Source organism: Maylandia zebra, linkage group LG14 (assembly GCF_041146795.1).
Source record: "Maylandia zebra isolate NMK-2024a linkage group LG14, Mzebra_GT3a, whole genome shotgun sequence".
NCBI classification, from domain to species: domain Eukaryota; kingdom Metazoa; phylum Chordata; class Actinopteri; order Cichliformes; family Cichlidae; genus Maylandia; species Maylandia zebra.
The window spans coordinates 40,067,574-40,182,293 of NC_135180.1; the positions used below are offsets into that span (position 1 = coordinate 40,067,574).

Here is a 114,720-nt window from a genome sequence, read left to right on the forward strand (position 1 = left end):
CCTAGAACTGAAGAAGCTTCTTCAGACAAGACAGTAACGCGTTATGCGTTACTGTAATCCGATTACTTTTTTCAAGTAACGAGTAAAGTAAGGGATTACTATTTCAAAAAAGGTAATTAGATTACCGTTACTTTCCCGTAGGAACGCTGCGTTACTGCGTTACTAAAACCGTGATTTTTTGCGAGAATGTCTCATGACAGTGACGTAAGCGAGTGCGCCGTTCGTGACAACAGCTGTGCGCAGATCAACAGTGGATCACATATCGAGTGCGGAGAGAGTATGAGCGTGCAGCGTTTAAAGCGTGGAAGTACTGACCTTACTTTGAGTTTGATTCCATAAAAAGTGACAAAAACATTAGCCGTTCAAAGAAAACTTCTTTTTACATCAAAAAAACCCCTAAACTTCTGCACAAGCACCGAGTAGCTACGATGGGAATATAAAATTCACAGAGAAACTCGCGGATTCTTCCACTGACCGCAGCACACCTGCACCAGGGTAAACCTCCGCCTGCCCCACTCCTGCTAAACAGGTGAAAATAGAGCAACAGGACCGCTGAGTCTTTGACTTTATTTATTTTCTGCTGTGTTTTACTTGCATCTATTTGAAAGACTGAGTGTAAACACAAAAAATATTTTATTTTATGAGCTGGAATGTGCAGAAAATAGGTTTAAATGTTAAACTAATTTCTTCCAGTCAGAGAATGTTGCATATAATTTAATTTTTGCTTGATGCATAAAGTTAAAAGATTAAAACTAATAAAACAAGTTTAAAAAGAGACTTTTCCATTTGATTACATTTTGTATGATGGATTATGCAGAAAAAGTAGAATTGGGATTGAAGCGATTGAAGATCTATCGTAAGGGTCCATAATCCCAGTCCACGAGGGCCGGTGTCCCTGCAGGTTTTAGTGTCCTCGAACCAATACAGCTGGTTTAAATTGATAAATTAGCTCCTCAACATGTCCTGTAGTTCTCCAGAGGCCTGGTAATGAACTAATCATGTGATTCAGGTGTGTTGACCCAGGGTGAGATCTAACACCTGCAGGGACACCGGCCCTTGTGGACTGGGATTGGGGACCCCTGATCTATCGCGTCATTACCTATTGAGGGTGTAAAGTAACTAAATAACTAATTACTTTCAAAAATAAGTAATCAGTAAAGTATTACTTTTGGGGGGGGAAGTAATCAGTAATTAGTTACTGATTACTTTTTTCAAGTAACTTGACCAACACTGGTCGTCAGCATACAGGTGATAGGAAATATGATTGTTAAAAAAAGAGAACTGAACCAAAGACAGATCCCTGAGGGCCCCACAAAGCAGAACAGCAAAACACCTCTCAGAAAAATGTGACATGAACCATTTTAAATCATCAGCAGAGGAACTCTTCTCCATTGTTTATGGGAATGTCCTAAAATCCAGGAATTTTGGAAAGATGTCATCAAATGTCTGACTGAAGTGTTTAAGGTAAAAATTCCTTTAAATGGTAAACTCTGTGTACTTGGAATATACCCAAGGGGATTTAAGCAACTGGAAAAACAAACTAAATTACTGGACTATGGACTACTTCAAGCCAGAAGAGCCATTGCACTAAGAGGATGCTCCCTCCATGGGACTCTGGAAGAAGGAAATTGCAGGCTCTAGGCCTGGAAAGACTAACATATATTGCAAAAACTGGGACTTTGTGAATATGTGGAAGCCATATATGGACATTTCAGGGAGTGGAGGTGAAGGATGTTTATGAGAAAGAAGGAAAAGAAGAAGGGAAGGAGGGGAAAATCTTGTTTATCCTTATCTGTAATTCCTTGTATTTTTGTATTACTGTGAGAACTATGCTCATTCTACATTTGAATATGATGTAGGCAGGTTTGATGTATGGATGGGTGTGTGAATGTGAGGTTGTTCAAATATTTGTTTGTATTGTACAACAGAAAATTTCAATAAAAATATGTAGAAAAAAATGAACAGCAGTAATCCCAAACAGGTCCTTGAGCCTGTTTATCATGATGCTGTGATCTACAGTATTTAAGCTGAGGTCCAACTGAACCAGAGCTGTGTTTACTCTCTAGAGTCTGCTGCCATCAAGATCTTTGACAAAATGTGGAGCCCTGACATCCTGTAACAGGAGCGTACTGGGTCAGACGTGGGAGCTGCTTAGCTCTGTAGCCCAGTCTGATGCTAGAGTACAGCTTGTCCAACGTGTTGAATCTTCTGGTAGTGCAATTTACACCTTGATGGAATTTCTGCAGCGCTATCTTCGATCCACATGATTGAAGTCCCCGCAATAATAAAACTGCATTTGGGGGGGGGGGGGGTGCTACTACAATAAATACAGTTATAAGCACAGTTTAGGAGGTGGGACTGTTGGTTCCATTATAGTATGAATAAAAATACGGTTTATAAATAAGGTGTAATGTCCATGGGTGTTGGCAGTGCAGTTATGCTCCGATCAGGGTGGAGGTAGGGGATGTTTGACAGCCTGTGGGTAAAAACTTCTGTTGAGTCTGTTTGTCTTCGTCCTGATGGACCTGTAACGTTTACCAGAGGGAAGGGGGGGAGTGAGTGTCCAGGGTGTGAGGGGTCCTTGATGATGATGCTGGCTTTCTGCTGAAGTCTGCCAGTATAAATGTCTCTGAGGGGGGTCAGTGAGGTGCCGATTGCCCGCTCTGCTGCCCTCACCACCCGCTGCAGTTTCCTCTTGCCCTCCATGGTGCAGCAGTTGAACCAGAGTGTGCAGCAGGAGGTCAGAAATCTCTCGATGGTGGAGCGGTTGTGGTTAATTAGCAGTCTCTGGGGTAACTGGGCCTGACGTAGTTTCCTGAGGAAGTACAGCCATTGTTGTGCTTTCCCTACCTGGTGGGAGATGTTTGTGGACCAGGTGAGGCTGGCCGAGATGTGGGCTCCGAGGAACTTAAAGCTCTCCACCCTTTCTACCTCCTCCATCAATGTAGAGGGTGGAGTGCTCAGTCGATTACCATCTCCTTGGTCTCGGCTGTGTTCAGATGCAGGTTGTTGTCGTCATCGCTTCAGATGCTGAACCTCCTCTCTGTAGCTGAATCATCGCTGTTGTCGATCAGTCCTATGATGGTGGTGTCAGCAAATTTTATAATGGTGTTACTGGTGTGGATTGGTGAACAGTTATGGGAGAAAAGTGAGTATAAGAGGGGACTGAGGACACACCCCTGTGGGACACCTACATTCAGGATGAGGGTGGAGGAGGTGTGCTCTCCCATCCTGATGTTCTGGGGTCACGCAGGAAGTCCAGTATCCAGCTGCACAGTGAGCTGCTGAGTCATGAGTTGCTTATTAACCAGTTTGTGGGGTTGGACTGTGTTGAAGGCAGAGCTGGTCCACAAACAGCATTCTCACACAGGTGTTGCTACTGTCCAGGTGAGGGCTGTGTGAAGAGCTGTTATTATGGCGTCCTCTGTCGACCTGTTTGCCCAGTATGTAAACTGGTGTGGATCGAGGTCTGCAGGGATGGCAGCTTTAATGTGCGACATGATGAGCTGTTCAAAACATTTGGTAATTATGGGTGTTCAAGCAACTGGATGATAGTCATTCAAGCAGCTCACTTTGCTCTTCTTGGGCACTGGAACGATGGTGGCTGACTTAAGGCAGGATGGTACTACCGACTGTAGCAGTGAGTGTCTTGATCCCCTGCCACAGGTTTCTGGAGTTGTTTGTGTTCCTTGCTGTTTGTATTTGCGCTCGGCTTCTTTTATGCCTTTAAGCAGAGAGTGGCGTGCCTCTTTGTAGACTTGCTGGTCTCCTGATCTGAAGGCGCTGTCACGTGCTCTTAGTAGGGCTCTCACCACACTGTTGAGCCATGGCTTCTGTTTCGGGAACACTGTAACAGTCTTTGTTGTTGTTATACTCTCACTACAGAAGTTGATGTATGAGAGTACGGCAGATGTGTGGCCCTCCAAGTCTTCTGCAAATACACTCCAATTCGTGTTATCAAAACAGTCCCGTAGGGCTGTGGTGGCTTCCACGGTCCACACTCGTACTGTTTTTTCAGATGGTTTTTGCCTTTGAATTAGAGGTCTATAAGCAGGGATCAGGGACAGAGAGAGATGGTCAGAGAGTCCGAGATGAGGCGGGGAGGGCTTTGTAAGCATCTGGGATGTTGGTGCAGACTTGGTCCAGTGTGTTGTTTTCCCTCGTTGGAAAGCTCACGTTTTTAAAAAAAATCCAGGCGGGACAGATTTCAGGTTTGCATGGTTAAAATCTCCAGCCACGATCACAGCGCAGTCCGGGTGTGTTGTTAGCTGTTTATTAATGGAGCACTGGAGTAGCTCCATGGCTGACTTAGCATTAGCTTGCAGCGGCACATAAACTGCTATTATTGTGATCGCTGTGAGCTCGCTCGGCAAGTAGAAGGGTCTACACTGAACCATCATGTACTCTGTGTCCGGACAGCAGTGGACGACTTTAACTGTGTTGTTGGTGCACCAGTTATTGTTCACAAACACTAGCAGACCTCCTCCGGACTCTTTGTTCCTGTCCGCTCTGAATGTAGCGTGGCCCGCTAGCTCAATGATCATAACAGAATAATCCAAACAGTGTAAGGTGATCCGCAGTCGTAGCTCATCCATCTTGTTATTTAGTGACTGTGAGTTGGTGAGGAAGAGACTCGGAATAGCCGGTCTGTGTGGGTTAGCACATAGCCTAGCACTCAGCCCTGCTCTCTTCTGTTTCCTGTGCCTCCGTCGCCTACGCCACTTCAGCGGTGGTATGGTGGAATTAGAGTCCGTGTCCCTCCGGATCTCAGGGGGAATTGAGTCCCAGTCATTGTCAGCAAAGGTTAGCATAGTTAGCATTAGCAGTTGGTGGAAGGTAAACAACAGTGTACTCCCTTGGTACGTAAAAGGGTCTGCAATTCATTTACTCCAGGTCAGGGAAGCAATGGCTGTCCACAGTAACTGTGTCTGTACAGCAGTTATTGTTGATCTACACACACCCCACCTACTCTTCTCTAACCACGGTCCTGATTTAGCACCATGTTGTTAAGTCCGTTAGCTTGATGGCTGAATTCGGGATGAATGGATGAAGTCAGGATTCTGTGATCATAAGTACACAGCTATCCCTAATGGTGCAATCTGTCACAACCTGGAGCCTTAGTTCGTCCATTTTGTTGAAGAGGGATCTGGCATTGCTGATGAAAAGACCGGGAAGCGCTGGTTTATGAGGTTGTCTCTGTAATTCCAGCTCTGCAACCTCACTTCTGCTTCCTTTCCTTGCACCACCTTGTGCTCTGAGCTGAAGGAGCACCTGCAATGCTGGAGGACGTGTAAGTGTTATCCATCTTAGTTCTCCTTTAAAAGCACTTTGAATTATTTTTACTGGGTTTTATTTAGCGTGACTTCAGATGCATCGATGCTAAATGAAGAATTCTGCTCCTGCAGCTCTGCTGCACTCCACATTATGCACTCCACACTGTATATAAATGCCACTTGTTTTGCACATATTCAACTCTGTATATTTTATATATTTTATTATTATTATTATTATTTTTTTTTTTTTTACTATTTAATTTGTAAAAATGTGTATACACACACACACACACACACACACACACGTAGGAAAATATTTAGTATACACATCCAGAAATGCATACACTATTATATATTGTACATATATTTATTAGTTTCAGGTTGGCCATTCTTGTATTTTGCTCGTTTGTGTTGTTGTGTTTGCACATCTCTGTTGCTTGTGGGGCTCGCACACAAGAATTTCACTCGCATGTGCTGTGCCAGTGTGCCTGCACATGTGATGTGACAATAAAAGTGATTTGATTTGATTTGCTTTGCTGGAGTGACTGCAGGCTTCCTGAAGGAAGTTCAACCAAATGCCCAATGAGTACAGAAAATGAGCCAGGTGCCAACAGGTGGGCTTCCTGTTCAGGTGCACCCGAGGGCTCATCGTCTCCCATCTTTGAGTATAATAACTATGAATGGAGATCTCCACCCCACATAGCAGAAACTGAACTGTTGTTTTCATACTTTTTAAACAAACCTGAGGAAACACCCTCACAGCTTACAGCCTCTCAGGTAACACCTGCTGGGTATCCCATCATGTCTCAGTGTTTCTGGCCCACTGCCCGGGGCCCACGGCTTCCTGGCTCGAGTCCAGCTGGCTCGGAGGCCCGGCGCATTGGGAACCTGACGGCACGTCACTCAGAGAGACGGAGGAGAAGACAGACTTTCAGCCGGAGCTGAAGGATGACGATTTAATTACACTTCTGTCCATTCATCTGTCCATCCACACACACACACACACACACAGTCAGAAACACACACACACACTCGTCAGCAGGTTCCCACACCTCACAAACAGCCCCTCCATCTTGTTCTTTTCTTGTATTTTTTCGGGTCGATGAAAAGAAACGATTCTGTTTTTACAGGCTGCTGGTTGCCGTGGTGACCGGGAGCGACCAAAAAATGTCCTGCAGGTCAAACTAGACGCCTCGACCATCAGCAGAGATGAGAAACCAGGTTGCTCAGTTTAACTGAAGCTCCAGTTTTATGACTGAAGATTATCACCTCTGCAAAAACTCTGTGTGTGTGTGTGTGTGTGTGTGTGTGTGTGTCGCGAAGTAGAGCAGCTTCAGGTTTGTGTTGTCTTTAGTGTCACAGCCTCAGTGTGAGCTGCTGTTAGACTGAACCTGAGATGTCCAGCAGGGGCAGCAGTGAGTCCGTCTCCATAGACTTCCATGTTAAAGGTTCACAGCACAAACATGTTTACAGCCTGAAACACAGACAGTCATAACACGCCCCACAGGTGTTATGAAGGCGGGGGAAATGTTTATATAACTCACCTCTTTGCATTTTTAGGGGTGTGGCCTCTTTGACTGACAGGTAGATGGTATCTGCAGTGTGGACCTCTGGACCAACCCAGTATTACAGCAAAGCGTGTACACGCTAACCTGTGTTTACATGTAAAAGTTTTAATGTCTGTTTGAATGTTTCATGTCATAATTTCCATGTTGGCTTGAAATGTCTCCCTCTGCTGGCTCTGCAGCTTACTGCACATTTGGAGGGTCACAGCATGAAATGGACACTGTGGACTGCGTGTCTGTTACACGCTTTGCTGTGATATCAGGACTGGATGTGTTTGTGCTGTTTTTAATGACATCATGTGACCAACAATATGGCTGCTGTGAGGTTACTGTACAGAGCGTCCACAAAGGCGGAGCTCCAGTTTTAGTGAAATTCAAGGATTTTGATTGGATGTTACTAATGCGCAGGTATCTGTGGTACCAAGCGTCAGCTGATGACTCCATCCTGTCATTTCTGATTGGATCAAAGCAGCCTGGAGTCCATCTTTTATTTACAGTCTACTGTGAGTAAGCACGCGTCACGCCGCTTTCACTGGTCCAGCACCAGTCAGCACTGGTGGCTGAAACAGGCTGCAATGTCAAATCAAAGGAGTCTAATCAGCATGATGACATCGTCAGCGTGATGGGCGGGTTCACGTAAACAGACTGAGACACTCGGAAAGTTTATTTTCACTCTGCTTTACTGAGGAAGATGGAAATGCTCTGACAGCGATCACAAACAGGAAGTGCACACATCAGCCTCAAACATCCAGCTGTGGCGTGATCGCCGAAGGTCAGCGACGCCTCCAAGACTGTCACACCTGAACGAGCCACAAAACCTGAGGAGGAGGAAGAGGAGGAGTTAATCAGCAGCAGATGATGAAGAGTGAAATTCAGCGTGTATGTGACGATTTCCTGTTCTCACCTGAAACTTGATGAAGGTCACAGGAAGTGTGCAGACCTCCTCATGTCCAGCAGCCTGGTGCTTGGCGCCCCCTGCAGGAAGTTCTGTCAGCGCTGTATTTTCTTTAGGTTTTGATTTTCTTGTCCAACGCTACAAAAATCAAAACCTAAAAAAACCACAGAGCCGCAGCAGCAGCACAGCGGCACCATGGGACACGCCCCTTCCTGTTTAGGAAAAAACAAACAAACCACACACTGGAGCTGTGTCCCAAAACGTTGGCTGCATCCTTCGGAGGCCGCATTTGAAGGCTGATTACGTCACAGCCAGGCGATAAAGGCTGTCCCAATTCGTCGACTCCTTCAAATGCGGCCGACAGATACGCCCTTTATTTCCCCGAATTTGAAGGATGGGTCGGGTGCGTCCTTCGTGGCCCACCATATCCCAGAATTCATAGCGCAGCTCAGCCAATTCCAGTTTCCAACAATGACAATTTACATATTTTCGCGTGAATGCAGCTGTGTAACCTTCAAATATCTGCTCGGTTTATCAAGATATCACATATTTGCAAAAGTGCTCCGACGTTTTCAGAGACGTCTGCTACCCACCAGCTCGATAGCTGACTGGTAGGGGTGCAACAATACACAAAATTCACGGTTCGATATTTTTTCGATACAAAAAATGTTCATACCTTTTTAATTTGACATTTATTAAAATTATAAATATATATTTTAACTCAAAAGTACAGTTTGATGGAGGAATCACTCATCTTTGGAAAAGAGAGTTTATTACAGAGAAATGGCTCTTTCAAAATAAAAGCTATACTATACGCTTCTTCTGGGCTATATTCTCAGCAGCATATTAAACATATCAGGTCCCCATAAGGAGAATCACGTGCTAACAGCTGTCTAAATGACTCGGCTAAAGTTTGTAGCATGCTTGTTGTTTTTGTCTGCTTCCACTTGTCTTTGCACTAGGATGATGTCGGAGTAAATGTGCAGTCATATTCGTTGTGTTCCCACTAGTGCTGTCAGCGTTAATCTGAAATGACGTTAAAGCCACAACACGGCAAATCTCCGTTAATGAGCTACCGCGGATCGCCCCGTGCGTGGGGCTAGACGACCAACACGTTAACGAGCTAACTGCACTAACGCACTAGTTCCCACCCATGTAATTGAGCATTGTGTGGCACATCCAACATACTGTTTTACTTTAGTCCATGACGCGCTTACCTTCAGGGTCATACGTCACATGAAAACCAAAATCTGAATAAATTTGCCATGTTGCAATGAGCTTCGCTTCTGTGCTTGTGCTGCGCTCAGTGGATCTGCACTCGACAGTGCAGCCTAGGCGGAGTAGTCGAATGCAGATCCACTGAGCGCTCAAGACAGACAGCATAGTCAGAAGAAAAGTTGATAAAATAAAATAAAAAATTTTTTTAAATTTGTATTGTTCGATACATATGCGTACCAAACCGAAAGCACTGTATCGAACTGTTCAATATCCATACGAGTATCGTTGCACCCCTACTAGCCGGGGTTCAATGGTCACTCGAGCTGGCGAGGGCAGCGGATCCCCGCTGTCTTTCGCTACTCAGGTTAAACGTGATATTTAAGTCACTCGGATAACTTAAATCGTAAAAGTAAATCGGTTTGGCTGAGATCAAAGTTATTAGATTAGATTAAATAAAACTTTATTAATCCATCGGGTGGGTTCCTCCAGGATTTTCACACAGCTGAATAAACGTCAAACAGAAAACTGATTAAACAGAAGTGTGAGACGGTCGAGAGTTTACTCCAGTGTCCTGTTATATTTAGATAGCACGGAGCAGACGGCCAAGTTCATTAAACCCCACCCAGACAGCGATGACGCAAATCTGAAGGCTGGACCGTCCAATTTCACAACCTCGCTCTTCCGGCCTTCTCGGTCTTCAAAGGACCCGGCCCACGTAGACCGCAAAGGCCGGGTCCTCAGGAGGACGCAGCCTACGCTTTGGGACACAGCTTGGGTCACAGAAACACTGCTGAGGTAATACCTGAAATCACACTTTACCCTCCCCCGCAGCCACACCTCCAAACACGTCGGTCAGCGCCGCAGTTTTCGGTCACGCCCTCCCTTAAAGAGGAAATGTCCTCCAGCCCCGATCTGCCATGATTCCTGACGGCATCCGTGCAGCGATGCAGGAATGTGGTCAGAGCTCGCGACCACTCGCTCGATGTCAGAAACACTCAGTAATAAAAGGTCAGAGCAGCGTGCCAAAAACTCAGTGTCTCCACAGGTCACGTCTCCACAGACGTGACCTGTGGAGCTGAGCGGCGGGTTTTACCGCACGGTCGCCGGGTTGGCGTCGCTACGTCAGTCCTCAGGTGGTTGAACAGGACAGGTGAGCACTCTGGGGTTCCTGTTCCTGTCACCTGCACCTGACTGTATCCAGATATCAAACATGGCCGACACCGCGATGATCGTTACAGACCCTGATGCACACGCACAGTTGAGCCAACATCGTAAAAAAAGCTCTCCGTCATCTGAGACTGCCTCCTCAGCCTGAACACGAGGTGATCGGGGTCGTCCGGGTCAGAGTGCGCTACGTGTTTGATCCACTAACGTCCACGCCGCTGCCGCTCCAGCTGTTCGAACGCTGCGCTCAGACGTCTCCATTATACCCGAGGTCCTGACGGGCCTGTCGGAGCAGACGCTGTGCATCGGCTGGAGGTTGGACCAGCGAGCTCACCTGTGAGCCCGGCGTCACTCACTGAGCTTTCCATCAGCGCCGCAGCCCTGCTGCTGTTGCCTAGCAACAGGCTCCCTCTGCATGTCTGCAGGACCGAAGGAAGCTGCAGAGCGTCACGTTCAGCACGCAGCTCTGCAACGGCGGTGGGAGAGCACCTGCCTCAGGGCTCCATCGCATTTTTTAATCACTAGGGTTTGAGAGTAACGAAATTTCTATTCTCTGTATGTCCTGTACATGTGGCAGAATTGACAAATAAAGTTGACTTGACTTGATCACCATCGAACAGCACAGCACACCGTGTGACTCCACACTGCCTCTGATTGGTCCAGGAGAGTCGTGGTGCAACCGTGAGATCAGAGTTTAAATCTAAACGATCAGCTTCACATCGAAGCAGCCCCGCCTCCTGACGCAGACTCAGCATCCAAAAAGAGAGTGAAGCGAGGCTGCGGTAACCACGGGAAACAGCCGACGGTACAACGAGCTTCCTCCACTCACCGTCATCAGACAGATGGCTGGATTCGAGATTAAATGGAAAGCTGAACCTCGGAATGCTTCAGTGACAGCGCTGCAGAGGGCAATCACAGGAAGCAGCGTTTGGTGCAGCGTCTCACCTTTGACCCCAGCTGACCGTCACAGATTAGGTTCATTCTGCATTTACAGCTACTGACGAGCTGTCACATGACCAGGTGTTCCTGGTTTCAGTTCTGGGCCGGATCGATCAGTAATCAATCAACATTAATGAATCTGTATGGATGACCTCAGCGGGCTCGCTGCGTTACATCCTGTATGGGTGTGGAAACACTCCAACATCTTTACCATGGAAACACGTTTCCATGGTTACTGCTGGAGGATGAACAGTGAGGGCCGTTTAAGACTTTTCTACTCTGGGATCTATATGACATCATAAGCACCATACAGATGCCTGTGAGGGTCAGCCAATCAGAAGCCAGCTGTCTAAAAGGGGAGGGGCTACAGTAACTTCGGAGTATGACTTCGAGCCCTGAATCATGCTAGGTTGCCCTGAGTAAAAGATTCTGAGCATGCTGTCATGGTGACAAGCTCTGGAGATCAACACCTCCCCCGCAATCGTGGATGAGGAGCTGACACCGTCAGTCAGAGCCAATCATAACGGAGAGTTGCAGCTGCACAGACAAGAACAGGGCGCAAGTTATTACAGGCAGCGCCTGGGAAACACTTCACATAGCAGAGGGCACTGTTCCCGACTCGGAAAACTCCATTCCTCCTGGTCGTTGAGCTATCGATCCCGCTTATCGGTTCTTGCACTCGTGCTATGATCAGCTGATTTTAGTTGGCGTGTCGGAGGAGGAAAACGGCGGTGCAGTCTCCAGCGTGGATATGCACGTCACTTTTATTTTATTGCACAAAAGGGCGAGATACAAACTGCAGTCTGCTGCTAACACAACTTCACTCTTTACAAGCAACTGCACAGACAGCATGTTAATGCTGAGCTAGCCAAGAACCCAGAGTGCACCAGGTAACAAACAGATGAGCCGTCAGGCTGCAGCCTCCTCTACCTGTTCAGAATCACCGTGGCGACCGCTTTTTGTGCTGGTTTTCATTTTTGCGTTGTACCAAGACAGGGGTGAGCAACTCCAGGCCTCGAGGGCCGGTGTCCACGATCCAACACAGCTGATTCAAATGGCTAAATGACCTCCTCAACCTGTCTTGTAGTTCTCCAGGGGCCGGGTAATTAACTAATCATTTGATTCAGGTGTGATATCTAAAACCTGCAGGACACCGGCACTCGAGGCCTGGAGTTGCCCACCCCTGTACTAAGAAAAAGACCTGAGAGAGGTGCGTGCTGCTATGTGGGGCTGTAGCCTCATGGTTATATCGTTAGATGGTGATTATAAGCGCTTCAGATCATTTTACAGAGGAACATGAAAGTAACGAATAGTAGAACGAAGTGTTCTGTGTAATATGTTACCGAGTACAAAGAAGAAGGAAACCTCAGCACGCTCAAACATGCGACCCACAGCGTGTGATTCATTTACATGACTGTAATGTCTTAGTGATGCTGGTGAAAAACAATCCATAAGAGAATCAATACTGGAATCGCTAAATTCCTATCAGTTCCCATCCCTGGCCAGCTGATGACATAATGTTAAACTGCAACATGAAATGTGGACCTCGGCATCCATGCACAGAAACATCGCTCAGCTGGAAATGAATCCGCAGTAATCCTTATGACAGGCAGGCAGCTGAACACTCTGAAATCTGACTGTCAGAGCAGCACCTGAACAGAGCGTCGTAAATAAAGCAGAGTCCATCATTATTTTAATTTCACAGCTGTCAGTTTACCTTCTTATAAATATACATCATCTTTTCTAAAGAAAGCTCGTTTGTATAAATATGAAGATGCATTTGTGGTTTCCCTGTAAACGTCAAGCTACACCACTCCGTGCGGATGCTTCAGATTATAAAGATGAAGCGTTTAAATGCTGGCGGACATGTTCTCCCCTTTTATTGTTTCATATGACATATTTATTTTAATCGTAGACACGAAAAGGCGTTTTGATATTCACATATGTGCACACAACAAGAACATCTCCACACTGAAGGTTAAAATGTACGCTGACAGCCTGCAGTTACCCGCTGATAAACCTTAAAAGGGGCGCACTCCGAACTCCATTGAAGAAATCTCCGTTTTAACGTTGGTGTTAAATTTCCCGGGATGGCGAAGGAAACCCTTCAGATCGTTTAGCGGCCGGTAACGGCAGGCTGTGCCGCTGTTTTCGGCAGCCTCGTGTGTCCCCCCAGTTATTTGTACCTGGACGGGAGGACTGATGTTTCTACCCAGTCACGTAGGTTTCGGCGCCGCTCACGAGAATGGTATTTATCGACGACAGCGACACATAAAAACGCTAAAAAGGTTCGTTTGTCTTACACGAAGCTTCCTTATGGGTGAGCCGAATTGAAGGGCGGCTCCTCGGCTCTCACTGTGGACAGTACACCGCAGCTCAGGCGGGAAAGACGGGAGCGGTCAGCGCCAGGAGCGAAAACCGGGATTTCTGACGGCTGCTTCGGAGCTAGCCGTTAGCAGCTGCTGCTAGCGCTGCCGCAGCGGTCAGCCACCGCTGCTGCAGTGCGGACGGACGGACTCACGGGCAGAGCGCGGACCGCTGCCGGTGTTCCCCGGCCCCGCGGACAGGCCGCTGGCTCCCGGCGAGGATTCCTCCTGGACCGCGAGCCTCACCGTCGATCCATCGGGGCGTCAGGACCGGACCCTCCGTCTTCACCGTTCGGTGCCAAGATGTCTGCGCCGCGGCGGAGCTCCGCGTAAGCTGACGGAGCCCCGCCGGCCGCGTCCCACTCAGAGCACCGCCTTCCTCCCCCGGGACACTCCCTGCCCTGCGGGACCCCAGCGGCTCCCTGTGCCAGCGGCCCGGGGCCTGGTGTCGGTGTGGTTCGAACACCGGCGCGTCCCGGACCCCGCCGTGCCCGCTCCCGGAGCCCGAGGCGGCAGCTGAACGGTTTGGGACGCGTCCCAGCAGAAAAGAGCGAACCGTGAACGCGAGCCAGTGACGTCACCGTCCGGGCCCAGACATCAGGGGTCCCCAAAGACCAAGGTTAGGCTTCAGGGTGACCGTGGGAGAACGTGTTCACCAGAGGCGGAGCCAGACATTTGAAACACCCGGGGCTTAGCCCTAAAGGGTAGTATGTATGTGGGATTTTTTTTTTTTTTTTTTTGGGGGGGGGGGGGGGTTTAGCAATGACTGAAAGATTAATTGGCTCTGTTTTGAGTTTTGTTAAAAAAAATGACTTCATATAGGGAAAAATATATATCACATGTGCAGGACACCTTAAACTAGTTTTTTAATTAAGCAGCGAGGCAGAACAAAGTCAGGGCTGTATCAAGACACAGGGACTAAACCCCAATTCAACCAGACCCAGAACTGATCCGGAATTAATAATGATAATGAATTGGATTTATATAGCGCTTTTCAAGGCACCCAAAGCGCTTTACAATGCCACTATTCAGTCACACACTGGTGGAGGCAGCTACAGTTGTAACCACAGCTGCCCTGGGGCAGACTGACAGAAGCGAGGCTGCCATATCGCACCATCAGCCCCTCTGGCCAACACCAGTAGGCAAGTAGGGTAAAGTGTCTTGCCCAAGGACACAACGACCAGGACAGAGAGCCCAGGGATCGAACCGGCGACCTTCCGGTTACAGATGCGATTCCCAACCCCCTGAGCCACAGCCAAGTGCAAAATCAGGACTACTGAGGACTTAACCAAGACAGAACCAGAATCAGAACTAGATGATAGCAGCACTAAAAATCATCATAGACCTGCACTACACTTATTTTTTTAATTCTACCAAAGTTTATATAATTATTTAGCCTTGTTGTGCAAACAAGCTGCAGAACTTAATAAATATACACGAGGTACGAGATACATGAGGACCTGTGATACGCTGATACTTCTGGTAAACAACCATTTGACTAACATGTGAGTCTCACCTGCTCTTGTTCCCTCTCTTCCTCTTTGTGCTGACAATCATCAAATATACAGTTATACAGATATTTACAAACTCTTCAGATAAAAACACTTTTTTAATTGTAACATCAAATCAGACTAAATGTTTATTTTTTAGATAAATATAAAAACATATTTGTTAACTTTAAGAGTAAAGAGAGAAACTGTCTGTATTTCTTGTAAATGGCACCAAATTGTATTCAAACTGAGCCACACTTATGGAGCTCCACAGTTCTGTTCCTGGTGTTTGGTTGACATCTCTTGATGTTCCCATGTCACAGAAACAGCCTCTGTGTTTTGCCTTATATGCATCCACAGCTGTGCCACCAGTTTACTCACATGGACTCTACGAACCAATCAGAAGCTTCTTCAGCTCAGGATGGAATCGTCTGCAGTTTCTTATTAATTTACAATAAACTTAGTGTATATGTGCTCCTACATTTGATGAAAGTGATAAAAATAGAAGCTCTGTCTCTCTTTATTCTGACATTTAACTCATTCAAAAGATGTTTCAATATTTATCTAAAACAAAAGTTGACTCTAAATTGATGTTGTACAGTAAAAACTGTTCTTGTGTTTTCCATAAAGTGTAAATATCTGGTTTCAGCTGTGAATATCCTGCTGTGTATTGAAGTTCCTCTTGTTTTGCATAGAAATATACTGAACAACATACAAAGCTTAATATATAAAATAACATCTGCCAGAGTTTTTTCTTTGAAAGAAGCTCCTTATGTCCATGCTTGTATATCAGTGCATTACTGAAACCAGTTTAGAGAGTTTATTTAGCCGTGGAGGGAAACAACTGAAAATATGAAATGAACACACGTAAGCTGAGACTCTCTAAAGAAACAGCTTTGTTGTTGTTCGGCTTTTCATTTCGCCATTTGTTGATTCACTTGAAGAACAAGTAACGTAATATGGGTCAAGTGATCAGTTTGATATCAATCTTTAGTGATGCACCGTCATATTTACATTATCTGTACAGTACGAATGATTTGCTTTGGTACCTGCTCAAACTTCAGCTCTCCTCTGTCTGCGCTTCTCTAACAGCGCACTCACAGGCAGCAGCTGCCCCGCCCCGGTTAGTGCCTGAGCTCGGATCATACCAATATCAGGGGGGATTCACGCACAGTCGTAAATTCCCACAGTGTGCACTATGTGCTTCGAATATTGTGTGTACTTTTTGTTTTATACAGTTGTCAGCCAGACATCTAACTATGAAGAAATTACACTCCAAAAGACCCCGGGCTTCTGACAAAACAACCCGGGCTTAAGCCCGCCCCGCTCCACCACTGGTGTTCACTACAACGCAGTAATGAAAGAGGCGTGTTTTGTTTCTGAGTGGAAAAGTTCAGATTGAAGCTCTTCGGGGTCACCTGACACAATTCTCTGTTTTTACATGTTCTAGATTGTTTTTTCAAATAATAAGATAACCTTTATTGGTCACACACGTGGAAAATATTTCCTAGTCTTTGACTTTTACACTACCGGTATAAATGAATAAGTTACTTTATTATTTTTATTCATGTGGATATTGAACATGTATGTCTATAAATGCACATCACATGAAAAATAACACGTTTATTTTGTTTTAAAAATAAACTTGTGATATTTATGTCATATGCACTATATCCACATGAATAAAAAATAACAAAACAATTCTGACCAGCTCTGCCCTACATTATACATGCTTCCCTTAGGCAGTATCATCAGAAGACATAGCATACATTTTCACCCAGCTCTATCTGTCCATGAAGCCAGGTAACACACACTGGTATCTAACCAGATTCTTACTCTGGGTGGTGTTCACCTGTCTCACAGAGCCTTCACGGCCCATGAGGCCTCTGTGTTTTGTAGTTTTTGTCCAGCGCCACCCATCGTTCAAACAGCCTACTGTAATCAGCTCAGCGTGCAGATCGGAGAGAAGCATTTCACACATTTCAAAGACTTTTATTGTTTTAAACAACTCAAATGTCTGCAGAGGACACACAGCGTTTCTCTGAAAGCTGTGATGGAGCAAGAAGGACCATCCTCCGACCATGTTGCTGGTTTCACTGGGTTTTTATTTCTTTCAGGTTTGGTGTTTATGCTTTTCTATACTTTCAAACGTCTCATTCACTCTGCTGTCACTAATAAACAAGTGACCCGAAGACACGAGCAGCTGAAGTGTGCGCAGGAAACCGGGTCAGCACGGACTCGAGGAACCGTCAGTGAGCTGAACCTGCTGGACCTGCTGGACCTGCAGGCCTGCGGACGACAGCCGGGTTGGCAGGGCGTATCTGCAGTTAGTTCCCGTTTCCTCTCGCTGACCTGAACCTGCTTCTGCTTCCGGTTTGGATCTCCTGTCGAGCCCAACCCGGCACACGATTCAACATCCAGCAACTTCTGGAGACGAAGCTCAGCTTTCCCTCTGCGACATCCTCACGGACAGGAACCAGAGAACCCCGCGTCGATGGAGAACAGAAGAGCCTCAGAGCGAGGTCCTGACGTGATAACGGATCAAATCAAACGCTCCCGGCCTCTGAGCTGCTCCGATCTTCAAACACGTGAGGATGGCGGGTTGGACAGTGCTGGAGGCAGGTGAGGTCAAAGGTGTGCCACTTCACAGTGGAGGTTCATAAATAAAATCTAAATATGACGAAGAGCAAACTTTCCTGAATCAGCTTCATTCAAACTACGAACTCAACAGTTTATAATCACGGAAACGTTTCCAGTTCCCAATGTGATCACATGACATCCACAAAGAAGTCGCCGGGGTTTCCCATGGCCATGCGGAAGGACTGGCGGGAGGCGGAGACTCCAGGCTGGGCTGTTGGAAGGTCATGGTGCTGACCTCTAGATGACGGCAGGAGGTCTTCAAAGCAGCTCAGAGGTCGCTGGACAGGACTGTCACTGAGAGGCTCCGCCTCCAGACGCTTCTCAGGAGAGGCACTCGCTTCCTGTTTGGAGGCTCTCAATTCGCTCCCTCCTGCTCCTTCCTCCTGATTATCGCTGCAGTTCGAGCCGCTGCTACAGCTTCCTGTGAGGTCACAACAAACCATCATTACTTCAGACATCATGATGTCAGTCATTTCACAGCGACCATATTTGGACAAGAGCGGCCAGCTGATCAGTAACAGCCAATCAGAACCCACTGCGAGTGTTTGTACACGAGCATGTTTGTTACCTTCACTACATGGGCCTCCTCCTCCTCCAAGGGCCGGCAGCTGGTGGAGCGGGTGGGGGGAGCTGTAGGGGTGGGGGATGGGGTACTGGTAGGGGAAGGTGAGCTGGTCGCAGTCAGACCCTCGTGTGGAGGCTCCTTCCTGATCCATCAGTGACATCACAGCCATGTCTGAGGAGGAAGCACAGAGTCATGATCAGCGCAGCAGAAACCTCAAACTCACGCTCTTATTATGAAATGGTTTTAACTTCCTGCCCTCACCTCCACAGAGGTCTCCGAACACATAATAGCACTGCTCGGAGAAGGTCACCTTGTTGACGGTGTGTCGGATGAACCCGGCCTTCAGCAGGTTGCTGGCATACTTGCGAGCCTCGCGTCGGTCAATGAAGCCATCCACGTTGCGGTGCAGCCAGTCCACCACGTCTGAACCTGCAGGGGCGGAGGGAGGCCGTCAAAGGTGAGGCACACATAACTTCCCGCTTTCCTAAAACCAGCCCTCGCTGCAGTCCAGCCACCAAAGCTCTGCGGGGATCCGAGGAACGTCCCTGGAACCAGAACCAGCTCTAACTGGTACTTGCTCGCTCTCCGAGCCTCGTGGAGTGAACGTCCTCACAGGGCGCCATTCATTGTCTGACGGCTCCTCGCTAGCACACTGTGGTTGCCTAGGTAACCCTCCAGCGTATTTACTACCAGTGTAGTATCCTCTCCGTACTCTTACGCTAGTACTGCTAGCTGCTGTCGCATCTGGAACTTCAAAGCTAACGTTAGTCTGGGTTCTCCAAAAAGTTGATTCTGTTCATCTGGACGTAGCGTTTTGTGGGAGAAACGTTTCGTCACTCATCCAAGTGACTTCTTCAGTCTTCTCTGAAGAAGTCACTTGGACCAACATTTTGGAGATTTACTTTCCTGGATGATTGAGAATGCATCAAGACGTTAGTCTGGGTTCAACATGGCCAGTGACCAATCACATTGTTGTGATGTCATAGCAATGTGGAAAAAAACCTGTTGCTGTCCCCTCGGGAAAAAAATCCCAAAAAGGGGGCGGTGCTGTTCCCATGGTCCAAAACAATGACATCACAACAACGTGACAGGTCACCTGCCATGTTGAACCCAGACCAACGTTAGCTTTGACGATTCAGGAACAACACCAACACGGGGATACCAGAGCGAGCGCCTGCTCCTACAGGGGAGTGTGGGTTCGGCCGGCGGCCACGTCCCGGTAAACCGCGCTGGCTCGCAGGCTAAACGAGCTGAGGGTACCACACAAAGGGCCACTGTGTGTGACGGACGTCATTCGTAGCTCTAACATTGGTGGTGTAAAAAGTCACAGAGTGGAGGGACGGTCTGGATCGGCTGAGGGCGGAGACCAGGTCAGAGCGAAGAGCGAGTACGTGAAGACGAGACGATGAGGTTTCCTAAGTGACTGAACCCACACATGATGGTCATCAGAGGTTAAAGGTCACGGTTCCAGGATTCAGACCAAAATATGAGCCGGACTTCTTACCGATAAAAGCGTTGGGGATGGTGATCTTCAGCCACATCCTGTCTCGGACCTCCAGGCCAGACTCGGGATTGGCCATCGCCTTGACAACCATGGTCATGTCACTGTGGATGTTGAGGTGGTTCTCCTCGTTCACGCCTGGAAAAAAGTAGCAGGTTAGCATCTGATGGACAGGTGACGGGAGGTGCAGAGGATGGTGGGTGTAATACCGTATAGTGGGAGGAGCCTCCCCGTCATGGCGGCGGTGTGAGACACCCAGGCAGCAGGGTCGATGGGACGGACTGGCTCGCCTGTGGAGATTTGGATGTGTCATGTAATCATTTTACTTTATGTAACACCTCTTGTGTGCCAAACAAATACCGACGATAACTCACTTCTCGGCAACGTGAAGCAGCCTCGCGGGTTCGGATCCCAACACTTTGCCACGGTTAGCGTCACCGGACTGAAAGGAAGATGACACAGATCGGTCATTATTCAAACTGTAACTTTATTCACACAGCAGCCTCTGACATGTACATAGACGGTGTCTTGGCAAGTTTTCAGGATTTGTCACACAAACTTGACCTCCCTCGTTCAGCTTATTTAGATACTTTCAAGTTCGCCACTTCCTTCAGCATCATAACCCTGACTTTCCAAATATAACTCTACTTATTGCTGTAGATGATCTGTTGAACCTGACATTTAAGCCTAAAGGTCTAATCTGAAGAACTAGTAATTGTATAGCCTCCTTTCAGAATAACAATGCCAAAGATCAAAGCGGACTGGGAGGATGAGCTGGGGGTGGACTTAGAGGAGGAGACCTGGGAGAGCGCTCTTTTAAGAGTAAACAACAGCACTTTCTGTGCCAAATTAAACATCATACAGTTCAGGATTTGACACTGCATTCATTACTCCAAGGCAAGACTGGCCAAAATATTTCCAAACATAGATGCAAGCTGTGAGAGATGAAGAAATCCCTCTGCAGATTTAACACGTGTTTTGGTCATGTCCAACTTTAAAAGCAATTTTCAAAACACTGTCTGAAGCATTGAATGTTGAGCTTCAACCCAATGCAGCTATGGGTATATTTGGTGCTAGAGATAGAGGACATGGAACATTAAGGAAGTCATAAAAACACAATCGCTTTCACTACACTGCTTGCACGCAGAAGGATATTGTTGCATTGAAAGTCAAAGAAGCCACCCAAAGCGGCTCTGTGGTTCAGTGACCTGTCACAGTTCATACAGCTGGAAAAGATAAGTACGCTCTCAAGGGGTCGAAGGAGAGATTCTTTGCTGTTTGGGATACATCGCTAAAACATTTAGAGAAAATTAAAACCATACCCACCTGATAGATGCTTGACAGCTGCCGTACATCCTTTTTCTGTGTGATTGTGATTAATTTTGTGCAAACTTCCCTTTAAGTGCACATCTTCAAATATGGTGAATTTCCTTGCACCTCATTTAAATTCACTTTATTCATTTATGTATTTAAATTTTTCCCCTCTGGATCGCTGTCCAACATGTTCTTGGGGTGGGGTAGATATATAGAAGGAGCATTGTGGCCTTGCTACATGTATATCTTCGTACTACATTGTTGATGCTCAATAAAAAGAAAACAAACAAACTTCTCCTTCGGTTACACTCACCTCCACCCACCCCCCCTGCCTGCACTCTCCTCTTCACCTCTCTGTGGATGGTCAATCCCAGGTATTCAAAGTCCTCCACCATCACTACCTCTGCTCCCTCCACCTGTGCCCCTCTCGTTCGGATGGGGCGACCGTGTCTCAAGAGTTGGCAGTTCGTCTTGTAACCTGGAGTACTGCGCTTTGAGTACTCCAGGAGAGTAAAAACGCACTATATAAGAATCAGTCCATTTACCATATGCCTCCCCAGACCATCAGTGACGGCAGAGCACAGCCAATGACTGCCCAAAATATTCATTGTATGTGCACAATGACAATAAAAGGCTATTCTATTTTATGTGATTCTATTCTCCCCATCACCAAACCCACCATACCCAGTATGAAATCATAACGTTCTCAGACCCCTTCACATCTGTCACATGTGCTCAGAGTGAACCTGCTCTCGTCTGTGGAAAGTTTGGGCACCATTGGTGGACCTGCCAATTATGGTATTCTATGGCTAATGCCTGTCGGGCTCCACGGTGCCGGGCAGTGAGCACAGGGTCCACTAGAGGACGTCGGGGCCTCAGACCCCCCTCGTTAGTCTGTTTCTGATTGTTTGGTCAGAGACATTCACACCAGTGTCCTGCTGGAGGTCTGTAGCTCTGAGGACGCTGTTCCTCCTTACAAAGAGGAGCATTTACCGGTCCTGCTGATGGGTTAAGGGCCTTCTACGGCCCTGTCCACCCATAACTGCCCATCTCTCTGCATGGTCCTGAGACCGTGCTGGGAGACACATCAAACCTTCTAGCAACGATACGTAGATGCCATCCAGGAGGAGTGCTGGGAAGGTTACTTTTAAAATGTATTCCACTACAGATTACAGATCACATGCCCCAAAATGTATTTTGTAACGTATTCTGAATACTTTGGATTACTTAATATCATGCTTTTTACAACTACATAAATGTCCTATTGCTGTGTGATTCATTACTGAAGGTTACTCTCCACACCAACACCAACTAGATGTTTAAATATTAATATAAACGAGTAACAGCAGGTGGACATTAGGTAAGGCTGTACAGGCATTAGAGCCTCTCAATGAGCGTTTTATTTGGGTTTCCACTGGCATGAAATTACCAAAGATGGAGAGGGGACAGCCTAAGTTATGAAACAGGAAAAGACCGTTGTGTAATCCATTCATTTCAAGTAACTGTATTCTGAATACCACCTTTTTAAACAGTAACTGTAATGGATTTTTCTGATGTGAAATATGTGCCGTGGCTCCAAAAGATTGGCGAACACTAGCTCAGAGCACCTGCTGTTAATTTCATTCAGACCAAAGCAGCAGAATCGGATGAACCCCAACTCGGAGCTGACCGCTTTGACAGACTCCACGGTCTGGTTAAAGCGTTCCTTTGATGCAGCGTCTCCACTGCGACGCAGGAAAAACACCTGAGCTCCCGCACGGATTCATTTGTCAGATAAATCAAAGCTGACTTTAAACCACGTGATCGGCCTTGGTTACCATGGCGAACTTACGGATGAAGCAAAAGGTCTCACCCCGGTTTGTGGACGATCTCTCGGAGGACTCGGACGGCGTCGTCGTTGCTCATGTTCTCGAAGTTGATGTCGTTCACCTGACGGACACACATACGACACAGCATCGTGAGCCTTCTCACCACCACCTTTAAAACAGGAAGCGGATTAAACGGCATGAGCGGCACCTGCAGCAGCATGTCTCCCGGCTCGATGCGTCCATCCGCCGCCACCGCTCCGCCCTTCATGATGGAGCCGATGTAAATGCCTCCGTCCCCTCTGTCGTTACTCTGACCGACAATACTGATGCCCAGGAAGTTGTACCTCTCTGACAGACAGGCAGGCACACAGCAGGGTTACCCTGAGCTCTGCTGCTACGTGCAAACATCCCTGTCACTGCGAGCTAACAGCCGCTCCATAATAACTCTAGCTTCTTAAACCTGCGTTCTCTCTAATGTCCTGCAGGAGGCGACTTCTGACTGTGCTCCTGCATGAGCGTGCTGCTCAGCTCGTGCTTTCAGCTGTGACTGAACAAGCAGCAAGTTACTTTTGGTCCAGTTGGAGTTTCAGAGAAACAGGAAGCAGGGGAGGGTTTAGGGCGGGGCTACGGTGTGATCGGCAGCAGCGCTCACCCGTACTGAAGCGTACTCACCCATGTTGAGAGTTACAGTGATGATGTTGAGCGACATGGTGGAGTCAGTGACACTGCTGAAAGACACAGACTGACAGACAGACGGACAGAGAGAGGAGACAGTTACAGACGGACGGACAGACAGACAGTAGAGGAAGGTGAAGGACGGCCCCCTCAGACAGGAAGTTCATCAGGTAACGTCACTGACAGAGTCCACAGGTGTCCGCAGTCCTGAGTCAGCTGACCGACTCATCAGCGGCACCTGCTGTCAGCCTGGACCAGTCACATGACTGACTCTGACCTCCGTGAGCTCAAAGGTCAGACGGCTTTGGTCACAAAGACCGCCCACATTAAAGCACCTGCGTGTGCGCACAGGTACGAGGAGGCAAAAACCAGCCTGCAGATGTGAGTAGAACCGCTGCATTAGAATTCAGTAGAAAAGACTTTCACTGAAGTTGGTTTGTCACCTGACCTGTGAGGATTAACAAATCACCTGAGAGCAGGAATGTTGTCACCATGGTAACCAACGCACGAGACCCCACAGGCCTCCACACAGTGACCCTGTCCATTGTTGGTCCGTCTGTCTGACCTTTGAACCCTGCACACTCCCACAGGTCGCCTGAAAACTCACATCTGTTTCCTGTGCAGCGCCGCCACAGCTGAGGAGGCGCCGATGGCCTCCGACCAATCAAGTCGTTTGTTACAGGAAAAAATAGGAAGTGTCTGAACTCTGTCAATAACGCCATCTGATGTCAGTGTGCGTGCGTGTGTGTGTTTACCCTCTCCATCCGCTGTGTTTTGGGTTTCCGGTGGCGGCGGCGTTGACGCCTGATGAGACGCGGTGAGGAGCTGCTCTGCTCTGTTGATTGGCTGAACCTGAAATGATGTCACAGAGGGAAGCACACCTGGTTCAGTCCGACTGACTTCACAGCTTACAGATACCTGTGTGGTTGGGCGTGGTCACTCAGTCGGGAAAAATTAAAGACAAAATGTAAATATTTGTACAAACAAACAGGAAAAAAGCTCGATGTGTTGAAGGAAAGCGGACGCACGAACCCACGCGCCTTCACTGAGATCTGTTGTGTCTTGTTTGTTGTCTCGGCTCCTCTCTCAGTCCCCTGTTTCCCCCTTTATGTGTATATGTGTTTGTGTGTATCCCGAATGCTGGCTTAGGAACGTCATCGGGAAGCTGAAGCTGGCCACGCCTGCTGTACATCGAGCCTCGCTGGCTGAGCTTCAGTCGGCTCTCGGGGGGAAACGTTTCCTCGCCAAACTAATTTCTTTGTCTGGTCAGGATGTGGGAAACGAGCGTGTCACGACTCACGCCACAGAGCATCACCGCTGTGCCGAGGGTATCACTTTGTTACCTTCACTGGACATAAACTCACTGTCTGTTTTTGGAAACGTCTGAAAGGTCTGATTTTATGTTAATAAAATGAATAAAAGGAAGTGAGACTAAAAGTCGTCGCTGTCATTTATTATTATCATCAATATTAAAAATTATTGATGAAAGTTTAACAACAGTCATCAAAATAAACATCATTTGTTCACAGATTAAGTCCAAATAAATACATGATTATTTTTATCACTATGATCATTAAAAGAAAGGTGACATGCACATACCTGTGAGCGATGTTTCATAAATATGTTGCGAGGCTCAAATTTAAAACTAAAAAAAATCTAAAATCCAGAGAAAACCTGCAAAAACGGACGGACAGAGGCGGGAACACATTATTTCTGCTCATGGATGAGCTGGGACGCTTTTATCTGCGGGACAATACAGACTGCAGCGCTAGTCACCTGACCTGCAGCAGCCAATCAGAGCAGGAGAAGGAGAGCGGCGTGTGAACAGGATTACTGGAGCAGAAGAAGCAGACCCAAGGGCGGCGAGTGCATGTCATAGCAAACCCACCAATCACAGCGAGGTCTGCTGATGATGTCATGAGCTTACCTTACATACTTAAAGCAGAGGGAAAGTGTTAACCTGCTGATTATGAGCATCATCGAGAGGTCAGAGTTCACTGAGGGTCCTCACAGGTACAGGTAGGCGTGTCTGTGAGTGAGACTGACCTTCCTCCTGAGTCTTCCTCAGAGGAGCAGAAACTGGTTGTTTCCAGTTCGCTGCTCTGCTGGGTCGATGAACTGTCGCCGCCACCTGTTGGCTCCACCCCCCTCTTATCAGCTGGGCAGTGGGCGTGGCCATTCAGGCGATCACCTGTAGAGACCACAGCCAATCAGCAGATGGCAGGAAATGCCTGTCACTGTTTAATAGGTGTGCAGGTGACACCTCTCTCTCTCTGCATCTTACCTTGCTCACCCACATCTTTCCTCTGCAGCCTCTCTGAAACAGCAGGTTTGACCTCTGACCCCTGCAGCTCATCATGGCTCACAGTGGCAGCACTGAGACAGACATGACATCACTTCCTGTCAGCATTGAGGCCTGCACTACAACACGTGTTGCATTCTGGGCCCCGGTGTACTCACTGGAAGGATGGCGGTCTGGAGTCTCCGATACCACCTGTCCTCTCTATAGGGGGCGGGGCTAAATTGGTGGGCGTGACCACAGACTGGACATCTGAACCTCTGAAATCCAGCTGGCAGGTGTCTGATGACACCAACTGCAAGGAGAGACATGATGAACACCTGAAGGCTCAGGACACACCTGTGTGTGTGTTTGTGTGCGAGTTGTGCCTGTTTACCACCACTGTGAGGACACAAATTACAACTGACATTGTGGGGACAAAGAATTTTCTGTAATAAAGGTTTAAGAGTGGGGAAGCTTCTAATTAGAATCCATTCAGTGTCTTCCAGTTATCCAATAAATAACACAACAAAATGTGTTTTCAGTCTTTTAATGTGACTGAAAAAAGCTGTTGTGTGCCTGCAGGTGTGCCTGCAGGTGTGCCTGCAGGTGTGCCTGCAGGTGTGCCTGCAGGTGTGCATGCAGGTGTGTGCTTTGGCTGACTGTGTCGTTTTGAGACAAAGGAACGATTTTAGAGTTTGTCCTCAATCATCGTCAACAGTCCTCATAAACTCAGCTGTACCATGTTCGTGTGTTACTGACCCAACAGACGACCCGTCCGTTCACACAGGGCAGCCTGGCGTCATCATCGCTGATCTCCTCTTTGACCACCCTGTAACACATCAGGATTAGCCATGAAAGAAAATTAAACATAAGTACTCTAAAAATATCTAATAGCACATGTGGGCATATCAGGTAGACAAAAGCCACACCCACCTGCTATCAAAACCTCATATTTGTGAGGGGCAGCCAATTAGAAGGAGAGAGATGCAAACAAACTGGACTAACATCACGACAACAACGCTGAGGGTCTAAAGTGGGCGGTGTTATGGTTGCTACATACATCTCATATTCACAATCTGAGTATTACTGCAGCTGTGGCGGGGACACAAACCCCGCCGGGTGTTCTCCTCCTCTTTGTTACACTCAGAGTCACAGATCAATACTGAGCAGAACGATCGATCATCGCAGCATCAGCTGAGAGGGGTCACACACATGTGCTGGTCTGCCTATCTTTGTGAGGACACAGTCACAGACACCATCCCCCAAACCTGAACCTGGTTATAATCCGAGCCCTGAAACCAGCTCTGCATCTCCACGCAGCCGTACAGTCTGTCATAAAAGCCCTGTGTGTGTGTGTGTGTGTGTGTGTGTGTGTGTGTGTGTGTGTGTGTGTGTGTGTGTGTGTGTGTGTGTGTGAGATTATAGAAGCTCAGATTATTAAACAGTTGTTTCATCAGCGGTTCAGAGTAAATGAGTGAATAAAAATGAGGAGAGCTCAAACTGAAGCACAGGCTGGACTGCTGGACACACAGCAGTGTGTAACTGCACAGACTGTGACCTGTGTGTGCAGAAGGGTTTACAACCACACAAATACAAAGACGAGTTTGAGGCGTGGAACCTGCTGCAGCGTGCCCACGTCACAGCGCCGCTCCATAAAAGCTCTTTCACGTGAAAACAGCAAAAACCAGAGTAAGTGAAACGTGCAGAAGGAGCCCCGGAGCGCCACCCTCAGACCGGAGGGCGGGAACATGTTGGGGAGCCCGATGTCACGGGGACGCCACAGATGTGAACAGATTTGAAAGTGGGTGGATGAAGCGGAGCAACATGTTCTCCAGAGAACTTCCTGTCAGGAAGAACCACCCAGTCTCCGCCTTGTCCACCACAGCTGCTGCACACGTGCGGTACAGCGGACTTGCCCACCTTTGACCCCGAGGCCACAGGTGCAGCATCGGGTGGAGCAGCTCAGCACCAGGCTCCGACCGGGCTCTGCTGCTGCCACCTTAAGGTTTCTCCAAGTGTAGGACTGCAAAGAGGGCGGAGCACCCCCGATGGCACCAAAGGCGTGGCTCCAGGCTGACCTCTGACCTCAAGCTCTGAGGGGACAACACCTGTTCCACCTGGACAGGAGGCAGGTGGGGGGGCGCTCCCTGTTAGGTGCCTGAGGTCCTGCTGCTGCTGCTGCTGAGGGTCAGCTTCAGCTGCTCCACCCTGACATGCGCAGGAGGGTGATTGTACCTTAAGAATAACAAACATCGCGTGACGGGAACAATACACTCACCCGACCACGGATCAATGAGCGCACGGACCACGTGACTCACCCGAAGTCGTCGTCCACGGACTTGAAGAAAAATTTCACGTTGGGTTTGTTCAGCACGTGCTTAAAGTCCGCCAGGGTCACGCGCTCCGCGGGCGCGTTGATGCGGACGAGGTAGGGGGTGTCCTGGTCCTCCAGGTGGTAGATGACGCGGGTCTCCTCCGCCATGCCCGCGAGCCCGGCTTGGCGGTCACGGGATGACGCTGAGGAGACACAGCTGTGCACCTGTCCGCGCGCCCGCGCTCCGTTCGTGCGCGTCTCCGCTCCAGAGATTTCGCTCTCGGTCCAGATGTGTCGGTCCAGCTTCTGCGTGTCTGATGCTCCGTCTCCTCCCGACGCCGTCAAGACACACACACACGCACGAACACACTTCCGCTCGGACCCTTCAGAATAAGAGCTGAATGAACACAGGCAAAAATAAAAAGAATATCTGGACTCTGAGAAATGATGACACACACACACCTGCACGTTATTACGTCACAACGTCAGAGGTTCAGTCTCCACGTTAAAGGTCATGTTTCTTTTGGGGCTTTTTGTTCTTAATCAGTTTTATTTATTAATTATATGTTATGTAGTTATTTTATCTTATTTTTTAAATTACGTTTACCAATTTATTTTGTAGGTCCGCATATTCAAACTCCCTGAAGGTACAGAACAAATGTCCTCGACCCAGAAACGCTTTTCTTTTTCCCGCCGTCCTGGTTGTGACGTCACGTCCCTCACCTGTATCCGGGCTGAATTCATGAGCTCACAGCAGAATCCAACCCCTGAATAAACTCGAGCCCGTGACGAGTTTCCGGCTTCCGCTGCTCGGACGAGATCAAACGAACCGCTGAATCATCCTGTAACGGACCGCTCCTCCAGCTTTTATTGTGAACGGAAGGCCTCAGAGCTTCCGGCACTTATGCCCCTTCAAGCTAACGCCTAACACGTCCGACTTTTCCGGCCTGATCTGAGAGTGAAAGCACCCATAGAGACAATCATTTTATTGTAAATCAAACACGTGATCAAACAGGAAACAGTTTCAGTTATTGACACGCTAATTCATGAATATAAATAAAAGATGCATTCATTCGGTTCTGAATTTTCTCCATGGATTCGGATTGGATATCGGTGTTTATTAAAGGGTCAGCAGTTCATAAAAACAAACGTCCATAAAACAGTAAAAACAAACAGGCAACACGAGCTCGCCCGTCAGAGGTCAGGTAAACATGAGGTTATCTTCAACATTCAGAGAGCGAGGAGGCGTTCAGTGTCGGTGGGACGTTTCAGAGCCAGGACAGACAGAAGGCCGCGTGTCCCCAGCTGCACGAAGGCAGCGTTAAGGTGATCTGCTGGTGTTCTGAGGTCCTTCAGGTGAGTCCACACAAGCGGAGGTAGAGTTACTGTCACAGAGGCTCCGCCCACACAGTGATGGGGCAGAGACTTCAACAAGGCAAAGGCACTCACGGCGAAACCAACCAGCAGTGAGCGCACGGGCAGAGAACGAGCGTAAGGCTGAAATGTTTTTCTCACTGAATCATCAGCAAGCATGGCGTCTCCGTCCCTGCCCGGTCGAACTCCGCCCACACAGCCTAGTCGCTGAGCGAGTTAGCACGAACGCAACCTAATTACACGACGCCGCTCTGGTGGCGCGTTTCTGCCAGAAGCTGAGAAGAACGACCTGACCTCTGCTCTGTCGTCAGTCGCATAAAAACACTCTAGGGTCCAACCAGGGCCCTCCTCGGGGGCGCCAGACACAGGTCAAGCTTTCAAGCAGTGACCTTTGACCCACATCAACCCTTTTAAAACATCTGGAGTGAGGCTTCCTGTTGATTGTTTCTACTTCCTGTAGTCCGGGCATCACGCCGAGACGTTGACATCACGCAGAGCAATGGTGGCAGTTGTCCCGGTGGCTCCGCCAGGGGAGGCAGTCGCCACGGCAGCGGTTGGCTCCTGCGGGGGGGTGGAGCCGGAGGAGGGAGGCAGAGCGGAGCCATTCTGATTGGTCGAGCTGGTCTGGAACAGGATTTGCTGCAGCGTGCGTCTGAGGTTCGGGTGCAGCCGCCGCTGTGTCTGGTAGAAGATCTCCACGGCAACACACTTCATCACCCCAGCAACCAGGTCCTCATACAGCGGCACTGTGTACATCCTGGACGTCTGCGGAGAGGGAGGGGCAAACATGTGACAGAGTAGCTGAGCGACCCCCTTAAAACTATGTCTGTTCTGATCGGCTCAACGTCGCAACAGGCAGGTGGGCGGAACTTACGTGTTTGTGCAGGAAGGCTCGCACTCGCGGCAGGTCGGGGTAGAAGCTGTTCCTCACCACCATCTGCAGCCAGCGGATCTGCACCTCGGCGTTCAGCCCGTCGAACAGCGACGAGTACGAGTCCGACAGGCTCGCCATCACACCTGCGCAGTGACATCATCATTCATCACTGAACCTTCAGTGGACACCTGTCACATCACTTCCTGTGTTCTGCGCGGTGAGGAACATCAAGGCAGTTTCTCAACATCTGTACTTGTGCTCCGGCATCAGTCGCAGTACTGTTCCCGTCAAAGTAACAAATCTAACATCAAAATATTTAAATTCAGGAGGAAGCAGTTTCACCGGGAGCAGAAACGGCGTGCTGATGCGTGGAGATCCTGAACGCTGCTCCAACAATGATCTGATTATTTGTTCCAAACCAGCTGTCTGCCCTGAGTGTTTACTAACGCTATGTTGATTGGGAGACACGTGTCATGTAGTGATCGTGCTTCACTGTATGAAACTGATGATCCGTCAAAGTGCTGAAGATACTTTTTGAAATATCTTTTTCCTGAAGTAAATCTGCTGCATCATGTGTAACAGTTAAATTAAGAGGGGGTGGAGCTGTGATGTCATCACGTACACTGCCGTTCCAATAGCAGAACGATCGCGCTGCGTTCTCGGGAAGTCCGAACTCCCGTGTGAACTTACGGAGTCCAGACTAGCGAGGACGTCAGTACAGACGTGAGTACTGAGAAACGGCCCACGTCCTCGTCACCAACCATTTGCAGCAAACAGGATGTCACGTGACCCCTTTCATCAGTACTCGTATGTTTCATGCTGCGGAGTACAAATACTCGAGTACTTTGCACTCGAGCAGATTATTGCAGGCTCTGAATGATGTGTTGCAGTGTTTCTACGGCAACTTACTGTGCAGCAGCGGCGAGTGGTCCAGCATGCGGTCCAGGAAAAGGACGATCTGAAAGGTGCTCCAGGTCGAGAGGTCAAAGGTCGCGAGCGCCTCTAGGTCAGGGGGGTCAGCGTTCCTCCACAGGTCGCACAGATCCTGGACGGGCCCGATAAGAGCGCCGCCCGCTGACAGGTCTGGCTCGTAGAGAGGCGGGCCGCAGCCGCTCAGCCAACGCTCAAACTCTAGACCTGAGGACGAGCATACACACAGGAAGTGATGTCACAGAGAAGACTAGGAGGCTGCTGATGAGGTGAGCTGAAAGTGTCTCCTGACCTTCTCTCTTAGCGACGGCGGCATCCTTCAGCTCCGGGAAGTAAGACAGGAAGTAGTCTATGAGGTCCTGAGCCACCACGCTCTTAAACTTAAACTCTGAGATGTAATCCTGTGACACACACACGATGCAAACGCTGGTCACATGACTCTGAGCAGCATGTAAAACATCCTGATGAAATGTAAATCTATGGAAACGTGGAGCAGAAGTATGTGGACGCTGTGACTGTGAAAGCGACTCAGCTGCTGTCCACAAACAAACTGTCACTGCTCGAACACACGTGACACATGTATGACTCCAGTGTGTGTGTCTGTGTGTATGTGACTGTGTGTGTGTCACTGTGTGTGTGACTGTGTGTGTGTGTGACTGTGTGTGTGTGTCACTGTGTGTGTGTGTGACTGCGTGTGTGCGTGTGTGTGTGTGACTGTGTGTGTGTGTGTGTGTGACTGTGTGACTGTGTGTGTGCGTGTGTGTGTGTGACTGTGTGACTGCGTGTGTGCGTGTGTGTGTGTGACTGTGTGTGTGTGTGTGTGTGACTGTGTGACTGCGTGTGTGCGTGTGTGTGTGTGACTGTGTGTGTGTGTGTGTGTGACTGTGTGACTGTGTGTGTGTGTGACTGTGTGACTGTGTGTGTGTGTGACTGCGTGTGTGTGTGTGTGACTGTGTGTGTGTGTGACTGTGTGTGTGTGTCACTGTGTGTGTGTGTGACTGCGTGTGTGCGTGTGTGTGTGTGACTGTGTGTGTGTCTGTGTGTGTCTGTGTGTGACTGTGTGTGTGTGACTGTGTGTCTGTGTGTCACTGCGTGTGTGTGTGACTGTGTGTGTGTGTGTGTGTCTGTGTGACTGTGTGTGTGTGTGTGTGTCTGTGTGACTGTGTGTGTGACTGTGTGTCTGTGTCACTGTGTGTGTGTGTGTGTGTCTGTGTGACTGTGTGTGTGACTGTGTGTCTGTGTCACTGTGTGTGTGTCTGTGTCACTGTGTGTGTGTGACTGTGTGTCTGTGTCACTGCGTCACTGTGTGTGTGTGTGTGTCTGTGTCACTGCGTCACTGTGTGTGTGTGTGTGTGTGTGTGTGTGTGTCTGTGTCACTGTGTGTGTGTCTGTGTCTGTGTGTCTGTGTCACTGTGTGTGTGTGTGTGTCACTGTGTCTGTGTCACTGTCTGTGTCACTGTGTGTGTGTCTGTGTCACTGTGTGTGTGTCTGTGTCTGTGTGTCTGTGTCACTGTGTGTGTGTGTGTGTCACTGTGTCTGTGTCACTGTCTGTGTGTCTGTGTCACTGTCTGTGTGTCTGTGTCACTGTGTGTGTGTCTGTGTCACTGTGTCACTGTGTGTGTGTGTGTCACTGTGTGTGTGTCTGTGTGTCTGTGTCACTGTGTGTGTGTGTGTCACTGTGTGTGTGTGACTGTGTGTCTGTGTCACTGTGTGTGTGTGACTGTGTGTCTGTGTCACTGTGTGTGTGTGACTGTGTCACTGTGTGTGTGTCTGTGTCTGTGTCACTGTGTGTGTGTGTGTGTGTGTGTGTGTGTGTGTCACTGTGTGTCTGTGTCACTGTGTGTGTGTGTGTCTGTGTCACTGTGTGTGTGTGTGTGTCTGTGTCACTGTGTGTGTGTGACTGTGTGTCTGTGTCACTGTGTGTGTGTGTGTCACTGTGTGTCTGTGTCACTGTGTCTGTGTCTGTGTCACTGTGTCACTGTGTGTGTGTGTGTCTGTGTCACTGTGTGTGTGTGTGTGTCTGTGTCACTGTGTGTGTGTCTGTGTCTGTGTCACTGTGTCACTGTGTGTGTGTGTGTCTGTGTCACTGTGTGTGTGTCTGTGTCACTGTGTGTGTGTGTGTGTGTGTGTCTGTGTGTCTGTGTCACTGTGTGTGTGTGACTGTGTGTGTGTGTCTGTGTGTCTGTGTCACTGTGTGTGTGTGACTGTGTGTCTGTGTCACTGTGTGTGTGTCTGTGTCACTGTGTGTGTGTGTGTGTGTGTCTGTGTGTCTGTGTCACTGTGTGTGTGTGACTGTGTGTGTGTGACTGTGTGTCTGTGTCACTGTGTGTCTGTGTGTGTGTGCGTGTGCGTGTCTGTGTCACTGTGTGTCTGTGTCTGTGTGTCTGTGTCACTGTGTGTGTGACTGTGTGTCTGTGTCACTGTGTGTGTGTGTGTGTGTGTGTGTGTGTGTGTGTGTGCTGACCCTGAGGAAACAGTCGAAGCGTCTCACGTCTCCGCTGATCTCCGACAGATACGACACGAAGCAGAAACCTTTCTCGTAGGTGAACAGGTTCATCAGCGTGCTGGGGTTCACACCTGGAACAGGTCACAGTGATGTCATCTCACCTGTGCGAGTGGACACCACACCTCCATCTGTGTGTGTGTGTGTGGGTGGGGGTCACCTGACTCAAACTTGACCTGCAGCCTGCTCACGGGGTTGCTGTCTCCAAGGAGACGCAGCTGTCTGTGGAGGGCGTCCAATCGCACAACAGTCTCCAGGCAGGTGAACGGCTCACCTGAGGGCGACAGGTAACCCGAGGTGACCAAAAGTATGTGGACTGAGGCTGAAGTCGTGTTTACTTTAAAAATCAATAATCAGCTGTTCGTGACTTCAGGTTCAAACACGTAAAACTGAAAATGTTTTAAAATCTCGCCAACAAAAACGTAAATTCTGAAACGGTGAACGCAGCGTTACCGTAGGCCTCCGTGGTGATCCTTCGCTGGGCGTACGTCGCCAGGCCTTCGCTCAGCCACATCTCCTCCCAGGTGGCGTTGGTGACGGCGTTGCCGAACCAGCCGTGGGCGATCTCGTGGATGACGTCAATCAGCAGGAACTCGCTGCTCTCCAGGATGGAGGCGATGATGAACGTGAGGCAGGGGTTCTCCATGGCGACGATGGGGAAGGAGGGAGGGAGGAAGACGATGTCGCACCTGAGGACGAGCCGTGTCAGCATCGCCGAGGATGTTTTAAAGAAAGTTTGGTCAGAAACTTAGAGGCTCACCTGCCCCACAGGTAAGGTCCAAACAGGTCCTCGGCGACGCCCAGCCAGCGCTCCACGCTGCCCCCTAGCTTCTTCACCGCGCAGGACAACAGGCAAGGCTCCGCCCACAGACGACTCCTGAAAGAAGATTGGCCGAAGGTCAAAATGTGTTTCTGCACAGATGTAAATATTTTTTTTTGATCATCTTTGACCTTTAGCTCACGTTTATCTTTCATACTGATTTTCACTGCTTTACATTACTTGAATAACTCGAGCCTCCGAGTGCTGCAGGTTTTAGACGAATCAGCTGATTTAAACGACTAAATGAAAACGTTCCCAGACGCCTGGTGATGAGCTCGTCGTGTGACTCAGGTGTGACCCAGGGTGACCCCTGCAGGACACCGAGGCCTGGAGTGCCCCCCCCCCCCCCCCCCCGATTTAACATCAGGAATATGAAAAATGATCTGTTTGTTTGCCTAAAATCATTTTTACTGTATCATGTTTCAAACTCACTCGTCGGCAAACACATCGAAACAATATTTGGACTCATTTTGATAAATAATGAAAACGTTATTTTACGCGGAGCGACCTCGGCCCGACGTCTACGTGCTGCAGCTCGCCGGCCACCAGCGCCACCAGGTAGGAGGGTACAGGAAACTCCATGGAGAACTGGAAGACGCGGTCCTGTTTGGAGTACGAACTCCGAGACGCACTCATGAGAACCGTCACGCCATCCGGGACCTGCCGAGGAGGACGAGCAGAAACGGCGTGAGTGCAGGTGTTTAAGGAAACGCCTTCTGTCACCGCTCTGATGTTACCTGGGCTCCGTGTGACTCACCCGGACCGTGGCGGTGTACGTGCTCTTGACGGCTGGCGTGTCGAAGCAGGGGAAGAAGGAGCGGTTACACACTGAGTGACCCTGAGTGAAGACCAGAGGACGAACCTGACCGCAGGTGAGCTCCGAGTCCAGCCACCAGATCTGCAGACACACACACACACACGGGTCACGCTGTGGTCACCTTCAGCATGCTCACGCTGTACAGACGCCGTGTCGTCTCCTTACCGCCGGCCCGTCCGTGGTGGTGTAGCGGACCGTGATCTGGACCGCCCGGCCTGGTTTCACTGCCGCGGTTGGCAGGCTGATGCTGAGCGACGAGCCGTAGTCGGTGAACGGGTCCACGCGGTACGTGAGGGACACGGGCTCCTGCTGCCCGGCCCCCGGCACCTTACAGTCTATGGAGTGGATCAATAAAGAAGGGTGGGAGTCCAGGATCAGGGAGCAGACCCCCGGCTGCACCGGAACCAGGTCCAGAACCAGCCAGCCGCTCATCTCCTTCACTGCAAAGTTCAGCCGCAGGTCCAGGTGGAAGTGACACAGCTGGAAGCTCCTGAAGTTCGATGCGGACGCCACATCCACCAGGGGGCAGCGTTGGGATTCCAGACCCAGGCCCGCAGAGGGCCGGGCCAAGTCCCCGGAGCACCGGCCCCCGGAGTCCGGCAGGGATTTACGGCAGCAGCACAGCGAGGTGGGCGCCTGGTGGAGCTCTGCCATGGTGAGCTAAAGCTGGGACCAAACCTGCTTAGACCGGAACCAACTGCATGAGACACGAACAAGAACACACCTGTGAGGGTCGGGAACACAGAGCAGAAACCCACCAGGCCCGCCTCAACGCTCAACACCCAGTACCGATGCCAACAGCACCCCAGTTTAACACAGTTTCCCCAAAACTACCTTTAACTCACAGTTTTAGTCCAATTAAAAAGCACATGATCCAATCCAGAGTCTAATCCTAACCACAGTAAACTGACACCCACCAGTGAACCCAGTACACAACTCAGGTACTAACCCAGTTTAACTCAGGACTCGATGCGTAGCCCACTTTAGCCCAAATAAGTAACTTTAACACAACAAGAGGCTTAGCGTCAAAACTCCATTCAAAACCTCGTTAAAGAAACGTCTAATTTTACGCCTAACAGAACATTAAGCCCCCGGTGAAAACTCATCCTGTGTGTCCCTGGATCCTCGATAAACCCTGAAGTTTGTATTTTTAAATCATTTTAACATTTTATAAACAGTTTAGGGCCAAATGAAAACTTTTAATCCACATCTAAACCCAGCTTTACTGGTCAGCCCCGGCCCACCCCATTCAAAACCTCAATCACACAACATTGAATTTAATAGTCAGTCCGCTGAAGACTGAAAATAAAGCCGAATAAAGGCTTCGCTGAGCGTGGGCTGACCTTCTGCCTGCTTCTCTTAGATTTAAGGAACTGTTTCACGAGTAAACTTTGGCTCTTAGTCCATTTAAACAACATTTAATCAAACTTAGCAAACACTGACAGGCAGTGTTTATCAGCCCTACTTGTTAAACCGGAGTTAAACTTCATATAAACAACAAGTCCAATTAAGTCAGAGACCCGAAAGAGCTCCGACACCCGGGAGACTCTCAAAGCCCAGTTTAAAGCGCAGTTTTAGGGACTCGGAGGAGTTACAGTGGCGGCTAGCAGCGCTGGAAGTTAGCAGCTTTAGCTCGAAGTGAGTGAAAACAGCACTTTAAGGTCAGCGCGTTGAACTGACCTGGTTAGCAGAGCCGGCTAATCAGCGCATTAGCACGGCGCACTGTTGCGGCTTCACGGGGACACATTTAAGTAAAATCCATCGGGACCGCACGGCGGAAGAACCAGGCGGACACCGGCTCCCCGGGAGAGCTCAGCCCGGCTCCTACCCGCAGTCCCGGACACCGAACCCGCGTCCTCCCGGAGGGTCGACGGAGGCTGGAGGTGAGCTGTGAGTCCGAGACCGAGCGGCCACAAAGAGGCAGAGGACACCGGCGGAGACCCGGGGGACAGTCGAGGCTCCGCTCCGGACTAAACAGGAAGTAACAACAGCGGGAAAAAAGTTTATGCAGGCCGATGAGTGGCGCTGTGGAGGCGGGTACACGGAGCGAGAGGGCGGCTCCATCCAGTTACCTGTTCATCCACCCATCAACGTATCAGTCTATTGATTCGTTCCACGACCACGATGCTCCATGTGAGGACTACACAGGACTACATAACGTGCAAAGTGTGCAAAAACTGCAACAAACAAAACAAAAAACAGTGCAAAAGAAAAGTGCAACAATGACAGTGGGTTGTGCAAAAGGTAACTTGATGTAATAAGGTGTGTGTGTGTGTGTGTGTGTGTGTGTGTGTGTGTGTGTGTGTGTGTGTGTGTGTGTGTGTGTGTTCAGGAGTCTGACGTTCTGGGGGAAGAACCTGTTCCTCAGTCTGGCAGTGAGGGCCCGGATGCTCCAGTACCTCTTTCCGCAGATGCAGCAGGTGTGACAGGTGTCTGATGGAGGGAAGAGAGGCTCCAGCCTCTCAGCTGCTCTCACTAACAGTTGTAGAGCATTGTGATCCGATACGGTGCCGTTACCATCCAGACAGTGATGCAGCTGCTCAGGATGCTCTCGATAGTCCCTCTGTAGATGGTGGTGAGAATGGATGGAGGGAGATGGGCTTTCCTCAGCTTCCACTGGAAGTAGAGACACTGCTGGGCCTTCTTAGTTATGGAGCTGGTGTTAACCAGGAGAGGTTCTCCACCAGCTGGACACCAAGGAATCTGGTGCTCTTGACGACCTCCACAGAGGATCCATCGATTCAACCATTCATCCACCCATCAACGTATCAGTCTATTCATCCATTTACCAGCCAACACATCAGCTCAGTGGAAGGATCGTGGTTTTCTGGAGTGTTCTGTGCACACTGAGGAGAATGGAAACATTAACATTGAAGCTCCCACACACAGAGCAGTACCTCCACCCTGTGGAAGGCAGACTCAGGAGTCTTCGCCACCACGACGTCCCAGTGTCCTTCAGACCCAGCCACACATGCAGACACAAACTAAAAAACGTAGTGTAGCTGTGCAGCAAGGACAGCTCAGAGCTGTACACTGGAGACACCAAACAGCCACCTCAACAGGACTCAGCTGTTCATCTGCATCTAAAGGTCAAAGGTCAGTCTTTGAGGACGCCAGTGTCCACATGTTGAACTGGAAGACAGACGGTTTGAACGAGGAGTGAAAGAAGCATCTATGGCTGTGTCCCAATCCAGTGACCGCACGCATTTGGAGACCGATTATGTCACAGCGACGCACGAAGGGTGTCCCAATTCAAAGTGTACTCCAAATGCAGTCAACAAATGTACCGTTCATGTCCCCAAATTTGAAGTGTGGTCCGGTGTAGACTTCGTGGTCCCATATATCCCACAATTCATAGCGCGGTGGTGGGTGTGGATAATTTGTTCGGAAAAAAACGATGGATGCCTGAAGCGGAGCGGCCGAAGAGTAAACTTTCAAAAGTAAGTACTGAATATTGTGTCACTTATTTATGTACAAATGTTTAATAATGAAGAACATTAAAACATTGCTGTTGGTCACATGTCGGCACAGTTATGTGACATTAGTGATGTTTGTACTAACTTGGTTTTAAAGCCTTTAAATATGCGCCGTTCAATAGTCGACCTTAATCTTACAGAGACTCTGATGATTTCATGGATAATTAAAGTCAGTCATATATCCACAAACACAACAAGCTGAAAGTCAGTGATGCTGCTCGGTTTGCAGTCCTGAACATCACGGCACAAGCAGGATCCACTGCACTGTTAATGTTAGCTGTGTTATATTGCTGCCTCTGTTCGGTGGTGTCGAGCCAAACGGACTTTAACGTGTGTTTGAACGAGCTGACGGTTCACTCGTTAAGCTGAAAGAAAGATGCTTTAATCACAGCAGTCACACATGTGTCCACTGCACCATCTGGAACTCTTCTTGTTTACACTCGTAATAACACAAACACTAAATCCTGCTTCTCTGGTGCTGTTGTGTAGCAGCGTGTACACCTGAGACTGTCACCTGTCTGTCTGTCCTGCACTCTCTCTCTGTTTCTTTCTCTCTGATTGTGGAATAAAAGTATGAACATGTGTTTATAAGTTAGACTTGTGTCTGAATCCTGCAGCTTATCACACATTTGATTTCCATGTGTGACGACTGCAAGTGTCCAGAGTGAGGACAGACTGAGGGACCCACTGCTGCACATCATCTGTGAGGCTTTGCAGCCCTGATGATCCACCAGGACAAACTCAGCAGTGTGTGAGGAAGAGGAGGAGGAAGAGCCAGCAGCAGCTGACAGATGGAGAGAATAGACAGACTGTTCCCTGTTTGTGAAGGACTGCTAGGAAAGTTTAACATAACTGTCTGTCCTGAATCAGTCTTATTAGGCAATGTTCAAATAATGTGATCATCCCAGTGTTTCCAGTGTGGGAGAAAGTACTCAGAGTACTCAGGGCCTTCAAGCTACACACTATGAAAGGCAGCAACAAGTTTAATGTTCAGAAACCTAAAGTATGTATCAGCAGCAGAATGGAGCTAAAATAAATGTTGGTTTCAGTTCTATGAAGCTTTGAGTATTTTGGATCAGTAGCTGCTGTGTTTGTTGCATCATATTGCTGTAACTGTTTATATGCTTTATATATTCTGAGCTAAGTTGATCTATAGTGTTACATCATATTCTATAAGGATGTTATGTGCTTGTGTACTTTCTGCCCAGTTTGACCAATACTCGCCCGTACTATGAAGCGTGCGGTCGCTGGATTGGGACACAGCCTATGTCCACTGTGAACGACCATCTTTGAATAGAGGGCGGGGCTTACCACACCAACTGTCTCCCAGGGCTTTGGAGAGGGCGTGACCACCGAGGCGCCATTTTAGCAGGCCAAACAAATGGCTAGAGGAGTGCAAGCATCAGTAATGGTTCGTCCTTGCTGTGTTGTCAGTTGTTAGATCGGACGATCGGGAAGGGAATAAGCTGGAAAACGGGCTCTCTTTTTACTCTTTCCCCACCTGGAAGCATCACGAAGGAGCTCATGTATCGGGTGTTACCAAAAGAAGGCGTCTAGCCTGGATAGCAGCTGTGAGACGAGCTGATATCCAGTTCGCTACCATCCCCAGATATCTATTGGTGCTACAGACATTTTCATTCAGGTAAGATCCAAATAAGTTCATATTACTCTTTATAGCCTATTAGTTTTATTTTCAATGCGCTCTGAGGTCATAGCAAATTAGAACAAACATCCTAATGAGTGATTTTGTAGATAAATGTTCTATTTATAGAGTTGCTAATTGTTTTTCATTATTGCAGCAAACCAGCCTATGAAATGGATGAAACACATCCCGACTGGGTTCCAGCGCTACACATGGGGCACTACGAAATCCCTGCTTCAAACTACATGCTACATACCACCATGCCAATCAGATTACTTCTTCCATGTGAGGGTGAACATGTGCCCCAGTGTGGTAGTAAAACCAGGGAAAAATACTACGGTGGCTGGGAAGTGCAAATCACATTTAAAACATCAACAACAAAATAACATTTCCGAAAACATTTTAACAAGTCTGCAACAAATTAACAAGTGGCTCTTGACAGAAAGGGATTGTCTGAAATACCGGAAGTGACTCAACGATTAGGCTTACTCCATATTTGTAGTACGGAAAAGTGATTTGTAGTCAGCTAAGCGAGGGCTTTTCAGAGAAGTAGTGTTCAGTTAATGTTTGAAGAGATTTTACAAAAGAGTATGGGTGAGATAATGATGTTCAGATTTTTAAATGTCACGGGGATTTTCTTAAGAAAATATCCAGACCTTAAAACCGTCATGGTCCACACTCCAGCCCAGCAGGTGGCAGTAAAGTGCCTTTAAATTAGCGGCAGAAGAATAAGCAGCAGCTAAACGCGGGATGTCAACAAACGTCGAGAAAGTAACTCCTCATTGCGCTTCGTTATTACCCTGAAGGTGCTCGCTGCACTAAAAATAGCTGGAAAATGTTTTGCCCGCTTTGTGGTGTTAGCTTCAGCCTCTTCACTCCTTTTTGTGCTTCCTGTGGACGGTCTCTGGAGCTTTTGCGGGACACAGACCAGGCTGAAGGATCAGACACCTCAGGGACATCAAAACAGACAGAAACTTCTGAACATGTGAATCACTTTTTGTTCTCTTCATACAGTCTATGCTATTGCAGTTAAATGGCACGTTTATTTACCATGTTGGCTCTGGTTTTGTATGACGGACATGTTTGTTCTGGTTGAATGAAAAAGGTTTAACATCAAAACGGGGTTATAAGCACTCTCCATTACTAAACGTAGAAGAGAATACAGGATAAGCAAACATAAAAAGAAACCATAAAAAAAAATCTTGTTCATGACCTGTGCAGCATGTTAACACTATTGGAAGTAAAAATAACTTCAACTCCAATTTTGAAAACACAACTTTCTTTTTTTTTATTTTTTAAATAAAGCTCTGACTTGTATTCTGAGTCTGTGGTCTGGGAGAGAGTCTGTAACTCTGTCTGCAAAATACAGTAAATAATGACCAATGTTGGCCAATTAATTATATAGTTACTTCTTCAAAAAAGTAACTGAGTTATGCAAACAACAAAGTTTTTTGCAGCTTTTACCTAAAAATGCAGCCAAGGCGTTTTTTAAACAAACATTTCAAACTATTTACAGAACAATCAGCTGTTCTGCATCAAATCTGATGCCACACAAATTATTTGTGTCACAAAAAATAATTTGTGTCCACTATGAGATGAAGGAGAACAACAGCCTGATACCTGCAGGCCTGACAGCAGCAGATGTGTCACTGCTGTAACACCTGTAACACTCAGCAGGTGCCTCATTGACACACACAACAACACTATTGACTACACTACACACTAACTACACACTAACTACACACTGACTACACACTAACTACACACTAACTACACACTGACTACACACTAACTACACACTGACTACACACTGACTACACACTAACTACACACTGACTACACACTGACTACACACTGACTACACACTAACTACACACTAACTACACACTGACTACACACTAACTACACACTAACTACACACTGACTACACACTAACTACACACTGACTACACACTGACTACACACTAACTACACACTAACTACACACTAACTACACACTGACTACACACTAACTACACACTAACTACACACTAACTACACACTGACTACACACTGACTACACACTAACTACACACTAACTACACACTAACTACACACTAACTACACACTAACTACACACTGACTACACACTGACTACACACTAACTACACACTAACTACACACTAACTACACACTGACTACACACTAACTACACACTAACTACACACTAACTACACACTGACTACACACTAACTACACACTAACTACACACTAACTACACACTAACTACACACTGACTACACACTGACTACACACTGACTACACACTAACTACATAAGATTTGCACTGAACGTCACAAATCTCTCACATCTCAAAACACGCCGTCACTCTTAGAACTTCCCCCTCCCTAAACTAAATGCCACGTTGCCATAGCATTTTTTGATTGGTCCACATGGTACATTTTTCCACCAATAGGAAAGGTGGGGGGAGGTTTGTTTTTGTTTTTGCTCACAGGCTTTCGAGCGTTTTCCTTATAAAACGCCATTTTCACCATTTCTTCCCGCAGTAAATATAAACAACGACAGTATTCAGGAAGAAAAACAAACATTGCAGATATTTTATCATAACTCTGGTTTTACGTAAATGGCCTGTATTTATATAGCGCTTTACTAGGCCCTAAGCCGGGGCTCGAACCGGCAACCTTCCGATTACAAGACGAACTACAAGGCCACGATCGCCCAACGTGGCCGATCAACACAATTTAAAAACTGGTATAAAGTCCACACTTTTTCCGTCAATTGTTCCGTCTGTCCTGCTCACATCTCCAATGGACTTCTTTAAGTTGCTTGAAGACGTTTCACCTCTCATCCGAGAAGCTTCTTCAGTTCTAGGGTTAAATGGTGGAGAGTCCCAGATTTAAACCCAGTGGGAGTTTCCCCCCACAGAGGGACACATGACCACCTGATGATCCTCTAATCACCTGAGCCAAGGTATGAAACTGGGTGTGGGTCACAATCAGCCAGGGTTTCGGGTGAGCTCATTGTGAAACCTGGCCCCACCTTATCATGCGAATTCCTGAGGTCAGATGGCCCAGGATGTGAGTGGGCGTTAAGGCGTCTGGGAAGGATCTCAAAACTGGATTATAGATGGCAGAGAGTTGGTGTCGTAAACCCCCGCCTCTGTTCAAAGATGGTCGCTCACAGTGGACATAGATGCTTCTTTCACTCCTCTTTCAAACCATCTGTCCTCTCTGTCCAAAATGTGAACATTGGCATCCTCAAAGAGTGACCTTTGACCTTTAGATGCAGATGGACTGCTGAGTCTTGTCCTGTGGAGGTGGCTCTTCTGTGTTGTGCCATGCGCTTGTGAAGTGGCTGTTTGGTCTCTCCAATGTAGAGGTCTGAGCATTCCTCGCTGCACTGTACAGCATACACCACATTGTTAAGTTTGTGTTTTGGAGTTTTGTCTTTCGGGTGAACCAGTTTTTGTCTGAGTGTGTTGCTGGGTCTGAAATGCACCAGGATGTCATGCTTGGAGAAAACTCTCCTGAGTTTCTCTGATACACCGGCTACATAGGGGATGACAATGTTGTTGCGTCTGTCCTTCTTATCCTCCCTCGCTGGTGTCTGGTCTTCTTTTCTGTGCCTCTTTGCTGACTTTAAGAACGCCCATTTAGGATAGCCGCACGTTTTGAGTGCTTCCTTTACATGTGTGTTCCTTCTTTTTCCCTTCAGGCTTAGAGGGAACATGTTCTGCCCGGTGGTGTAGGGTCCTGATTACTCCACGTTTGTGTTCCAGAGGGTGATGGGAGTCAAAGAGGAGGTACTGGTCCGTGTGTGTGGGCTTCCGGTAAACTTCGATGTAGAGGTTGCCGTTCTCTTCAATGTGCACAGCGCAGTCCAGGAAAGGCAAACAGTCGTCCTTTGTGTCTTCCCTGGTGAACTTGATGTTTTTATCCACAGCGTTAATGTGCGCAGTGAAGGATTCCACTTCTTGTGTCTTGATTTTGACCCAGGTGTCGTCCACATATCTGTACCAGTGGCTGGGTACTCTTCCTTTGAAAGAGACAAGAGCCTTCCTTTCCACTTCCTCCATGTAAAGGTTGGCTACAATAGGTGACACGGGGGAGCCCATGGCACAGCCATGTTTTTGTCTGTAAAAGCCTTCGTTGTACTTGAAATATGTAGTGGTGAGGCAGAGGTCTAACAGTGTGCAGGTCTGATCGGGTGTGAAGTTGGTCCTGTCCTCCAAGGAGCTGTCTTCTTGTAGTCGTTTTCTGACCGTCTCCACGGCCTCCGTGGTGGGTATGCAAGTGAAGAGAGAGACTACATCAAAGGACACCATGGTTTCATCTGGATCCAGGGGAAGTTTCTGGACCTTGTCGGTGAAGTCGTGGAGTTCTTGATGTGGTGTGGGGTGTTCCCCACGAGAGGAGCAAGGATGGTAGCAAGGTGTTTTGAAATGTTGTAAGTGGCTGAGTTTATGCTACTGACTATGGGTCTGAGTGGGACCCCTTTTTTGTGGATCTTAGGAAGTCCATAAATGCAGGGTATGGCATCCCCTGGGTAAAGCCAGTGATATGTACAGTGGTCAATGATTTTGTCCTTCTCAAGGTCTTGAAGGCAAGCTATAACTTTCTTTTTGTAGCTGCTTGTGGGGTCTCGCTTTAAGGCTTCGTAGGTAGTTTTCACACCTTGGCTCATGTGATTAGTTAGAGGATCATCAGGGGGTCCCTTTGTCCTTTTGTTACTCCCACAGAGCTTAAATCTGGGACTCTCCACCATTTGACCTTAGAACTGAAGAAGCTTCTCGGATGAGAGGTGAAACATCTTCAAGCAACTTAAAGAAGTCCAGACGCTTTTCTTTCCAAGCTCCTTAGACTACGATGACCTGGATGACTGAGAACCTTCACAGACATATATACGAATGTGAATCGCATCATTGGCTGGACTTTGGGATAAGGTGGCATCGTTCTGATCCCATACGGGAGCAGCCAGTCACTTACTGACTAACACTGCAGAACAGGATTGTTAAAGTTTTAATTTTGATTTCAATTTAGGTTAGATTTTTTTTCTGTGCGCAATGGCGGACACGCACAGCTTAGAGGGAACATTGCTGTTAGCTGATGCTATTTGAACACGTATACCTTTCTGTCATTTAACATGGACATCTCAACATCCACAGTATTTCTGTGTCACACTACAAATATATTGGTGTGGATCCAAAGTTACTCAGCAGCTGACTGGAGGAGAGCCGTGTGCTGTGACTTTTGAGATCAGTTCTCACCACTATATCCCTGCAATTGTTACTTTCCACAAAAATTAGCTAACACAATGAAACACACCTTTCAGCTGTTCATGTGTTTTCAAACCAGGTTTTTGGGTTTTTCCTGTCTGTAACGCACACAAAGGTGGGAACGTTTTTCATGTTTGACGTTTATTTTTTCCAAAGGAATAATAAACACAGTTCAGCGGGCTGCATACTGAACTTGATGGATACAACCAAAGTACCGATACTAGCGTTGGTATCGATACCATCCATATTTGGATCGATCCATACACCTCTATCCTCTCGAGCTCTCTGCCGAGCCAATCAACACCTCTTCCTCTTCTGTGATGTACGCTCTTCTTCCTTCATCTCTCTGACTGTGGCACTTTTTCCTGAACTGAAAGTGTCAGCTAAGCTCACGAACCCAGCTCAAGGCAGACTGCTCTGCTATTTATCGTTAACCACGTCTTTATGGTTCAGTCTTGCGCCGACTGAACCATGAGGCAGGGCGAGTCCGACTGTGCTATGTGTTCATGAAAGATGATGTTCAGGTGAAAATCGATGACGGCCCCGATCCTCTCAGAGCTTTGAGTGTTTGATGTGAGGTTTCAGTGTATTCTTGATTTCTCAGTATGTTGTTGATTCCCATTATTTATGTGTCTGCTATATTTTGTGAGTCTCGTCTTATTTTTGTAGTCTGTATGCTTCTGTGTTACGGTCCTTTCTCCATGTTTAGTCAGTAACTTCCTGTTTTATTTTGACAATCTCGTGTCTGACCTAATAAAGTGACCAGTACAGGCCTTCATTTCATCTGTGGTTTAAAAGAAGCTGATTCAGCTCCGCCCCCTTCAAGACAGTGTTCCTCTGATTGGCTGCTGCTCATAAACAGAAGGTCTGTCGTACTGCAGGTGGGTGGAGCCTCTTTGTGACAATATCCAGATCCAAGAGTAGAAAAACCTGTGAGGTAAGTTTCCAGAGGAGCTTTAACTCGTTACAAACTTCAAACGTGAACATCGAGCAGTGACCACACGACAGGAAGTAAGGAGGACAGGTGGAGTTAAAGTCAGTAGTTTATTTATAGGAACAGCTACAGAGACACGCTGACGTGTGCACAGCCCGAGCTCGAGCCCCGCACACTGCAGTCAGCATCGGTTTCTCGCTTTCACATTAAACAAAGACGTTTAAGAGAAAAAGAAACTCCATAAACGGAGGAAACAGAAACATCAGGATTAATAAATTGCTGTTTTCATGTGCGTGGGCGCTTCCGGCGTGGTCTGCAGTAAATGTCATGATGTCTAATCACGGAGCCACCGACACGAAGCCTGAGCGCAGCCGCTACACAAACACAAAGCGGCTGCGCTATGAGATTAAAAGCGACATTTTTCACTGATATCAAACAAGTTACAGAATCATTAACAGTCCAACCGGACTAATATGTACTTACTGTGCTTCTCCTCTAGAGGGCAGCACAGGCTTCACTTACGAACTAACAATCAAATCTACACAAACGTGCAAAAAAGAGACTATAAAAATGTAGAGAAGCTCACGTGTGTCAGGTTAGAATAAAAACAGTCCTCTTTACATTCTGAACAAATTCATAAATAGCTGATCAGCTTCTGGATCAAAGGAAACCGCAGTCGAGGCGAAACAACATCGATAAAAACAACAAAGAAGATTAAAGTACAGCGTCCTTTAGCCCCGCCCACCAGACAACGTGACAGATGTTTGAAGCACTTCAGTGAGCACAGACCTGCTTCGCATCAGGTCATAAAAACGACGGTCACATGATTCGAGAGAAGAACGTCGCAAAAAAGCAACAGTAAGTCAGAGCGACTCCTGCGAGCGCCACCCTGAGGTCAGTTACAGTACAGCAGCTTCTTCGTCCTCATCCTCGCACCGAGATCTTGTTCTCCACGGCTGCCAGCATCGAACACAGCCGTGAGTTCTCATTGGCCAGCAGCTTGGACGGCTCGTCGAACTCCACCACCTGGACCAATTAGAGACAGGGAGGCAGAGCAGGTGAGAGTGTTAGCGGAGCTCGACAACACTTCAAACACAGAGACCAGATCTTCTGTGTCAGCATACGCGACACGAGCTCGTCCACACACTTATGGTCACGCGTGTGTCACTGCTGAGTGCGAGGCGTTGTCTTGGACGCAGCTCCCGGGGCTGAAAATGAACACCTGAAACCTGCACTCTCTAAAACAGACACCAGGGGGCCATACCTGTCTGTTTACAGAGGTGCGTGTTATGTCTGTTTTTTCTCTTTTACAGGAAACAAAGTTTCGATTTTGGGGTTTTATACCGCTTGTTACTTTGATTACTAATGACACAGGTGTCTAATTTATTCTAGTGTTCCATATTTCAGGGAAATAGTTCCATTCCAAACCACTCTGAGCTCCGCCTCTCACCATCTGTGCGACTTTAACGTCACAGTTTTTATTTTCATCATTTAAAGAAACAAAAACCTTCAAACTAACATGTGACTGAAGCTTCAACGTGTTTACACTGATCTGCTCACACACAACCAGCTATGCTCCTATTGGCCGCGGTGGTGCATGTCTGAGCTCCCATTGGCCGTACCTGCCCCTGGTTGAGCACCATGATGCGGTCGGAGGCCAGGACAGTGTGGAGGCGGTGAGCAATGGTCAGCGTGGTGCAGTGGTGGAACGAGCTCCTGATGGTCTCCTGGATCAGAGCATCCATCTCGGCATCCATGGCCGCGGTCGCCTCATCCAGGATCAGTACCTGAGAGAAGAACGAACCGATCAGAGACAGAGGACAGGCCAGGGGCGGAGCCACTCTGACCTCTCAGGTTCTCACCTTGCACCGTCTCAGCAGCGCACGGGCCATGCACAGCAGCTGACGTTCCCCCACCGAGAAGTTTTCTCCGTTCTCCACCACCTCCGACTCCAGCTTCAGGGGCAGCTGGGACACCTGAGGGGCACATGACGGTCATATAATGTCAGTGTTACAAACACTTGTTGCTGAAGAAGAAGAACGGCGTGTGGTACACAGTAAGCAGCGTGACACTCACACACTCCTTCATGTGACTCCTCTCCAGGGCGTCCCAGATCTTCTCCTCGCTGTACTGGTTAAACGGGTCCAGGTTGGACCTGAAACACACACACACAGTCTGAGTGTGACACCTCCTCACGGGCCTGAAGTGCCTCAGGTGCTCTCAGGTGCTCGTACCTGACGGTGCCGCTGAACAGCACTGGGTCCTGAGGGATGATGGACAGTTTGCTGCGAAGGTCGGCCAACCCGATGTCACTGATGTCCACGCCGTCGATCAGAATGGAGCCGCCACAGCACTCCACCAGCCGGAACAAGGCCACGCCCAGAGACGACTTACCTGAAGAAACACGGCAAGCATCAGCACACCGCCTTCTACAGGCAGGGAGAGGAACTACACACACACTCACAAACACACACACACTCTCTCTCTTTCGGGTCCAACCTGATCCGGTTCTGCCCACGATGCCGACCTTCTCCTTGGGTCGGATGGTGCAGGAGATCTTGTTGAGGACCAGAGGGAGGTTCTCCTGGTACCTCATCTCCACGTCCTTCATCACCAGTTCCCCTTCCTGCGGCCAGTCGGGCGGAGGGGCTCGACCTTTGACCCTGGCTGGCGCCTCCTGGGACAGGGACTGAGACACAGACGGCACATCAGAACCAGAATCCGACAAAGCCAGGAGATGCAGGTTAGAGGTACCGCCGGTGCAGCAGCTTCGTTTCAGATCCTGTCAAAAAACTATGAGTGCTTTTAATTTGGAGGAGTTTTAATCTGACAGGAACCAAAACTGAGCAGAACTGGACCGAGTGTAGAATGATCCAGCGAGGGGCAACAGTACCTGGATGTAGTGATGGATTCGTTCGACGGAGGTGAAGCGAGCTTCGGTCTCAGAGGCCAGGCGCACAGTGAACTGGAACAGACCTGTTAACTGACACATGATCCTCCACTCAGTGTTACTTCATTTCAAATACAGCACAGTTTCACAACAGCAACATCTCACAGAGCATCACACTGCAATCCTCAGCAAGGAGCACCTGGTGACAGTGGGGAGGAAGAAACCTGCGTTGGATTGACTGTCCATGAGCAGCGAGGTCAAAAATACCCGTTTACCTTAAAGGTCCTACAATCGACCAAGTATCCATGTCAATGTCACACACGGGCTGCTGTTAGCTGTCTGTAGCTTTAAATCAGCCAATGAAGCAGCCAGCGGGAGCAGAGTGGCTCACTCTGCACGCTGTCGCAGGTCATTATAACTGTAGAGAGAGAGAGAGCGCTCCACGGAGGTCTCGCCTCATAGGATGAGGATGATCCTGAGGAAGGTGGATCAGCTGAGAGCCGTGGAATAGAAGAGTGGCTCGGTTCACTGCATTGGAGGGAGTGTTTACAGCAGTGGCGGTCATGGAGCCTCGCAGCAGTTACCAATGTTAGCTGCACAACAGAGCTACAGCAGCACAAAAGACTGTGTGTTATCAGCACACATCCAGCTGCCCGATTAGCACTCGCAGGAACTCTGTGAAGGCTACACGACCCACTGATGACCCGAATTCGGAACCCACGGCGACAGGACTCTGGATCAGCCCAAAACCACACAGGCAGAGCTTGTTAATGTGCTGAAGGCATCTGGGTCCACAGCCACCAAGAACACCATCGCTAACACACAGACAACATCCTAATGACTCAGAGAACCGTAGAGTTGCTGTCAGATGATCAGACCTTCCCCACAGTCGGGCACAGAGGTGGCAGCATTCTTTGGTACAGAGCTGATGAGCCACGTACCGTCAGCGTTGGGGAGTAAAGGGAATACATGTACCGCCATTACGTATTTAAAATACAAAATATGAGTAACTGTATTCCGTCACACTTACCGTTTAAAAGGTGGTATTTAGAATACAGTTACTTTGTTGAAATAAATGGATTATACAGCGGTCTTTTCCTGTTTCATATGTTGGGCTGTCCCCTTTCTATTTTTGGTAATTGCACGTCGGTGGAAACCCAAACAAAACACTCACTAAGAGGCTCTAATATGAACGCAACAGGCAGAGTGTTACAGGCATCACCCTAAAGAATGTAGCCTCATGGGCGGTGTAGCCCAGCTGTAAGTAAGTGTTGGGATTAAATAATTTGCAGTCTCAATAACGCTATGCTTTTTTATTAATAAGTGTTATAAAGTTATATAGTGTAGTATTAAGTGGACACAGCCCTGAAAAATAAAGGCATGAGACCATGTGCTCTTGGGAAGTAGAGAGCTGTAGACTCTCGCTCACGCTTGCCTGGGAAAATGTAGATAAGAGGGGACCATCTCTAGTGGAAAGTTACTGAGACACTGTTGTTTAGACTAGAATGAGAGAGCTTCTGTAATCAGACTGTCAGGGGCGCACCACCATTTTGAAATCCGCGGCAACGTGTCATGCAGGACGCATCTCCCCTCTAGAAGTAATGTGAAGAGAAATAAAGTTAAATGGTCTACTGAGCAGTGTTTTGTCTTCCATCGGATGCCTCTGAGGAATCAAAAAGAACTCGGTGAAGTGTTGATATTAACTACTGGGGGCTCGTCCGGGATTCCAATACGAGGCTAAGGAGGATGGATTGGGCGCAGTCTGGGGACTCAACCAGCGAAGCGAACAGAGACCAAATTGTATTCAAACTGAGCCACACTTATGGAGCTCCACGATTCTCTTCCTGGTGTTTGGTTGACATCTCCTGATGTTCCCATTTCACAGAAACAGCCTCTGTGTTTTGCCTTATATGCATCCACAGCTGTGCCACCCTCACATGGACTCTACGAACCAATCAGAAGCTTCTTTGTGTTAGACTGGCCCAGTCAAAGTCCAGATCTAAATCCAATCCAGAATCTGTGGCAAGATCTGAAAACTGCTGTTCACAAACGCCGTCCATCTAATCTGACTGAGCTGGAGCTGTTTCAAAGAAGAATGAGCAAAGATTTCAGTCTGTAGATGTGCAAAGCTGGTAGAGACAGACCCTAAAAGACTGGCAGCTGCAACTGCAGCAAAAGCTGGTTCTACAAAGTATCGACTCAGGGGCTGAATAATTACGCACACCCCACTTTGAAGTTATTTATTTGTAAAACATGTTTGGAATCATGTCTGATTTATGTTCCACTTCTCACGTGTGCACCACTTTGTGTTGTCTTTCACCTGGAAGTCCAATAAAATTGATTCATGTTTGTGGCTGTAATGTGACAAAATGTGGGAAAGTTCAAGGGGCCGAATACTTTTGCACGCCACTGTAAACACACATGTAAGCTAAGAGTCTCTAAAGAAACAGCATTGTTGTTGTTCGGCTTTTCATTTCACCATTTGTTGATTCACTGGAAGAGCAAGTAACGTAATATGGGTCACGTGATCAGTTTGATATCAATCCTTTGTGATTCACCGTCATATTTACATTATTTGTACAGTACGAATGATTTGCTTTGGTACCTGGTCAAACTCCTCTGTCTGCAGCAAACTCACAGGCGGCAGCTCCCCCCCCTCTCACAGGCGTCAGTGCTGTGCTCAGTCACCTAGTGCCTGAGCTCGGACGATACCAAAATTAGGGGGAATTTATGACAGTGCGCTATGTGCTTCTAATATTGTGTGTAGCTTTTGTTTTATACAGTTGTCAGCCAGGCATCTAACTATGGAACAAATTACACTCCAAAAGACCCCGGGCTTCTGAAAAAGATGACCCGGGCTTAAGCTCAGTAAGCCACGTAAAAGTGGTCTTGAGGCCAGTCTTGGTCTCCAGACTGGCTTCGAGACATCCAACTCTAGATTCCAAGCTGGGTTCATTGGCCGCTGTAGCGCCTAGAGACTGTCTGGGTTAATTTTGGGGTTAGTAAATTAGGCTTAAAGTTGAAATTTGCCTCTAAAACCGTGTGTTTGGATTTTGCAGAGCGAGACACGCGCTCTGTATGGTGTGTTGAGTGTGAGGGAGAAGTGTCTCCCAGAGCGCAGTGAAGCAGATAGAAAGAGGAGGAGCAAATGACCCAACTCAGAGGGGAGGAGCTGAGTGTGAGGTGGATCCAAGGAGGCGCTAGGAGAAGCAGTCTGTGTGACTGCAGGGGGAAAGTGTCTAAAACGGAGAGTCAAGAGCAAAAAACAAAAAGCGGTAAATTATTATGAATTATGCATAAAAACTAAAGCAGAACGGGAGGAATTGGGAAAAGAAGGCACAGGATTATTTAAATTAGCAACAAGGGGAAATGTGTTTAAAGAATCAGGGAGAGTGTCAAATAACCAGTGATGAAATTGATTTTAAATAAATCTCTTAGTGTGTTAATACAGGTAACTACGGACCTGGATCAACCGTCCACCACGAGCACAGCAGCCGGAACAAAATGATAGATTAACATAACCCAGCAAGAATCAGCAGCTGTGGAACGGACAGCAGAGAACTAAAGGAGAAATGAAGGGTTTAAGAGTACATCGAAATTGGGTCGAGATTTGGGGCCAACTGACTTGTGGAGGTTGAGAAAGTGTCCGGAGCATCGCAACAAAAGGTGAAACAAACACACACACAGGCAGAGAAACGTGAGAGGAAGGCTCCTTTTAAGGAAACACCTTTTGGAGAAAAACGGGAGCTAAGGCAGAGAGAGGCTTTGCTGGATCTGCAGCTCCACTAAACACACATACAAACCTGTCTGCAAACACACACACATGCAGCAAAAGTCAGCTTACACTCATAAACACGTCAGTACTTCTCAGCAATATTAACTTAACTTAACACACACTTGTTGTTAAAATGCTGATTTTATCCACTACTGACAAACTAAAAAAAGAGACTGGTATGACCAACCAGTGATGAAACAATAAATGTAGTGGTTAAGAGTCAAATTGTGAGATGTTTTCTGCTGCTTGAGAAACACAAGTAATTACTGTATGAAGAAAATTCTATTTTGTGGTAATATTTTAAATATGCATCTCTGTTGTCCTGTCATCCTGGTGAGCTATGAGTTCATTATATTATTTAAAAAAACAAACAAGGGGGAGAAACGCTGACACAGGACAGTGTTTCTCTGTAACACAGCAAACACAACATCATTTCCCTGTTGGTCCACTCCTCTCTGTTTATGCTTGATTACAGGCTGCTTTGCCGGCCCTGGAAGCCGAGGCTGACCTGGACTCCTGCTCTCCCCTCTACCATCTTTGACGTGGCCCTGACCAAACGCTGCAGCAGCTGGACCCACAACAACAATCTGAAAATGTCAACAGTGCTACAGGAAAGGATCTCATGCAGCGGAGATGGAGGGCGCTATCACTACACGGGGAAATTCCCCGACAGCTTCAGCTGACAGAGCTGTGATGAGACGCCCATTAAGCACGGATGAAAAGTGAGGCCGAGCAACAGAATGCTGACCTTGGTAACTCTGCATTAACACTGTGCACAGTGACGGACCAACACGGATGATCGGGCAGCAGAGAAAGGGCGTGGCAGAGACAGGAGGAGTAACTGAGCTCAAAAGGCACCTCAGAACGGACAAACACAGAAGAAGATGCAGGTTTCACCTGCAGTGAGCATGGACACTGGAGAAAGGAAGGACCGCCCCAATGGGATCAGAACCAGGATGGACAGAACTGTGAGCAGCAGCAGCAATGGACGCAAACAGACTGAAGAGGAGGGCAGGACCCCAGGGCACGCTTCAGGCCGTGGTTTACCCCAGACACCAGAACAGGAAAGTGATGAACACACACATCTACACACACTCTGACTCAGCATGAAGTGATACACAGACAAACACATGTGCACTTGTTGATTGAGTGAGAAATGACACACACACCTAAACCGAAGTGCTGATTCACTGAGAAGTGATCCACACACAAAATACACACACACAGACCCACATACAGACTCTGTTATAAGAAGCCACTGATTACACAGAACGCATTTATGTTATCCAGAGGACACATATGTACATTTAACAAACGAGGTCTATCATTCTCTGCTCATGAAACGATGTCTGTGTGGTGAGAGTGGAGTTTCTTGCACCTGACTGCATGCCTCGGGATGTTTATGGCTGCTCAAGGCCTGGACTGAGCTGTTCACTGGGCTTCACACAGCCAGATGAGAGATATGAGGAGCAGTGGTACAGAGTGAAAATGATGAATTAACTGTGTAATGTATAATTCGGAGCACTGCATTTTCTATGATTGAGATTTGATCCCTGGAGAAACTAAATAAGGTGCATTTCCCCTTGATAGATCAAGTGACAGCAGGTGGAAAGACTGTCACAGAGTGACACTCAAGTCTGAGTTCAGACCAAGAAAGTATAAGAAACTAATTAAATCCAGGAGCAGTCAATGCAACTCTGCATGTTACAGCATCTGAGGTTCTAACTCGCACACAGTATTGTTCTATGGGGAACTCCTGTGAGTTTTCTGTTGATTTTTCTTAGCAGTAGGTTGAGTTTATCAGTGAGGTTTGGATTGTTTTCTTCCTCTATGAGAAAGACAGTTTTGTGCTTAGACATGTCTGGAACTGGCTCTAGTATTTGTTATTTTATTATGATTTTATGGTCTGAGATAAGGAATATGAGACGTGTGATCCAACGGTGGTGATATTTTGTGAGCTCATGATTTAAGAATCTTTTATCCAGGCCTGGAAGACTGAAATTTAAAGTTCTATCAAATATTCTTACTGGAAACTGTCGCAAAGTGTGTTTCTCCATGATTATAATGGGCTTTGGAGAAATTCACTTATATGGGACACTGATCACATGAGATAGTCCTGAGTCTGAAGGAAGATCCAGGGGGTCAGTGTTGACATTGTGGAGGACTATAAATACCTTGGAGTACACATTGACAATAAACTGGACTGGGCTAAAAACACCACAGCACTTTACAGGAAGGGCCAGAGTCGTCTCTATTTTTTGAGGCGACTGAGGTCCTTCAACATCTGCCAGAAAATGCTGAGGATTTTCTATGAGTCTGTGGTGGCCAGTGCGATCCTCTATGCTGTTGCATGCTGGGGGAGCAGGCTGAGGGTCGCAGATGCCAACAGACTCAATAAACTGATCCGTAAGGCCAGCAATGTTGTGGGGATGGAGCTGGACTCCCTCAAGGTGGTGTCGGAGAGGCGGATGCTGTCCAAGATAAAGATAATGTTGGATAACACCTCCCACCCACTCCATGACGTGCTGGTCAGTCACAGGAGCACGTTCAGTGAGAGATTACCCATAATGCACCACTGAACGACACAGGAAATCATTCCTGCCTGTGGCTCCCTCTACAACGCATCCACTTAACACACTGTTTACTGCTACAGCTACACCCTTCTTGCACGTTCTTTTTCAGCTATTTATTAATAAGTGACTTTATGTATATATATGCCTGTATATATTATATATGGTGCTATTCTTAGTTGTGTATTGTCTGTCTTTCTACTGTCTGTTTATAATGCAGCACTGTAACGAACAATAATTTCCCCCAGGGATCAATAAAGGATTCTGATTCTGAGAACAGCGTGCAAGGCGAGCAGATGGACGGAGATGTAGCTAGCCACCCCTACGCAGGCTTCCAGGACATCATTACTGACTTAAAGCAGAGTTTAAAACTGAGTTTGCCACGAATAAGAAAGACATCAAACAAGAAATGAAGGACGAATCCGACGGCTTCAAGAAAGACATTAATATAAACCAGGCAGAAACGGCGAATGAGCTAGCTAGCCATGAGACCAGACTCGAACAAGCTGAAAAAAGACTGGAAGAGATGGAAAGGGGGAATATGGCCGCAAAAGACGCACTAACCCAGTCGCTCCAGCAACAACGGAGTATTCAGATGAAACTGGCTGACTTGGAAAGCCATAGCCAATTGGTAAATAGATTTGATGCACTGTGCTTTAGCGGGTTGGGACGCTCATCTTGTAACCAGAAGGTTGCTGGTTCAATCCCCAGCTCTGTCTGGTGTACTGTTTTCCCTCCTTGTAAATCTCACATTTGATGATGGACCACAGGTTCTCAATGGGGTTCAGATCAGGTGAACAAGGAGGCCATGTCATTAGTTTTTCTTCTTTTATACCCTTTCTTGCCAGCCACGCTGTGGAGTACTTGGACGCGTGTGATGGAGCATTGTCCTGCATGGAAATCATGTTTTTCTTGAAGGATACAGACTTCTTCCTGTACCACTGCTTGAAGAAGGTGTCTTCCAGAAACTGGCAGTAGGACTGGGAGTTGAGCTTGACTCCATCCTCAACCCGAAAAGGCCCCACAAGCTCATCTTTGATGATACCAGCCCAAACCAGTACTCCACCTCCACCTTGCTGGCGTCGGACTGGAGCTCTCTGCCCTTTACCAATCCAGCCACGGGCCCATCCATCTGGCCCATCAAGACTCACTCTCATTTCATCAGTCCATAAAACCTTAGAAAAACCAGTCTTGAGATGTTTCTTGGCCCAGTCTTGACGTTTCAGCTTGTGTGTCTTGTTCAGTGGTGGTCGTCTTTCAGCCTTTCTTACCTTGGCCATGTCTCTGAGTATTGCACACCTTGTGCTTTTGGGCACTCCAGTGATGTTGCAGCTCTGAAATATGGCCAAACTGGTGGCAAGTGGCATCTTGGCAGCTGCACGCTTGACTTTTCTCAGTTCATGGGCAGTTATTTTGCGCCTTGGTTTTTCCACACGCTTCTTGCGACCCTGTTGACTATTTTGAATGAAACGCTTGATTGTTCGATGATCACGCTTCAGAAGCTTTGCAATTTTGAGACTGCTGCATCCCTCTGCAAGATATCTCACTATTTTTGACTTTTCTGAGCCTGTCAAGTCCTTCTTTTGACCCATTTTGCCAAAGGAAAGGACGTTGCCTAATAATTATGCACACCTGATATAGGGTGTTGATGTCATTAGACCACACCCCTTCTCATTACAGAGATGCACATCACCTAATATGATTAACTGGTAGTAGGCTTTCGAGCCTATACAGCTTGGAGTAAGACAACATGCATGAAGAGGATGATGTGGACAAAATACTCATTTGCCTAATAATTCTGCACTCCCTGTATCTGCAAAACCGCTCTCCAACTACAAGCATCACTGCTGTGCACCAACAAGGCTTTCTCCACCAAGTACTATGTCATATTTTACTTTGGCTGACTTCACTCAGTGATATGCAGATCAAATAATTATTTCCCTCACAGTGTTTAAACTGAGCTCTCACGTTTCTCTCACTGAAGCTGCAGGTTTCCGTGGTCTGGTTTGTGCTTCAGCACATCAGCTTCAGTCGAACCAGCCGTGAGCACAGCGCCAACAGTGCAGCTGGCTGTCTTCACAGAGCGCTCTCTGACAGCAGCTTAGCATCGATCTCGACTCTAACTGTGGGTCATTTTCATGACCCGGACGACCGTTAGACATTACTCCACTGGGGACCAGTAATGCCGTCGCATCACATCTGCAAAGGTTTAAATGTTAAAGTTACCTGGACGGCGTAGGAGATGGCGAGGCCGGCGTAGGCAGGGGAGATCTTTCCATGCATCACAACCATCATCAGAGCTGTGATGCTGATCAGAGCCACACTGATGATGTCCAGGCGCACAGCCAGCCACCGCATCGCACAGCTGAAGAGGTAGAACGGGGCCTGGTTCTGGTCCAGCAACACCTGGTACCTGGAAACAACAGCACACAGTCAGCGGTCAGAACTACATCCTGGACGTCGGAGCGGGTCATTCGGTCCGACCCAGACCTGTGCAGGAAGTCGCGGCCTCGATCATAGGCCTGCAGCGTGGCCAGGCCGTGGATGCTGGAGGTGATGTGGGACATGAAGGGAGACATCGTCACATTGTCCAGTCGCTTCAGCTCTCGTATGAAGACCCTGGAGATGCTGTGGAGCACCGCAAAGAGCAGGACCAGAGGACCCACCGCCACCAGGAACCACGGGAAAACACAGCTGATCACGCCCAGGCAGAAGAAGACCAGGATCACGTTCTGGATGAACATCTCCGCTTGGAACGGCAGACGAGTGTCGACTAGATGGAAACAGAGGAGACGGGACTCGGTTAGACCCTGGACCCGAACGGCAGCTCAGACCCTCCAGTCCCACCGTCACCTTCATCCATGTCCTTGGAGAAGCGGTTGAGGAGCCGTCCCGTGGGAGTCGTGTCAAAGAACTTCATGGGGCAGCGCAGGATCTTATGGAAGAGCTCGTCATGCAGCTTAGAGGAAGCTCGCAGGGTTCCCTGAGGAGAGACCACAAACACCACGCTGTAACAACAGGCTCGCTGTAACCACGGTAACCAGTATTTTACAAGCAGGCTGAGAGCAACTGCAGCAACAGGCCGGAGGGGACCTGGGCTGAACTCTGACCTTGACAAAGGCGACCCCTCTGATGAGTTTGAAGAGCAACATGACTCCCATGGAGGAGGCGTAAATGGCGGCATATTGTTGCATCATGGGATTATCTCTCATGCTGATACTCACCGCTGAACTGTTGCCAAGGGTTACCGTGGTGTTCTGGGAAAAACGGAGAAAGAGGAGTCAGAGGGAGAGCAGGGAACAGGAGGAGACGAGAGGCGGAGAGCAGAGAGGAGGAGACGCACCCCGCTGCCCTGATTGATCCAGTAACTGAGCCACCAATGGCAGAAGGCAGAGCTTCCCACATTCAGGACAAACAGGGCCACGATCAGCAGGCAGGAGGCGGAGCCACCACATGCTGACATGTACACCTGGAACACAGGCCACACCACAGCCCCGTACTGCTGCTCCTCCCCTTTAGGGTCACATGAACAGGAAATGGGACAGAAACAGAGACAGAAGGTCCCTCGTTTAATTTACCTGAACGCTGTGCTCTCTGTCACTACGAAACTTTCAATAGAGCGGATTAAAAAATCCTACCGTTGTCCTTGACGACCGGGATGTTCTTCTTCAGTGATCCTGGTTTAGCGTCCGCTGGTTTCCTCTGAGAGCTGCCATTCTTCCTGCTCGGAGCCTGAAACAGGTGAGACAGAGACAGAGACATGTGAGCTGCAGTCAGGTGAGACAGAGACAGCTGAAATACAGGTGAGACAGGTGAGATACAGACAAGTGAGAAAGACAGGTGAGACAGAGGCAGGTGAGATACAGACAGGTGAGACAGTCATGTTAGATACAGACTGAGGAGACAGGTGAGATACAGACAGGTGAGACAGAGACATTTGAGATACAGACAGGTGAGACAGGTGAGATACAGACAGGTGAGAAAGACAGGTAAGATGCAGACAGGTGAGACAGAGACATTTGAGATACAGACAGGTGAGACAGAGACATTTGAGATACAGACAGGTGAGACAGGTGAGATACAGACAAGTGAGAAAGACAGGTGAGACAGAGGCAGGTGAGATACAGACAGGTGAGACAGTCATGTTAGATACAGACTGAGGAGACAGGTGAGATACAGACAGGTGAGACAGAGACATTTGAGATACAGACAGGTGAGACAGGTGAGATACAGACAGGTGAGAAAGACAGGTTAGATACAGACTACAGACAGGTGAGAAAGACAGGTGAGAGGCAGACAGGTGAGACAGTCATGTTAGATACAGACTGAGGAGACAGGTGAGATACAGACAGGTGAGACAGAGACATTTGAGATACAGACAGGTGAGACAGGTGAGATACAGACAGGTGAGAAAGACAGGTTAGATACAGACTACAGACAGGTGAGAAAGACAGGTTAGATACAGACTACAGACAGGTGAGAAAGACAGGTGAGAGGCAGACAGGTGAGACAGAGACAGGTGAGATACAGACAGGTGAGACAGAGACAGGTGAGATACAGACAGGTGAAATGCAGACAGGTGAGACAGAGACATGTGAGATACAGACAGATAAGACAGGTGAGATACAGACAGGTGAGACAGACAGGCGAGAAATAGACAGGTGAGACAGGTGAGATACAGACAGGTGAGATACAGACAGGCGAGATACAGACAGGTGAGACAGGTGAGACAGAGACAGGTGAGACCGAGACAGGTGAGACAGTCATGTTAGATATAGACTGAGGAGACAGGTGAGATACAGACAGGTGAGACAGAGACATTTGAGATACAGACAGGTGAGACAGGTGAGACACAGACAGGTGAGAAAGACAGGTTAGATACAGACTACAGACAGGTGAGATACAGACAGGTAAGAAAGACATGTTAGATACAGACTACAGACAGGTGAGAAAGACAGGTGAGAGGCAGACAGGTGAGACAGAGACAGGTGAGATACAGACAGGTGAAATGCAGACAGGTGAGACACAGACATGTGAGATACAGACAGATAAGACAGGTGAGATACAGACAGGTGAGACAGACAGGCGAGAAATAGACAGGTGAGACAGGTGAGATACAGACAGGTGAGATACAGACAGGCGAGATACAGACAGGTGAGACAGGTGAGACAGAGACAGGTGAGACCGAGACAGGTGAGACAGTCATGTTAGATATAGACTGAGGAGACAGGTGAGATACAGACAGGTGAGACAGAGACATTTGAGATACAGACAGGTGAGACAGGTGAGACACAGACAGGTGAGAAAGACAGGTTAGATACAGACTACAGACAGGTGAGATACAGACAGGTGAAATGCAGACAGGTGAGACAGAGACATGTGAGATACAGACAGGTGAGACAGACAGGCGAGAAAGACCGTTGAGATACAGACTACAGACAGGTGAGATACAGGCAGGTGAAACAGGTGAGACAGAGACAGGTGAGATACAGGCAGGTGAGACAGAGACGTGTGAGATACAGACAGATAAGACAGGTGAGATACAGACAGGTGAGACAGACAGGCGAGAAAGACCGTTGAGATACAGACTACAGACAGGTGAGATACAGGCAGGTGAAACAGGTGAGACAGAGACAGGTGAGATAAGACAGGTGAGACAGAGACAGGTGAGATACAGGCAGGTACCTCAATGTGTGGTTTGTCTCCGAGCAGGAAGAGGTTAAACATGGCGGCATAGTCTCCACTGAGTTTCATCAGGTTGTCATGGTTACCCTGCTCCACGATACTCCCCTCCCTCATCAAGATGACATCATCACAGTCCACCAGATACTGCCCACCGCCACACACACACACACACACACACACACAGGTCATCTCCATGGTAACCACCTGCAGAAAAGCTCAGTGGTGGCGAGGGTGCTCACCTGTAGCTGGTGGGTGACGAAGATGACGGTTTTGTGGCGAAGCTGCTTCCTTATAGCGTTGTGGAAGATGTGGCTGGCCACATGGGTGTCGAGGGCGCTCAGCGGGTCGTCCAGGATGTAAACATCCCGGTCACTGTAGAGGGCGCGGGCCAAGCTGATTCGCTGCCGCTGCCCACCACTCAGGTTGGCGCCACGCTCTCCGATCTGATTGGAGGAAAACAGCAACATAAAACGACGCATCCAGAGCCTTCTATCTACACACAGGTACACAGGAAGTGATGTCACCTCTGTGAGGTCAGCGCTGGGCAGAAGAGCGAGGTCGGTTCTGAGGCAGCAGGCGCTGATGACAGACTGAAATCTGCAGAGAGGGGGCGGAGTTAGTGTGGAACAACAGAAGGGCTTCTGTTGACTGGGTGATGTCACTTCCTGTTTGGCGTCCAGCTCAGTGTGTCAGTGTGTGATGTGCAGGTGTCTCTGCCTCACCTGTCCTCCTGATACTCCAGCCCAAAAAGGATGTTGTCTCTGAGCGTGGCGTTCAGGATCCAGGCCTGCTGGGCCACGTACGCCAGCCTTCCTTTGACCGCCACGCTGCCCTCCAGCACCGTCATCTGCCAACACATCAATGTTTAATAATGAACCGATAATGGCCAACAACCAACACTGATCACCATGGCAACAGCAGGGAAAGGAGACATCACCTGTCCCAAGATGGCTGAAACCAGCGAGGTTTTTCCACTGCCGACACTTCCACAGACGCCGAGCAGCTTCCCCTGAGCAGACAGACAGGTGTGAGTGATGTCCCACCCCCACTCAGGCTCAGATGCTACTAATGCCACGCCCCCACTCGGGCTAAGGTGTGACTGATTGGTGGATACCTGCTGGATGCTCAGGTTTATGTTGTGCAGCGTGCTCTGCAGGCGCTGAGGGATGGAGGGGGTGGGCAGCAATGGAGGACACGCCTCCCCGTCTTCCTCCTCCTCCGGACTTCTCTCCTCTCCTCCTTCTCTTCCTCTCAGCAGGGAGTCCTTCACCTCCTCCTCGTCCTGCTCCTGGATGACGGCCGAGTCTCTGCACCTGGACACCAGCAAACACACACCTGAGTGCATCAGCGATCAGGGCAGATCAATACAGCTGATCAACACGAGCTCGTGGGTTTACTTTTCTCTCTGTCGGTGTCTGCTGGCCCCTCCCACACTTGGACTGGGCTGAGCGCTCTGTCCGCCTCCTTCCCACGCCAGACTGGCACCGCTAATCTCCACGGCAACCTGAGGGTTGACAGGCAGCGCTCGGACCCCATCGACCTCAGGCAACAGGAAGAGACTCTGAGGAAGGAGGGCAGGGCATAGATGAGATCAGGAGGCACAGGTGTGTGCAGGTGTTCCTATGAACGTGCAGTACGCAGGCGTAAGTGCACGAAGTCAATAACCAACCTTGAATCTTTCCACAGCAACGGAGGCCTCGGACAGCGACTTGACAGAAAATGGTGTGACCTTCAGGGCAAAGGTCATGGCGTTAAACACCGTTACCACGGTGAAGGCCTGGATGGGTAACGGGAAAGGGCATCTGTTATCATACCAGACTGTCAACAGGTAACCGGCACAGAGAGGACATGAATTGCGGTACCTGAGCAGCTGTCAGGTCGTATCCTAGCAACATGTGGGCAGAGAATGTCGCCACGCTGGCGATGACAACAACGATGGGAGCCACGCCCACTGTGATGCTCTGGAAGTATCCCGTGAGCTCAAGGATCCTGCGCTCCTCGTCCCGGATCCCTGAAAGGAAACACAGACATGATGAGTGTTCGGCTGTGTTACCGTGGCAACCGCTGAGCGCGTGTGAGGTGAGCGCGTACGGTGGACGTCCTGCGAGAAGGCTTTGACCCAGGCATACATCTTGATGAACTTGATGTAGCTGAGAATCTCGTTCATCTTCTGAACACGCCTGTCGGTGACGGCCATGCCCTTCCTCCTGAAATACGCCGTCATCCTCGAGCTGAGCATCTAATGGCAGATCAATACATCGCCATCAATACACTTAATCGCGCTCGATAGGTGCGCCTGTAGCACGTCTGAGGCTCGTTTAAGGACAGAAACAGCTTACAGTCACAGCGCCGTCTCACACTGCCTTTAACCCTTTCACACATAGTGGTCACCACAGTGCACAGCTCTTTAAAGGCTGTTTTCTTGTATTTGTGTGAGTGTTGATGCTGTACTTGCACATAAAACACAACATTGGACACTGATGTGTCACTCCACACCCTGCCACCCACTCCAAAGGTAATCTTATCCACCTAAGTGGACGTGTAAAAAAGTCTTTGAAAAGTACATGTTTAAAAAAAATGAAGTTCAAAAATATTTTTTTCATGCCTAAAGATGAATAAAAATACTTAAGAAAAAATCTTGATTGAGGTTGTCATAATTCATGCATGAAAGGGTTAAAGAGTAATCATTTAGAAGAACACAGGTGTAGTCAGGTGAGCACAGGCGGGCTCACAAAAGGTCAAAGACTCAGTCAGACTCGGCGAGTTTTAAAGGTGCTGACCATGGTTGGGTAGAAAAGGATGAAGACGGCGGAGCCCAGCAGAGAGGTCGGTCCCAGGATGAACAGATTGTAGGCAACGCCGAGGACGGCCACCAGGGGGCCTCCTGCTAGCAAACTGCCCACGGCTGCCGCCTCAAACATCCTTTGACCGTCACTGGAGCACATGTTCACCAGCTGACAGGAAGGAAGCAAAAGATGACAGCAGAGTGAAAGGAAGTAGAAAACAATAAGAGTATTAAAGTCAGCACAGTCAGGTAACCACACCTGTCCCACAGACTTGTCCCTGATGCTGCGCAGACGCAGGATCTTCTGGAAGGCCAGGCTGAGGATGGCTCCCCTCAGTCTGGTCCCGGTCCGGTAGTTCAGGGCCCAGGTCAGAGCCAGAGACCAGGACCGCACCAGCTCTGCCGCGAGGAGACCCAGAACCAGCAGCAGCCCGTAGCCCAGGTCGGCCTCTTCCTGTTGGGTGTATTCGAGCAGACGCTTCACCACGAACGCCTGTGGGGGGTGGAGTCACTGGTTACACCACGGCAGTCTGATGGCAGTAAGGCAAACGTGATTCTGGCTCTGAGGTTCTCACCGGCCCGCTGAACCCGGCCACCTGAGTGACGGCGAGGCAGAGGATGGAGAGGAGGAGGCGTGTCCTACAGAACGCCCAGACCACTGAACACAGAGAGGCGCTCGTGCCCTTTGACCTCTGCTCTTCCTTCCAGAGAGCCCACAGCCTGTGGACACACAGTCTCACAATAACACACACATACAGACCAAAGGCTTTGAATACATGCCTTCATTAGCTCCTCCCACCTCATGCTGTTGTCATTGCAGCTTTCCCGCTGCGACACGGGCCAGACATCATCCAATAGGAGCTGTTTCTTCCTGCGGGCGCGCATGGCCAGAGGAGTCAACCAATTAAACGTCATGAAGGAGAAGAACCCAGCGCTGTCGACGGGATGACACCACCTGAGGAGTAACACACAGGTGAGTGCACCTGCCTGCCTCTTAGGGACGTACCAGGTCCTCACAATCATAGCAAAACAAATCTGTGTGTGTGTGTGTGGGGGGGGGGCTTACCTGTCATCCTCTCCACCTTTGCTCTGCTCTGCATCATTGGCTCTGTCCTCCTCCAGCTCTTCACAGTGGCAGTCAGTTGATCTGTCCTCCAGTGAAACCTGACCACACGCACACACGCACACACACACACACGCACACAGACACACACAGACACACACAGACACACACAGACACACCTGTTAAACTTCTACTGTCTCTACGTCTTCAGCATTTAAAAGGCTAAAACCCAAACTGGTCCCCAAACACACTGACTCTATATACACAGAAGAATGTTCTCTGATTGGCTGTTAGCAGTTTGCTGCAAACCTTCAGGTAACCATGGTAACAGGACCGATGTGTGTCTCATTGAGTTTCAGGACTAGCATCATGTGGCTGAGGGTCCTTAAAGAGAGACAAGTCTCTGTGTGTGGCTGCAGCCTCCTCTCTGAGCACGCTCACTCACAGCAGCAGAGCTGCATCCACCGAGCACGTTCAGAGCTCACGTTCCTGCCTCGTGATGCCTACACACATAACTTCCATTCACTCGCCCTCGGCCAATCAGGTGCCTCATAGACCCTGAGACTCAGAGCCTCAGCCAATCACACAGCGGGGTCCTCAGCATCGGGAGTGGGCGGGGCTTCGTTATATAAACAGACTGCAGCTTTGTCTGCTTTTTATTTAGCAGTGCAGTAGAAGCTTTTATTTTGAAGCAGAAGCTCACGTTTCCTGTCTGATTTCTGATCACATCATGTATTAATTGAATCTGATCAGTTATTTATTAATTACTCAGATATTCAGGTCCGCAGAGGGTTTAATGAGTTCATCAGTCACACTGATGAACACTGATCAATCGCTTTGGCTGTGATTTCTGGTGCAGTGGTCACTTTATTAGGAACACCTGGAACGTCCACAGGTGTTCCTGTTTCTGACCTGACCTGGCTCTAGGTTTTTCCACTGATCAATAGAAAGTATTGATCAGCAATTGCTGTTGAGGTGACCTGGCTTCACTGTGCTCCCAAATGCAATATCGATGCAGTACTACTGCCCTCCTGAGTGGCTGTACCCGAGTACTCACCTGCAACCCCGGCAGAGCGCCGCAGGAGGACCCCGACTCGCTCTGTCCAAAGTCATGTTGTTTCATCTTCTATCAGACCACATGGGACCGTGACCTCTGACCCCGCAACACCAACAACCTCAGGAAAAGCTCCTGAAGACAAAAACAGATACACATTAAAAACACTGCAGTAAGACTACTCCAAATATTACATCTAGCAGTACTACAGTGATGCCAAGACTGTAGTACCAGTTGCACCAGCATAAATATCACAGTAATACTGCAATACATACTACAGTAATACTGGACTATATCCCGCAGTAATACATGAGTAAATACTGTCTTTACAGTGATATAAATATTGCAATACAATCTGAAAACGCTGCATTAATAGTTGCACTGCACAAATTGCACTACTACTGTAGTAATTCTGCAGTAAATACTACATTAGTACTACTAAAAATATTTCAATACTACCTTAATAAATACTCCAGTAAGTAACTAAGTGAGAACGCTGCAGGAACATTTGAACAATTACTACAATAATACTTCAAATACTGTAAAATATTCTGTAAAAAACTTAAAATACTGTAAATACTGGAGGAACGCTGCTTCTGCCTTTAAACCGGTAGGAGTACTGTAGTAGTACTGGTTTAAATACTACAGGCACACTAGTATAGATACTGTGATAGAATTAATATAAATAACACAGGATTATACTGCAGTATTAATGCTATCAACACTGCAATTGTATTTTATTCTACTGTATATAGTATATTATTTTATTCTATTCTGTACAGCTGTGTACTGTATTTATTCTTATTGTATTCTAATTTTTGCGTCATAACTTTTGCACTGTCCACTTCCTGCTGTGACAAAACAAATTTCCCACATGTGGGACTAATAAAGGTTATCTTATCTTATCTTATCTTAGTATAAATACTGCAGTAGTACAGGTATAAATACGGTTATGGTAGTAGTATAAATACTGCATCTCCTCCAGAATAAGGTGACGGGCTATGGCTCCTTCACAATAAAAGCCTGTGATGCTGCCGTTAGAGAACAGGCTGTCCTCGCGCTCGGACACGGGCAGAGAGGAGCTGCTGCCCGGTGTCCGGGCTCACCTGTGCGGGTCTCACTTGTCCGTCCGTTCCACAGTCTGCCCGCGTTCCCGGTGTGAGCGCAGCCTCGGTCACTGTCCTCCTTCAGGTCCGCGGATCTCTGGTAACTGAAGCTGCGGCTCAGCAGTAGCAGCGGTGATGCGCGGGGCAGCATGGGAAATGGAGTTTAATCCGACCGAAGACCCCCCCCCCCCCTCCCCCCGACATGACGTCAGCACCGACGCTGATCCCTCAGTCTGGTCTGTCAGGGCGCTCGCGCTCACTGATCAATCCCACAAACCTCATCCTGGTCATCTGAGTCACGTGACAGCACCCAGCCTGCACTCACCGTGCGGAGGGAGGGAGGGGACTGGAGTACCAATTTACAGATTTTGTGTAGTTGTGCTATATTAATATGTCAATATTAAAAACTGTGGATTTGAAATCTTTGGTTTCTCAGTGTGATCACATCATTACACATCAGCAATACACAAGTTAGTAACAAGTACAGTATCATGTATCATCAACCATGTGACCCTTCTCCCAGATTCCCTTGAGACTGAGGCTGTGTCCCAATTCAGGGTCTGCAGCTTAACGGTCCACAAGGGCCGCATGATCAAAGACAGCTCAGGCCGGAAGTGAGAGGCTTGTGAAATGGGACGGTCTAGCCTCCGTCGCGCTGAAAAGGTTGCCTAGCGAACAAGATACTAACAGCTGGAAACGTTTCAGACACCTTTGTTTGACAGAAATGAAGGAGAAAACCTTTTGTTCCAACACCTTCTCACTCCCAACTCGGCACATGTGTGAGGCATGGTCAGGCTCCCTCTGCGTCACTTATCGACGCGCAGGGCCCTCTCATTGAATACTATAGAGCTCCCTAAACGTTGCTTATTGACGACAAGAGATTAATATAATATATATATACATATATACATACATACATACATACACAGTGGGGCAAAAAAGTATTTAGTCAGCCACCGATTGTGCAAGTTCCCCCACCTAAAATGATGACAGAGGTCAGTAATTTGCACCAGAGGTACACTTCAACTGTGAGAGACAGAATGTGAAAAAAAAATCCATGAATCCACATGGTAGGATTTGTAAAGAATTTATTGGTAAATCAGGGTGGAAAATAAGTATTTGGTCAATAACAAAAATACAACTCAATACTTTGTAACATAACCTTTGTTGGCAATAACAGAGGTCAAACGTTTACTATAGGTCTTTACCAGGTTTGCACACACAGTAGCTGGTATTTTGGCCCATTCCTCCATGCAGATCTTCTCGAGAGCAGTGATGTTTTGGGGCTGTCGCCGAGCAACACGGACTTTCAACTCCCGCCACAGATTTTCTATGGGGTTGAGGTCTGGAGACTGGCTAGGCCACTCCAGGACTTTCAAATGCTTCTTACGGAGCCACTCCTTTGTTGCCCGGGCGGTGTGTTTTGGATCATTGTCATGTTGGAAGACCCAGCCTCGTTTCATCTTCAAAGTTCTCACTGATGGAAGGAGGTTTTGGCTCAAAATCTCACGATACATGGCCCCATTCATTCTGTCCTTAACACGGATCAGTCGTCCTGTCCCCTTGGCAGAAAAACAGCCCCATAGCATGATGTTTCCACCCCCATGCTTCACAGTAGGTATGGTGTTCTTGGGATGCAACTCAGTATTCTTCTTCCTCCAAACACGACGAGTTGAGTTTATACCAAAAAGTTCTACTTTGGTTTCATCTGACCACATGACATTCTCCCAATCCTCTGCTGTATCATCCATGTGCTCTCTGGCAAACTTCAGACGGGCCTGGACATGCACTGGCTTCAGCAGCGGAACACGTCTGGCACTGCGGGATTTGATTCCCTGCCGTTGTAGTGTGTTACTGATGGTGACCTTTGTTACTTTGGTCCCAGCTCTCTGCAGGTCATTCACCAGGTCCCCCCGTGTGGTTCTGGGATCTTTGCTCACCGTTCTCATGATCATTTTGACCCCACGGGATGAGATCTTGCGTGGAGCCCCAGATCGAGGGAGATTATCAGTGGTCTTGTATGTCTTCCATTTTCTGATGATTGCTCCCACAGTTGATTTTTTCACACCAAGCTGCTTGCCTATTGTAGATTCACTCTTCCCAGTCTGGTGCAGGTCTACAATACTTTTCCTGGTGTCCTTCGAAAGCTCTTTGGTCTTGGCCATGGCGGAGTTTGGAGTCTGACTGTTTGAGGCTGTGGACAGGTGTCTTTTATACAGATGATGAGTTCAAACAGGTGCCATTCATACAGGTAACGAGTGGGGGACAGAAAAGCTTCTTACAGAAGATGTTACAGGTCTGTGAGAGCCAGAGATTTTCCATGTTTGAGGTGACCAAATACTTATTTTCCACCCTGATTTACGAATAAATTCTTTACAAATCCTACCATGTGGATTCATGGATTTTTTTTTCACATTCTGTCTCTCACAGTTGAAGTGTACCTCTGGTGCAAATTACTGACCTCTGTCATCATTTTAAGTGGGGGAACTTGCACAATCGGTGGCTGACTAAATACTTTTTTGCCCCACTGTATGTATATATACATACATATATATATATATACATATATACATACTGTGCTATTTCTTTTTGTATTGTCTGCCTTTGTTAGTGTTTGTACTGGAGCATGTAACCAACACAATTTCCCCTATGGATCAATAAAGTATTCTGATTCTTCCGATGGATCTCTCACATGTCGTTCTGCTCTTTATAATAACTCCTGTTCTTTCTGTGACGGGAACATTGAATCTTACAGATGTATTTACTGTAAAGCCCTGTGGGACTACGTGCACTACAGGCTTTGCCCAAAGATTCCAAACTTACTTGATTTTTCTAAAAATTATATTATTTTTGCATCTCTAAGAAAAGAAACTTGAAAATGTCTTAAATGTGATAATTATGTGTAAATTCTTCATTCACAAATGTTGATTTCTGAAAACAAAGCCAACCTTTTTCACTATTCACAAAGAACTGTGCCTGACAAAAAACACGCTGTGGATCTGCACTAAAACCTTTAGAAAACACAGAGGTTAGAATTCTGTCTTTTAATTTGATTAATTTCTTTAGTTACTTATGTTTATATTACTTTACATATTGAAATACAGGCTGTTCTGCTGTTACCTCAAGTTGCAAAAAAGTCTTTGAAAATGCTGCCATTGTTGTACTTGTTACATTAATTAATAAAAAGAAAACCATGTGACAGCTGGACCAATCATTCTGAGCACGCTCACTTTAGGTGCTTCATATACAGTCCGGTTATATAACAGCAGTGTTGGGGAGTAACGGAATACATGCACCGCCGTTACGTATTTAAAATACAAAATATGAGTAACTGTATCCGTTAGTTACTGTTTAAAAAGGTGGTATTCAGAATACAGTTACTTTGTTGAAATAAATGGATTACACTGCGGTACTTTCCTGTTTCATTTTGTCGCGGGTCAGGACTGTTTGGGTTTGTTTGACAGCTACGTTCTGTTGTTCCAGGCGGCAGCAGCGTTACGGTTGCCATGGTTACAGGGCGACGCTCTCTCTCTCTCTGCGACTGTGTGTTTCCTGGGTGAGAGAGCGCCTTTTTGTTGTTGTTGTGCTAAGCTAACAGGCAGAATGCTACAAGCATAGCTCTAAAGAATGCAGCATCATGGGCAGTGTAGTCCGTGCTGCAGGGAGAATGGACTGCCATACACGTTATGTGTCTGTGAGCGCGAGGAGGGAGAAAAAGGGGAGTGGAAAGGTACGAGTTGTCGTCGAGGAAAAACGGGAGCTGGAAGCATGTAAATATAATAATAACCACTGCAGCCAAGAAGAGAGCCTGACGAGCCCAGTTGTAAGTAAGCTATTAAGACTCGACTGTACACCGTGTTCCTGTTTTCCTCTGAAACAATAAGTTCAGTTGGAGCCTTTCAACGCCTCTCTCTGTCTCTCGCAAGAAAAATTGACCCACACAACAAAGTAAAGCTATTTTTCGGCTACAAGCCGACAGGGACCCCGCCGTATTAGTCAGAGGTCCCTTTACTACAGTTCGGAGTCGCGGACCTTCAGTAATAGTAATAAATCACACAGCAATAGTACATTCAGCATGATAATATATTAAGTAATCCAAAGTATTCAGAATACGTTACTCTCATTGAGTAACATAACGGAATACGTTACAGAATACATTTTGGGGCATGTATTCTGTATTGGAATACATTTTAAAAGTAACCTTCCCAACACTGTATAACACTTACACCTGGAGTCGATTCCAAACTTCATTGTGCTGCACCACCCACACCTGAATCCCCACCAATCATCACCGTTGTCCTGACAACCTGACAGCCTAAACTCTGGACATAACACACCCTTTAAATCAGCGGTCTCCAACCTTTTTTGCCCCACGGACCGGTTTATGCCCGACAATATTTTCCTTTAAGGTGTCGCGGATAAATACAAGAAAATAAAACTAGTACCGGTACCGAAAAAAAAGATGATTTATTCATAACACACGTGGAAAGACCCAGGAAAACCGAGTTAACGATAAAAACGATAACAAAATGACACTGAAAACCGATAAAAACCCTGAAAACTATACATTTCACACCTGAGCCTCAACTCTCGCGGCCCGGTACCAAACGACTCACGGACCGCTACCGGTCCGAGGCCCGGGGGTTGGGGACCGCTGCTTTAAAAGACCTCTCCGAATGCTTTGCTGCCCCCTGCAGTCAGAAGAAGAGTGAGAGACTCCTGTAGATGAAGGCTGTGTGTGTGAGAGAAACACAAAGCGGGAGTCTGACCAGATTATTGATCACTTTATTGTTTCTGTACAAACAAAGAGTCGCTGCCATCTCCGCCTCACACCCGGGAAGGATACAGCATCTGCACACAAAGAGGAAGTACACTGTCACAATAAAACCACGCACAGGAAATGAACTTCACAATACAACTATCACACAGGAAATGCACACAGGAGGAGAAACCACAGAAGAAGTAAGCGGCGAGAAGACCTGAGACGCCTTCAGAGCATCAGTGCGGCGAGCGAGGTGGAAGATATGGCGACGGTGGTACGAATGCGCGTGTCACACTGTGAGCAAACACCTGTGACAGGTGAGACCTCTAGATGTGACTCCGAATGACTGAACGCCATTTCTGCAAAATAATATGGTCAATCAGAGTCATCAGATCTGCGCTCAGCAGCATTTTTTCTCTTGGTACTTTTTTCTAAATACTGCTCAGAGCTGGAGACCCCCCCCCCCCCAGGTCTGTATCTCACTGTAAATCTGTATAGTACCTATCCAGTTGTTCAGTGATGACGTGACGAATCCTACTTCCGGGTCTAAAGTAGTCTGTGTTTAATATGGCTTTTGTGTTGTTAACATGTTTAATGTTTTGTATTTTCTTCTATTTGATCTCAAAAAGCTCCTAAAACAGTCAGTGATCACTGTTGACCTCCCTCGGCTTTTATTACCACTAATCATTTATTTAAGCTCAGTTTTTAAAACCTTAGGATGTAACTACAGCCCAGCCCATGCAGCAGTATATGAATGACTAACCTCGTATTGTGGATGGATTATCTCAGTTGTTCTCCTGGCTGAAGTTTGGTCCTTTTACAGCATCCTGCCATGCGATTACATTTGTTCCTGACCACCGAGAACACTCACGTTAACTTTTATCGAGTGGAAAAAAAGTTAGCTTGTTTATATTATGCTAACATAGCTGTGTCGCTAGCGGTCACGTAGCACATCATTATATAGCAGCTAGCCCAACTTCAGTAACCCTACAAACGTCACTGCTGTTTAGTTTTCTGTCTTCATTTATGCTGGAAGTGATAACAGAGCTGTACGTTTTAATTTGTTTCCAAAACCCCGCAGTCAGGACATGCTATATTGCATTTAGATAGAAGCTAGCGAGCTAACTCCCTGCTAACTTCTAACTCCGTTAAATGTCATAAATTCCGTTTTCATGGATGCCTGGATGTTAAACTCAGTTGTTACACCTGGTAGAGCAGAACGCTGATCATTTTATTAAAGATGAAAGACTTTAGACAGTTTTTCAACTCAGTAATGCCACAGTGATTGTTTGATATATGGACCTGCAGCGGAGTTTAGGCCCAGACACGGCTAGTGACGTCAGACTGAACGATCGGATAAAGACTTTCTATTCTCACAGCTGTACACCAACAGCAGCAGCCGGGTGGAGCGGGCTGTCAGTCTGATGAACATGCTCTAATCTGAGTTTATCTGACAGAATGATGTACAAACGTTACTCAGCCTCTCCTCTTGCTTGAGTTTATTCATTTATTCAAATATTGATAAGCTTCCTCAATGCTGCTGTCTGAAGCCACACCCCTCAGTCTCGTCATATTGATTTCACGTTATAAAAAAGAACCTGTAAATGACGCCTCCAGCTGTGGCTTCATGGTGAATAAATCAAATTTAAAGACTGAGCGCACTCAGGTAGCGCTCTGAGCCAGAGCAGGTCAAAGTTCGCACGAACACTTTTACTCCTGAAGCGTATTGGAAACGATCTGATGGCATGATAGGAAGCAGTGAACACAGAAACGCCGCGGCAGCCAAGACGTCTGCGAGGTCGTAACCCCAGCCGATCAGGTCATGTGACTCACCACTCTGACTCTGTGTCCAATGGCTTTGGCCGGCAGGTTGCTGCTGAACTTTGCTCGCACCATCCCGCTGCTTCCGTGTGCCCGGGTCACCTTCCCCCAGATCACACGGGTCTTGTTGGGCTTCCCGCCGGGCGTCACCGTGTTCCTGCGTGCACACACACACACACACACACACACACACACACACACACTTAGAAACACGCCAACCTTAACAGTAAATGAAAGATGGCGGTGTGGCAGCTCACTTCTTGGCCTTGTAGACGTAGGCGCAGCGTTTGCCGAGGTAGAAGTCGACCTCGTCCCGGCTGTAGCAGCCCTCGAGCTTCAGCAGCGCCGTGTGCTCGCGCTGGTTCCTCAGGCCGCGCTTGTAGCCCGCAAAGATGGCCTTACTCCACAGTCTGAAAGAGAGACTGCGTCAGACCATGTCACCACCACCTGCTGACACGCCCCCAAATCTGACCAATGGAAAGAGCTGCTCATCTCCAGCCCAAGCGTGACCAAAGGTTTCACCAAAGTCAAAGCACAGCGTGTCTTTTTCACCCAGACATCAGCTGGTGGAGCTCACCCTTCCATCACACACACAGAAACTGCACAAAACAGTCGCCAAACACAGGAGGCGGGAAATCAATCACAACGACGGAGCTACCCTCCGCATCTCTCTAACAGACCTTAAAACATCTAAAGCAAATCAAACCTGCAGAATGATCAGTAATCAGACTGATCAATCAGCCCAGAAACAGCTGACAGAATCAACATCATCAAAAAGCTGGAGTGGGAGGAGCCACGGGTGAATGTGACCCCCAGAGGCCTGTGCCGCTCTGGACTGATAGACGTCAAGTATTGATTTATCTGCTGCCAGCGTTCTGTGCAACGTGATCAACTCACTAATCAGACACAAATGATCAATAGAACTAAAGTGAGCGGCAGAAGGTCCCAAAACAACCAATAGGAACTCCAGTGCTTATTGATCAGAGCCAAACCGTGACCCACTCCACCAGCTGATGTCACCGTGGTTACTTCACCCTTCTCCTCCGATCTGAGGATCGAAGGTCGTAACCCTGCACCTGCTTCCCCTGTACGCTCCACAGATCACCAGCAACGACCCACTGACAGCGCCCACAACTGTTTCTATAGCAACAAGGACCCAACTCTAAGGTGTTTACGTGTCGACGAGGAAAACAGATTTAGTCACACAACATCAAAGGTGTGCGAGACGTTACTGTTCACATGAGATGACCTTCTACAGTGACAGAAACACTGCTGCTGTTACACATAGTTACTGTCCCTCTGTTTACACGACTATGTGCCATCTTTGCTACTCGTTCCCTGCCAGGCTTCTGAGTTTCACCGTTTTTTGTGTTTACACATGGACACACATACTTTTTCTGCCTAAAACACTCGGCGGGGCTGAGATAGATTTTGGTCGCCCGACCGGAGATATCGCTAGCTCCGGGACGTTGGGCTAGCGATTTTGCGAGCCCTGATCTGTGCACCTCCAACCATGACATCATCACCATCAGCGTCTCTGCAGCGAGGAACAGCGTCTCTGACAGATCACGGCCTGTTTGAATAAAACTTTATTAAACCCATCCCAGAATCACTGAAGAGCAGACAGGAAGTCGCTCTGCACTCACAGTTAACTCACTTCCTGTCAACACCTGTCTGCCCTCTCCTGTTTCAGAACTTCAGCAGGTTAAATCGCTCACACAGACATACATCATGTGACCACAGAGTGAAATGATTGGCACTCACCTTCCAGGCATCTTGGTCGTTGTGGTCTTCTTCAGGTGAGTTCACCTGCACAGAAACAGTCACATTAACACCTGAAACCTACTGTAGCATCATGTGATTGACGGCACTGGTAACCAGCATGTTTTCCTGAGCTCGCAACTTTGTACCCGCTGTGTTTTCAGAGGAGGACACATCACCATGGCAACTAATAATACGAGTTTTTAGTGCCAGGCCCTGATAACTGTAGGTTTAGTCAGCTATGACCTCACAGGTGGAGGACTGAGCGTGCTCCAACCTGGGATGCGTTTACTGTTCTTAAGAAACACTTTATGTGGGAACAGCACGTGCCACGCTACCAGGTAAAAAGTCACGTGACTTATTCAGAGGCATCTTGGACCACAAGTAAAGTGTCTGAGGTTGTCACAGAAACAGTCCCGTTCAGAACCCGTGATTCTGCGGTCAGCCCGTCACTGATCGATAACCGATGGCTCCCTGCATACAGCACGTAACATTCGGCTCTTTCCGTTTCATTGTTTCACAAGAAACTACGAAAATCCGAGTCAGCTCCGGCCGGTGGCTCCTCTGGTTTGGCCCGTTTACCGGGGGAGCTCCAGCCCGCCGCGAGCATCGGGGCTCCCACACACCCTTTCCTTACCGCACGTGTGCGGGAGCCGGCACGCGCAGCTCGGAAGCCGCTCGGTTACCCGCGGCCCTGCGCTTCGTTAGCCGAGGCTAGCTTCTCTATCCGGAGCGAATCTCCGCCATCAGCGGCTCAAACGCAGACACAGACCGACCGAGCAGCGCCGGGGCTCCTGCCCCGGCCCCCCTCGGGACTATCAGCCGCCCACCGCGCAGATTAACGGGCATTTTTCAAGGATGTGCCGGCGGACATGTTGACTCTTACCTGCACCGCGTCCGCAGAGAAGGAGGAAAAGGAAGGGCGAAAGGGATGCTGGGAAATTAGTGTAAACAGAGGTGTCCGCGGAGCTGCCTGAAAAGAAAGGCTCGTTTTATTTTCCCGCTTTTTAGATTTTAATGTAATCAAGGAAACAATTAAAAACACGTTTACAGAATTTCATAACACACATTTTAATAATAATATTAATACATGTTTATGGCTTCATGTTTTGTCTTTGTTAATGTAATATTTTTACGTTAATTTTCAAAATCCACCGCATTAACGCGCTTTATTGAAGATAATATAAACAAAAATTTATGTTTGATTTGTGAGAACTAAAACTGGTAACTAACAAATGACGTCACATGCAGCAAATGTAACCTATCCAGTCACCCCAGCCATAAACTGTTCAGACTATTTCCATCAAGCAGGAGGTTCTGCAGTATCCGGTCCGAACCAGCAGACTGGGAGACAGCTTTTTCCATCAGGCCATCAGACTGCTGAACACTTCATAGACACCTCACCTTCACTTACTTCAACATTATGCACTCCATATTGTACATAAATGCCACTTGTTTTGCACAGTAAACATCTGCTGACCTCTGTATATTTTATTTTTATTTATATATATATATATATATATATATATATATATATATATATATATATATATATATATATATATATATATATATATATATATATGCATATATACACACACACACACACGCACACACAAATATGTATATATACATATTCAGTAACGCGCCTGCACTCTTATATTTGTACATATTTATTCTTAGAATTCTCAGATTCCCATTCTTATACTTCGCTTGCTCTTATGTTTCTTGTATTTTGCACACCTCTTTTGCTTGTGAAGCTTGCACACAAGAATTTCACTTACATGTGCTGTATCAGTGTACCTGCACATGTAATCTGGCAATAAAAGTGATTTGAAATGAAATTGAACTAAAATACAAATATTTGACTTTATTGTATCAATAAGAGGGCGGATTACCTCCCTCCATCCCACCCTGTCAGGTAAGTCTCCAGCTGGCTGTAGGATAATGAGCCTCACCTGCTCCCAGGTAAACGCCTCTGTGACTGTGTGGTGATTGGTCTGAACGGCAGCGTTACCTGTTTAACCCAGAACTCCAACGTTGATTACAGTCTGTTTTCTCTGACCTTCTCCATCAGCTGTCTCACCTGCAGACACCTGAGGTCTGCACTATGAAGCAGGATTGAGTCTTATCTGATGTCACCCCAGGAACAAACACCATTCCCCAAAAACTGCTCATGTCCTTTGGCTGCCCAGCAACAGCACGAAATGCTGTCATCCCTGTGTGCACGCAGAGCTGCACGGCTCCGCTGCCTCAGGAACGCAGCGGCCCTCACCTCCAGCTACCACCTGCTCCACCTGCTCCACCTGCTGCTATCAGCAGGAGACACCAGAGCACTGAAACTCAGGCTTCCGTCTCACAGCCTCCACAACACTAAATCCTACCCAGCAGATGCTGTTGTGTGGAATATGTTTTTGTAGTTTGACTATTGCTTTACTTTATTTGTATATATTGACCTTTTTATATACCCTTCACTGTTTTGCTCTTCCTTTCCTTTTCATACTTAGTTTTGTTCAGTAGTGCATGGGCGGAGCCTGATGTCATCTGTGCTCAGGGTTCTCCTGTGAAAAGCGGCTCTTCGAGGATGGAAGACCCGAGGAGACACAGCAGGTACGGTCCTCGTTCACCTTTATCACACCTGCTCTTTTCACTTCCTGTCTGGCTTCCTGTCTCGCTTACTGTGTCAACTCCTGTCCCTCAGGGGTGGAGTCGATAGCGCCGCGGCCGCATCTGGCTCACACGGACAGGTAAGGCAGTCCATGGGGTGGCTGTAGCTCAGGTGGCAGAGCAGGTCAGCCACTAATCAGAAGATCGGTGGTTCGATCCCAGGCTGCATCCTGGCTGCATGCCAAATGTCCTTGGGCAAGATACTAACCCCGTGTTTGCCTACTGGTGGTGGTCAGAGGGCCCGGTGGCGCCAGTGTCCGGCAGCCTCGCCTCTGTCAGTGCGCCCCAGGGCAGCTGTGGCTACAATGTAGCTGCCATCACCAGTGTGTGAATGTGTGTGTGAATGGGTGAATGACTGAATGTAGTGTGAAGCGCTTTGGGGTCCTTAGGGACTAGAAAAGCGCTATACAAATGCAGGCCATTTTACCATTTACACACACACACACCATAATAACTGATGGGATGTCTGTTTTTTACCTGCTGCCATAACAACAAGATGACGTCATTATGTATTCTTGATGTTTTCAATGATGTATATTTTTCTTCTTATTAGTGTGAATGCTTGAAAAGCACACTATTGTTCTTTGAATCTTTATTATTATTTTTCCGTAAGTTTTTTGGACGCTAACTCCTTCAAAACTGTTCAACTTAGAAAAACCATTCAAACACCATTAGATTCCTCATCTTTTGGACATGACTGCTTCTATTTTTCTCATTTTTAACATTTATATTTTTAATTTTATTCAACTTTTTTCAACAAAAATTTCCCATGTATTTCAATCTGGAGACCCTTCAAACCCTCATTCAACTTACTTATTTTTCAACTCCTACTACTTCCACATACATTGACATAGAGCCACCATTCAAACTTTAAAACGAAGCCAAGAGATTCAACTATTCAACTTGTATTTATCTTTTCAATATCTATTATACTTTTTCTTCAGTTCTAGTTTAAGTTTCATGATGTTTTTTCACCCGTTTCAGAGTTTATAATGGGTGTGTATGGGACGGAATGTTGGGGCTAGAGTGAGGCAGCTCAACTGCTAGAGTGAGAGGAGCAAAAAAAATAATCTTAAAATCTTTTTTAAAACTGCTGCTGTGTCCGCAGCGTTTGCTCTACAGGTATGATTTTACCCTCAAAACTTATCCATGGCTGTCCTCTTTCATCCAATGTGTTTACTATTGTCCTAGGTGTTATGGTTCTTTCATAAATGTCACCAATGCACAGCCTCCTCCCTCCAACTCTTCCATAGACTCTAATGTTAAAATGGCTCAGAAGGTTCGTTTGAAAATCAGAAGAGCATGGTGTCTTTACACTGTCACCACGTCCATATAATAAACTCCACAGGCATGACAACTGAGAATCTGGTAGACTGGACATTGCTGCCGCTCACGGTGAAAGAATTTTGTCAATACGACATGTACTTTTCATTTGGGAACGATTTGTTTCGGCCTGACTTTTCTGTTCATTTTAAGCAGCAAAAGTGAGGTGCATGTCTGTGTACGTGTGTATGGAGCCATTGGGTGCAGTCACTATAGCAACCAGGCTCACACCTGCCTGCTTAACGAGCTCTCTCTCTCTCTGCCAAGATTCATCTTAAACACTTCTCTTTCAACTGCTGCTGTGTCCACAGTGTTTGCTCTACAGCCATCATTTTACCCTCAAAATGTAGCCATCGTTGTTTTCTCTCCAACAGCGTGTCTTTCAAAGCTCAGACATTTAAACTTTTTAAACTGTGTGGATACAAGTGGAGGGATCACATTTTAGTCATTCAGTGATTCAAAGAATATGACCTTTTAATATTCTTTCAGATGTTTTCTGACTCGAAAATGTATTTTATCATTACTTAGGTTTTTCTAATTTAAATTTAAAAACTTTTCAGCTATTTTCCAACTTCTTCTGTGTGAACATCAAACTCTGTATTTTCCAGCTCATTCAACATTTTTAGCTTAATATTCAATAATTAATTCATTTCAGCTCATACATTCAGATTCAAGCATTCACACTGCAGTTTCTTCAGAAAATGCACTTTCTAGTTGCTCCTATGTTGTCTTGTAAAATGTGCTTCTATCCCTGGCTCTTGCATCTTCATATAATGATGAATAAACACTCATTAATGAGGAAACCATAGGGCCACTCTTTCATCACAAGAGCGTTTGGAACAGTTGAAATAATCATAATAACAATAATAATAATAATAATACATTTTATTTAAGAAAGCACCTTTCAAAACACTCAAGGACACTGTACACAAGCAATAACAACAACAAACATAACAATTTACAAAATAATAAGGATAAAACTTTGAGCAAATAAATAAAACAAATTAAAGTAGCAGGATGGAAAAAATTATGTGTAATAGGCTAATGTGAACAGGTGAGTTTTGAGTCTGGACTTAAAAAGAGGGAGGGAAGTGATGTTTCTTATCTCAGGAGGGAGGGAGTTCCAAAGACGGGGGGCAGAGCAGCAGAAAGCCCTGCGCCCCACGGTGGCTAGCCGGGGGGGAAGGGATGGAAAGCGAAAGAGAGGAGGAGGATGTGAGACACAGAGAAGGAACGGTGATCTGAACCATGTCAGAGAGGTATGAAGGCGAGAGATGATGGGTAGCCTTGAATGTGTACAAAAGGGTCTTGAAATTGATGCGGTATTTAACCAGAAGCCAGTGAAGCTGCTGCAGAGCAGAGCTGATGTGGTGCATAGAAGGGGTCCTGGTGATGATACGAGCAGCAGAGTTCTGGACACGTTGAAGCTGATGGACAGATTTTTTTTTATTTTTTGAAAATATTTTTTATTGAAAAAAGAAAACAACAGTACTTGCAGTTACCAAAATACAATCAACCTTTCTTCATTTTCCTAAGTAAATAAACACACATATATATGAAAAAAAAAACCACAACGCCCCCCCCCCCCCCCCCCCCCCCCCTCCCCCCAGTCCCACACAGATCAACACAACCATCAAACATATTAGAGGAATATAATGATGGACAGATTTTTGACTACGACCAAAAAGAAGAGAGTTGCTGTAATCGATCCGGGAAGTGACCGGGCTATGAACAAGAATGGCAGCGGCATATGGGGAGAGAAAAGGACGGAGACGATTAATGTTGGAAATATGCAGTGATGTCATTGACGTGGGAGTTAAAAGATAGAGTGCTATCAAGGATGACACCCAGATTTTTCACAAATGGGGAAACGGAGACCGGCGAGTTATTGATTGTAATAGAAAAGCTATTAGTTGTGAATAGCGTTTGTTTAGTGCCGACTAGGAGGAGCTCAGATTTGTTACTATTGAGTTTGAGAAAATTGTAAGAGAACCGCGAATTTAGTTTGGCTAAACAGAGGGTGAGGGAGGACGGGGGGAGAGCAGAATCAGGTTTAGTGGACAAATAAAGCTGGGTGTCATCAACATAACAGTGAAACAGTGAATATTGTATTTACGAAAATGTGTCCAAGCGGATGAAAAGAAGGGGCCCTAGGACAGGTCCCTGGGGCATACCTGCAACCAGAGGAAAGAAATCATCAGCTCTCTGTTTCACATGGACCTCGACATCGAAAGTGATCCATGGAGCTGGCAGTCAGGTCACCACCAGATGGTACATGGCCATTTTACCAGATAACTGGTGGAGGCTCAAACAGCCTGACGTTAAAGCTCTGCTTCATCTCACAGTGAAGCAGGTGTTTGAGGCTCAGGTTACACACCTGCCCACTGATCCGTGAAGACTGATCAACAGCTCACTCCTTAAACAGATGACCTTCATCGTCAACAACAGGGCTGGGCCGTCGCTCCTTACCAGCTGACCACCTTCTGAACCTTCCAGTGAGCTGATGATGCTGCCCTCTCTGTTCTCACCTGTTATTAATCTGTCTCTTTTCCACAGCATGTCTTTATCCTGTCTTCCTTCTCTCACCCCAACCAATCACAGCAGATGGCCCCGCCCCTCCCTGAGCCTGGTTCTGCCGGATGTTTTTTCCTGTTAAAAGGGAGTTTTTCCTTCCCACTGTCGCCAAAGTGTTTGAAGATTTAGGCTTAAAGCTGAATTTAAATAAATGCGAAATTCAGAGCCAAGTATTTGGGAGGTGTGATTATTGCGTCTGATATGACACAGTTTAAAGCACAATGTTATCTGGGGCCTCAGGGCTTCCTGTGAGGACGCTGCCGCACGTCCTGTAATAAACCACGCTGTTTAAGAACACCTCACTCCAGGACACCACAGCATCAATGAGAGCACACACTGCGTGTCATTAAAGAATGTGAAGTTAGACTGTTCTTCATAAACAGCCCTGATGTGACACGCTGTCGCTTGGTTGATTTCCAAACATACTTTGAAAAGATGTCACAAAATCCTACCGTGAAACATGATTATTGTTCTCCAGAGGAGTCATGAATACTTTCAGTCACAAACCGGTGTTACGTTATATTAGACTGCACTTCCTGTCGCAGCGTCCTGACCCGGGAACAGAGCTGCAGACGTGACGTTCACCTGTGACAAATATTTCTACTTTATTCACAGAAACAAAAACCACCAAGGAGAGAAAAACAGAAAACATAGGAAACATTTACAGTATGAACACAATCAGCTGATGGTGTTCTTGTTTTTTGGCCACATGTTTTTCACCACTTCCTGTGTGCGGTGTTGAGACAATAAAAGCATCAAAGCCACATTCTATTTATTTTATGACTGAAACAGCAAAAACACACAAGTGGAAAAACAGCCGCCCACGTCACGTGACCCGCTGCTGCCACAAGACGAGCGCCTGAAGAAGAAAACATCTGTACACCATCACCTTTCTGAAACCTCTAAGCCACCACACCTGTCCCCATCAGGTTCACTCAGATCTCAGGTGAGTCCAGTTAAGATGAGCTGATTGGTGGAGGTGGTTCAGGGGGCGGGGCCCAGCCTACTTGTCATAATTCAGGTTGTTCAAGTTGTGCTCTTGTGCTCTGTTCAGGTGACTGAGAAACAAAGTGAGGCTTCAGCAAGTGTTTAGTGTAGTGTCAGCATGCTGATGTCCTACGCCACCTGAACACAGCACCAGCCCCCTTTACTCATCTTTACAGTTTAAATTATAAACACAGTCTTCTCCTCCGGTTAGTGAAGCAGCAGCAGCTCAGATTCATGACATCACTGTACACAGAGGCCACGCCCACTGTAGGATGGCAGGATGTGTGCTGCAGTTCCTCTAATGTCCAGCAGAGGCAGCAGTGAGTCAGCCCCACACACATGTTTACAGCCTGATACACAAAGGGTCTGGCCCCTTCATGACACCTGTTTGCATTATTAGGGGTGTGGCTTCTGCCTGACAGGTGGATGGTGACACAAGCGGCTGTAGCTGCTAGCAGTCTGCTTCACCTGAGCTGCACCTCCTGACTGTGTTTGTGCAGTTGGAGCCTTTTGGAGCTCCAGTTGGAGTGAGACGCTGAGCAGGTATTGCTTTGATCACTGTTGTCAAGACGAACTTTTATAAATAAAATTACAGTACAGCAGCTGTTTGCTTACTTCACTGACAGGAGAAGAAATCCCCCCCCCCCTCCCCCCATTGTTGACATGGCAACACAAACATCTCTGTTGTCGTAGTAACACCCAGGTTTCGGCCTCATATACAGAGCATCATCAGTAAATTTCTATTTACAGGATATATTTGTACACAACAGTCGGGCCACCTTTACAAGGTGAAAAATGTCCCAGCATGCAACAGAAACCACCCAGTCGCCTTCAGCTGCACACGTGACAAAGGTCTGATCAGGTGATCACAAAGCCAGGTCACATGATTGACCTAAATCACAAGGACATGAGTAAAAACTGTACAGACGACATCCTCCTCTTCATCAGCGGCGAGATGAAGGTGTTTACCATAATAAGGACAGTTGGAGACGAACAGAGCCAAACTGAACCACACTTTGTCCTTGCTGCTTCTTTTGGGATATTATTTACTGTTAGCAAGTAGCTCACATTTGGGTGAGTGCCCCACAATGGAAGACTGGCAGAGGCCCCGCCCCCTAAAGCAAAACTAAAAGCATAAAAAAATAAATAAAACTAAATAAACTATAAAAAAAAAACAAAAAGGAAAAATAAATAATTTCTTTGACAATACTGGGCACGATCAAACCCACTACTGTAACATTAGCATTTAGCAATCATGCTATAAACTAAGCGATCGTCGACCGTTTTCAGATTAGAAACAAGCTGTTAGCTTTACCTGACTTTATCTTAGCTACCTTCTGTGGTTAGCTCGACATAAGAGTACCATTAGAGTTAGCTTTTTTCAGCAGGTAGCCATGTTAAAATAGTTACGGAACTTTTGAAATGTCAGTATTTTTAAAGCTAACTGTGTCACATATATAATATTAAGTACTGTTATCTAACAGTTCATAAAGTTAGTCTTATTATAGTCTTACCCAGAGATAGCAGAGAGTCTATTCAATTTTAGACTACTGCTTACTCGTTAGCTTAGGCCACTTCCTAGCTGTAGTTCATGTTAAGTCTGAACTCATCACGATACTTTTATAGCTACCTATTTCAAGCTAGTCTTCCAGCTAGCTGGTTTCTGTTAACAGACTGCTACGTAAGTATCAGCCTGTGTCTCTGCAAACATGACAAGCATGATCAGCGTGATCCAACACATTTACTCTGTTTTAATAGTGTTAGCCTTAACAGTCAGTTACATTTTCAGACTGAAGCAAATTCAGAATCGTCACTGTTAGCGATGGGTAATCTGGGAATAGTTTTCTCTTTATTATTATTATTTTAAACTAAGCACACTCATCTTAGCTAGGTCACCGCTAGCCATTAAATGTAGCTTACAATAAGTTTATCTTTGCCAATATTAACTTTAAGCTATATTAGCCACAAGATACATTAGTGTTATTTAAACAAAACAAAACTGCTGTTAGCTTCCGTTAGCCTTTAGTAGCACTGCAACTGCATCTCAGTGTGCAGACCGGACAGTTTCAGACTTTATTGATCAATCAGATGTTACTGAGAACATGAAATACTTTTTTTTTTTTAAATTAAAGTGCTTTTCCCTTTCTCATTTCCTGTTTCTGTGGCAAATGTTCATGTTAAACAGGAAGTTCAGTGTGTCTGCAGCTACTGGGAATTATGAGGGTTTTTTTCTATTCATTGATCTGTGTGATGTCACAGAGAAAAGCTCCACCCATCTGTTGTTCAAGTCTTCTGCTTGTGAGATACAGCCAATCAGAATAAAGCACGTTTAAAGGCGGAGGAGCTAAACCGGCTTGTGTGAGACAGCGGCTGAGCTGAGGCTCAAGATGATGGGGACTCATGCTAAGCCGCTCTGTGAGAGCTAACGTTGGAATGAGCAGAACGATCCACCTAACAGAGTTTTATGGTTTTGAGTCGTCTGTGTTTAACACTGGCTCAATAATTATGCATATTAGTTTCTAAGCTCCGCCTACACAGGTAACCAAATGCATGTAGAACTAATGTCACACAGATGTTGAACTGCATGGATTCACCCGTTAGAAAACTTGACAAGTAGAATAAACCACCTCCCACTTTGCCTCTGGGTTATTTTTCTGACATCAGAGGATCATTTTACCTTCTTTACCTCAGACTCAGGGGGCAAAGGTCAAAGGTGGTAAGCTTCTATCTTTTCGCCTTGTCACACGTGGAGGATTTCCTTTGGACCGCTGCTCAAACACAAGCAGATGTGGTTTCACGGTGAGGGCACTCATTATTATCACTTGTAATAATCAGCAGATGGAGTAGATTAGCTCCGCCTACACCAGGTACAGCATTAAAATCTGGTCAGATTATTTGCTCCTTCCTATCTGGTCTGCTCTGCGGCTCTGTCATCTGTGATGAGTGTAATAGGTCCAGAGTGAAACCTCCACCTGTGAGAAGCTGATTTCTAACAAACCTTGCAGCAAGAGTAAAGATCAGTTCAGCTCGACTCGTCTCCATCACTGCCCATCAGCCACTCCCTCACCTGCAGAGCGACGGCACAGGTGGGATGGAAGCCCATTTCTGCCCACAAATGGAAACACACCTGCTGTAAACGTCTGAACGTTTTACTCTACTTTGTATTTTGGGGGCGCTGAGCCTTTATTAGTCAGCAGAGAGCGGGCAGGAAGTGGCCGTGGGGAATTGAACCTGCACCTATGAGGTGCCTGAAGGTCTCACCTGTGAAATATTTTTTTGTCATTCAGACACGACCTTAAATATTCGATTCATCTTTTACTTTAAAATTCATTTCAGCCGAGGTCATTGGGTAGCATCCCCCCCCGAAATGGGCTTCCATACATACAGCACTGACCAATAGGAGCTCAGAACCCGTCACTGTGGTATTATGTCGGTGCCAGCCCCCTGCTGCAGGAGCTTCGGACACTTTCTGATGACATCATGCAGGCTTTAAGAGACGCTTAGCTCTGATTGGCTGGTACAAATGGGGTGCAAATATGGCTAGATGGTGACAGACGGCCCCGGTGGGGTTGATGGCGTCGTGGGGGTCGCTGTGGTGCTGGAGTGTCGGGGCGGGGCCAGGTTGAGCAGGGCGCCGACGGTCACGGCCACCTGGGGTAGCCCTCGCTCCTCCAGGATGTGAAGAGGAAGGCACAACTGACTCTGCACAGACAAACACCACAGAAGAAGACACAGCGAGGGGCAGGGGGAACGGATGGAAAACGAAATCAACAGGTAAAATAACTGAAACCATGGCAACGCAAGGATGAAAACAAGGAACGGCAAAAATGATGGAGGAGGAGGAGGAAAGAAGGGGCGGGGCGTGCAGATGGAAGCAGACAGGTGAGAGAGCTTTGAACAGAAGGCTGTGGGCCAAAGACGGGGGCGGAGACAGAAGGAAGTAAGAGGCGGATGGGAAGTGTAGTGCCACAGCGGCAGGTGTCAGTTTTGAGCCGGCTGCCATCAAACACGTACAGATTTAAACTCCAACACATTTGCACGGTGACGCACCAATCAGCACACCTTCCACACAGCTAGGAAACATGGGAGTTTATCAGCACTGAGAATAATCGATCACCTGACTAACAATAACCTCCGAGTTTAGCTCAGTGAGGCCTGAAAGCAGCGACTGCAGCACAAACTTGTCAGGAAGCTCGGATCAGGATCACGCACTCATGCTTACAGAGAGGGGAGCACCCCCTGCTGGTGGAGGAAGAATAAGGCACTGCCTTGTCGTCATCTTCACAACACGCGTGCTAGAAGCTCTGCTAAGGTGTCCTGGGCCACACCAGTGGACCGACTGCAGTGGCAGGAGCTGGTTTCCACTAGGACACCAGTCCAGTGTCGGTGGGTTGCAGGCGAGTATGAAGCATGAAATTAATGTGCTGACATCAGTTTACACCTTGACTGTGTTACCTGATGTCGGGTCTCTGTGAAGAGGATGAAGCGGCCATTGCTAGCATCGATGGAACAAACCAATCAGGAGGCAAAGACCTCCAGGTGTGTTTGAAAGACAGACAAGTGAGTCGAGCGGCTTTACTGAACTTTATTGATGGAGCTCTAAAAGGAACAGAGCAGAGGCACAGGTCTACAAAACACTCAGACATCCTCATCCTCACTCTTCATCGTAGAACAATCCCATCCTGTGACGCTTCGGCGTGCTCCGGCCGGTTGGAGCCACAGGAAACCCGCCCACGTTGAGGCCGAGTCCCCTCCCACTGCAGGATGCCTCTTTGTTCTGCTCGAGTTTCCACCGTCACAGACATAAGAGCGATGGCGAGGCCATCACAGGTCGGTGTCCTGACCCTGCACACCTGTGGGGGTTGCTGCTAGTCCTGCAGTGGGAGGAGTCTCCAGAGCCTCGGTACAGGTGACACTGAAGGTTCCTGCGCTTCGACCGGAGAGCCACCCGGGAGGTCAATGCAGGCATCAGACCACATGTGAAATGCTGATGTGGTGCTCAGAGGTCGTTTCCAGGGAGACGTGTTTCTGATGGGAGGGGCTGACACTTCAAACAGTAAAAAATGGAACGTAAGGCACGGGGCAGAACGCCAACAGGCAGGACGCGAGCGTGAGGGCGAGCTTTGGGGGATCGTCCAGGTCCGACTGAGGGGTCACATGGTCCTCTGGCTCAAACACTCAACTCTGCTGTGCCTCACGCCTTCTACCTGCCCACTGGGCGGAGCATCGGTCACTCAAAGGGTCACGGGGGGGGGGGGGGGGGGGCTGGATGTTCATCGTCGTCAGCAGAAAATGTTTCTGTTAATCAGCAAGGAGGCTGCGACACGCACACCTGTACAGGTGAGAGAGGAACGGCTTATGGATGATTTCAAAGCATATGGGAGAGCATTTGATCCAGCTGCTGGAGTGAACTCGCTCGGATGTTCCTCTGAGCCCACAGCTGATTGGCCGATGACAGACGCTCTAACTCGAGTGGCGAGCATCGCCCCACGCTGATCTGAGTCTTCACCTTTGACCTGAACACGTCTACAGGGCCAGGATCAGAGCCTCAGGAGCAGCGTCAGGTCCCGCAGATGGGCGTGTCTACAGACTAGACGCCGCTGCACACGTCAGGAGACAGACGGACCAATCGCAGCCAGGCTCTTCTCCTCGGCCCAGTTTTTGTGCTAAACTAACGTAACCTGAAAGGTGGCAGTACTACGACAGATCCAGGGCAGGATTCCTGCGTCACTGTGGTGAACGGAGACTCTGAGGGGGACATTGCTGGGATAAATTCACGCCCGCTGCGTGCAACTTGGCGAGATCGCCCTCGGCTCGCTCGGCATCAGACGTGCGGCGCCAGGTGCACATAAATGGCACACAGCACCGACATGACAGACAGGTAAAAGAGGGCGAAGCCGGCCAGCTGGACCTGAGGGGACAGGCTGACCAGGGGAGGAGCCATGGAGAGCAGCACCTCCACTGTGGCATAAACCCCGCCCCCTTTCCCCTCCAGGACGTCGCCCACTGAACAGAGATGGTCCTGAGTGCGTGCGTGTTGGGTGAGATGGACACGGTGGAGGAAGAACAGAGGAGAGACGCACGGAAGGAGGAAGGGAGCGATGAGAGGCGGGACGATGACAGAGAGGAAGAGAGGCGTTAGTAGAAGAAGAAACTTCAAACTTCACCATCAGTCGTCCAGCCCGATTGGTTGGTTCGTTATGATAAACCGCACGCGTATTTATGACTACCCAGCCCCGCCCCATCAGTCATGGCGGCGTGCTGCAGATCGCACTGAGATTTAATGACAGCGTCAGCAGCAGAGGCCGAACCCGTGTCTGAAATCTCCGAGCCGGGGTCAAAGGTCACTCTCAATAAAAACCCCAGCGGGCCCCGTTTCATTAAAGGCATCGGCTCGTCTGGCAGGAGGACTGATGGGGAACATTTGGATTTGCTGTTGTTCGTTCATCGCTCAGGTGTGCATGGTACCTGTGGGACTCCGATGCGGCGACACGCCTCCAGGAAGTTCTCCACGTTTCTGCGGCACTTGGCCATGGTGAGTTTGGGCTGCGGGCAGACGGGACAGTCAGCGGGGCACACCTGAACAGCAGCGCACACATTAACACTTTACTCACCACGGCAGGGGAGGGGACGTGGATGCTGGGGACGGACCGCGGCCTCACGTGATTGGCCAGGTGACAGAGAACCACGCCGTCCGTCAGGGCTGCTCCCAGGTCACTCGGCAGTGACACTTTGAGACGAGCCTCGATGTTCTTGGAGGGAGAGAGAGGGCTGATCAGTCACCTGTGAACAAGGTAACCCACCCAGGTGAGTCCAGGTACGCACCTTCCTGAGCTGCTCCACCACCTCGACGTCCTCTGCAGCAAGAGGAGGAGCGGCGGGAGCCTCCTCTTGGCTCGGAGGAGCAGAGGTGTCACCTGGAGGACAGAGAGGGAACAGCAGTCACACAGAGCACACCTGACAGGTGAGTGAGGCTGAGGACACACCCCCACAGGACCTCACCTTTCCTCTTCTCCTCCCTCTGCGCGAGCCGGAACAGGAAGCTCTCTGGCCGCACATTGGTAGTTCGACAGGAGGCCACGCCCCCCGAGCTGGGGTAAGACGGCGACTGATTGGCTGAAAGAAGAGAAAATCCAGGTGTGAGCGGGAGGCAGGCGAACACTGGGGAGGGGAGGGGCTTCGGTAAACTGTCGGTCTTACCTGTAGGAGAGAGAGCAGCTCGGTCCTCACCCTGTGGGACAACACAACACAGTCACACAGCTGGACACACCTGGAGGTCAGTGCGAGGCAGCGAGCTTCAGGTGTGCTGCTAGCTCCAGGCTGCTCAGGTGTGTCAACGCTAATGATGTCATTTCAGGTAAAATACTGATTAACATTCAGTGGAATCACTCAGGTACTCTTCACAGGTATTTCTGATCATGTGACTGAACAAAAACAGCTGCTCTGGGGGCGGGGCCGAGACCACTTCTTTCCTGAAACAGTGAAATGACGTCTGTAACTGGGACGTCCTGCAGTGGACACCGGGCCTCATTCACCGAACACGCGTCAGCAAAATCACACACGTGAAACATGAACAACACGACAGCGAATCGCAGTCATTTCTCACTTTAATGAGAAAGAACGCCAGAGGACGCTCGGCTTCCACGGCAGCGGTTAAAAACACCGGACTGAAACACAATGAGGCTATGTCCACACGTACACGGGTATTTTTGAAAATGAAGATTTTCCGTTTTCGTTTATACAAAAAAATCCCGTTCACACATAAAAGCCAAACACGAAGGAAAACGCTGCTAGGAACAGCAGCTATATCTCTAGCCGTGTAGAAATGTTGGCCAATCAGAAGTCTAGAAGCCTCGGTGGGAAAGAGTAAACAAAGATGGGGCATAGAAGCAGAACTGAGTCGTCTGTGTGGAGGGACAGTAACTGTGTGTGTGTACGCATGTAAACACTGCAGAGTAACAGTAACAGTGTTGTAGAAATTCATTTCACCGAAACAACGTGGCGCACAGTGTGACGTCAAAAAAGGCGCACACCTTTGACACTGCGTTTTCTGCGTTTACCTCGTCCACACGTAAACGCAAAAACTGAGTTTTTGAAAATCTCCATTTTCAGTGACCGAAAACGCCGTTTACGTGTGGACGAAAGGCGCAAACGCATAGAAAAATCTGCGTTTTCAAAAATACCCGGGTACGTGTGGACGTAGCCTGAGACTCGTGGAAAAACGAAAAGAAAAAGACCTGAGCGCCGACGGAAAGAGAAGGAGGAAGTCAGCAGACAGGCAGCACCTGACAGAAGACTGGTCTACGATTGTCGCCATGTCCAACGCCGTTCGGCCCCGTTAACATCACCACGTTTGTTTTGGTTTTTTCGACTTTTTGCAAACTGAAACGGACCAAAGAGAAACGACGTGCAGCGAGACACCTCAAAGGACCGTCCCACGTTTACCTGTCCAAGGTTTGCGAATGAGGCCCAGTGACACCTGGTGTTGCTAATGAAATATTGTAACGACAAACCGCTGACTCCGCCTCCTAGAAACTGCCTCACTTTGAAGGTCAAGCATGCGGACACAGTGCAGCATGCACAGTGCAGTACCTGCAGCAGACAGGAGGTGGCGCTATCAGAAGTGTGAGAATAACAGCCGTCTACAGACAGTCCAGCCACAGACTGAGACACAGACAGACAGACAGACAGGGGAGGGGCCAAATAAAAAGAAAGGAAGAGCAGTGATGTCAGTGAACGTTGTGTCCAGCAGGGACGGACGCGTGGAAGGCGTGTGTCACCTGTCTGTGTGAGCCAGGTCGCCTCTTTATCGTGTTTGTGTCAAAGTCGATCTCAAACACCAGGACACACTGACACACAGACAGACACGCAGACAGACAGGAAGGAAGGTGGCGAGGGCGGAGATAAAAAGAAAGGGGGAGGATCAAACTGAGGAGGAAGTGAAGATGAGGAAAAAAGAAAAGGGGAAGAAGAAGAAGAGAAGAAGAAGTAGTTAATGCAGAGATTCAGGTGTTAATGACGTGCAGGTGCTTTCAGCTCATCGTCTGTTTCAGTGAATTTAAGCTCCGACAGCTCGGCAGGTTCAGGAAACGCGTCGCACAAACTTTACCACCTCAGTCTCTCCACAGGAAGTGCCGATGCTCACGGGACACACCCACAGCGTTAATCACCTCTAGGTCCAACGATTTCAGCTCCAGTGAGACGATCAGTGTTTGTTCTCCTGGCTGTGACAATAAAGTTTTTCTAAGGATTTGCGAGCGCCGCCGTCACCGTCGGTGATGTTTAGAGAACAATGAGGTCAGCTGACACGTGATGATGCTACAGAAGCAGAGCGGCCAGACTGTTAAACTAAAGTTCACAACGAGGGTCTCTGCTGGGCGGAGACAAACATCACCATGTGACAGGAAGTAGATGCTGAAAAGAGACCAAACTGAACCTGAGAGAGTAACCGCTGCTGCTCGGGTTACTCCTGAACCAGTTTAAACCAGTTTATGGACGCGCCGTGTGACCCTTTATAGACTAACATGTCATCACCACAGTCACAGTAGCCACTCAGAGCCCAGAGGAGTAGATAGGAAAGGGGTAAAGGGAGAGGATAAGGACAGGTGGTGCTGGGTGGGGCTTAGAGGAAAGGTGGACAGGTGTGTTCATGCTGATTCAGTCCTCAGAATCCCTCGGGTTTGTGTGCTTTTTCAAAATAAGAGCGCTCTGCTAACACAGGCTAACACGGCTCCAGTGCAATCGAGCGTGGGGTCAAAGTGATCCACAGAGAGAAACACGTCTGTCTGCGTAACGCTAAAATGAGAGCTCGTTTCTCACCTCGACCTTTAACCTTCATTCAAGTTTGTCACTGATCTGGAGCTCCTCCATGTCACGACATCAAAACTTTGACCATGCCGCCGGTTCAGGTGGTTCATACAGCGGCGAGAAGCCAACCACGAGATGAAAACGAACCCGATAATCAACCACGTAAAACATATTTACACCCAGACGAGTTTCACGCGCTCGAGCCGAGACCACAACACTGAGCAGCTGATAAATATATTTACAAAATAACAGCACGATGAGGAAACGCAGTGCGGACGCAGTTTGTCCTCCAAACGCTTCTGCACACAAACCCGAGCGACCCTGCTCTGAAAATCAGTTAGTAGCTGTTGGGGGTGGGGCCATACTCTTACCATGAACAGGGCGGAGTCGTCTGTGTGGGTGGAGCGTCGGGAGGGGTAGACGTTCTGAGCGCACAAACAGACACCACAGACACACAAACACATTAACAAATACTAACATACAGGTGAGAGCGTGGCGAATGAGGGGTGTGGTTTAAACAGGGGCGGGGCTAGACTCACTGTGCGAGCTTCTAATAACCATCGCTATTAGAAGATCGTTACCTGCTGAGTCGTGCAGCTTTACGTTTTCTCTCAGATATTTGGAACAAAAACGATTTTCCACATTGCTCCCATGTCAGAGGTCAGAGGTCATGCGTGCTTGGCTCCACAGTTTGAAACACTCTCAGCTCTCAGCACCGGTCAGATGGGACAGATCAGCGAGTGAGGGAGCGGGAGTCGCCCTGGGTCACCATGGGCTGTGGAGGCGGGGTTAACTTACGAGACAGGCCTGACCCCGACAGGATGACCCTTGACCTCCATGTCTTCATTTATCTTTGTTAGACGTTTGAAAGTGAACGCACGTGCCGATAAAAACCGACCGACTAATCGCGCCCACACTCGCCGGCGTTTTTCTGTCAGCCTCACACAGCACCATGTTTACCTCTGAGCCAACCAATCATCAGCAAGTGAATCACACGCCTCCATCGTTACAGGAAGTGAAACGTTATGACTCTGATTCCATCAAACCAATCACGAATTATTATTATTACATCATTTAACAACACCTGTTCACAAAGAGGTACACACCGACTCACACAGACTCACACAGACACACACGCTCATACACACAGACACACACGCTCACACACACAGATTCACTCACACACACACATACACACACACACACACGCTCACACAGACTCACACACACAGACTCACACGCTCACACACACAGACTCACTCACACAGACTCACTCACACACACATACACACAGACTCACACGCTCACACACACAGATTCACTCACATACACATACACACACACACACACACGCTCACACAGACTCACACACACAGACTCACACGCTCACACACACAGACTCACACGCTCACACACACACGCTCACACACACAGACTCACACGCTCACACACACAGATTCACTCACATACACACACACACACGCTCACACAGACTCACACGCTCACACACACAGACTCACACGCTCACACACACAGACTCACCTCTGTGTCAGGACTGGCCTTCGTGGGACTCGGAGCTGCTTTATGCTGAAAAGCATCAACAGAGTTTCGATCAATAACAGCTGATCAGCGATCAATAACGTGCCGTCACCAGTTAAACTGGTACCGTTCGTACCTTGGCGTGTCCGCTCACGTTGTCCCTCTGCAGCGAGCGGTTCTTCTGCCGCTCCTCGTCGTACCTCATGGCGGCAAGCTGCGCCTCCCTCCTCATCCTCTCCACGCCGCCTCTCTGAGGACACAGACCGTCAGTGCTGCTGCAGCTGTGCTCAGCTTCTACCTCACAGGTAAATGGTAAATGGCCTGCATTTATATAGCGCTTTTCTAGTCCCTAAGGACCCCAAAGCGCTTCACACTACATTCAGTCATTCACCCATTCACACACACATTCACACACTGGCGATAGCAAGCTACATTGTAGCCACAGCTGCCCTGGGGCGCACTGACAGAGGCGAGGCTGCCGGACACTGGCGCCACCGGGCCCTCTGACCACCACCAGTAGGCAAACACGGGGTTAGTATCTTGCCCAAGGACATTTGGCATGCAGCCAGGATGCAGCCTGGGATCGAACCACCGACCTTCTGATTAGTGGCTGACCTGCTCTGCCACCTGAGCTACAGCCACCCCATGGACTGCCTTACCTGTCCGTGTGAGCCAGATGCGGCCGCGGCGCTATCGACTCCACCCCTGAGGGACAGGAGTTGACACAGTAAGCGAGACAGGAAGCCAGACAGGAAGTGAAAAGAGCAGGTGTGATAAAGGTGAACGAGGACCGTACCTGCTGTGTCTCCTCGGGTCTTCCATCCTCGAAGAGCCGCTTTTCACAGGAGAACCCTGAGCACAGAGACAGGAAGTCACATAGGCTTTTCACAATAAAGCTCAGGTTTTACACCACAATTATCAGTTTATACCTCAAACCACCGACAGACTCGACCTTTGACCTTTCAGAAGTCTGTGTAAAAAGGCTTACTGTAAAGACTGTAGTTAAAAGACGACAAGCAATTGTGGGGTGCATGTGAGTCGCAGGTGTGACTTCCTGTGGGCGGAGCTCTCACCTCTCTGGTGATGCGTCTCTCGATGTAAGCCATGAACTGAGAGCTCAGGCTGGTCCTGTCTCCTCCCCCACGACTCCTCCCCTCCTCCTCCTCCTCCTCACCCGCACAGCTGTCGATGAAGTCGATCTGCTCCAACTCCCCATCTGACACACACACAGAGGAGGAGACGATCCAGACGAGAAGCACCAATCAGCTCCATCACTCACCACATTCACTCTGAGTACTCTGGATTCCGACTGGCTGGCAGCTGTGGAGCGTAACTTCGAACCAGCTGATGGAGACGTCTGTGCAGGTGAGAGCTTCTACCAGTTTCACCTGTCCTAACCATGAGCCACGTCACACTGATCTGAATTGATGATGCTGAAGCAGCCGGAGCCAACCTTCCACTAACACGCTCGGCTTCATCTTCCTCAGCAGTGTGCCAGGCTCAGGTGCGTTTGTTTTACCGCCTCAACCTCTAAACTGATGTGAGATCAGAGAAACGCTCACATGTGCCATTAGGCAGTGCCGCTCCTCCCGCCGCGCCTCCTCGCTGCCTCTGGTCTCGGCTGATGTCGGCCACTCGCTGCGGCAGCTCCGACAGCTCCTCTGAGGCCTGCACAGAGGAGACAGCGCGGTTTCTGCAAACGGAGCTCGAGCAGGAGCGAAATCAGCGGCTCAACACCAGCAGGCTGCGATGGGTGGGCTTATTATTCTGTGGGTCGGCACAGCTCTGATCGTTTAGCAATGCCTGACGGGCTCGCCCTGGTGTGAGCCACGCTAACCACACATTTATCTGCTACAGCACAGTTCATGTAAAAATCCTCCACTGTTAAAGGGTCAGGGGTCAACAGGGGTCAAGATGGAGGAAACGTGTCGTCGACTCATTAAACTAAAAGAAAACAGAACATCGAGGCTGCCGTGACGAAACACTGTCTGTGTTTGTGTGCGTGTGTGTGTGTGTGACCTCGTTGCTCAGCCATCTCTTGTCTCCGCTGTCGACGCTGTTGAAGCCGGAGTCGAGCGCTCCGTAGGGACGCCCGGGGTAAAGCTCATCCACACTGATGGGGCAAAGTGAGAGAGTCAAAGGCTTTTATTGTGAAAGAGCAGCAGCTTTTGTGTGTGTGTGTGTGTGTGTGTGTGTGTGTGTGTGTGTGTGTGTGTGTGTGTGTGCGCGCAGACCAGGAGCTGAAGGTCAGAGGTCGTCTGTCGTACTCGGGCAGGTCCGGCGTCGTCTTGCTGGCCTCCAGATTCAGGTACTTAAATATGTGAACTTTCCCTTTAATGCAGATCTGCAGACAGGAAGCAGACGTTAGCTCTGAACCGACACCTGCACAGGGACGCCTGCGAGGTCACTTCCTGCGTACCTGAGCGGGCGGGGTCTGCAGCGGGTTGTTGTCGAGGACGATGGTCTGCAGCTGCGTGAGGCGGCGATAACAGACGGGGATGGAGGTCACTTTGTTACAGGAGAAGTCGAGACGCACCAGAGGCAGCTCGGCCAGCTCTGCAGGGACGACCAATCAGATTACTCCACGAGCCATCACGCTTCACTTCCCAGGTTTGACAACACAATGACTCAATTCTCTTCTTCTTATGGTTCCATCCGTTCTTTTGAGGGGTGGAGCCTATCCCAGCTACCATAGGGCGAAAGGCGGGGCACACCTAAATACTACTAATTATTACTAATGGCCACTAGTGGACAATTGGCAGTACTGCACGTGTTTTTTACTGTCTCATCATCCTGGAGGAAAATTAAAGAAACCAAGACGACCTATGACTGCTGTGGATCTACATTGCGCCCAGGCACGTTCAGATCCCTGAACGTGGCGTGGAGTATCGCCTCGCATTGCTGCCGGGACTGACCGCTATGTCTGGTTTTGATCTGGGTGGATAAGTGAGTTTAAACGAGCTGTGCTGACCGCCGGGGTCGCGGTGGAGCGTCAGCGATTGGTGTGATTTGCCATTCGGTTAAACTCAAAGACGTGCAAACGACTATACTGTTTTTACCTGCTGGGTGGGCGTGTCCCCGTAGCTCTGACGTCAGGTGAAAACTGTGGATCGCCTGTTCTAGGATTTTACTACTCAGCTGTAAAAAAACGAAATCTGACTCGCCGTCAGAACTCGCTCAGGAGTTCACAGACGAGTCGAGACAAGCAGAGAAATGTGGCGGCGACTGAGCTGTGAGAGAGAGAGCAGCTCTTTGGAAAGATAGCAGGAAATGCCGCGGCCGCTTTGAAACCTGAACACAACAGCGGGCGCTTCGTGCCACTGCTGTTCGGCCTGTGTGGTGATTTTAATCACGTTGCTTTGACGGGTGGAGATTCACGACACTGATGTTTGGGTCAGAGGTTAAAAACTGCAGCTCACCCGTCTGCATGTGCACTGGGGGAGGAGGAGCTCCACGCTCACACAGGAGCACCAGACCCATCAGTGGGTTAGTCTGGTCTGAGCCATGCCCTCTGCCGTGGGCTGACTGACAGCTCAGTGGGAGGAGCTTAGATTGGCAGCGCGATCCAGGTGTTTTATTCCAATTTAACCTGCAGTCATTTATCAGGGCCTGAGTCAGCTGATCGGCTGATACAGAAACAATAACTGATAACAGACAGCGCAGACTCCAGGCTGTGAACACAGCGGTCACCATCGTTTCACGCGTTTGTGTGTGTACCTGGTGGCAGTCGGACCAGGTGGTTTCTCCTGATGTTCAGGTCTCTTAGAGCCTCCAGCTGGCCCACCTGAGCAGGCAGAGTCTGGATCTCGTTGCAGCTCACATCCTGTGGGCGATCAAAGATAACGATAATCAATAAGCGCTGCGATCGGTCAGCGAGGATGCCGACGTGCGGCGTGAGAGGACCGACCAGCTCGGTGAGGTGCCTCAGCTGTCCCAGCTCCTCCGGCAGGGAAACCAGCTTGTTGTTGCAGGCGATCAAAACCTTCAGAGGGAGGCCGCAGACGACGGCGGGCAGCACCGACAGCTGGTTCCGACTGAGGGGAGGGGCATTAAGAGAGGGGCGGGGTCACAGACACAGGCATCCAGCTGTCATCGGTAAACATGTGACAAGTGTGCATGTGACAGAGAACAGAGGAAGAGGAGGACTACGAGACAAAACAGAATGAGACAAAGAAAAGAAAGACGATGAAGAGCAGAGAGGAAGAAGAAGAGGAAGACAAAAAGCAGAAGAAGATGAGGAGACGCTTCCAGATTCCTTCTGGTCCTGCTGATGACACCAAAAGTGGGCTTCATGGTTTCCGACCAATAAAATCAGCAGCATTCAAGCCGTCGGTTCAGTGAGCAGCACCCACAGGTCACCCACAGAAAAGCACGCCACAAGGTGAGGACATGCCAGAGGACTTCCTGTTTGGTGCCGTCTGACAGAGCGTGGAGCTCGTGATAAATGAAACAGACCTGAGGCACACAACTGCACAGGTGTGTGTGTCTTTGTGTGTGTTACCTGAGGTTCAGGTAGGTAAGCGCCTGCAGGTTGAGCAGGCCGTCAGGCAGCGACCGCAGACAGTTCTGGTACAGGTTCAGACTCTCCAGAGACACGAAGAGACAAACCTCAAGAGGAAGCTCCGACAGCCGGTTACGAGACAGATCTGCACACACACACGGTACAGGTTAACCCGAGATCACACACACACACACACGGTACAGGTTAACCCGAGATCACGCACACGGTACAGGTTAACCCGAGATCACGCACACGCACACGGTACAGGTTAACCCGAGATCACACACACGGTACAGGTTAACCCGAGATCACACACACACGGTACAGGTTAACCCGAGATCACGCACACGCACACGGTACAGGTTAACCCGAGATCACGCACACGCACACGGTACAGGTTAACCCGAGATCACGCACACGGTACAGGTTAACCCGAGATCACGCACACGGTACAGGTTAACCCGAGATCACGCACACGGTACAGGTTAACCCGAGATCACGCACACGCACACGGTACAGGTTAACCCGAGATCACGCACACGGTACAGGTTAACCCGAGATCACACACACACGTGTTCCTGAAGCTGCTGGTGACCCGCGCACACACAGAGCTCACACATGAACATAACCCGCCTCCGAGGACTGCAGAGCGCCGAGGGGACGCTTGGCCCCTGCTCACTCTGCACACACAGAAATGTGAGATACTCTGAGATGGGCGATGTTGTGACTCTAAAGCAGAAATACAGAGCGAGCTGAGGAGTGAAGCAGCTGTGAAGCCTCAGCTCAGAGAGAGGAGGAGCCTGGACAGGTATGGACAGGTACTGCTCACAGACCCGCCTATGAAGCATTTGTTGTGCTGATACAATCCTGCAAGGCTCAGGATCCGCGGAGCAGTCTTCCCCCTCATCCAACATCAGCCTGGTCAAGCATCGCACCTGGGCGGCACTCACTCAATTCATGGCACACACGCGAAACACTCGTGTTTGTTTGTTTCCGGTCTCGTGCTTCCCGAGTATGTCCAGGGAGATGACGAAACCCAATCAAACACGTTAAACTGTGACGTCATTGCAGGCTACGTACAGCGAATATCGGTTTGGGTGCAATTTAGTGTGAATGAAAGGAGCACGCGCAGCATCAGCATGGCGGGCTTCGATCAGCTGATCGATAATCAATGCTGTTTGTTCTGTACGTTTGTTTTGCTCGGCACGCCGGCCCGGGCAGGCGGAGCCGCCTCTGTGTCCTCCTGGCTCGTTATCTAATCGAGTCGAACAAAATAAAGCCAGCCAGGTGTGTGGTCACCTTTGGGCCCAGTCTCTGACTTCAGCCCCCCCCCCCGCGGGTGGTCAGCCTCCCCTCGCCCCGGTGACCCCGCACGCCTCCTCCGCAGTGTTTACAGGCTGTCGGGGGCAGAGCTAACATGCTAACAAACAATCTGGCAGGTGAAGCGGCACGAGCCGTCACCTCTGAGATCAGGTGACAACCTCTCAGCCTCCCCGCAGTGAGAGCCGTTAACCGCAGCTTTAAACGCGGCGGCAGCACCCAGGTAACCGCGCTAACCTTGCTAACATGCTAAGAGCAGCTTACCGGGCTCAGACCCGAACCGTCCGGTACAAAAACGCCTCTGCCGGCGGGCTCGGTCCCCGGATTCACTGTGACTGCCTGTCTGCGCCGGTACTCTCCGCTCGGAGAGCCCGGTAAAGGCAGCGGAACCCCGACACGGTGCCGATTTCTGAGTTCGATGTTTGTCACAACACCGGCCTGACGGTGTCCCAGCCTACCCGCAGCCTCAAACCCGACTTCCCCAAAGCACTCCGGACTAAGCCACCGCCCACGGCCCGCTATACACGGCCCGCCGCCGGGCCGGGTCCCGGTGCGGTTCACTCACCGGCCCTGGTGGTGTCGGTCAGGTCGTGGTTGGCGGCGCACCGGGGGAACTCCTTCAGCTTCCTGCCGCTCAGGTTCAAGCTCCCGGTGGCCGCGGCTTCGTCCAGCGCTCGGTCCAGAGAACGGTTCCAGGGCGCCGGGCCCAGTCCGTTACTATTCCCGGTGCCGCCGCCCCCGATGGTGAAGCTGAGTCCGGCGCTGTCCGCAGAGCCCAACAACACCGAGGCCGCCATTACACGCTCCGGCTGTTAGCTCGGTGCTAACGGCTAACTCCCACCCTAAAGTCCAGGCCGGAGCATGCGCATTGCGGCGCTGGACAACAAGACGAAGCGAGCAATGCTGTAGTATTACTGCAGTACTACTACTTTATTACTGCTATAGTGCAGCTGCAATACTACTGTAGTATTATTAGTACTGCTGTAATATTGGCATCACTATACCACTATAATTTAGTACTATTGTAATACTACTAGTCAAACTGCAATACTACAGTACTATTAGATAAGATATATAACTCTTTGTTGTCATTGCACAGTTATAGAGTACAATAGTTCAATGAAGTTGGAAAACTGTCCTACGTCGGCACTACATGTAACACGACACGATACAACACAGTATATTAACTTAGTAATAAAAATGAATAACTGTATGTGTATTTCACACTGTTATTATTGCACATTAGTCATTATTGCACCTTGTTATAAATATAAATATTATTATTGTTATTGTTTTTACCCCCCCCAAAAAAAAAAAAAAAGTCCAGGGAGGTATCCAGTCAGGTCAGCTGTTAGCATTGATCAGGGCTGTTGCCCTGTTGTAACAGCTGTCCTTGAGTCTGTTTGTTCGGGACCTCAGCAGCCTGAACCTCCTGCCAGACGGCAGCAGCTTAAACACCCGGTGTCCTGGGTGTGTGCAGTCCCGGAGGATGCTGAGTGCTGTACAGGTCCTTCAGGGAGGGAAGAGGATGTCCAATGATTTTTGGGCCATATTGATGACCCTCTGGAGTGCCTTTCTGTGTGCTGTGGTGCAGCTGGAGAACCACACACAGGTGCAGTACGTCAGCACACTTTCAATGCACCAGCGGTAGAAGACGGTCAGCAGCTCCTTCAGGTCCATTTTTCTGAGGATTCTCAGAAAGTGGAGGCGCTGTTGGGCCTTCTTTAAACCCGCTGTGGTGTTTGAGCTCCATATACTAGTAGTGTAACACTACAATTGAGTGAGGAGACTCATTACTGGAATATTTCTAACATTTTGAGTTATTTTCCAGTGTTAGAAAATCAGCACTGCTCAGTGTTAGCCATTGTTGATCTTCAAAACTGACTAGGTTACTTTTAAACATATAACATAGTGTTGTATTTAACACTCAGAGGAGTGGACCCATATAGACACTCTCTAGTGTTAATTTAACACTGGAGATTTTGCTGTGTAGAGATGGGCAGTAACGTGTTACTGTAATCTGATTACTTTTTCAAGTAATGAGTAAAGTAAGGGATTACTATTGCAAAAACGGTAATTAGATTACTGTTACTTTCCCGTAGGAACGCTGCGTTACTGCGTTACTAAAACCATGATTTTTTTGTGAGAATGTCTCATGACAGTGACATAAGCGAGTGCCACGTTCGTGACAACAGCTGTGTGCAGATCAACAATGGATCATATATCAAGTGCAGAGAGAGTATGAGCGTGCAGCGTTTAAAGCGTGGAAGTACTGACCTTACTTTGAGTTTGATTCCATAAAAAGTGACAAAAACATTAGTGTCCGCTGTGCGTGGGAAGAAAACTTCTTTTTACAGCGAAAAAACCCCTAAACTTCTGAGCAAGCACCGAGTAGCTGCCAAGGAAATTCACAGACAACCTTGTGGATTCTTCCACTGACCGCGGCACACCTGCACCAGGGCAAACCTCCGCCTGCCCCAGTCCTGCTTTACAGGTGAAAATAGAGCAACAGGACCGCTGAGTCTCTGACTTTATTTATTTTCTGCTGTGTTTTACTTGCATCTATTTGAAAGACTGAGTGTAAACACAAAAAATATTTTATTTTATGAGCTGGAATGTGCAGAAAATAGGTTTAAATGTTAAACTAATTTCTTCCAGTCAGAGAATGTTGCATATAATTAAATGTTTGCTTGATGCATAAAGTTAAAAGATTAAAACTAATAAAACAAGTTTTAAAAAGAGATTTTTCCATTTGATTACATTTTGTATGATGGATTGTCGAAAAGTAGAATTGGGCTGAAAGATCTATCGCTTTATCACCTATTCAGGTTGTAAATCATGTTTTTAAAAAGTAACTAAGTAATTAATTACTTTGAAAATAAGTCATCAGTAAAGAAACGGGATTACTTTTTTGGGGAAGTAATTAGTAATTAGTTACTGATTACTTTTTTCAAGTAACTTGACCAACACTGCTCACTACCACTGTAATACTTAATACTACTGTTACATTACTGTAGTACTACCACAGAGACACTGGAACAGAGAGCCTGGCGAGCAGTCACGATGCTGCTGAAATACTCCAATACTCTTTTAAGATTACTGCCCATCGTACTGTGTTCTGATTTTTTGCAGGCGATCACTGACAGGTATTTGTATATGTGTACAGCAATACTACAGTTGTTATTATAATATTACTTTTGTAATGCTCTTACTGCTTCTAATGCTGTAATACTACAACAGATACAGCCCAGTGCTTTGTACAATACTGCTACTGATACCACAGTACTATAACTATTTAATGCAATAATACTATTAACAATGTAATACAGTGCTTATAATAGTATAATACTGCTGGCACGCTACCATACTACTGCTAATACAGCAGTAATACTTGTCGTACTACTGTAATTCCCAGCTTTGTTGCGGTGAGCAGATCTCTGTACTCACTCATGTCGTTTTTATTATAATTTAATAAACAGGAGGAGGAGGTGCTCAGTGAGCAGCATGGACATGAGTCCATCACAGGGATAGCTCAGAGTCACAGAGGCTGAGCAGGTTTGAGCATGTGCAGAGGATGGCGGCTGAAGATGGAGCTGCCAGGCGGGCGGAGGAGAGGAAGATCTGAGAGGAGGCTCATGATGCAGTGAAGAAGAAGAGGAGGAGTCGCCGCCCTGCTGGCCAGCAGAGAGAATGCAGGTTTACGCTTGAGGGTTTTTTATTGTTTAGTTTATTTTATTTAAAATGACGTAACATCCTGGAAAAGTCAGGAATTCAGACAATAACAGGATTTTTTTTTCTTAAAAAAAAAAAGAAAAGCAGGGGCTCCTTCACCGCTGACGTCAACCGCTCCACAAACGTCATCTCCCAGAGTTCACAGCGCTGTCGCATACCGGCACATGCGCGTCCAGGCGGTGTTCGGGGTCGGCTATCATGGCGACGTACGTGGACATCCTGAAGAGCGAGTTTCCTGAGATCGACGCGGAGCTGTTCGACTACATCACAGGTGAGAGGCCGGGCACCGGGCCGCTGTCCGGGGGGAGCGAGCCGCTGTCCGCCGGCCCGGAGCCGACGGGGGTTAGCCTGACAGCGGCTGCTCTTTAGCCAATGAGCTAACGAGCTAACCGGGTTGACAGCACTCAGAGCAGGGACACCGGCTAGCACGGCATAACCCGGCACGCCTGGACCTGAACCTGGGTTAGCACGGCCTGAGAGATCCACAGGTAGCGGAAACACGGAAGCAGCATTAGAGGAAGCAGAAACCCTGAGACTCAATTATTGATCCTGTGATTGATCCAGCCCAGAGGCAGCTGGTGGGGGCTCTGACATTAGGAGGGTTTCCACCAGCTTCTTCCTCGTGGTGTGTGAACGGGAGCAGACACGCAGCCTGGAGCTGCTGGTCCTCCTGCTGAGGTGTGTTTGTGTTTCAGGGGTTCTGGATGGCGGCGGGGCGGATTTCGAGGACAGCGAGGAGGTTTACGAAGCGGTTGGCGGCGTGCTGCAGGAGGTGTCAGCTGACAGTAAAAACGAAGATGACATCCGAGACATCTGTCTGCAGATGTTCAACACGCTGAAACTGTGAGGACTGGGTGGGCGGGGTCTGGGCCGTCGGGAGAGGTGGCGTGCTAATGTGAAGGTGTGTGTGTCTTTGTGTCTTTCAGAAACCACCACCGCGGCGCTCAGAGGCAGGTGCTGCTGGACGCTCCCGTGCAGCTCTCCCAGATCTCTGCAGACAGCGGTAAGGTCAACACGCCGAGGAGCACGCACACACACACAGGCTGTAAGAGTGCAGAAACCAAACACACTCCTAACACGCACCTAACCAGAACACACCGTGTGTGTGTGTGTGTGTGTGTGTGTGTGTGCGTGTGTGTGCGCTACCAATCAAAAGTTTGGACACCTTCTCATTCGATGGTTTTTCGGAGTAATGTAGCAAAGAACAACTCTAAATATGTTTATATTTTAGCTTCCTCCCTTTGCTTTGTTGACAGCGCTGCAAACCCTCGGCCTTCTCTCAGTGAGCTTCATGATGTAGTCACCTGACATGGTTTCACCTCACAGGTGTGCCTGTCAGGGTTCATTTGACAGGTTGGTGCACAGCTGACAGCCTGTTTGACAACTGCTGGAATTTATCTTATGGCAAGAACCAATCAGCTGAGAGAAACAACAGTCCATCATTACTTTAAGAACTGAAGGTCAGTCAGTCCAGAAAACTGCTGAAACGCTGAATGTGTCCCCAAGTGCAGTCACAGAAACCATCCAGCACTGGGATCAAACTGGCTCACACGAGGACGCCCCAGGACAGGAAGACCAGGAGTCCCCTCTGCTGCTGAGGAAACATTCATCCGAGTCACCAGCCTCAGGAATCACAAGTTAACAGCAGCTCAGATCAGAGCCCAGATAGATGCCTCACAGAGCTCCAGCAGCAGACACATCTCTGCATGTTCAGAGGAGACTGTGTGAATCAGGCCTTTGTGTCAAATAGCTGCTGAGAAATCACGACTAAGGAAAAGCTACAAGAGAAGAGATTTGTTTGGGCCAAGAAACACAAGGAGTGGACGTTAGACCATCTGTGCTTTGGTCTGATGAGTCCACATCTGAGATCTTTGGCTCCACCAGTTCATGTCTTGTGAACTGATGGTCTCTACATGCATGGTTCCCACTGTGAAGCATGGGGGAGGAGGTGTGATGGTGTGAGGGGGCTTTGATGGTGACACTGTTGGGGATTTATTCCAAACTGAAGGCGCACTGACCCAGCATGGCTACAACAGCATCCTGCAGCAACATGCCATCATTTATTCTTCAACGGCACAATGAGCACAAACACAGCTCCAGGCTGTGTGAGGGCTCTGTGACCAAGGAGAGTGATGGAGTGGTGCGCCAGACACAGGCACCTAAACCCAGTGGAGATGGTTTGGGATGAGATGGAGCGCAGAGTGAAGGCAAAAGGGCCAACAGGTGCTCAGCATGTCTGGGAACTCTGTTGGAAACCATTTCAGGAGACGACCTCACGAAGCTCATGGAGAGAATAGAAATATAAAGCAAAGGGGGGCAATTCTGAAGAATGTAAAACTAGGGCTGAGTATCGTCACTGTGTCAGTTTTGACTCAGACAGTCAGAAATATTCTAATTCTGATCATTTATCAGCACACATCCATGTTTCATATCTGTGTATAAACCAAAGCTGACACTGAGACTTCATCAGAGGTGTGAGCATCACAGCAGGTGTAACTGAGGATCCAACAGAGAAACATGAAGCAGGTTTTCCTGTTCTGGCTTTTTATAGCAGAAAACCTTAAAAATATTCTGCAGTCGATCAAAAACTGAAGCAAACCATGAATCAACATGTGAACATGACCTGATGAGGTTTGATTACAGACACAGCTGAGCAGTCATTTGTTTCCATTCGTTCAGTTTGAACAGCAGAGACGAGGCTTTGCTGTCAGAGGCCGACAGCACTGAACACAGCAGCAGACTGGTGGCTAATAAACAGAGAATAATGCAGGAAGCAGAGATTTGATGGTAAACTGGTCTCTGAGTGCTGAGAGAGAGAGAGCTGTGCAGGAAGTACAGCAGCCAAAGTCAGAGGGAGCTCATGAGCATGGTTATCAAACGTGAAGCGCAGTTTGATCTTCTTTTGCCGCTGGTTCAGTCAGTGTTGGTCAGAGTGACGAAACCTGCAGCTTCAGGATCTGTGAGCCGTCGACTCTCAGCAGACGAGCTGCTGGAACAGTTCATGCTGGGTCTGACAGAAAGGTCACACTTGGACCTCTGACCCCTGTCCACCTTTGAAAGCAGCAACATCGGGCACGTGAGCATCAGATCTGGACCAGGGAGCATGCAAGAAGCTGGGCAGGTCTGATGAATCACGTTTTGACTCGGTCAGTTTAATGTCACGTGTGTGCCCACTACACCTGCTGTCTGCGAAGACAAACGCCATTAATATTATTACTTATTGATGTCATGTCATGTATTGATCTGCCCGTTTCCTTCTCCTCAGTTTCTGCAGCCAAAGACGCTGAGGGCATCTGGATGATGAGACGTGCTCAGAACACGGTATGTACCGGAAACCTGGGAGACTCGTTCGTGGTGACGTTAGCCTGGCTGCGCGGGACAAAGATTACAGCCTCTGACTAAAAAGTCAAAAAAGCCGTGATGGACGATCATCAATAAGCCTTCGATTCAATCAGCAGATGATTGATTTAGCACTAGCTTTAGCCTGCACGTGTCCGGGTTTGGTCACCAGCATTTGTGTATCGACACGTTAGTCTGCCAGTCAAACGAGATGGATGGAAACGTTCAGCACAGACGAGAGCCAATCAGAACTGAGTTGTGTAGAAAGGTGTGACGAATGTGGAAGTGGTCCAATCAGAAGCGACCTTCCTGCGCAGTCAGGTTCGATCTGCCCAGGAAACAGTTCAGCTAGCTTCCTGTTTCTCACAAAACGCGACAAAAAGGAGCAGCGACACATTTCACAGTGGATGTGATGAAAACACGGCCACTCAGGGGCAACGCGACAAACTGGAACGTCCTGATGCTGCTTCGACTAAAACCAGAAGAAAGTAGACGCCTAAATTACGACCAAAGCTAAATGAACACATGACAGATGTGAAAACCACATGAGCTCCTCAGACTGTCGGCAGAGTCACGAGGAGGCGAGCTGAAGGCGGGGTTGGGTCTCATCGGTCACACTGCGAGTCTGAACGCTCCGCATTAAATGCAGCGTGGCGTTCTGGCCCGCTGCTCTCGGCGGGACCTGTCTCTCAGGTTACGGCAGGTGTTACTGAGCGCTCCTCTGCTTTCTGTCTTCAGACGGTCGACGCCAAGAAGCTGGAGAAAGCCGAGGCGAAGCTGAAAGCCAAACACGAGCGCAGGAGCGAGAAGGACTCGCAGAAGGCCTCCAGCCCACTGTGAGTCCACCGTCCACCTGTCATCACCTGCACACACCTGTGCCCCTCTCACCTGTCCTCCTGTTTCCTCAGAGTCCTGGAGGAGGCGTCGGCCAGTCAGGCCAGCAGTAAGAAGGACAGCCGAGTCGACCAATCGGGGAAGAACCGCAGCTACGACATCCGCATCGAGAACTTTGACGTATCCTTCGGAGAGAGGTGAGCGCTCGGAAAACACCAGCGGGGGCGCAGCGGGGTGGGACGGCTCGTTTTCTCACACTGCCGTTTGTGTCTCAGATGTCTGCTGCAGGGGGCGGAGCTGAGCCTGGCGTCGGGCCGGCGGTACGGCCTGATCGGCCGCAACGGCCTGGGGAAAACGACGCTGCTGAAGATGCTGGCAAGTCGCAGTCTCCGTGTCCCGGCTCACATTTCCATCCTGCACGTGGAGCAGGAAGTGGCAGGGGACGAAACGTCGGCGCTGCAGAGCGTCCTGGAGAGCGACACGGTGCGGGAGGACCTGCTGGGCGAGGAGAGGAGGCTGAATGCTCGCATCGCCAATGGAACGTAAGAAAAACGCTCTGAGGCGTGACTCGCAGAACATCTCTCACATTTAATTCAGCTAATGAGAGTGCAGCAGGCGGCGTGTTTGTCCAATCAGCTGCAGCTGTCTCTGATGCGTGTTGTTTCAGTGCCGACGGGATGGAGAGCGTGCGGCTGTCCGAGATCTACGGAAAGCTGGAGGAGATCGAAGCTGACAAGGCGCCGGCCCGGTAACTATGACAACCGCACCGACACGCTGGTGTTCTTCTTCACTGGTGTTTTTCCCTGCAGCTGACAGGAAAGATTTCTCCTCGTCCTCTGCTGTGATCCTCCAAGGCGGCGGCGTGTTCGAGGCTCTGTGATAAAGTCGTACACGTCCGTGAGCTCGATAATGCCGCTATTACCCGGCCGGCAGGGAAAAAGACGGGTGCCCAGGTACACCGCGTTAAATCAGCCCCGCCCACAGAACACAGTGCGTAACCACAGCGTCTACGTCGGGCTGGAAAACGTTGTGAAGCCGCCGTGATTATTGGGATCCAGATGTGAGAAAACAAGTCTTAACGATGAGCCAACGGTCGGCGAGAGCAGGGCTGACGTGCAGACAGCTCGGTGGAGGCGATGAGTGCGGCTGCAGGCTGACACAGCACCCGACGCAGCGCCTCAAAACATGGAAAACCTTTAAATCTCCTGATGAAGTGAAAGTTAAGGCGGCGCGGTGGTTCTGGGGTTAGTGCTGCTGCCTCACAGCAGTCTGCAAGGGTTCCGCCCATAGTCCAGTCACATGATGTCAGGTTTGCCCCGACATAGGCTCCACCCCCACCGACCCTGAACAGATGGAAGTTAAAGGTCTAAATCCGGCCCCTTGTGTGTTCAGCCAGCAGTACGAGCCTCTCGCTGATCATCAGGTCACTGAGCACGTGTGACGTCTGAGCGTGTCCGTTTACCTGTGTGATGAAGGACGCGCTTGAGAATCGAGAAGCTAGTCAGCACAGATGTGGTGATGAATTTGTAATCGTGAGGTCGATGGTTTGATCCCCGGCTCCTCAAGTTCACCTCTGTGTCTCGGGTAGAGGGCAGGTTTATGAGGAGTTTAACCAATAAGATGCATAAAAGCTGGTAGACCCGCCCACTGAGCACAAAGCCTCCATCCAGTCGCGTTCGTACCTCAAGTTAGACGTGAAGTGCTGTGAGAGGTTTTCACCAGCAGGGGGCGCCATGGCGAGGCTTCGCCTGCTGCTGATGTATCTACTCAGAGGACAAACACCGGAGAGGGTGTCGGTTTGAAACCCACAGACTAAAGAAGCTGTTATTCTCTCGTCCAATCAGAGCGTCTGTCATCCTGGCTGGTCTTGGATTTTCTCCCAGAATGCAACAGCAGGCCACAAAGTGAGTCACATGTCCCCCCCCCCCACACACACTCCTGTTTAGTGTCATGCTGAGTGTGTTTTCTCTGCAGGGAGTTCTCTGGAGGTTGGAGGATGAGACTGGCACTGGCCAGAGCTCTGTTTGCTCGGTAAGTGGTGCACACACAGTCACACACACACACAGTCACACACACACACAGAGTCACACACACACACACACACACAGAGTCACACACACACACACAGAGTCACACACACACAGAGTCACACACACACACACACACACACACACACAGTCACACACACACACAGAGTCACACACACACACACACAGTCACACACACACAGAGTCACACACAGAGTCACACACGCACGCAGAGTCACACACACACGCACGCAGAGTAACACACACACACACACGCACGCAGGGTCACACACACACACGCAGAGTCTCACACACGCACGCAGAGTCTCACACACGCACGCAGAGTCTCACACACACGCACGCAGAGTAACACACACGCACACACACACACACACACACGCACGCAGGGTCACACACACACACGCAGAGACACACACGCACGCAGAGTAACACACACACACACACGCAGAGACACACACACACGCAGAGTAACACACACGCGCACACACACACACACACACGCACGCAGGGTCACACACGCACGCACGCAGAGTAACACACACACACACACGCAGAGACACACACACACGCAGAGTAACACACACGCGCACACACACACACACACACGCACGCAGGGTCACACACGCACGCAGAGTCACACACACACGCACGCAGAGACACACACACGCAGAGTCACACACACACACGCACGCAGAGACACACACACGCAGAGTCACACACACGCAGAGACACACACACGCAGAGACACACACACACACACGCAGAGACACACACACACACACACACAGTCACACACACAGTCACAGACACACACACACAGACACACACACAGACACACACACACACACAGAGTCTCACACACACACACACACGCAGAGTCACACACACGCAGAGTCACACACACGCAGAGACACACACACACACACGCAGAGACACACACACACACACACAGTCACACACACAGTCACAGACACACACACACAGACACACACACAGACACACACACACACACAGTCACACAGTCACACACACACAGTCACACACACACAGTCTCACACACACACACACAGACACACACACACACACACAGTCACACACACACACACACACAGTCACACACACAGTCACACACACACAGTCACACAGTCACACACACACAGTCACACACACACAGTCTCTCACACACACACACACACACACACACAGTCACACACACAGTCACACACACACAGTCACACACACACACACACAGTCACACACACACACAGTCACAGACACACACACAGACACACACACACACACACACACACAGACACACACACACACACACAGACACACACACAGACACACACAGTCAGACACACACACACACAGTCACACACACACACACACACACACACACACACAGTCACACACAGACACACACACACAGTCACACACACACACACACACAGTCACACACACACACACACAGTCACACAGACACACACACAGAGACACACACACACACACACAGTCACACACACAGTCACACACACACACACACACACACAGTCACACACACACACACACACACACAGTCACACACACACACAGTCACACACACACACAGTCACACACAGTCACACACACAGTCACACACACACACAGTCACACACACACACACACACAGTCACACACAGACACACACACACAGTCACACACACACACAGTCACACAGACACACACACACACACACACACAGTCACACAGACACACACACACAGTCACACACACACACAGTCACACAGACACACACACAGAGACACACACACACACACACACACAGTCACACACACACACACACACACACACACAGTCACACACAGGGTAAAGATGACGGGAGTCTACAGATCGATGCTCAGCTGATGATTTCTTCTTCTCTGGTTTCTTTTCTGCAGGCCCGACCTCCTGCTGCTTGATGGTGAGTCACACCTCCCTCGCTGCAGCTGTGATGGGAGGAGGAGGTCTGTGACGTATTCTCCATGTTTTGTGTTTCAGAGCCCACCAACATGTTGGACGTCAGAGCTATTCTGTGGTTGGAGAACTACCTGCAGGTAAGGTTAGCCTCTCTCTGCAAACAGCGGCCTCGCTCACAGACGTGTGCGTGAGTGTTTCTCTCACACATGGATTCTTCTCACCTCAGTTTGTTTACACATCCTGACGATGTCACCTCACGTCCTGATAACGATCCCTGTCACTCAGTGTTAATGCTGGACGTGTTCAGACCACATTGATGAAAACAGGTCAGCCTGCTTCCTAATGAGGAGAAACTGGGGCGTGGCCATATTCAGACTGTAGGTTTAAAACGTTTGTGCGGTGGTGTCAGTGAACGAGGCAGGCTGCGTCGGTTATCTCAGCTGCACTAACCTCATAAGTCATCCCTCCCCTGCAGACCTGGCAGTCCACCATCCTGGTCGTCTCCCACGACAGAAACTTCCTGAATGCCGTGGTCACAGACATCATCCACCTGCACTCCCAGAGGCTTGACAGTTACCGCGGCAACTACGAAAATTTTATTAAAACCAAAGAGGACCGACTGAAGAACCAGCAGAGAGAGTACGAGGCCCAGCTGCAATACAGACAGCACATACAGGTACACACAGGTACAGGCAGTACAGACAGGTAGAGACAAGTACAGACAATACACACAGGTAGAGACAGTACAGACAATACACACTGGTACAGGCAGTACAGACAGGTACACACAAGTACAGACAATACACACTGGTACAGGCAGTACAGACAGGTACACACAAGTACGGACAATACACACAGGTACAGGCAGTACACACAGATACAGACAGGTACACACAGGTACAGACAGTACAGACAGGTACAAACAGGTGCTCCACGGTATGCCTGCCTTGTTGGTGTCTTTTCGTTGTTTCATGTCAGTGACTCAGTGCGTCTGTAGGACGTGCTGCTCACAGACAGCTTGAATCACAGACTGTCTGTCAGGTGATTCTGTGTCACAGAGCTGATGTAGTTTTGGTGAACGGCTGCTGTGTGTCTTTCAGGTTTTCATCGACAGATTTCGGTACAACGCTAACCGAGCAGCTCAGGTGCAGAGTAAACTCAAACTCCTGGAGAAGCTGTGAGTGCTCCTCGCCCTCCTCGCCTTGATCTGGTGTCTGTGCTGCCTGTCTGTAAGCTAATGCTTGCTTTCTCCCGCAGACCTGAGCTAAAGCCCATCGAGAAGGAAATTGAAGTCACGCTCAGGTAAGAAGATGACCTCTGACCCCCAACGATCACTGTGGCAGTAAAGCTTGGACTGGCTGACATGCTGTGTGTCGCTTCAGGTTTCCAGATAACTTTGAGAAGTTATCTCCGCCCATCCTGCAGCTGGATGAAGTCGAGTTTTACTACAGTAAAGACCAGCCGCTGTTCTCCGGACTCAACCTGTCAGCTGACCTCGACTCTCGGATCTGCATCGTATGTGTGACAGCACTGTGTCGTGACCTTCACGGTCTTATCACCATGGTGACCTCACGGTGTCGCCACGGTCAGCGTATAGTGCTTTACAGCTGACGGCAATGAGTCAGCAGAGGGCGCTGTGCGGGTGGAGAGACCTTCAGGTGTGGCTGGCTTAGCTGGCATGGCTCCAGGTTAGCTTGTTAGCTCAGGGATGGACTGACAGGCCGCAGAGCGTCAGGTCTGCACTGTACCGTCAGACACGAACGTTGGCGAGCGTCTCCTGAACACGATAGGTGGCTCCACCGGGTGGTGTGATGCAGCAATTACAAACTAATTATTGACTAAGATGAGTTCTCAAAGAGGCATGCACAGATATCAGTACTCAGACAGGAAGTGAGCACTGGGCGCCTCTGCAGAGTGAGACATGATTCAGAGGTACAACAGGAAGTGCAGTCATTAATCAGCTCGCTGTTTGGGCTGTTGTGTTTCTCGGCAGGTCGGTGAAAACGGTGCTGGTAAAACCACCGTCCTCAAGTTGCTGATGGGCGAGTTGACCCCGGTCAACGGAGTCAGGCAGGCTCACAGGTAAGACGACCAGTGGACCAATCAGAGCAGAGGAGTCTGTTGGTTGCATCTTATTGGATCTGTGTACACTGTGCAGGAAGCCTT

General features: G+C 48.5%; 6 protein-coding genes and 1 long non-coding RNA gene across 12 annotated transcripts in view; 1 reads left to right on the forward strand and 6 right to left on the reverse strand.

The window, feature by feature from the left end:
- Window positions 1-7,500: 7,500 nt before the first annotated feature.
- On the reverse strand, window positions 7,501-14,043 carry LOC101466522 (uncharacterized). Its single transcript, XR_191796.5, has 3 exons — window positions 13,576-14,043; window positions 7,743-7,945; window positions 7,501-7,656 (listed from the first exon to the last, which is right to left on the reverse strand). It is a non-coding gene; the product is annotated as an uncharacterized LOC101466522 (long non-coding RNA).
- Window positions 14,044-15,882: 1,839 nt separating this feature from the next.
- dvl3b (dishevelled segment polarity protein 3b) lies at window positions 15,883-28,830 on the reverse strand. The gene is made up of 15 exons (XM_076873536.1): window positions 28,013-28,830; window positions 26,454-26,523; window positions 25,874-26,007; window positions 25,698-25,789; window positions 25,460-25,604; window positions 24,169-24,265; window positions 23,411-23,480; window positions 22,947-23,086; window positions 22,783-22,859; window positions 19,991-20,058; window positions 19,826-19,906; window positions 19,620-19,754; window positions 18,377-18,544; window positions 18,119-18,286; window positions 15,883-17,971 (listed from the first exon to the last, which is right to left on the reverse strand). Exons 1-15 carry the CDS (start codon window positions 28,174-28,176, stop codon window positions 17,679-17,681), a joined length of 1,902 nt encoding a protein of 633 aa, XP_076729651.1. The 5' UTR covers window positions 28,177-28,830; the 3' UTR covers window positions 15,883-17,678.
- A 149-nt stretch (window positions 28,831-28,979) lies between these two features.
- Window positions 28,980-37,386, reverse strand: rnpepl1 (arginyl aminopeptidase like 1). The gene is made up of 12 exons (XM_014410818.4): window positions 37,007-37,386; window positions 35,492-36,023; window positions 35,267-35,407; window positions 35,018-35,169; window positions 34,450-34,566; window positions 34,143-34,378; window positions 33,850-33,963; window positions 33,651-33,763; window positions 31,479-31,587; window positions 31,166-31,393; window positions 30,257-30,399; window positions 28,980-30,147 (listed from the first exon to the last, which is right to left on the reverse strand). The coding sequence occupies exons 2-12, from the start codon at window positions 35,978-35,980 to the stop codon at window positions 29,851-29,853; spliced, it is 2,139 nt and encodes a 712-aa protein (XP_014266304.1). The 5' UTR covers window positions 35,981-36,023; window positions 37,007-37,386; the 3' UTR covers window positions 28,980-29,850.
- Window positions 37,387-46,748: 9,362 nt separating this feature from the next.
- On the reverse strand, window positions 46,749-67,741 carry abcc5 (ATP-binding cassette, sub-family C (CFTR/MRP), member 5). Of its 3 annotated transcripts, XM_004572573.5 has the most exons (30): window positions 67,581-67,741; window positions 66,478-66,609; window positions 65,424-65,521; window positions 65,157-65,312; window positions 64,933-65,077; window positions 64,617-64,850; window positions 64,353-64,526; window positions 63,664-63,811; window positions 63,435-63,583; window positions 63,242-63,349; window positions 62,970-63,133; window positions 62,687-62,885; window positions 62,510-62,581; window positions 62,295-62,419; window positions 62,097-62,169; window positions 61,812-62,015; window positions 61,573-61,716; window positions 59,526-59,619; window positions 59,231-59,400; window positions 58,998-59,144; window positions 58,741-58,870; window positions 58,378-58,660; window positions 58,114-58,300; window positions 49,546-49,635; window positions 49,152-49,341; window positions 48,887-49,046; window positions 48,729-48,807; window positions 48,515-48,628; window positions 48,275-48,439; window positions 46,749-47,678 (listed from the first exon to the last, which is right to left on the reverse strand). In XM_004572573.5, exons 2-30 carry the CDS (start codon window positions 66,541-66,543, stop codon window positions 47,577-47,579), a joined length of 4,170 nt encoding a protein of 1,389 aa, XP_004572630.1. In that variant the 5' UTR covers window positions 66,544-66,609; window positions 67,581-67,741; the 3' UTR covers window positions 46,749-47,576. The 3 variants fall into 3 exon arrangements, with proteins under 3 accessions (XP_004572630.1, XP_012780575.1, XP_076729652.1); XM_012925121.4 differs by lacking the exons at window positions 66,478-66,609; window positions 67,581-67,741 and adding an exon at window positions 65,730-65,831; XM_076873537.1 differs by lacking the exons at window positions 63,664-63,811; window positions 64,617-64,850; window positions 64,933-65,077; ... (2 more) ...; window positions 66,478-66,609; window positions 67,581-67,741 and having other exon boundaries at window positions 64,353-64,442.
- A 4,608-nt stretch (window positions 67,742-72,349) lies between these two features.
- rpl35a (ribosomal protein L35a) lies at window positions 72,350-76,897 on the reverse strand. Its single transcript, XM_014410820.4, has 5 exons — window positions 76,811-76,897; window positions 75,928-75,972; window positions 74,421-74,573; window positions 74,176-74,320; window positions 72,350-72,431 (listed from the first exon to the last, which is right to left on the reverse strand). The coding sequence occupies exons 2-5, from the start codon at window positions 75,936-75,938 to the stop codon at window positions 72,408-72,410; spliced, it is 333 nt and encodes a 110-aa protein (XP_014266306.1). The 5' UTR covers window positions 75,939-75,972; window positions 76,811-76,897; the 3' UTR covers window positions 72,350-72,407.
- Window positions 76,898-83,074: 6,177 nt separating this feature from the next.
- On the reverse strand, window positions 83,075-101,512 carry lrch3 (leucine-rich repeats and calponin homology (CH) domain containing 3). Of its 4 annotated transcripts, none has more exons than XM_014410827.4 (20): window positions 101,208-101,509; window positions 99,323-99,467; window positions 98,729-98,855; window positions 98,539-98,644; window positions 97,241-97,377; window positions 97,056-97,165; window positions 96,841-96,934; window positions 96,384-96,489; window positions 95,895-96,037; window positions 95,618-95,673; window positions 95,481-95,526; window positions 94,958-95,071; window positions 94,825-94,869; window positions 93,654-93,707; window positions 90,676-90,706; window positions 90,478-90,591; window positions 90,301-90,392; window positions 90,090-90,227; window positions 89,944-90,021; window positions 83,075-87,177 (listed from the first exon to the last, which is right to left on the reverse strand). In XM_014410827.4, the coding sequence occupies exons 1-20, from the start codon at window positions 101,437-101,439 to the stop codon at window positions 87,016-87,018; spliced, it is 2,130 nt and encodes a 709-aa protein (XP_014266313.1). In that variant the 5' UTR covers window positions 101,440-101,509; the 3' UTR covers window positions 83,075-87,015. The 4 variants fall into 4 exon arrangements, with proteins under 4 accessions (XP_014266313.1, XP_014266312.1, XP_014266314.1 ...); XM_014410826.4 differs by lacking the exon at window positions 83,075-87,177 and adding an exon at window positions 88,041-89,497 and having other exon boundaries at window positions 101,208-101,510; XM_014410828.4 differs by lacking the exons at window positions 83,075-87,177; window positions 93,654-93,707 and adding an exon at window positions 88,041-89,497 and having other exon boundaries at window positions 101,208-101,511.
- Window positions 100,763-114,720, forward strand: part of abcf3 (ATP-binding cassette, sub-family F (GCN20), member 3) — a 16,878-nt gene continuing 2,920 nt past the window's right edge. Inside the window, exons 1-19 of the mRNA XM_014410830.4 lie at window positions 100,763-100,865; window positions 104,122-104,338; window positions 104,454-104,645; window positions 105,070-105,217; window positions 105,301-105,377; window positions 107,640-107,695; window positions 108,452-108,549; window positions 108,622-108,744; window positions 108,823-109,089; window positions 109,215-109,295; window positions 110,392-110,451; window positions 110,522-110,578; window positions 112,536-112,558; window positions 112,636-112,691; window positions 113,030-113,230; window positions 113,655-113,731; window positions 113,812-113,856; window positions 113,937-114,069; window positions 114,548-114,636. Coding sequence (XP_014266316.1) covers window positions 104,573-104,645; window positions 105,070-105,217; window positions 105,301-105,377; window positions 107,640-107,695; window positions 108,452-108,549; window positions 108,622-108,744; window positions 108,823-109,089; window positions 109,215-109,295; window positions 110,392-110,451; window positions 110,522-110,578; window positions 112,536-112,558; window positions 112,636-112,691; window positions 113,030-113,230; window positions 113,655-113,731; window positions 113,812-113,856; window positions 113,937-114,069; window positions 114,548-114,636 — 1,664 coding nt within the window. The 5' untranslated portion in view covers window positions 100,763-100,865; window positions 104,122-104,338; window positions 104,454-104,572. The remainder of the gene's footprint in view (window positions 100,866-104,121; window positions 104,339-104,453; window positions 104,646-105,069; window positions 105,218-105,300; window positions 105,378-107,639; window positions 107,696-108,451; window positions 108,550-108,621; window positions 108,745-108,822; window positions 109,090-109,214; window positions 109,296-110,391; window positions 110,452-110,521; window positions 110,579-112,535; window positions 112,559-112,635; window positions 112,692-113,029; window positions 113,231-113,654; window positions 113,732-113,811; window positions 113,857-113,936; window positions 114,070-114,547; window positions 114,637-114,720) is intronic.

Excerpts from the sequence above, each read along its gene's own strand:
- dvl3b (XM_076873536.1), bottom strand. The coding sequence starts at position 28,176 with ATGGCGGAGGAGACCCGCGTCATCTACCACCTGGAGGACCAGGACACC. Across the intron at positions 26,008-26,453 it reads ACGGACGGGTCGTCTGTTGG|TTGGTGTCATCAGACACCTG; the intron begins GTCAGTAACACA and ends CTCTCCTTGCAG. Across the intron at positions 22,860-22,946 it reads CGGGAGACATGCTGCTGCAG|GTGAACGACATCAACTTCGA; the intron begins GTGCCGCTCATG and ends TGTGTCCGTCAG.
- rnpepl1 (XM_014410818.4), bottom strand. The coding sequence starts at position 35,980 with ATGGCAGAGCTCCACCAGGCGCCCACCTCGCTGTGCTGCTGCCGTAAA. Across the intron at positions 35,408-35,491 it reads CCACCACGGACGGGCCGGCG|ATCTGGTGGCTGGACTCGGA; the intron begins GTAAGGAGACGA and ends GTGTGTCTGCAG. Across the intron at positions 31,394-31,478 it reads CGCCGTCGCTAAGAGAGAAG|GTCTAGAGTTTGAGCGTTGG; the intron begins GTCAGGAGACAC and ends GCTCGTCCTCAG.
- abcc5 (XM_004572573.5), bottom strand. The coding sequence starts at position 66,543 with ATGAAACAACATGACTTTGGACAGAGCGAGTCGGGGTCCTCCTGCGGC. Across the intron at positions 62,420-62,509 it reads TTTCAGCCATCTTGGGACAG|ATGACGGTGCTGGAGGGCAG; the intron begins GTGATGTCTCCT and ends ATGTGTTGGCAG. Across the intron at positions 61,717-61,811 it reads TCGTCACCCACCAGCTACAG|TATCTGGTGGACTGTGATGA; the intron begins GTGAGCACCCTC and ends GGCGGTGGGCAG.
- rpl35a (XM_014410820.4), bottom strand. Across the intron at positions 74,321-74,420 it reads TACGTCTACAAGGCCAAGAA|GAACACGGTGACGCCCGGCG; the intron begins GTGAGCTGCCAC and ends GTGTGCACGCAG. Across the intron at positions 72,432-74,175 it reads TTGGACACAGAGTCAGAGTG|ATGCTGTATCCTTCCCGGGT; the intron begins GTGAGTCACATG and ends CTTTGTGTGCAG.
- lrch3 (XM_014410826.4), bottom strand. The coding sequence starts at position 101,439 with ATGGCGGCCTCGGTGTTGTTGGGCTCTGCGGACAGCGCCGGACTCAGC. Across the intron at positions 96,490-96,840 it reads AGAGATGGCTGAGCAACGAG|GCCTCAGAGGAGCTGTCGGA; the intron begins GTCACACACACA and ends TCCTCTGTGCAG. Across the intron at positions 90,707-93,653 it reads ACGACTCCGCCCTGTTCATG|GGTGAGGACCGAGCTGCTCT; the intron begins GTAAGAGTATGG and ends GTTGTCCCACAG.